Here is a 144,179-nt window from a genome sequence, read left to right as displayed (position 1 = left end):
GTGGAAAACAGTATGGTAGTTCCTCAGAAAATGAAACATAGTATTTCCCTATCACCCAGCAAATTTACTTCTGAGTGTGTACTCAAAATAATTGAAAACACAGATTCCACAGATGCTGACCAATGAGTCATTGTAGTGTTACTCACAATAGCTAAAACATGGAAGCCACCCAAGTAGATAAACAAAATGTGGCATATACATGCAGTGGAATATTATTCAGCCTTCAAAAGGAAGGAAATTCTGATACATGCTACAACAGGGATAAACCTTGAAGACATCATACTAAGTGAAATAACCAGTCATAAAAAGACAAATACTGTCTGACTCCACTCATGCGAAGTACCTAGAATAGTCAAACTTATACAGGCAGAAAGTAGATGGTGGTTGTCAGGAGCTGAGGGAAAGAGGGAATGGGGAGTTAGTGTTTAATGGGATAGAGTTTCAGGTAGGGAAGATGAAAAAACTCTGGAGGGGGTTGGTAGTGGTGGTTGCACAACAATGTGAATGTACTTAATGCCATAGAACCATATACTTTAATTTTTTTTTAAGTTTATTTATTTTTGAGAGAGAGACAGAGCGTGAGTGGGGGAGGGGCAGAGAGAGAGAGGGAGACACAGAATCCGAAGCAGGTTCCAGGCTCTGAGCTGTCAGCACAGAGCCCAACGTGGGGCTCGAACTCACAGACCACGAGATCATGACCTGAGCCGAAGCCGGATGCTCAACTGATGGAGCCACCCAGGCTAGAACCATATACTAGAACCATATACTTTAAATGATTAATGTGTTATATATGTTTTATGACAATTAATAATAGTAAAAAGTTTTAAAAGTCAGGATCAGAGCGCCAAGGACAATTCACATGGCCTGCCTCTCCCACCAAAATAATAAAAAGCAGAGAACTAGGTTAATAGTGGTTGATTTGTGCACTGATGAGATAAAAAAAGAAAAAAAGAAAAGGAAAAAGAAAAAGAAACAAAGAACTACTAACTTAACCAGAAATCTGTGTCTCTTGGTATATTCCTCTTGCCCCTTGTCTCTTGGCAACATTTCTATTGTACTTTATATCCAACAAGGGCTCAGAATGCACTAGTGATTCAATAAAAGTTTAATTAAGAAACATTTCTGTGTACCTGGGTGTGTTCTTTGTGATGTAAAATAACTAAAATCAACTGTCTGTAATATGATGATCCTTCCAGAGGGAATATTATTGTCCTGTACATGGTAGAGTTAACTTGAATTGTTGATTAACCTTTCCTGCTGCCTGCTTTCTCTTGAAATGGTAGATTCTTCAAAAAGCATGTGAAAATCTGCTATTCTGAGAGTTAACATCATTTAACACATGAGGTTAAATTAAAATTTATTCTAGATCAGTTGCCATTAGTACCTTTATAATGGAAGTTCCTAAGAAAAATCAGGTGAAATTTAGAATTGATTTTGTGGCCAGGGCCCTGAGTCATAGAATCTAATAAGACAAAAACATTCTGATATTTATACTTAGGATCTAAATCTGACACAACGTCACATTTAGTATATAAATCTAAATAGCAATATTTCTGACAAATATATATATATATGTATATATATATATATATATATATATATATATGCATGAATACACAGAGAAAAATGACATATAGCTGACTCATTCATTATATGATGATCTTTTTTATCTTCGGTGTCAAGAAACAACAAATTTTCGGGGCGCCTGGGTGGCTCAGTTGGTTAAGCATCCGACTTCAGCTCAGGTCATGATCTCGCAGTCCGTGAGTTTGAGCCCCGCGTTGGGCTCTGTGCTGACTGCTCAGAGCCTGGAGCCTGTTTCAGATTCTGTGTCTCCCTCTCTCTCTGACCCTCCCCCATTCATGCTCTGTCTCTCTCTGTCTCAAAAATAAATAAACATTAAAAAAAATTAAAAAAAAAAAGAAACAACAAATTTTCAGTTTATGTATTTTCCCATAGGAAAAGGGAAAAAAAACCTACCTAGTATACCACAAAAAGTTCCTGAAAAGGTTTTTCTTTCTCATTTGTGTCTAGCCAACTCATCAAGCATATACTTCCTGATTATTCTTTCTAAAGCATAGCTTTGATCATGTCGCTGACCTGCACAGAAGCCATCAAGAGTTTCCTGTTGCCTACCAAGCAAAGGCCAAAACTTGATTCAAATAGTACAGCACTTACATCAGTCTGCATATTCCTTTTCAAACTGTCCTGTACTATTATTCCTTACTCATCTTCCCTGCTAAATAAAACTACCAACCTTCCATTCCTGACTAAACCCTAAAATTTCTAATTCCCTAGACCTATTCATTCTGCCTGACTGTAATATAAGGTATCTAAATTCCACTCTTCTACATCTAATACATTATGATCATCTTGCTTTGTATCATACTCCAGGATAGGAAGAGGATTTATACCTTCTGGTTGTCTTTCTACCATTTGTTTACAAATTAACATTACATAGCCTATGGGATTTATTAAAGCAAATAGAGAGTAAGACACATTTCAGCTTCCTAGGAATCTGGAAATCTATGCTCTACAGGATTCCACATAAGTATGTCTTTCTGGAAGTAAAAAGAAAGCTTAATGAAAAAAAAATTATCACAGTTTGTTCCTCTAGAAATTTCGATCCTGAAAGAGTAAAAAGAAACTGTATATACAAATGTTGTTTCTATATTCCACAAATATTTATTGAATATCATCCATGCACCTAAAATTATAAAAGCAGTGGAAGTGATGAAAAAATATAGAAGTTAGTGAAGAATTCCATTCTTTAGGAGTAAAGAGGTGTAACTATAATACAAGGTAGAAAGTGGTACATTGTAAAAGAGAAAGAGATGTCTATAGAGTTTAAAGGAAGAAGAGAGGTTGTGCAGCCTGGGAGGATCCCAGAAAGTTTCACGTTACAACAAGATGTTTCCATTTGTCCTCAGCAAATGTCAACCACAATGGAAACACATTAAGACAGCTAAGTATAAAACCCTTCAAGCAAGAATGTTTCCATGGTATCAATTCTATATGTTTATATAGATTTTTTTCTTGGTCTCATGAAAAATAGTTTAACAAATCTATGTAAACAAAAGCATTGAAAGCCACATTTGCCACAAAACACTGATGTTCTTAAATATTAATGATTTGGAAGATCACTGTGTATATTCCCTCCCTGAACTGGCTCTCTTTTAGAAATGTGGGGAATTATTTTGTACTAGTCTTCCTTAGAAACTACTGATGCTGTATGATTGCATCAGCACAAAATCGCTTCATGAGTAGGAAGGTGCTTATTTCAGGAGCTAAGTTTGGTCTTTCACAAATTTGAAGAGCTGGAAGTGACTTTATGAATCAATTACAGTTTACCTCAGGACATTTCTTCCCTTTAGAGGATCTCTGCCAAGGCATACTCCAGAAGGTGTGCTTTCCTTTTTGAAATGACTATATGGAGTCTTGTGATGAAGAGAGAAGCAACAGAGAAATGCTGTTAAATTAATAGACTCTTGAATGGTACTATTAATAAAGGATAAATAGACCAATATAGTAATTTGAAAAGTGAAGTAAAGGAGTGGATTAAAAAAATAAATAAATAAACATGTTTATTTAGTTTCGATAAGGTTCCACAGTTTTAGGCATGGTGAACACATCATTCAATATGGCAAACAAGGTCCATGTTCTCCATGCATCTCATGTTCTAGATGTGTGAGATATGGGTTATGGGGAGAAGGAATACAATAGGTAACAGAAGAGATAAAATACATGTGATTAATAAATTTTAATAGTGGTAGGTGCTATAAAGACAGTAATGTAGGGTGACTTGATAAAGAGAGAATTGGAAGGGACTTTAGGTTAGGTGGGCAAGGAAGGGAGGTATATATACAAAAAAGTGATATTAGACCTGATACCTGGGTTTTCGATTTACAAAACAACAAGCCATGTAAAAATCTAAGCAGAAAAGCAACAAGGGCAAAGACCCTAAGGTGGAAAACAGCTTGGAAGATTCTAGAAAAAAAACAAGAAGACTAGAATAACAGAATGGCAACTGAGGCAGAGGATGCTACAAAGTGAACTTGTGGGGTTAAGGAAGGTCATTTATGTTTGTGGAATGTATACAAGCAGTTTGGATTTCAATTTTTAAAGACCTGATTTGAAACCATAGTAAGGACTTCTGTATATGTCTGTATACGTTAGTGAAATGAAACTTTTATTTTTATATTTATTTTAAAAGCCATTCATTATTGAGGACCTCCACATGTTAGAGTCTGGAGCTGGGAGAGAAGACAGACAAGAGGACAGACTTGCTGTGTAAGAATTTATACAGTGATAGAAGAGAAAGTGCTAAAATCCCTGGGTATTGGGGCACCTGGGTGGCTCAGTCAGTTAAGTGTCCTACCTCACCTCAGGACATGATCTCATGGTTTGTGGGTTGGAGCCCTGCGTTGGGCTCTGTGCTGACAGCTCAGAGCCTGGAGCCTGCTTCAGATTCTGTGTCTCCCTCTCTCTCTGCCCCTCCCCTGATGGCACTCTGTCTCTGTCTCTCTCTCAAAAACAAATAAAAGCATTTAAAACATTTTTTTTTTAATTCCTGGGTATGTTTATAATGCATTATGGATATTCTAAGGACTGATCTATCTTCCAGTTGGTAAGATCTTTGCATATTTAAACTGATATTTGCATATTTAAAATGATCTCTGCTCATGTAAATTGAAATATAGGTATAAACTGAGTGTGTGGAATTGGAAAGTGGATGCTGCTTTAAAAATGGGTTTAAGACAGAAAGAAAAATACAAGGCCATTTATGGAATGCAGTGAACAGCATTTACAGTCCACATATGTGTTGTTGATACAGCCCACATATGTGAGGTGATGAAGGGAAATTCATTCATTTATTCAGAGAATATTTATTAAGCAAATACTACATGGGAGGTACCAAACTAGCTACTGGAGAACTGTAGTGAATGAATAATAAAGTCCTCGTTTTTATGGAGCAGTCCAGTAGGGGGAGACAGACAATAAACAAGTAAGTAAAGACTACAAGGTTGTGGTGAGTGCTTTGGAGGAAAATAGAGACAAAAGGAAAGGCAGTTTGATAAGTGGTTAGGTTAAACTTGTACAAAGAGTGATCAAGAGAAACATCTCTAAAAAGTGACAGTATAGCAGAGAACTGAAGGACATGAGATAGTAACTTATGCAAACATCTCGGGAAGAGTCAGTCATCAAAGCAGAGGAAGTGGTAGGTGGAAATGCCCAGGAGTGGGAGCATGCTTGGAATGTTCAAGAAAAAGTATAGAGAGTGGGATAACAGAAATACTGGAGGATAAGCTGGAAAGCGATAGGAGATGAGGTCAGAGAGGTGAGGTGGGAGGGACAGGATATAGATACTTAGCACCTCATAGGTGATAGCCAGTTAGGAAGCCACTGGAAGATAATGAATGAAATGGTAGAATGATGTGACTTCATTATCAAGAGACACTGTGATTACTGTGTTGAGAAGAGCCAAAAAGAATAGAACAGAAGCAGGTAGAGCAAACAGGCTATTGCGTTATCGAGAAGAGCGATGCTGGCCTGGAGGAAGTGATGAGAAGGGTCAAATTCTGAAAATACTTTCAACTGATAAGATTTGATAATGGATCAAATACTGGATCAAAGAGAAGTCAGACTGATACCAATTTTTTTTTAGCATCTGAAAGAATGGGGTTGAAGACTCCAGGAAGAACAAGTATTTGTTAGGCTGTCTAGATGCCATTTGTAGACATAGTAAGTTTGAGATGCCTATTTGTAACTAAGCAAAAAAAAAAAAAAATTGTATATGCAGCTGAATCTATGGGGCTAGACTTCAGGGGAAATGGAATAGATATAAAAATTTGAGAGTCATCGGGATTTACATGATATTTAATGCCTTGTTACTGGAGTAAAGTAAACATGGGGTAAGCCTACACAGAAAAAAGAAGAAGGTCAAGGATTGAGCCCTGAAGTGGTATAAAATTTAGAGTCCAGGGAGAGGAGGAAGAACCAGCCAAGGAGAAGGGTGCTAATGAGGAAGAACATAATAGAGTCAGAAGGAATTAATGTCCCAGTAACTAAATGAGGCAAAGAAAGAGTAATCAGCTGTGACAAATACTTTCAAGTAATTTGAGAACTGCAAAGTGGCCATTGGATTTAGCAATGGGGAAGTAATTAGTAACCTTGACAAGAGCAGTTTGAGTGGACTGGTAATAATTAAAACCTCACCAAAGTAGGATCAGGAGAGAAGAGATGGAAAAGAATTAGTGAAGGTTAAATCCTCTGAGAAGTTTTGTTGTAAAAGGTAGCAAAGAAATGGGATAGTAACTGGAGGAGGAGCTAGGGCCAAGAAAAGGTTTACTTGAGATGGGAGATAATTTGATCTAGTTCTGTGCTGCTGGCCATAGTCCAGTGGAGAAGGAGAAATTGATGAGACAGGGCAGGAATGGAAAACTGCAGAAGTGATATATTTGAGTGCTCAAGAGAATTAGTATCTAGTGTCCCAATGGTTTATCCATATTAGTAGGAGGGAAAGCAAAGTATATTGCTACTAATATTTATAGAGGAATAGATGTGGTGTAGTAGAAGCCTGTAGAAAATCTTTTCTAATTGCTTTTTTTCTTCTCAGTGAAATAGAAAGCAATTTCATCAGCTGAAATTATGGCTGGAAAGGAGGTGGCTATAGAGGTTAAAGGAGAGAGAAGATTTGAAAGAATCCTCTAAAGGAGTAGAAAAGAAAATTTCCTAAATGAATTATGGGTCAGGAGAAAATGTCTATTTGAGATTAGCAGGTATGTGTTTAAAAGCGATATCATTACATAAAGTATGTGTTTTTCTCCAGTATGATTGCAGGGTCAGTGTATGAGGAGCGCTTAATTTAATCAAATTTAATTTTGAAGATTAGTATGATGTGAGGGGCAGTATTATGCATGAACGGATTCTAAGCAAGGTAAAGATTTGCAGGGGCGGGTCGGGGGGGTTGGGTAGAAGTACAGTGAAAAGATGATAGGATCCAAAAAGTGTAGTTCCTAGAGTGCTGTCAGAGGCTGAATACAAGGAAGACTTAAATCTAGAGCTTGTGGATATAAAGATGTTGTCATTGTTGGTATTTGATAAAGTCTAATTATTTCCCTCAAAGTGGGTGAGTAGTCAAAGTAGAATGGAAAACAAGACCATTTGGTGAGGAGGTAAAAAAAAAATTAGGGTAAAATGATTAATTGCCCACATAAGAAGTAAGGACCACAGGCTCAATCTTAGAGTATGTGAAATGCTCTGAAATTTTTAAGAAGGAAAGTGGCATAATCAGTGCTTTGAAACAGGTCCTCAGAAAGGAACTTGCAAAGTGAATGAAAGTAGGTGGCGACTGAAGTAAGGAGAAAAAAAAAATTAGCAGTCTGCTGGTATAATTCAGAGCAAAAACCAAAACCAAAAATGAAACAAAAGAAGCAAAAACTTAGAAGTTGAGTTGTGCTCTATTCTCAATGTAAAGAAATATATGAACTGGATTCATTGTCCCAAGAATTTGGCAACTGGTAGACAGCCATATAAATAAACAAATCTGACCAGCTGTAATAAATGCGATACCAGAGGTATGCACAAACCAGAGAAGGATTAAGTAAGTCTGATGATTCAGCTATGCACAAAGATTAGGAACAAAGGAAAACTTTAAAGATGTAAACTATTAGCTGAAAGATGAGTGGTAAATTTCCAGGTAGACAGCATAGAACAGGATGCACTAAGTAGAAAGTAGAGTGAGCTTAAAGTCTAAAAGTATACAGGACATGATGTGTGGGGTATGAAATACTGTTTTGGATTAACTTGAGCATGGATGCTAGAAGGGACAGGGTAGGAAATAAGGCTACACTTAGAAGTTAAAGCCAGTTATAAAGTACGTTGAGTGCTAAACTAAGGGACTTGGACTTTTTTCCTGTATATAATGAGAATTCACTGAAAGTTTTATGTGTGTATTTGGAAAGGTTTTGTGTATGTATACAGCATATGCATATATGTCTGTTTAAGAGAGTGCATGATGTTTCTTTTTGTGAATAAGCCAGCACTTATTTGGTCACATTTTGATCTCCCACGAAATGAATGACAACATAGAGGGGGATTGTGGATACAATATTGGCCCATTAAAGAGAGTAAAACTAGTTTTTGTTTTTAGCAGTCCAATTAGAAACATTGGTCTCATCAGTGTTTCTAATGGGTAGCATGGAACATCACTGCCTGTTCTGGTTAGCATAATTTAGTTTATGTTCAGTTCTTACTGAATTTATTTCATTTGCATTCAGAGGAATAAACCAAAACTTTAAAACAAAGCCAGAAAGCTTTCCCTCTGTTTATACGCTTATGTAATTTTTGTGACAAAATGTTGTGACAAACCCATGGCTTGCAGTGGGAGCATGAGGTTTACGTGGTTTCATCTCAAACTGGAAGCAGATGTGAGGACTGGTGAGGTGACCAAATGCTGTGTTACAAAACCAAAACAAAACCACTGTTCAGTGTCTTCGCCTCTGCAGAGCACCAAAATGATGTGTTTCAAGGATCAACAAAGGTCTGAATGAAAGTTTTCTTCGTTGGGAATTAGGATTTAAGCCAAGACCTGCAAAGAATTAAATCGTCAAGGGATTTGAGTGAAGCATCTGCACTGTAGATTTCAGAGGAAACTGGTAACTGTTGATCAAACACACACAGCCTGATGACTAGCCACAGTGAGCTTTCTTCACCTTCTACAAATGCCATACTCAGATGCATTTTAATATTCTGCTGCTTTTGTAATCCCTGCAAGACCATTTCCTCTTTTGCCAATTCAGTTTCATTTCTGCCTGTCACTAATGAGCCAGCTCATGTTCATTTATGAAATCACATTTGCCAGGAATACCTCACTCTTTCTTTACAGATTATCCAGTGATCATCTAACCCCTTATTTTATAAATATGGAAACTATGTCTCAGAAAGTTGTGATTATATAAAGAGTTGGTGGTCATACCGTTTACTAGAGGTTTCTAATTCCTCTAAATTCCTATAGTTTTAATTATAGCACAAATAACATTTATCATAACTAGAGAAAGACACCTACCAGTTTATGAACATTCAGTTTGTAAACAACATAATCCCATATTGAACCTTTGGAAAGCTACCTATTAAAAATGCTAGCATGTGAGAAATGGTCCCTGGATGCCACAGTCTATTCTGTATATTGCTGCTTTCCTCATAGATCCAGAAATAGGGGAGGGAACAGCATTACTTTCAATGTCTTTAAATGTCTCCAATACCTGAAACTAGCACTTTAATTTGGTTGGTTCTTTACCATAGCACCATACATTATTTTTATTCTTGTGTTATTCAAATACCTTGAATTTTTTAACTCCTCCTTATCAATTATTCAATCAGAATAAAGTAGCAAGATGAATTTTATTGTTTCCTTAACATGAATGAAGATTTCAAAATAGGTAATGTCAAGTCACATAGAATCAAGTAGTGACCTAGGATAGAAAATAATCTAGTGGCCTACAATTTCCGTGTGTGTGTGTGTGTGTGTGTGTGTGTGTACGCGTTTATCTCATATATCATATAAACCAATTACTAAAATTCAGAAAAGTAAAGTAAAAAAGCCATAGTAGACCACCTGGCATGTAGCCAAGGTCAAAAACCCAGCTTTTCCAGTCTAAAACCACTGTTGTCCCCTTTTCACCTGCAAGTGTGAATAGCATTGCCAAAAGTTGAAGTTTCCTGGGCCAAGACTCTACCATCTCTTCAGTACCCTTGCTACAGTGGTGACAAATTTCTTTTACATTTGTGATTGGTAAAGAGTTCTGAAAAAAAAAGGACAAAATAATGGTTTCCTGTCCTGAAAAATATAAAGGCCTACGGGACATGGTGTGGAATTAAGACACCTAAGCAGCACCCAAATATCCCTCAATGAGTCAGCTTTCTTACTCACATCCTGGAAGCCATGTTGTCTTATATTCAGGATGTTGCTGAGTTCTCAAACACTCTCTAACCCAAACTCATAAATAGCTCCCAAGCGATTGTTTAGTCTCCTGACTTCCCCTAAGGGCAACAGCTTCAATGTGTAATCCTTCAATAAATGAGCAGATTTAAGTAAACACCAATGTTGGCTGTAGTTGGGATATTAAGATTTAAGGTAATAATATCACCAACACTGAGGAAATGTCACATAGGGGGCCTTTGGAAGCAGAGATTATTATTTCAGTAAATTGGCTTCTCATCCTTCTACAGTGATTTTTTTCATTCTCTGAATTTTTTATTTTAATAGGAACCATTATCACCATTTATATTCAGTATTATTCAACAAATATGGAATCAGACCTGGATCAACATCTTATAGTTTAAATAGAAAACTTGTATCAGTCACCTAACATATGCCAGGTACAATGCTAGGTAATAAGAATATAAAAATGAAAAGAACTTATTTTCTTTGAGGGGATTGCATGATAGCAATTCCAGAATACTTAGCAGACTAGAGCATAGAATTACAACTTGCACTCATTAATCTATAAGCAAAGCAGCAAAAAAAAAAAAAAAAAAAAAAAAAGTAAAACCTTACTTCCATAAGGCAAAATTTAGTTGCAATGATCAGATGCCCCCTGAATAAAGATTTGATATTAGTTTATTTATACAAAATTTTCAAGTCATAGGAATAGCAAGTGAAGATACAAATGAAAACACATAAGTTATCATCCTTTCACATCACTAAAGAAATGAGAGGTATAATTTGTTCTTTAAAATATTGGTTCTATACGAAATTACCAATGGACAAATGAGGCATTTGTCCTTTAAACTTGATTCTAGTACAGCTTAAAACCTAGAAAAATAGATGTTTAAAAATATACAAACATTTCTTACCTATCTATGTTAAGGTATATATAGGTATTATGAATGTTTATACAAGAAAGTCTATAAACTTAAAATCTAATCCTATAGAAGAAACAGGAAGTATATTCAAAGGCATATTCTGACCCAGAGCAACAATTATTTCCTATGTCATGTAAACTCTTCAAAAGCATAAAATGTAGATGGAAAATTCTTCAATTTGTTATAAGAAACTAGACCCCAAAACCACCTACATGAACACATACAAACAGTAAACAAAGTCCCATTTATATACTTAGATTCAAAATCTCCTAGATAAGTATTTCATACATAATTTTATCTCTAGATAAAAACAGACAATAAACCAAAAAAGAAAAATATTCTGAAAAAATGAAAAATTTCCCTAAAATACAATAAGAATATCTTCTTTGTCTCATTTGATGTTTCTTTATTTTGTTAGAGTTTGTTACAAATTTATTAGAATTTGATATATTTCAACTTCATTTTTAACTTTTTAAAAGCTTAACTCTCCCTTCAGTGTAGTGTTAAACGGATATTTTGTTAGTTGTGTTTTTTTTTTTTATAATTTGTTAGTTTGATTTTACCCAATTTGAAACTGTCTATCTTTTAGAGGGGAGAATTGCCTCTTTATATTTATTTTGATCCTTGTCTATTGGTCCTATTTGTTCCATCTTTTTTCCTCTAATTACATAGTAATTTTGGGAAGAGCATTGCAGATTTTGTTTTTTCTTTCCTGTATTTTGTGGAAGTTAGAATTTTATTTTCAACATTTGTACTTGTGCTGATTTAAAATTTATATATCCAGGGGCGCCTTTGGTGGCTCAGTCAGTTGAGCATCCGACTTCAGCTCAGGACATGATCTCACAGCTCATGAGTTTGAGCCCAGTGTCGGGCTCTGTGCCGACAGCTTGGAGCCTGGAGCCTGCTTCAGATTCTGTGTCTCCCTCTCTCTCTACCCCTCCCCACTCACATTCTGTCTCCCTCTTAAAAATAAACATTAATTTTTTTAATAAAATTTATATATCCTGTTTTAATCTTTCAGTCATTTTAATCAAGTTTAAACTTATGTCCTATGGCCATAAGTTACTTTTGGCCAAAGTTACACATTTACTTATTAAATGTATCTACTTGTTGAACAAAAGAAACCTTAGCCCAATTTTACTTTCCTTCCCCCTTCACTCCATCTCAGTTATCTCTCATTGTAGAGAATCTGGAAATTTAATTACAGATTTTTATTTATATCCTGATTTTTACGTTTTTTCATCAACAATTCTATGAACTGTGGTTTTACTGTGTTCTTCACTAGTGTCTTGTATCCTACATCCTCCCTTTCTTGCATTCATTTTTTGTCATTAAATATCATTTCAGTTAAGTCTTTTAAAATGGTCTGAACTCTTGATTATCTAAAATGTCTTTGTTTTGTGTTTCCTCTAGGAGGCTAGTTGACTGAATGATTCCAGTTTCAGAAGCATTTCCTCTGTTAAAGAGAATATTGTATGTCCTCTTAGCAAGGATAGTTGCAAGTAAGAAATCCAGTGCCAATCTTCTTCTATAGGTAACCTGTTGCTACTGTCATCACCATTATCACTATTATGTTTTTGCACACACAATGGGACTCCCTGAGCTTTGATGACAACTCCCCATTCTTGCTCTTGTGTTTCTTTATTAGGCTTAGCACTTGCCATCTGTGACATCAATGACATTGTTGTGTTTCTCTTTTTCTCACTACTAATGATTTTCTCTCCTACATTATCTCTCTTCTCTCCTTTTAAAACTCCATTTGGCCGATGTTGAAATGTCAGAATGTATGCTCCATGTCTCCTAATTTTCTCTCATGCTTTTTGTGTCTTTGGTTTTTAAAGTTTCGTTGTTTTTTTTTTTTAAGTGTATTTATTTATTTTGAGAAAGAGCATATGAGTGGAGGAGGGGAAGAGAGAGAGAGAGAGAGAGAGAGAGAGAGAGAGAGAGAGAGAGAGAATCCCAAGCAGGCTCCACACTGTCAATGTGGAGCCGGATGTGGTGAACCATGAGATCACTACCTGGGCTGAACTCAAGAGCCAAGTGCTCAGACTCTGCTACCCGGGTGCCCCTGGGTCTTTGGCTTTTAGTATGGATGGCCAATCTTTTGGTCACTGATTTTTTTTTTTTCTTAATCTGTATGCATTCTGAAAATCAGCTTAGTTTTAAGATACTGATTTTTTTAAATGTCAATATACAAAGGTTCAGTGAAAATGAAAACTAATATGAATATTCCCACCAAACACTAAGTATTTTCTCATATTTTCTGGCAGTCATATTTTACAAATAGACTCAAAGTCACTGCTACTCACCCCTTCCTAAGTTCTCTTCCTTCATTTACTGAGGCAACTAATATCGTTAGAGGTATACTCCTCAAGCCACTTTCATAAGCAATACATAGTTTGTGTTTGAAATTACACAACTATCACTCCACAATATATATTGTTTGCATCTTGCTTTTTTACTCAATATGCATTTTATATCTAGCTATTTTATATAGTCCAGTCATTTTAAATGCAATATGATATTCCACAACATAAATATAAATTATTTTATGAATACATTTTTCATGAATGGAGAACTAGGCTTTTCCAACAGATTTTGCTACTCTACAAAATACTTAAAGTATGCTTACAGAAAGTAGGGATATTGTTTTGTATTGCTTCCCATTTTAGTAAGTGTACTTGGAAGTGATCACTCTATAAAACTATTAAATGTCTAACTTACCAGAATGTACCCAACTTCCTACTGCCTCAAAACTAACCTCTTGTGTGTTTGGGGTTACGATATTCTCAACTCTTATTTCAATTACATCTGTTTTCCTTCTTTTCATGATTCTTCAACTATTATATTTCTTTTATTATATGTTTCCTATTTCTGGTGTTGTAATGGGATGTTTTAACCATGTGGAAACATATTGTGTATTTTTGCATATATCTTCACCTATTTTTCAGTCTAATCACTTCTGCCTTTTGCACATACTGTAATCCCTTTCACTAGGACTTATACAATGACCTCCTAAGGGTTGTTCCCTCTTCTGCTTTTTCATCCTCTTTATCAATTTTCTACAACATTAGAATTACCTTTTAAAATTATAAGTGATCTCATATCACTACCCTGTATCCATAAAGCCCTCGATACTTTTCCATTTTATTTAAGCTAAAATATAAATCCTTACCTTCTTCTACAGGGCCCCTAATGATGCTGGCCCTGTATCCTATTCCTCCAATCTTCCTTCCTTCCAACTTGCCCTCACTTTCCCCATCCCAGCCATTGTAGATTCCTTTTTGTTCTCACATTCTCTGAACACTTGTCTTAGAGCCTTCACATATACCATGCCCTGTGCTTGGAAAGCCTTCCCTCTTTGCTATCATTTGCTAATTTCTTCTCATCATTGTATCTCATCCAAGTTTTCTATTTGCAGATCTTAGGAAAAAAATTATTTTCCTCTTCTACACAGAGAAAAGGCATGTTGTATTTCTGAGGACTGGGGCTCCCTTACTTCAGCAAGAAGGCAAATTGTTTTTATGAGGTATTAAGAGCCTCTCCTGATGACAGACAATAGGCTGAAAGCTCTCTTTTGTCCAGTAGGACATAAGTGAGAAGAGTGGACCTGGAAGAGATTTGGAAGAAGACATTGTGAATAGTACTAGATCCCAAATTTGGACACCTGAGTCCGATCTAAAGAGCAGTTCAGAGATTAGCCAGTGACCTGCAAGCACCAGGACAATGGGCTGGAAAAGTTAACAAGACCACATTCAATTGCCCAGGTCTTTCGGGTCTTCGGCAATGACTCCAGTATGAGGGCCCAGGAATGCCTCATCAAGGCAAGATAAAATTACAGTTACACTTCTGATTATCAAACTTAGTGTTTAATCTTAAGTACATCACTTTATCCTTATGTACATCATCAATCAAAGTGATAATTTTGAAGATTTTATAATTGTCCAGAACCTCTACAAAGCCCAAATTCTCAACAAAACTTCTTTCTTCAGAAGATGCTGCTTTTGTTAATCACTTACAGCAACAAGAACTGGAAATCCCGTTGGAAAGGGGACCAGTTTGTTTCACCATATTGTCTAGGTTTGTTTTACCTTATAGATTTGTCCCATATTTGAGAAGCCAGCCAAGCACCTGGTAGAGCATTCACTCTTTCCTGTTCCCCCAAAGTCAGGTGACTTTGAAATGATTATACCATCCACAAATTACAGTTTCTGCATAAGCTTTCAAACAATAAAGCTGTAATTTTAGAAATAGCAGAGAAGTTATCCTGTTCTTGTCCTTCAATTAGCTAGAATGTTTCGGGCTGGCAATCTTTTTGGAACAATCCCTCATGCCTAGTTAGTCTTGCTTGTCAGTTTATATGGTAGGTCTCTAGGTGCCGGAAGAACATGTCAACCCTGGAAAGTGATTTTATGAGGAAGCTCATTTAACTTTTATGTCTTCACCAGGGCAGTCATTATGTCTACTAGTAAAAGATCTCCAAATTGGCCTACAATGTCAAGCATCACATTTAGGGCACAAGTGTTTTGGTGGCCTGAATGATGAATAAAAGGGGTTAATAACAATCATGTGCATGCAGTTGTCCATTGAGTTGACTGGCTTGTGAGCATGGCATATTCTTGAATGCCAGCTCAACTTGTAAAAATAACTTGGACTCTTAAACACTTAGGTCTGTATAATAATTTATGGACATCAGATTAGAATCCCACAGAGTGCTTTGGAAATGTATTTAGGTAGATTTTATTCCAGGAAAATCTCATTATGTAAGTTTGATAGCTAAAACAGGCAATTGCCTGCTAACTTTGAATCTTGTACATTCAATATAAAATTATGCCCACTGAATTTTCAGGGCAAAAAAAATCAAATTTTATTTTATTTTTTTTTCTTGCAATTCCACAGTATATTTATACTCTAAGCTCATAGGTCTAAAGAATGAAGAGCAGGAATGGATTCAGATACCATCTGACCCACTCTTTGTTTTTCGTATGAGAAAACTGAGGCCTTAAGAGGAAGTGGCAAATACGGTTATACAGAAATTTACTTCAGAGCTAAGAATAGAGCAAATATCTACCCCCAGTGTGTTTTCAACTGCACCCTAGATAGTACCAAATCTAACTATACGTAAGTGTCTATACATAAATGTATGGATGTCCAAGAATGTAGAGTTTCAACCTCTAGTTCTGGTATATCAAATCATAAATTGAGACAAATTCTTTTTTTTTCACTCAAATAAGAGTAAGGTAAATAAATAAAGTTTGAAAGAAAAATGTAAACAATTTCCAACATATATTTAATCATAAATATTCTCACTGGTTAAGAAAAAACAACCAACTCATCATCAACATTGTAATAAAATGAGAGGTTTACAATGATGGATTTCAAGTATAAAAGAAAAATAACTTATAATGGAAGGAATCAAGTAGTGTTCTAGGGATATTTATTCAAATATAAATAGGTGCCTTTTACATGCCCTGTCTATGTAGTTGGAACTAGAAATGATAGAAAAACTTGGAAGAAAATTTCTTCCTCATTGAGTTTCCTAGTTTATTAGATTATACTATTTTGCTTTATGGTTTAAAATGTCGTGCTGAATGATGTATGAGGGAAAGGGGACTTTTTTTGATATTTTATAATTAAATAAATTGAATTATAGATTCACTCGATTATTTGACCACAAATCATCCACCTTGATTTGGATTCAAACTCACTCAAAGTCAACTCAATTTCTTCTATAGCAAGGACTTTGAGTGGGGAGCAAGACATTGTCATAAAAACCACAAAGGATGATACTTTTTACCTAGTTAGGGTAGAATCCGGTATTTTATTTGCTCTCTTTTGTAATTCACTAAAATAAATTACCAATTTGAAATGGTAAACAATTATTACAGATTTAATCTTTTCCTTTTTTTCGCCTTTACTTTTTGGACTTATGTTCACGCCATCTGTGTGGTTACATTTTAAAAGATAATGAGCCTGAAAAGTCTTTTTAAAACTTGAAACACAAGGTTCTGTGAGAATTTTCAGAAAAAAATGCCTTTTTAAGAAAATATTCCTTCAGAGTAGTGACTCCACAGAGAAAGGGGCTCTGCAAAGTAATCTCTTAAAGACAGTTAATAGGGACATAACTACCTTTATTGTGATATTTCGTAATGTATATAGTTATCAAATCACTATGTTGTGCACCTAAAACTAACATAATATTGTATGTCAACTGCACTCCAATTTAAAAATGAAGGTCAATTAAAGAGGATACCTTACATTTTTTCCACAGCACAAACAAAAAAGGCAATGAGTTTCTTACACGTCACTATGCTAAATTAGAATGAGGTGTAAATTCTGTAGCTCCATTTTCCACAATAGAGGATATTAAGGAGTAAAATAAAAATATATCCAAAGTTTTTCAAATTCCTTTATTTTATTAATTTTGAATTTTTCTAATTGGAAGCCATCCATATTCAGAATTACATAGCTTTATCTGACATATCAAATTACCTCTTTACAGAGAGACTCATACCTAAATTTTAAAATATTTGGGGGCACCTGGGTAGCTCAGTTGGTTGGCCTTCTAACTCTTGATCTTTGCTCAGGTCATGATCCCAGGGTCCACATCCATGCTGGGTGTGGAAACTTCTTAATATTTTCTCTCTTTCTCTCTCTGTCTCTCTCTGTCTCTCTCTTTCTTCTGCTCCTCTACCCTGCTCACATGTTCTCTATCTCTCTCAAATTATAAAAAAATTATATATTATTTACATATTAATTTATGAAGATCAGAAGACAAATTTCCTTTGTTCTTTGAATCTTTCCTCCTGCCCATGTAACTCATGTAGAACTTGGAACATTACTGTTACTGACACAAATATTTTGTTTTTGTTTTTGTTTTTGTTTTTGTTTTTAATAAATGAATTAATAAACACATATACTCAAGTTTAATCTTGGAGAAAATTTTTGTTGGAATTATCAGTAGTAGTTTCATTATTGTCTTCTCTAAGTTACTCTTTCAGTTTATCCCATACAATTAACTCTTGACCTAAATTTCTACAAAAAAATAGAAAAGTCATGGAAACAGGTAGAGCCAGGAAAAGACTAACATTGTAAAAAAATCTTCACCAGGGTCAGAGTGGATAACAACACAACAACCAGTGCCCTTTATTGCACATTTTCTTCTGCATCAAATTCTTTGTTAAAATCCTTCCATAGGTTATTTAATCATCAGAGCAACCTTAGTAAGTAAGTACTAGTAAGTATATCCAGAAGGAAATTGAGAGTACTTAAATAACTTGGAAAATGTTACAGAGCTGGCCAGAGGCATAGCTGGTAAGTAGCAAACCTGGGATTTAAACTTAAATAGTATGATTTTATTGCCTTAGGCTAGACTGTATCACACTATTTTTTTTTTTTTTAGGTCAGAGGAACCAATCTATTTAGGTGTGGTGGCACAGGACATGGAGCTCAGGGTAAACGCCATTTACATAAAATGTTGAGTTCTCTTTTCTTGCATCGAGTTGAAAGTTGCAGAATATACCATATATACTATATTCCAATGGGATTTAAAGAGAATTAGAAAGCAATAAGCAGTGTCTAGTTAAAACAGTAATTGTGTTCAACTTGACTTGATCATCAATTTATAACTTATGACTTTATAATCTGTTCTGTCTGACATTTTGATTTCCTTTCTGGTTCTCATAGTCTCTTCTCCAAACAGCAACAGACCGACCTTTCACAAAACACAAATCAAATCAAACTATTTCCAGGCTTAAAATCCTCTAGGGCTTTAGCCCCATTTAGACTGTGTCCTCCTCCTTGGTAGGCTCTGCAAGGCCCTCTATAAGCTAGCCCTTGCTCACGTGTATGACAGCATCTTCCCCCATTTCCCTCCTTCTGACTTCACCTTCCACCTACTTGAATCACTGCTTCTCCTCAAATATGCCCAGCTCATGCTCTCCCTGAAAAGCTCTTCTCTCATTGTTAAGTGCTTCAATTCATCATTTCATTCCAGTCTCCATATATACCTCCTTAGAGAGGTCTTTCCTAACTAACTTATCTAAAAACCACCCCCAACCTCCTCACTCCATCCCCTTCTTGGTTTTCCCTGCCTGCTTATATTAAATCATAGTTTATTTATCTTTTATCTGCAAATTCCATGGGGACAGAGATTTAAGAGCAGCTGTGTTCACTGCTGAGGGTCTAGTGCCTGACGATGCCTGGCACTTAGTAAGCAATCATTTAGCTATATATGGGAAATACATCTTATAATCCTGTATTAGTTTAAAAATTCTATTTGTTGGTCTAGGCCAACACACTTATTCACTTTAAATCACACTGAAGCAATTTGGGAGTATAAAATTGTTCAGAGATAGCAAATTAGTTTAAGAAAGCACCTATCGGTGCTTGATTCATCGGGTCAAAATTATCTTCTGATTTTTAGATATAACTTCTAGCCTATGTTTTTGTTACAGTGTTTAAAGGAGGAGTAAAGATGGATGGGTGGGTGGGTGGATGGATGGATGGTTGGATGGATGAACAGGTAGATTCTATTTCTCAATACTTATGTATCTCAAGGGTCACAAAATAGCTGAACTTCTGATTATTTCAAAGAGCCACAGATGTAGTAACAAGGATGGATGGCTTAGCAACCAAGACAGGGCTCTCTAGCCTTCTCTAGCCCTTGATTTGGAAAATCAAGGAATTGGATCTGATGGTTTCTGAGACCCATTCTAGTTTATTGTTCTACATATTTGATTATTGTTAGTTGAAAAAAAAATCCTAACTCCAAAATATCAAAAATGAGAATACAATTTTACTAATTCAAGCTTTATAAATTATAACTATAAATGTCAATAACATGCAAGAATCCTTTATGCTTCAATCTCCTCACCTATAAAATGGAATTAATTGCAGAATACACCTTGTAAGGTAGTTGTTAAAATTAAATGAGCTGATATGTGATACACCATTAATGTATATAGCATATTATAAATGCTAAATAATTGTCAGCTGGTAAACGTAAACACAGTTAATGAAATTATAAGAATAAGTTCAAGTGATATATGCTACCAAATCTTCCTAAAACTATTAATCAACCTCCACACACCTATTTTGAATAGAAGAAGGGATGGGGGGATAATTCAAAATGTAAATTTGAACATAGACCTGATTTAATTAATATAAATTCTGAATCCATTCAGTTCAGATAGAAGTATTATTATAATTATTTTACCTTCAATCATGTATGCAAATATATATTAGCACTTTTTTTCATACTAGGAATATGTTATAAGAAATATACAAAAAAAGAACTCAGCAACTATAACAAAAAGAAATGCATATGTCTCCTCTTTAATAAAACTAAGAAGTGATGATTATGCCAAACCACATATTAGAAAGAATACTTGCCAAATATTTTCAGTATCTGAACTGAACCAGAAGAGAAAAACAGAAGAGATACTCATTTTTGGAATTAAGCAATGTACAGATTTCACTAAAAGTTTGTGAGAAGCTCTTAAGTAACATAAGATTCTTTCGTTAGAATAATTAAAACAAAACAAAACAAAACAAAAAACAGTTATCAGTGGGTCTCAGAGGAAGAAAAGAAATTTCCTAGGGGTTACTACTCACTATTTCCACTCAGTAGAGAGTTAGGGAAGGTGAAGCCATACAAGACACAACATAAATGTGCCACCTTCAGCTTAACTCCGCTATATCACTCAGAGCTAACATGACTGAGAAGATGCAAATAACCATTAAATAAACCAGAGAGGGGCACCTGGGTGGCTTAGTTGGTTGGGCTTCTGACTCTGGCTCGGGTCATGATCTCGCAGTTTGTGAGTTCAAGCCCCGTGTGGGGCTCTTTGCTGAATTCTCAGAGCCTGGAGCCTAAGATTCTGTCTCCCTGGCTCTCTGCCCCTCCCCCACTTGCACTCTGTGTGTGTGTGTCTCTCTCTCAATAATAAATAAACATTTAAAACTTAAAAAAAATTAAAATTAAAATAAACAAGAGAACTCTAGGGGCACTGGGGTGACTCAGTCAGTTAAGTGGCGGACTTCAGCACAGGTCATGATTTCATGGTCTGTGGGCCCGAGCCCCACATCAGGCTCTGTGCTAAAAACTTGGAGGCTGGAGCCTGCATCAGATTCTGTGTCTCCTTATCTCTCTCTAGGCACCTCTCTCTTTAGCACTCTGTCTCTTTCTCTCAAAAATAAACCTTAAAATTTTTAAAAAAATAAATAGGAAAACTCTGATCTATGAAGCTTCACTTCATAATGACATTGACTAGCATAACCTGTGTACCTAGGGAGGACTCCGATTACGCATACCCAGAGTAAAGTACACCACAAATTATATGAAAACATATTTTGAGATTGTGTACTAGCTATCACTGTATATTGTGCCCACCTCCACCCCTTTGCTACACCACTGAGCAAATAAGAAGTCTGGAAGTTACTACTAACACTGAGACATCAAAGTTAAGCAGGAAGTATACAACTTATATTACACTTATATTTTCAACAAAAGATAAAGCAATAATGAAACAAGTGAACAACATGAAATAGAGAACACCCCTGGGAAATGAAATTTTCTAAAATAAATTTCTAAGTTATAATAAAAGAGAATATAAATTATTTGCAAATAAATTTCAAAGAATAATATAAGAAATGGAAAAGAAAGATAGCAGACCATGAAAGGTAAACCGGAAGAGATCAGGAAGACCATTAAAAATCACAACAAAAAGCACTGAATATCCATTAAGATTTGCAAGGCATATGAGAGATCCCATTGGAACTGAAGCAATGAGGCAGAGGATAGATGTAAACATGTGACACCAAATGGAAGAGACAGTGACAAAAATACTGAAAGACAACAGCAATGGAAAGCAAATGAAAGAGATCCAATCTAGACGCAACTGATATTCCTGAAGAAGCGAAAAATACATACATGGAATGAAAAATATGTATGTTAAGAAAGATGCTACTCAAGTGGGCAATGCAGTAAATGAGCAACTCTGGTTCCATCTACCATATCCACACTGTAGATTAGAGAAAGGGGTGAGAAACTTTACAAATACCAAATGATAAAATAAAGAATGAAAAAGGATAGTGAATGCAGATATAACAAAGTTGTACGAAACATAGAAGATTTTGTAAATAAACGTAAATCTCAAATATAAATGTAAATTTGAGCATAAATCTGACAATTAAAACATTAAAGCAAAATATTCCTCATAATTTTATTATTTTATATAAGATAGTAAAGGAATATCATCAATAATGTAATAAATAGGTTTCAGTGGAAATTTGCAAAATTTAAAAACCTCCATGGACAAAACAGAAAGCTACAAAATGGAAACATTGACACAAAAATATAAAACTTGACATATCCAACAATCATTTCAAAAACCCGAAATGGTGTAATTCCTAGGTGGCTCAGTTGGTTAAGCATCTGACTCTTGATTTTGACTCAGGTCACGATCTCATGGTCTGTGAGTTTGAGCCCCACATTGGGCTCCACATTGTCAGTATGAAGCCTGCTTTGAACGCTTTCTCTCTCCGTCTCTCACTGCTCCTTTCCCCCCTCTCAAAAATAAATAAGCTTTAAAAAATATAAAAACTAAAATGGGAATCAAAGAACTATTCCTCCCTATCCTCCAAGAAACTCCCCAAATGAAAACAGTTGTATGATTAATTTTCACAAACTTGCTTTAGCATATTGCTATGAAAAAAATAAAATAGAGGGAAAGCTCATGAGACCATATGAACCTAAGCCCCAAACTGTAATAAGGATAGCACAAAAATCATACGCATATTTCAAATATGAATATAGTTGCAAAAATCCTAAATAAAATGTCTGCTAATCAAACACAAAAGTGTCTTGAAAATAATATATTTTGTTCAGTAGATTTAACTCAGAAATTCAGATGATCTATTACAGTAGTGACGTAAAGGAAAAAAATCAAATGATCGATAGATACAGACAAAACATTTGATAAACATTAACAAGTATTTATATTTAGTTATAAAAGTTAAAGTTAGGAATAGACTGAAACTTTCTTAATTTGATCAAAAACTTATGGGAAATCTCACAATTCATGAAAAATCTTTAGACATATTTAAGATCAGAAATAAAATGAAAAGTCCCGGGCCTATGATTGAAAAAAAAATCAATAGATGATGTAAGGATCAGAGACAAAGCTGTCATTATGCACAGATGATAGAATTAACTACATCGAAAAGTATAACGAAAAAAATTCGAATTAGAGAGTTCACCTGGGATTCTAAATACAGGAAGAACTTGCAAAATATGAACATTTGTTTATATTGGTAATATCCAACTGGGGTATATATTAGATACCATTTACAATTGGGAGAAAAAAGGTAGGAATTCACTTAACAAAGAATTTACCTCGCATAAGAAATTTATGAAGAAAAACTTTCAGTTACATTAAAGGACATAAAAGACAAAACCTGAGGCAAATGCAGAGATTAATTTCATGTTCATGGGTGGAGTTTTTAACATTACAAAGATATCAGTGCTTCCCCAAATTAATCCATAAATTCAACACAAATTTATATCAAAATCCAAAAGAGTTTTTTTGTTGTTGTTTTGAGGAACTAAGGAAAAGTACTTTAAAATTTACCTTGAAGAATAAAGTCCACATGTGATTATTCAATTTGGAAAGTGAAGAACAAAGACTCATCCTACCAGATATATTGCAAGACACATTAATAAAAATTATTGTGGCACTAATTCAGGAACAAATTACACCAAAAGAAAAAAAATAGAAAAAGAAACAGAGAACTTAGTGTCGTAATACTCATGCACATAAGGAATAAAGATGAGTGGAATGGAGGGATTACAAGCATGGACACTGGAACCCCACTGCCTGCACCCAAAATTTGGTTCTGGTACTTAGATACATGTTCTCGGCCTAATTATTCCCTGCTCTATGCCTCAGTTTCTTCTTTTATAAGATAGGAAATAAAAACAGTGCATTTATTTATTTATTCATTCATTTAATGAGAACATTTAAGTTCTACTGTCTTAGCAAATTTCAATTATATAATATAATGTTATCAGCCATAGTCACCATGTTGTACATTAGATCCTCAGACCTTATTCATCTTATAGATGAAACTTTACACCCTTTTACCGAACTCCCTAATTCCCCCCTTCCCCAAGCCTCTGACAGTGACTTTTCTACTCTCTGTTTCTGTGAGCTTGACTTTTTTTTTTTAATTTTAGAGTCCACAGATAAGTGATACTGTGCAGCACTTATTTTTCTTTGTCTGGTTTATTTCACTTAGCACAGCGCCCCTAAGGAAACAATGCAAGGTGGTGGATGTGTGTGGTGAGAGGTGGGAGGAATCCTTTCACAGTGTATATGCATGTCAGATCACCACAGTGTACATTTTACACATCTTACAATTTTACATGTCCATTATACCTCAATAAAACTGGAATTTTAAAAAAATATATTTTAAACAAAATAAAGTACCTCCTTATAGGGTTGTTGTAAAGATTAGTTGAGTCAAGCACTTAGACACTGGTTGGCATTGGGTAAGTGCTCAGTAAAGATTAGTTATCAACACAAAGCAGAAAGGAAAACGTGCCCTTAGAAGGTGGGGTCATGGAGACTGTTTCACTCTCTGGTAAAAAAAAAAAAAAAGGCTCCAAGAATTCCAAGAGAGTTTTTAAAAATTAAATATAAAAGATAAAATTATAAGCCAATTAAAAGGATTTTTTTTTCAGTTTTAAAATATAAATCAGGGGTGCCTGGGGAGCTCAGTAGATTGAGTGACTCTTGATTTCAGCTCAGGTCATGATCCCAAGATTGTGGGGTCCAGCCCTGAGCTGGGCTCCATTGCTGAGCATGGAGCCTGTTTAAGATTCTCTCTCTCTCCCTCTGCCCCTTTTCCCTGCTTGTGTGCATGCTCTCTCTCTCTCTAAATGGAAATAAAATAAAATATAGTATAAATTATAAGATAAGCAGTTGATAATGTTAATTACATTAAAATTCAGAATTTGTTTTTATGTAGACGTGTGTTTATGATAGACAAAGTTAACGGAAAGGTTAAAGACAGCACGGAAATATTTGCAGCATCTAATACTAATAAATATCTTTAGACTATAAAAAGAACATGTAAAAGTTATTAATATCAAAACCCACCAAAATAAACAATGACCCAAAATAACTCTAAATGGCAGAAGTTATGCTATAAAAGAGAATTCTATGAACACTAAATCATTTTAAATATAAATAACATTAAACCACTTTGAAATTATGGTTATTGAGGAGAATGTAAAGTTATAAATCTTTATACTGTAAAAATACCACACAATAAAAAATTGAAATGAGGGAAGCCAGCAGAGGAGGTAAGAAGACATATGTACATAAATTTCTCATTCTTTCAAGCAGGGAGACAATAGATAATGTGCAAAGCTTATAAATAGGGAAACACTATTAGGTAACGAAATGATTGCAATCATAACATAGCTCCTTAAATTACCAGACTATGAAAACAAAAGTGCATAAAACAAACCAAATGTAGACCAAAAGTAAAGGAATTCAAAAGAAACACTGAAGGGGCGCCTGGGTGGCTCAGTCGGTTAAGCGTCTGACTTCGGCTCAGGTCATGATCTCACGGTCTGTGAGTTCGAGCCCCGCGTCGGGCTCCGTGCTGACAGCTCGGAGCCTGGAGCCTGCTTCAGATTCTGTGTCTCCCTCTCTCTCTGACCCTCCCCCGTTCATGCTCTGTCTCTCTCTGTCTCAAAAATAAACATTAAAAAAAAAAAAAGAAACACTGAAAATAAAATCAAATATAAAATTAGGAATCAGAAATATGGAACAAGTGCTAAATTTCCAAAGCCTGTCATCCACGTTTCTAATAGGCTCTGTGTTTCTTACCCATGACCAGCATCTTGAGATCTGGTTTGTGTTTGATTTATCTCTGTGTCCAGTTCCTTACACATAGTAGGCACTAAAAAATACAATTATAATGAATGTACATGTTTAGAAGCCTAGCTACAGGTTTTCAGTAGACTTCAAAAATATCATCTAAGGTTGATTAAATCCTATTCTGATGCCAAGATTTTGAGAATGTTCGAACAACAATTAATCATGTATTAACCTTTACTTGGGTTCAGTTTAGAGGCTCAGTAGAAAAAAAGTGGCAACCTCAAAGTGACTAACTGGAAGGGAGTTTCAAAAATGGATTCTTGGCAAAGCTATGGGACTGATATAGGGAAACTATAAAAGCTAGCTCAGTACCCTTGGTGTAGTAACAGGGGAGCACTGCTGCCACCCTGACTCCTGCAGGAGTCAAGTAAGGGAGCCATTTTGAGTAGAGAGAGGATGGTCACCTGCCAGAAGCTAAGGCAAATAACAACCCCTGAGGAATACTGACCAGGGAAATGAAACCCTGACTTGACTTCCCTCTCACAGAATCTCCTGGAAGTGCCTTCTATTGGTGAAAAACAATTAAACACTAGAAGACAAGGAGCCAGCTAGTGTAGCTTCCAAGATCATTCCCCTCAGGCAAAGTGCAGGTAGAGAAGGTAAGCAGAGGCTCTGGAGGGGCAAACAGAAGATAATCCAGCACAGAGACTCTATATCCCAAAACTGTAAGAATACAGTCCATGTCAATTCTTTTCCATGGTAAGTAGATACATATTTTTTGTATTAATAAATGCCATGTGGTTGATTCTGAGCTTCTATTCAACCCATAATTACAATCTCTGTCTTCTGTGTATCTAATATCTGTTCAAATAAACTGGAAAATCTACATCTTGTTCACTCAAAGTTCTCAGCCACGGGTCTTACTTTGTTTTCCCTGGGTTAGAAAATTGGGTCTATGATCTAGTTTCTGGTCAATAAAAAACAAGTCATGAGTGACAGATAGTTTTCTCTTCAGCCACAATTTTTTGACTGGGCAATTTTCAGTGCAGCAAAGATGGATTTATTTCTCTGCAAAGCAGATCCAAAGAAGCACCTAAAGAGTGTCTTCTTTGTTGGATTTTAGGATAGCCAATCCTTTGGTGCCAAATCTTACATGATCCTCTTTACCACATCATTAATAAAGACAGATGTTTTGAATTGAGGATCACACAAAAGCCAAAAGTGCTCTTGACCTTAAAAGACAGGACCAAACTCCCACTGTACTATAATTTTTTTTTCATCCATAGACATTTATTTTAAGATGCATTCTTTTTGTTAGAAGATTCCTGTCAAATGAACTGAAATACTTTCATGGTCCTTCGTAGCTGGTTAAATTTGAGCTCTGAAGAAGTTTTTTTAAACTTTTTTAAATCTTTATTTATTTTTGAGAGAGAGAGAGAGAGAGAGAGAGAGCACAGAAGGGATACAGAGAGAAGGAGACACAGAATCCAAAGCAGGCTCCAGTCTCTGAGCTGTTAGCACACAGCCCAACACGGGGCTCGAGCTCACAAGCCACCGGATCATGACCTAAGACGAAGTCCAATGTCCAACTGACTGAGCCACCCAGGCAACCCCTGAAGAAACATTTTTAACTGCTCTCAAGACAGTCAGAGAATGTAAGAAAGAAAATATTCTCACCAACAAATTGATCTTTAGGTCTCATGTTAAAAAGCATGCCATGAGGGGAGCCTGGGTGGCTCAGTTGGTTAAGCATCCAACTTCGGCTCAGGTCATGATCTCACAGCTTGTGAGTTCAAGCCCCGTGTCAGGCTCTGTGCTGACATCTCAGAGCCTGGAGCCTACTTCTGCTTCTGTGTCTCCCTCTCTGCCCCTAACCCACTCGCATTCTGTCTCTGTCTCTCTCAAAAATAAATAAACATTAAAAAAATTTAAAAAGCATGCCATGATATTGTTTCTTAGCTCCTTTCATTTTTACAAGAATCCATGTTAAAACATGTCCCAAATTATGGTTCTTCACAAAAGAGTTTAGAGATTATAATGTGTTTTCATATTCTCATCAGTTTATTTTTCCACCTTCTTGGTCATGATTTTAAACATTCTAGTCAATTCTTTAATTCCCTTACCTATCCCTCTTATTCTCAACCTCCATGGTTTTTCTCCTGGGATGCAGATCTGAAGAGACAAGAGATACCTGAATAGCTTCACTTGGCAAATACAACTTCTTACTGCTTAAAATATGCTTTTTTTTTCTGGGATTCCCTATTTCATTAAATAACCTATCTATTACCCAGTTTTCAATACAGAAATCTAGTAGTCTATGAAATTATTATTCTTCATTACATACCCCAACTCCTTAGCCAATCACCACAGATTGGGTTCCCTGGGAAGCAAACTCTGAGGCAGAAATCCATGTTTCACAAGTCTAGTAGGAAGTTCTCTTGGGATCAACAGCTGTGGAAGGGAAGAGATGGAAACAGGATTGGATAGAGGGAAAAGTTGCAATGTAGTCTCAATGGAAGCCTCAACTGATATACTATGGTTATGTTTGAATGAACATTTATATCCCCAGACTTATTAGTCATTGGATGAGGGCCACCCTAGGAAGGGGTGCAGCCTTGGACAAGAGAGCTTAATTGTCTGGAGCAGGGGTGTTTTTAGCAGTGGCACTCCCTAAAAAGTGAATTCAAAAGGCACAGTCTCGGCTGCACCAATACATCACCTGATCCTATCATTCTATTTCTTAAATAGCTCTCAGGTCAATTCATGACTTTGTTTCCCAGTGCCACTACTGTCATCCACCACTAACATGTCTCTCCTGTATAACAGCTTTATAAGGGTTTCACTCTATCCACTATATTTCTCTTCTATTTATTTTTTCAGCTAGCTGTGCAATTTTTATAAAAAACTTATGGGCCCTCTTCTCTCCTCTGCTTAAAAACTTTCAATAGACTTATTGTCTTTATAATAAAACATCAATTTCTTATTAGCCCAATAAGGCAATTGTGATCTTTCCTCTGCATGTCTCTTCTTTAACATCTAGAAGTCACTCATCACCCCTCTGGCAATGCCTGACTATACCAAGCTTCTCAAATGTACCTATCCGATTTTCCATATGTTGCTTCTGCTGCTGAGAATGCACATCACCCACCTCTGCCTTTATGGCTGATCTAGCTTACTCTTATTTTCTAGAGAGGCATTTCTCAAGAAGTTTGATCCTTCTACTTCTCCCTTAACACCTTTCATCTCCCCAGTCATAAAACTTTCCAAATATAAAAATGCTTTACAATTTTCTATCATTATTTTAACGTGTACTCATCACCTGCTAAATAGTCTCATGAGAACAGAACTTGTGCTTATCCTAAAACCAACATGGCCCAGTATCTGGCACTTAGTAAGAGTTAAAAAAATATTTGTTGATTGAATATATGTTGCTCATCAAAATGATTGTTCAGGTTGATCCAGAGGAATACTTCAAAATTTCTGAAACTTTGAGAAGTATAATTTAATAACAATTGCCATTCAAATTTGATAGAATTAGATGGAATTTTCTTTTTAATTTTTCTTCTTTTTCTTCATGAAAACTAAACCAATTTATAGTGATGATTTATAATAGCAATGCATCCTCAGGCAGACTTCATCTGTTTGGATATTACCTACTAGTTAAGGTTTTGATAAAATCAAATGAACTCATCTATAAAGCATTTAGTACAGTACTGGACACATAATAGGCATTCAATAAATGCTAAATATTATTTTACACTCAGTGTATACAATGAACTCTTTTACCTAGTATTCTGTTATATGTCGTTGCCTATGTATTGACTGGTATGTCACAAAAAACTCACAATCACACAGTCCTTTAAAGTTTACCAAGCACTTTCATATCTATGATCTTATTTAATTTTCACAACCCTGTAAGTCATGTAGAACATGGACTATTAACCTGGCTGTGACTCAGTTCTTATTTCACCAAAATAAAGAAAAATGGGGTGCCTGGGTGGCTCAGTCAGTTAGGCATCCAACTTTGGCTCCGGTCATTGTCTCGTGGTTTGTGAGTTCGAGCCCCGTGTCGGGCTCTGTGCTGACAGCTCAGAGCCTGGAGCCTGCTTCGGATTCTGTGTCTCCTTCTCTCTCTGCTCCTCCCCTGCTTGTGCTCTGTCTCTATCAAAAATAAATAACTATTAAAAAAATTAAATAAAATAAAGAAAAATAAGGAAAAATGGGAGCATCTGGGTGGCTCAGTCGGTTAAGTGTCTGACTCTTGATTCAGCTCAGCTCATCATCTCACAGTTCATGAAATCAAGCCCTGCATAGGGCTCTGTGCTAACAGTACAAAACCTGCTTGGGATTCTCTCTCTCCCTCTCTGCCCAACCCTCAATCATATGTGTATGCTCGTTCTCTCTCTCTCTCTCTCTCTCTCTCAAAATAAATAAATACACACACACACACACACACACACACACACACACACGAAAAATGATTGGCCCAGGCAGACAGATAGTAGGTCAGATAATGGTAATTAAAAGTTAAAATAATGGCAAAGTCTCTTTATGTGTATATAACATTAAACTGTATACGTAAGATAAATTTTTATTTGTAAGTTTCTTTTTACATAATATAGGTTTGTTTAATTACTGCAGATGCCCTATACCAATGCTTACACCCACTACTTCAGACCTCTAAATGACAGCTATAATTAGACCTTTATAGTTAGTTCCTGAGGTGTCTTCTCCATCTCCCACAGGTTCAGTAATATGGCTTTTGAATTTCTAAGTCTTTAGATTTTTTCCTTGAAAAAGAAGTGAGTTTTCTGTATATTATGTGTATGATTGATACAATAACTGGGACATTCAGTTAACCCAAGCACATGAGAATAAACTGTGTTAAGAAGATTTACATTTATGTTCTCTTAACATTCTTTAGCTACTGAAATAGACTCTCTAAAGAATCTTGGGTGGTTTTTTTTTTGTCGTTGTTATTAATACATGATACATTAATACATGTTATTAATACATGCTAAATTGTGCAGAAATAAATGTTTAATGGAGCTTATATGAACAGCCTTACTCTTAGAGAGCATTTGACTTTTATGCAATCAGTCTCAAATGTTAGAACAATAACAGTTAAAAAGGAAAAAAAGGGGCACCTGGGTTGCTCAGTAGGTTAAGCATCCGACTTTGACTCAGGTCGTGATCTGGCGGTTCCTGAGTTCCAGCCCCATGTCCGGCTCTGTGCTGACAGCTCAGAGCCTGGAGCCTGCTTGGGGTTCTGTGTAACCCTCTCTTTCTGCCCCTCCCCTGCTCATGCTCATGCTCTGTCTCTCTCTCTCTCTCTCTCTCTCTCTCAGATCAATAAACATTAAAAAAAAAAGTATTTTTAAAAAAGGAAAAAAAAAAAACTAAAACCAGACACACCAAAACCAAAACATAACTCTTAAAATACTTTGAAATAAGAGGTTTCTGTTGGATATTTAGGTTGGGGAGAGAAGGGAGCAAAGGAAAAGAATGAAATTGTACACACCTCAATGGAACTTTGAGAGGTTTCTCCCCTGAGGCCTAGCAGCAGTTGTTAAATCATCATCTCCCTCTATCTCCCTTCCCTTCAGGTAACTTTATCCCTTTTTTTTTTTTTGTAGGATAATTTAGTCATTTATTCATTGCCTTCCTTAAGCAAGAAAATATATCTGCCTTCCAATATACTCACCTTAAATAGGAATAGTAGATATTCAAAATCCTGTTAAATATGTTTAAAAAGCTTTCTGATAATTTGAAATTTCTGCAATTATTTTTTTTTTTTGCATTCTGTACAGTTTTATTGACAGAAAGGTTTGTTTTTTTTTTTTTTTATATGAAATTTATTTTCAAATTTGTTTCCATACAACACCCAGTGCTCATCCCAACAGGTGCCCTCCTCAGTGGCCATCACCCACCCTCCCCTCGTCCCACCCCCCCATATACCCTCAGTTTGTTCTCAGTTTTGAGGAGTTTCTTCTGTTTTGGCTCCCTCCCTCTCCAACCATTATTTGCCTTCCCCACCCCCATGGTCGTCTGTTAAGTTTCTCAGGATCCACATAGAATTGAAAACATATGTCCTTATCTGTATGACTTATTTCACTTAGCATAACACTGTCCAGTTCCATCCATGTTGCTACAAAAGGCCATATTTCACTCTTTCTCATTGCCACGTAGTATTCCATTGTGTATATAAACCACAATTTTTTTTTTTATTTTTTTTATTTTTTAATATATGAAATTTACTGTCAAATTGGTTTCCATACAACACCCAGTGCTCATCCCAAAAGGTGCCCTCCTCAATACCCATCACCCACCCTGCCCTCCCTCCCACCCCCCATCAACCCTCAATTTGTTCTCAGTTTTTAACAGTCTCTTATGCTTTGGCTCTCTCCCACTCTAACCTCTTTTTTTTTTTTTTTTCCTTCCCCTCCCCCATGGGTTTCTGTTACGTTTCTCAGGATCCACATAAGAGTGAAACCATATGGTATCTGTCTTTCTCTGTATGGCTTATTTCACTTAGCATCACACTCTCCAGTTCCATCCATGTTGCTACAAAAGGCCATATTTCATTTTTTCTCATTGCCACGTAGTATTCCATTGTGTATATAAACCACAATTTCTTTATCCATTCATCAGTTGATGGACATTTAGGCTCTTTCCATAATTTGGCTATTGTTGAGAGTGCCGCTATAAACATTGGGGTACAGGTGCCCTTATGCATCAGTACTCCTGTATCCCTTGGATAAATTCCTAGCAGTGCTATTGCTGGGTCATAGGGTAGGTCTATTTTTAATTTTCTGAGGAACCTCCACACTGCTTTCCAGAGCGGCTGCACCAATTTGCATTCCCACCAACAGTGCAAGAGCGTTCCCGTTTCTCCACATCCTCTCCAGCATCTATAGTCTCCTGATTTGTTCATTTTGGCCACTCTGACTGGCGTGAGGTGATATCTGAGTGTGGTTTTGATTTGTATTTCCCTGATAAGGAGCGACGTTGAACACCTTTTCATGTGCCTGTTGGCCATCCGGATGTCTTCTTTAGAGAAGTGTCTATTCATGTTTTCTGCCCATTTCTTCACTGGGTTATTTGTTTTTCGGGTGTGGAGTTTGATGAGCTCTTTATAGATTTTGGATACTAGCCCTTTGTCCGATGTGTCATTTGCAAATATCTTTTCCCATTCCGTTGGTTGCCTTTTATTTTGTTGGTTGTTTCCTTTGCTGTGCAGAAGCTTTTTATCTTCATAAGGTCCCAGTAATTCACTTTTGCTTTTAATTCCCTTGCCTTTGGGGATGTGCCGAGTAAGAGATTGCTACGGCTGAGGTCAGAGAGGTCTTTTCCTGCTTTCTCCTCTAAGGTTTTGATGGTTTCCTGTCTCACATTCAGGTCCTTTATCCATTTTGAGTTTATTTTTGTGAATGGTGTGAGAAAGTGGTCTAGTTTCAACCTTCTGCATGTTGCTGTCCAGTTCTCCCAGCACCATTTGTTAAAGAGACTGTCTTTTTTCCATTGGATGTTCTTTCCTGCTTTGTCAAAGATGAGTTGGCCATACGTTTGTGGGTCTAGTTCTGGGGTTTCTATTCTATTCCATTGGTCTATGTGTCTGTTTTTATGCCAATACCATGCTGACTTGATGATGACAGCTTTGTAGTAGAGGCTAAAGTCTGGGATTGTGATGCCTCCTGCTTTGGTCTTCTTCTTCAAAATTACTTTGGCTATTCGGGGCCTTTTGTGGTTCCATATGAATTTTAGGATTGCTTGTTCTAGTTTCGAGAAGAATGCTGGTGCAATTTTGATTGGGATTGCATTGAATGTGTAGATAGCTTTGGGTAGTATTGACATTTTGACAATATTTATTCTTCCAATCCATGAGCAGGGAATGTCTTTCCATTTCTTTATATCTTCTTCAATTACCTGCATAAGCTTTCTATAGTTTTCAGCATACAGATCTTTTACATCTTTGGTTAGATTTATTCCTAGGTATTTTATGCTTCTTGGTGCAATTGTGAATGGGATCAGTTTCTTCATTTGTCTTTCTGTTGCTTCATTGTTAGTGTATAAGAATGCAACTGATTTCTGCACATTGATTTTGTATCCTGCAACTTTGCTGAATTCATGTATCAGTTCTAGCAGACTTTTGGTGGAGTCTATCGGATTTTCCATGTATAATATCATGTCATCTGCAAAAAGCGAAAGCTTGACTTCATCTTTGCCAATTTTGATGCCTTTGATTTCCTTTCGTTGTCTGATTGCTGATGCTAGAACTTCCAGCACTATATTAAACAACAGCGGTGACAGTGGGCATCCCTGTCGTGTTCCTGATCTCAGGGAAAAAGCTCTCAGTTTTTCCCCGTTGAGGATGATGTTAGCTGTGGGCTTTTCATAAATGGCCTTTATGATCTTTAAGTATGTTCCTTCTATCCCAACTTTCTCAAGGGTTTTTATTAAGAAAGGGTGCTGGATTTTGTCAAAGGCCTTTTCTGATCGATTGACAGGATCATATGGTTCTTCTCTTTTTTTTTTGTTAATGTGATGTATCACGTTGATCGATTTGCGAATGTTGAACCAGCCCTGCATCCCAGGAATGAATCCCACTTGATCATGGTGAATAATTCTTTTTATATGTTGTTGAATTCGATTTGCTAGTATCTTATTAAGAATTTTTGCATCCATATTCATCAGGGATATTGGCCTGTAGTTCTCTTTTTTTACTGGGTCTCTGTCTGGTTTAGGAATCAAAGTAATACTGGCTTCATAGAATGAGTCTGGAAGTTTTCCTTCCCTTTCTATTTCTTGGAATAGCTTGAGAAGGATAGGTATTATCTCTGCTTTAAATGTCTGGTAGAACTCCCCTGGGAAGCCATCTGGTCCTGGACTCTTATTTGTTGGGAGATTTTTGATAACCGATTCAATTTCTTCGCTGGTTATGGGTCTGTTCAAGCTTCCTATTTCCTCCTGATTGAGTTTTGGAAGAGTGTGGGTGTTTAGAAATTGTCCATTTCTTCCAGGTTGTCCAATTTGCTGGCATATAATTTTTCATAGTATTCCCTGATAATTGTTTGTATCTCTGAGGGATTGGTTGTAATAATTCCATTTTCATTCATGATTTTATCTATTTGGGTCATCTCCCTTTTCTTTTTGAGAAGCCTGGCTAGAGGTTTGTCAATTTTGTTTATTTTTTCAAAAAACCAACTCTTGGTTTCGTTGATCTGCTCTACAGTTTTTTTAGATTCTATATTGTTTATTTCTGCTCTGATCTTTATGATTTCTCTTCTTCTGCTGGATTTAGGCTGCCTTTGCTGTTCTGCTTCTATTTCCTTTAGGTGTGCTGTTAGATTTTGTATTTGGGATTTTTCTTGTTTCTTGAGATAGGCCTTGATTGCAATGTATTTTCTTCTCAGGACTGCCTTCGCTGCATCCCAAAGCGTTTGGATTGTTGTATTTTCATTTTCGTTTGTTTCCATGTATATTTTAATTTCTTCTCTAATTGCCTGGTTGACCCACTCATTCGTTAGTAGGGTGTTCTTTAACCTCCATGCTTTTGGAGGTTTTCCAGACTTTTTCCTGTGATTAATTTCAAGCTTCATAGCATTGTGGTCTGAAAGTATGCATGGTATAATTTCAATTCTTGTAAACTTATGAAGGGCTGTTTTGTGACCCAGTATATGATCTATCTTGGAGAATGTTCCATGTGCACTCGAGAAGAAAGTATATTCTGTTGCTTTGGGATGCAGAGTTCTAAATATATCTGTCAAGTCCATCTGATCCAATGTATCATTCAGGGCCCTTGTTTCTTTATTGACTGTGTGTCTAGATGATCTATCCATTTCTGTAAGTGGGGTGTTAAAGTCCCCTGCAATGACCACATTCTTATCAATAAGGTTGCTTATGTTTATGAGTAATTGTTTTATATATCTGGGGGCTCGGGTATTTGGCGCATAGACATTTATAATAGTTAGCTCTTCCTGGTGGATAGACCCTGTGATTATTATATAATGCCCTTCTTCATCTCTTGTTACAGCCTTTAATTTAAAGTCTAGTTTGTCTGATATAAGTATGGCTACTCCAGCTTTCTTTTGGCTTCCAGGAGCATGATAAATAGTTCTCCATCCCCTCACTCTCAATCTAAAGGTGTCCTCAGATCTAAAATGAGTCTCTTGTAGACAGCAAATAGATGGGTCTTGTTTTTTTATCCATTCTGATACCCTGTCTTTTAGTTGGCGCATTTAATCCATTTACATTCAGTGTTATTATAGAAAGATATGGGTTTAGAGTCATTGTGATGTCTGTATGTTTTATGCTTGTAGTGATGTCTCTGGTACTTTGTCTCACAGGATCCCCCTTAGGATCTCTTGTAGGGCTGGTTTCGTGGTGACAAATTCCTTCAGTTTTTGTTTGTTTGGGAAGACCTTTATCTCTCCTTCTATTCTAAATGACAGACTTGCTGGATAAAGGATTCTCGGCTGCATATTTTTTCTGTTTAGCACACTGTAGATATCGTGCCAAGCCTTTCTGGCCTGCCAAGTTTCAAAGGAGAGATCAGTCACGAGTCTTATAGGTCTCCCTTTATATGTGAGGGCACGTTTATCCCTTGCTGCTTTCAGAATTTTCTCTTTATCCTTGTATTTTGCCAGTTTCACTATGATATGTCGTGCAGAAGATCGATTCAAGTTACGTCTGAAGGGAGTTCTCTGTGCCTCTTGGATTTCAATGCCTTTTTCCTTCCCCAGTTCAGGGAAGTTCTCAGCTATAATTTGTTCAAGTACCCCTTCAGCACCCTTCCCTCTCTCTTCCTCCTCTGGGATACCAATTATGCGTATATTATTTTTTTTTAGTGTATCACTTAGTTCTCTAATTTTCCCCTCATACTCCTGGATTTTTTTATCTTTCTTTCAGCTTCCTCTTTCTCCATAACTTTATCTTCTAGTTCACCTATACTCTCCTCTGCCTCTTCAAGCCGAGCCATCGTGGATTCCATTTTGTTTTGCATTTCGTTTAAAGCGTTTTTCAACTCCTCGTGACTGTTCCTTAGTCCCTCGATCTTTGTGGCAAGAGATTCTCTGCTGTCCTGTATACTGTTTTCAAGCCCAGCGATTAATTTTATGACTATTATTCTAAATTCACTTTCTGTTATATTATTTAAATCCTTTTTGATCAGTTCATTAGCTGTTGTTATTTCCTGGAGATTCTTCTGAGGGGAATTCTTCCGTTTGGTCATTTTGGAGAGTCCCTTGCGTGGTGAGGACCTGCAGTGCACTTCCCCTGTGCTGTGGTGTATAACTGGAGTTAGTGGGCGGGGCCGCAGTCCGACCCGATGTCTGCCCCCAGCCCACTGCTGGGGCCACAGTCAGACTGGTGTGTGCCTTCTCTTCCCCTCTCCTAGGGGCGGGATTCACTGTGGGGTGGCGTGTCCCGTCTGGGCTACTTGCACACTGCCAGGCTTGTGTTGCTGGGGATCTGGCGTATTAGCTGGGGTGGGTAGGCAAGGTGCACGGGGGGTGGAGGGGCAGGCTTAGCTCGCTTCTCCTTAGGTGATCCACTTCAGGAGGAGCCCTGTGGCAGCGGGAGGGAGTCAGATCCGCTGCCGGAGGTTTGGCTCCGCAGAAGCACAGAGTTGGGTGTTTGCGCGGAGCGAGCAAGTTCCCTGGCAGGAACTGGTTCCCTTTGGGATTTTGGCTGGGGGATGGGCGGGGGAGATGGCGCTGGCGCCTTTATTCCCCGCCAAGCTGAGCTCTGCCGTCCGGGGGCTCAGCAGCTCTCCCTCCCTTTGTCCTCCAGCCTTCCCGCTTTCCGAGCAGAGCTGTTAACTTATGACCTCCCAGACGCTAAGTCGCGCTTGCTGTCGGAACACAGTCTGTCCGGCCCCTCCGCTTTTGCCAGCCAGACTCGGGGGCTCTGCTTGGCCGGCGAGCCGCCCCTCCGCCCCGGCTCCCTCCCGCCAGTCCGTGGAGCAGGCACCGCCTCGCCGCCCTTCCTACCCTCTTCCGTGGGCCTCTAGTCTGCGCTTGACTCCGGAGACTCCCTTCTGCTAATCCTCTGGTGGTTTTCTGGGTTCTTTAGGCAGGTGTAGGTGGAATCTAAGTGATCGGCAGGACGCGTTGTGAGCCCCGCGTCCTCCTACGCCGCCATCTTCCGGAACCTGAAATTTCTGCAATTATTGATTGATATGAATGCAGGTGAAAAATCTGTGTAATTTCCAGAGCACCATCTCTCCTTGAGTACTGTAGAAAGTGCATTGAAATGCTTATGAGTGTGTATGGGAACACTTATTCATTCAAAAAAAATATTTATGTGCCCGCTGCCTGCATTATTCTAGTTTGGTAGAATGCAGAAGTAAGCAAGAGATACACAATCGCACATTTGGTGGAGGTTTCTTTCTAGTGAGCAGAGAGAAAATAAATAAGCCAAAAAAATAAATTTAAAGGGCAATGTTAATACAGAAAAATTCCAGAAGAAAATAAAATTGGATAAGTATGACCAAGTGCCACAGAAGCCTCATTGAGCAAGGTCCATTTGAACCAGAAACCTAAAAAACAAGGATTCAGCTTGCAAAGATCTGAAGAAAGAGTTTTCCAGACATCTGGAATAATGAATGCAAAAGCCCCAAGGTAGGATTAGTTAGGTTAGGCCATTGTTGTTGAAACAAAGGCATCAAGGGGAGAAACAGAAGATAGGTAGATAACAGACAATTTACCAAAGGTTAAGCAGGTAGAATTCAGTTCTCTGTGAGGTGTGAAGTCACTAAAGGATTTTGACCAAGAATTTAAAATGAAGAAAGGTGGTATGGACTAGTTAGGAGCATGGCTTTTTGGAGCCAGACTGCATGATTTTGAATCTCAGCACTGAAAATTGCTAGCTCTGTGACCTTAGACAACTCAACTTTTCTAGCCTCAATTTCCCATAAAATAAAGTTAATCTAACAGTATCCATTATACTTTATATGATTGCAGAGTATTAGTATCTATCTTATTATTTTTTAAAAGACCACACTGGAGCAGTAGGAAGAAAGAATTGCATGAAAGGAAATCGAAATGTTGAACTCATTTGGAGGTTGTGTTTAGTTTCTATTGCTAGCATAATAAACTACCACAAACTTAGTGGCTTGAAACAACACAAATTATCATATTTTGGTTCTATAGGTCAGAAGTCAGACATGGTCTCGCTAAGCTAAAAGTAAAGATGCTTGGCAAAACTTCATTCCCTTCTAGAGTCTAAAGGGGAAAATTCTCTTCCTTGTCTTTTCTAATTTCTAGAGGCCACCTTCATTCCATGGCTCATAGCCCGCTCTGCCTTCAAAGGCAGCAACAAAGTTCATGCCTTCTCACATTGTATCTCTAACTACAGCTGGGAAAGATGCTCTACTTTCAAGGACTCATGTACTTAATTTGCACTCTCAAGATAATGCAGATCAATCTCATCAAGGTCTATACTCTTAATCATATTTACAAGGTTCCTTTTGCTGTGTAAGGTAACATATTTAGACGTTTCACAGAGTTAGGGCAAAGGCATCTTTGATTATTATCTGTCTAACACTGTAACACAGGTAGGTTTTAGGAAGATATTTTAGTAATATTTAATATAGTAATAGTTTAGTAATTTAGTAATACTTGGTAATTTTGAATTTAGTGATATTTAAACAATTATTTAAAGTAATATTTAAACAAGCCCTGCTTTGGGTGAGCCCAGCTTCTCTCTCTCTCTCTCTCTCTCTCTCTCTCTCTCTCTGTGTCTCTCCCCCTGCCCCTGCCCATGGGATTATGTCTCTCTCTCCACCCTCACTCACTTGTACCCTCTCTCTCTCAAAAAAAAAATAAAATAAAATAAAATAATAGGTTATGTTTAAACAAGTCCTTTGCTAAATTTATGTCTAAAAACATACTGTTGGGGGCACCTGGGTGGTTCAGTCACTTAAGTATCTGACTCTTGATTTTAGCTCAGGTTATCTCACGGTTTGTGAGATTGAGCTCCACATTGGGCCCTGACAGCGTGAAGCCTGCTTGGGATTCTCTCTCTCTCTCTCTCTGCCCTTCTCCAGCTCATGCTTGCTCGCTTACTCTCAGAATAAATAAAATAAATTTAAAAAGAGTAAAATAAAATAAAAATAAAAATACACTGTTGGCTTCAAATTATAGGTGTTCCTCATTATCCAAAGACATTTAAATCTTCTCAAAAGGGGAAACATATCTTAGTAAACATCAAATATCAATTTTCAATGAAAATTAATTTGAGTTTACTTTATTTCAGAGTTAACAGTTTAGCTATATTATAATTACATAGTAATTCTTAGAATTAAAAAATTAAGAATCTTTTTTTAAAATAATTTTTCAGCAAAATAGTGTGGTAGCATGATAGGACATTTTTAAATTGACCTTTCAAAGGAAAATAGTAAAGAAAGACATTTTGGCAATTAAGAGCCCATTTCTGATTAAGTAAACTTAGTTACTTTAGACCAACTCTTCTACTAAAGATAGCTAGTGAAGCTGGGATAAATAGGTAATAGAGACTAGATAAAGAGATAGATACATACATACATACATACATACATTTATAGGAGAGTCTTTGAAGAGCTACTAAGTCAGTGAAGAATTGCCTATTCAGTGTGGCTATGAAAAAAAAAAAAAAAACAGAAAATGAAGCTCTGGAAGGTGAGCCTAGCATTTTAGACACTGCCCCTGCAGGAATCTACTAGTACTGTTAAATGCTTCTAAGAGGAAGATAATTTGAGTCATATTTTTGACAACCTTATAGGAGTGGCTGGCTAAAAATTAGACTTGAGTACCAGCTAAGGTGGGAGATCTCTGATAAACCTCTATATATTTTTGGTTTAAATTTAAAAGAGATACATACTGGAGAAAATGTGTATTAAATGTAAACTGGGACTTTCAGAGACTACAGTCCCACTTCAAATCATATCAAAAATTTACAAAATATCTAATCAAAAATAATCAGGAACACGTGGTGACAAGAATATATGAATTAAAATCAGCAGAAACAAAATATAATAGAAACCTCTTAAATGGGGCTCTAGATATTGGAGCTGCCAGACCAAGTTTCAAAGTAACTGTGTTCACTATATTCAAATAAATAAGACAAAAAATCTAGAGGGTAGAAATTCTGCAACTGAAAGATTCCAAAACTGAAGTTGTTAATTTAATGATAGGATTTAACAGCTGAGATGTAGTTGAAGAGAGAATCAGTGACATTGAAGATGGGTCAGAATAAAACATCTTAATGAATCATGGAAGTAAATGAATGAAGAAAGCAAAAAAAAAATGGGTAAGACACATAAAAATTCAGTGAGATACACTAATATGTTTATAATTGGAGCCTCAGAAGAGAAAGAAGCAGCAGCAATATGTGAATAGATAATGGATATAATTTATCCCTTGATAAAACATATGAAATTTAAGAAGGTTTATGAGATCCAAGCCAATTATGACCAAACTACATTTTACTCATAGCCCTGAAAATTTGAAACAATAATAGTATGTAAAAGAAACTAAGAACACACAAAACATTTTTAAAGAAGTAATAATTAGACTGAGAGCTGAATCTTTAATACAAATAATAAAAAAATAAACTGTGCAATATTATCTTTATAATGTTAAAACATACTACATACAAAGCTAGAATGCTAGACCCAGAAAAAAAAAATGAGAAACATCTTCAAGAATTCATTTGAAATAAAATTACCTTCATACAAATAAAAAATAAAGAGAATTTTTCCCAAAAAAGAGGAATTGCAAGGAGCATTTCTCAAGCAGAAAGAACGAATCTCAAATGCAAGATTAGAGGTGCAGAAAGGAATGAAGAGCAATAAAAATGGTCAATATCAAGGTAAATCTAAATAAACATTGACTATGTCTATAATGATTACTATATCAAATCACAATGTCTTAGGATATATGTGTATGTAGATGTATATCAAAAGAAAGAGAATTAAAATATACAATTTCATATAGCTGAAATGCAGTAATAAAAATTTTAAATGTTTTAAATAACTTAGATTTTCTTAAGGTAAAAGCACTAATTAATATTAGACTAAGTCAAAGATATTGTATTCCTAAAGCATTCACAAAAAAAGAACAATAAAAAAAAAAGAAAATACATTTCACCAACAAAAGTGGAACCAAATAAATACATTATATATACCTAAAAGAAGCAGAAGGTAGGAATAACAAAAGAAGGAAGAGGGATAAATAGAAAGCAAATAGAAAGAGGACAGATTTTAATACAACTATACCAATAGCTATAGTTCTTATAACTAGACTAAGAGCTCTAACTAAAGGAAAGATAAAAGACAAAAAAATAATACACAGCCCACAAGAAAACATTTCTAAAATATGAAAGAGGACAGATTTTAATACAACTATACCAATAGCTATAGTTCTTATAACTAGACTAAGAGCTCTAACTAAAGGAAAGATAAAAGACAAAAAAATAATACACAGCCCACAAGAAAACATTTCTAAAATATGAAAGAGGACAGATTTTAATACAACTATACCAATAGCTATAGTTCTTATAACTAGACTAAGAGCTCTAACTAAAGGAAAGATAAAAGACAAAAAAATAATACACAGCCTACAAGAAAACATTTCTAAAATATGAGAGTGCAACAAGGTTGAAGTTAAAAATTTGGGGAAAAGATATAGAATACAAACAAAAGAAATGTTTTAAGTTCTATCAGTATCACACAAAGTAAATTTTGGTACAAAAAACATTATTGGGAATAAAAAACCCATCAACTGGCAAAAGAAACATATCTTATGACAGAGGAATTTCTCTTAGTATTACATGTATTTTTAAAAGGCATACATATATGCACCAAAAGACACATATAAAAATGTTCATAGCAGTGTTTCATAATAGCCAAGGACTTAGAAAAAACCAAGAGCAGAAGAATGGATATTTAACTGACAGCATATTTATATACTGAATATTATGTGGCAATGAAAATGAAAAGCTACATTAGCTAAAGCTAATGACAGATTTGAATATCATTAATCCTTATTGATCAAAAGGACTGAGTCAAGGATAATATATACCGTAATTTTCCATTTATATGAAATTCAAAAACTAAACGGTAATAGAAGCAAAACTAAAGGATAGTAATAGAAATTGATATTATTAAGCTCATTCACAGGGAAGAAATATGAGTAGGAGGAGCATGAGTGGGGCATTATTTCATTTCTTGAACTGAGTGATGATTACAGAAGTGTTCTCTTTGTGGCAATTGAACTCTGCAGATGTTTTCTCTATATTCTTCTCCATATCTGTATCATACATTACATATTTACATCATTACCTATAATAAAGTATATTATATATGTATATAAGTATATACATATATATGCTTATATACGTATATATACACAAATATGTTTATATATTGCATATATAGATACAAATATATGTATATAATATATATTTGTATATGTATATGTATACATTATATACATATATAATGTATATATAATCAGAAATTGGAGTATGAGAAAACATAACTTTATTCTCTCTAAATGAAGTCAACTTTTTATCAAGCCCCTATGACAACTGATAATGGACAGCACTTGACCTTGACAAATAAAGGTATCTCAGTCTCTTCTTTTTTTTAAATAGTCTATTTAGGGTAGTTGGACTTGATATAACACCAGCTTTGCCCAGTGCCCTCTGGGCACTCTCTTCTTTGCCCAGATCCCTCCTCTGATGCAGTGGTCAGCATCTCCTCTAACACTGAGCAATTATTTAAAGGATGTAATATTTAACAAGTGCTAAAATAGTAGACTTCATAATACACTACATGACTTAGTTGGGCCTTTATATCAACTATCCTCATGTACCAGTTTTATCCCCCAAATTACTATTATGTACTTCAAAAGCAGGCTTCATATCTAAGTTTCCTTTTTGTTGTTGTTTTTGCTTCCTCTGCCTAAAAAAATAGACTCCAAGACTAAATATTCATTAAATGTTTGTGTTATACTAACCATTATCACATACTTTTGAGGTAAAGTATTAATATCTCCATGCTCTGCTAGAGGAAAGTAAAGTTTAAAGAGACAAATTAAACTACCCATGGGTTCACAGGTAGAAAATGACAGTGTTCATAATGAACATCTGATTCTATAGCTAAACGTTCTGTTTACCAAGTCTGTACCCTTTCTAAGTGAAAAGTCATTTTAGATTAACTTGAAGCTCCATTCAACTCTTTACATTTTTTTTCTATAACACTATGGCTTTAAAATAATAATAATAGATTTCACAGGTTATATTTTTAGTATGTGATATTTTTACTATGGATCAGTGTGATGAGATTATTTTCTAAAGCAGGAGTTGGCAAAGGACAGTCTGAAGGTCAAATCCAGCCTGATGCCTGTTTTCATAAAGAAGTTTTACTAGAACACAATCACTCCCCTTAATTTTTGTATTATTTGGCTGCTTTAGCATGACAACAGCAGAGCTGAGTATTTGCAACAGACACCATATGACCTACAAAGCTGAAAAACTTTACTGTCTGGCTCTTCATAAAAAAAAAAATTGCTAACTCTAGTATGAGGATTCCATTATTTTCCAATCATGTATATTGTGGACTCTGAGTTTCCTGGACACCAAAATAAAAAGGAAAACAACAGATTGTCATTATGCCATGAAAGAGAAAAGTAGCAATGATCTTTTTAGAACTTTGCTAAATTTGCTATTTGTATATTTACATTACTTTCAGTAGTAAAATAGAAAATGGTATATATCAGTCAAGGTCCAGGGTCTAATCAGGAGACAAATATCACATCAGTCATTTACACAGGGAAAAATGGATAGGAGCGATTTTCAACTATTGGAAGGGAGTTATGAAAGAACCATATTGCAGACAGAGGATGTGGCAGGACTGAGCTCCTTGCAAGTGGTTTATCCTAGGGAAGTATGATCTGAGGATGCCACTGAAGCTCCCTCACTGAGTAATAATAATGGAGATGTGGTGGGGACCCAACAGAGAAGAGTCCTCCTGACTCCATCACCTTGTATTTCACTCCTGTGCCCTTTGTTGATGAGGGATTACATTCTCCACCTGGCAAGATCCCCAAGATGCAGCAGGGCAAAAAAAAGGCGGATGTGAAGCTGAGAAGTAGGAAGTAGGTAACTGGTGCCTATTGGAATATGAGTTTACAGAGTGTATGTAAGTGTCTCAGATGCATCTTTTTAAAACTGATTCAATTAACATTTGTCATAACATTATATTAACCTCACGGGCGCTTGGGCAGCTCCATCATTGAGTGCATACGATTCTTGACTTTGGCTCAGGTCACAATCACAGTGTCGTGGGAATATTGTTTTAATTATAGATCACTTTTCTCTAGAGAAAAATAGCCTGAAGAAATTAAAAGTGGGGTCTAGTTGGTGTTAAAATAACAATACAAAATGATGCTATTTTTATCCAGTGTTGGGAGTACTTCCAGGTGCCTTCAAACTCTACCAGCTTATCTCTCTGTGTTCCAAAAAGGTAGCATACATTTGTTCACAAATTATTCCTCTCTGTGTTATCTGCCATTTTTCTCCTCTACTTCTCTAGACCACTGGAAAGAAAATGGCTGCTGAATATGCTGAAATCACCATTAAGCCACAGAGACACTACCAAAGTAGCCAGTGCTCCAGTGCCCAGGCCAAAATTGCTGGTGCCTATGCAGAAGACAGCATGATGCCTCTGTTGTTGTCAGAGTTGCCAATATATGTGAAAGCATTTCATCTTCCCCCACTTTTCTTCTGGTCCATTGCTGGACGGTATTGCCCACTTAGACTAACATGTGCACCCCCACCATGACTTGCACATACCACATATCTTTAGCAGAAAGTTAGAGACTCACATTTTTTCTCCTCTCATTAGGACTCAAGGACATACCCACAAGAGAAGGACTAAAGAAAACTCCCTCATTCCAGTGATATGTGAACATTTTTTATGAGAATACATTTTTTTTATGCATCTTAACTCACACTGCTACAGAGTTCTTTCCCATAAAGCTCTTTGGTCTTTCATGCCAAGGCATTCCAGATAAATCCCTACTGTTGAACTTCCAGACATGTCCCAAACATATCTAAATCCTATAGTTACAGTTTATCCTGAAATCTGTAAGTCTCTAAGGCATAAAAATGAAGTTTGTTTTTTCACCCAAAAAAATAGAGATTTAACATTACATCATGTGAATTCTGCAGATATCCTTATAAAAACTAATCTTATGTGTTTCTCTCTCCCTCTAGTTGGTGAATTTCTCAAAAACAGAATTTTTTTTCTGAGTTTCTAAACATTTTCACACTTAACACAATACTTAGTACAAATAGGCATTCAATTAACATTTGTGGTTCAAGTTTGCATGAAAATGAAGTGAGTTAACAGATCAAGTGAAAATCCAACGTTGTCTCCATACTGTTATAGTTAATTGTTTTGGCTCAGTTTACATGAAATAATCAAGATTAGTTTGCTGATTCTCACTTGCTTTTCATATGTCAACATGTTAAAAAAAATAGAAAAGATCACCATTATTAATGTATGTGACAATATTTCCGTAAACAATTATGTTTACAAGGTTTTTCCACTTTTACACCAAGATTTGGTAGTTGATGGAACAAGGAGGGCCAGTAATCGCTGTTGCTAATGGTAACATATCCTGAAGACAAACACGAGGGAAATCCTGGGGAGTAGTGTGGAGAAAACTGTAGAGTTACAGGGAGGATATCAAAGTAAAAATAGAATAATTTAGAAATCACCATCTTTCTTTGAATGGATATCCTGGCAGTCAAAATCCCCAAACAGAAGCTAGTTGAGCCAAGACTTCCTTTGAAACCACTTCTATTTCATGGAAACTAATTTTTAAAATGCTCAGTGGTTTAGGAACATGAAGAGTCAGTTTACAAATCATCATCCACTTCATGAAAAGAAAAAGAAAAAGAAATCATCAAGAACCCAGATTTAAAAACCATATAACAGAGTTAAACATGAAGTCATGTGACAAATTAGAGGGACACCCGAGTAATTTCAACACAGTCAAATCATCAGCCTTCAGTCCTCATAGTGATTATGCTCTCAGTTTACATACATCTCTGCATTGCTGTGGCATCCTAATAACATCTGTTAAAAATCCTGACATGTTGGTAATGTGAGGAGAGAACATCCTTCAGTGTACCTATGCCAGTAAGCAAATGTCTGTTCTAGTTGCTGAGGTTTTTAGTCTTTCTGACTATATATAGCTCATACTTCTCTAATCTCTGTACTTTGGAGTCAAGTATATTTAAGAGCTCAATGAAAATAAGCAAGTTGTGATTATTAACTAGTTCATACGTTGGTTTAAAAATCCATGTCTATGATAAAATGCTCTGTTAATAGGCATGCACCGAATGTGTGTTAAATCTGGACTTTCTGTATTAAATACATTTTCTTTTTTTTTTTTTAATGTTTATTTATTTTTGAGAGAGAGACAGAGCATGAGTGGGGGAGGGGCAGAGAGAGGGAGACGCAGAATCCGAACCAGGCTCCAGGCTCTGAGCTGTCAGCACAGAGCCCGACACGGGGCTCAAACTCACAAACCGTGAGATCATGACCTGAGCCAAAGCCGGATGCTTAACCAACTGAGCCACCCAGGCACCCCTGAATACATTTTAAATATGAAGCAATGATCTTGTTATTAGTATTAATATTTTTAATTTTCCATTTCTAAGATTAAGATTATACCCCCCCAGTCATTATATATTCTGCTCCCAATTTAATACTTTTCCTAGAACATGCACTTTAATCCACAAATGGTTTTGCATGTAGTGTTTCCTCATCATTTAGTATTCTCACACATCCTTCAAATCTTAAATATCTCCTACTTTATGAAACTTTCCTCTGAACCCCCAGGCAGAGGCGATGAGGTTATTTCCTTCCTGTATGTTCTCACTGTACAGGATACAGTGGCCACTGACTTATTTTTCAACCTCCTGTCTCAGAATGAGGTTCTCAAGCATAGGAATGGCATGTCTCGCCTCTTTATGCCTCTATTGTTTTGCCCAGTTCTGGAGCATAACTGAGAAAAATTGTAATTTGTTAAATGAACCAATCTGCCTTCCGGATCTTCTGTCCTCTAATACCTATCCCGGTACATATACATTTTATCATGCTTCAGTCACAGAGAACTAGTTAAAAATCATATATATATATATATATATATATACACATATATATATGTATACCATTTAAAAACTATATATATATATACACATATATACATATATACATATATATGTGTGTGTGTATCCACACACACACACACACACACACACACATATATATATATATATACACACATATATATTACAATGGCTTTGCTCAAAGAGCTGTATCAGTCTGCATGGTCCATCTCTTAGCTGACACAGAAGACTTTCACAGGTACACAATATAGTGACCTGTTCTGTTGTGTTTTAAGAGGCTCCTGAGAACTTCCTCAATTGACAGAACTTCTACCATCAGAGTATCTTCATTTCCATCACTGCCCATTCCTATTTTAACTTGCAAACACTTGTAAAAAAGATCTACCACTAATTTCTCTACATGTTAGCATGCTGCTACTCTCCAACGTGAAAATTATCTGAGAATGAGAGAATAATCTGCTCAAGGTTCAACACAATCTCTACTCTTGGATATGTGATTTGGAGCCTGCCACTTCAGTTTGTTTAAGTTCTCAACTGAACAATTGTAATAATGATAGTAACCACCCCAACATATTGCTCTTTTATAAAATTCAACTGAATGTGAAACTATGATGATAGTCAACATTTATTGAATATATACTAAGCATTTGCTTTACATACATTATTAACTTTAATCATCCCTACAACATTACAGAATAGGTATTAGTATCCCTTTCTGCAGAAAATTTGCCCAAAGGGGTGTGTGTGTGAATGAAGAACATACCTAGTGTAGTAATCTGGTCAGAGTTATTTGAAATGTAAAAAGTGAAAGCTAGAACAAGAAGACTAGAAATAAGAAAGCTAGAAATAAGACTACTCAGTTAGTATGGATTTTCATCAAGTTTAATAAGGTTGTTAAGATATAAACCATCAATCAGCTCTCCAAAAGGAACTGGTATTTTTAACAAAAAATGAAAAATCTAAGAATATTTTAGCAAATAACCAAAAAGAGCTCATGAGATGGAACCTCCAAAGAGGCCATATGATCCTGATAAAGACAAAACAAAATGGCAGCTCAGTTAAGGGAAAACTTACCACTATCCAACACATTTAGGAATCAACCTAGACGCTGGACTGGAGACAAAGGTGATTACACGCTGTTGCTACTGTCAAGGACCTTACAATCCAATGTGAGGGTCAGAGATGCAGTCAAGTTTTAAGTTAAAGGAAAGGTACTTGCATTATGAAATGGCACAGAAAGAAAAACTAAGCCAACTGGAGAGAATAGGAAAGGACTTACAGAATAAAGAGCATTTTGTGGTCTTTGGAAACTAAGTAAAGGATATTTAATATTAAGTTATCATGTACTCTTTAGAAATATCACCTTGAGGGTCTAGTCTATTCGGAAAATACTGAGAAGCTCTATTCTAGGTAATGTGTATCCAAAAGACATGTATCCCCAAAAATGGAATCTAAATTCTAAGCAAACTTAAGGTATTATCGTGTGACCAATACACATGAATTATCAGAATTTAAACAGTAAGATAAAATACTGGTTTATAATTTATCTAAAAAGTATGTCCCAGACAGCACTGAAAACTGTAAAGATACAAATTTAGCTCATGTTGTGCATTTGTTCCTGAAATTCAGCCAAATTGAGGATGCAAAACAACCATACTTAGTTCCCCTTTTAATAAGATCTATGCAATAGGAAATGAGACTAGTGTCTTTGAAAATAAGTTAATTATGGAATTAAATGAAAATCCATAATTCTAAATAACTAAATTCTATAATTCTAATGTAATGTTTAGTGAATAAATTACATTTTTTTCACACCAATTCTATGGATATTTCTCTTTCTAATCACCACCCCCCTACTTTCTCCACATACCTGATTCTGAGTAAAGGGAAATAATATTTTCTATCCCTCGTCAGATGGAGTTTGAATGAAAGGCAATTCCAGTCAGGACATGTTCCATAGCACTGAAATAGAACTCAGAAGTAGGGACCTCTTACTTTAATAACCTGAAAATAGAGAACATACCCCAGAAGCTATGCATTAAAGATTAAAATCCAACAGCAATTACAAAATCAAATAGTCAAACTAAGTAATGAGGTGACCATTGGGAGTCAGTAATAAAACCAATTGGTCTGAGAAACCAGAAAAACGAAACATAAAATGTCATGGAGTGGCAAAAAGGAAGTGATCTAGAAATGTTCCTAAAATGGAGTAAGGATGACTCCAGTAAGCCAAACACAGGAGTATCTTGTAGGTCAGGAGTATCTGATAGAGCCTGAAACAAAAGGAAAGAGTAGCCATCCCTTTATACAAGAAGGTATGAACAGTACATACCAGAAATGAAGCCACATCGTTTTAATTTTGGCTTCCATATAGTAGCTGCAGGCTGTCTGGTCTGTCCACAGGATCCCTAGATACAAACCTCTTCTAGTAGCAGAGTCAAACCTACCTGAAGAGAAACATTTGGAAAATCAAGTTTTCTCTCTGCCCTGGTAATAGTGTGTTCATAAGAAAGAGAAAATGAGGCTTTCAAGAAAGTGAAAGCTAATTTTTAAAGATGGTCTAAATCAGTGAGGTGATAATAGAATTGTACTGCTTTTTGTCTTTAACTCATTTGTAATGCTCTTGAATTTAAGTACAAAATTTTATACTATGCACCCAGAATCTATATTTTTAAATCAATTTTTAAAAATACTGAGTTAAATGAATCAATCTTTGCTTGTGTTTATAAGTGGATAGAGCTTTAATTTTAAGACATTAGATCTAGAAAAACATTTCCAACAGAAGCTTACTTCAGAGTAGTTTAGTCAATAGCCTTGCATTCTAAATCCTCAGTTCTATAGGGAGCTTTCTCCCTAGGATCTGAAATTCTTTGGACTAAGGTAACAATGCTGGCCTAGAATCTATAGCCCTACATCTGATTTTTCCTTCCTTAATAACCTAGCCCTTGGGGCACCTGTGTGGCTCAGTCAGTTAAGTGTCTGACTTTGGCCTAGGTCATGATCTTACAGTTCATGGGTTCTAGCCCCACGTTGGGCTCTGGGCTAACAGCTCAAAGGAGTCTGCTTCAGATTCTGTGTCTCCCTCTCTCTCTGCCCCTCCCCTGCTCATGGTCTGTCTGTCTCTCTGTCTCTCAAAATTAATAAACGTTAAAAAAAAAAGTCACCTAGCCCTGCTTCTAAAAAGAGGTTGTTTAAAATATACATGTGGTTAGCATAACCTCTTTCATATACTTTTTCTTACTTTTCCCAAATACTCTGTTTACCTTAGCAGGTTTCTGGGGAACAAAGAAAAGCAAGAATAAAAAGATAGGTGTATAATTCTAGATAACTAGTTCTAATTAAAATGGTGAATAGCTGGGTATTATATATATGTGATGAAGCATTCAATTCTACTCCTGAAACCAATATTACACTATATGTTAACTAACTTGAATTTAAATAAAAATTTTAAAAAAAGAAAAAGAAGAGGGTGAATGGAAATTGCTTATATTCCGGAAGCATGTAGAATGTATTTAGAAATGTGGACTCTGAACACATCAGGTGTAAATCCCCCCTCTACCACTTCCTGTCTGGGAGACCTCTGATAAGTCATGTAAGCCCTTCCTATCAAAGTTAGTTCTTTTTAAACTTATGGTGAATAATAGTACCTGTGTCTTAGCATTACTGTGCAGATTAAACAAGAGGGCTGGCGCTGAGGAAGCACTGAATAAATAAATGTTGGTGGTTATTGTTAGTATTAGATCCCGCATCTTGGTAATATGGAAGTAAATGGGCTAGTCTTTATTCCGATTTCCTTTACCTTCACTAAAATATCACCCTTGCTCATAGGGATGGAGGCTCATGAAGTTGCTTAGATCAGATCATCATAAATAATAAACTTTTTTTTTCCTCGATGAGACAAAGTTCAAGAACTCATAATTATTTAATAACATTTTTGCCAAAGGAGCCGTGAACAAAACAATTAAGGGAAACGCTTTATTGGGAGTTTTGTCGCTTAATGAACTCAGAATCTTTGAAAAGTGTTTTAAAACTTAATACATGAAGAAGTAGCTGGTCTATCCTTTACGATTTTTAATGAAGCAATTAAGTATTCTAATACAGTGCTATTTGAACTTTAATGTTTCTCATTTTCAGTGATTTTTTAGTTCATTCTGTCTCTTTTATACAATAAGGAAATCTTTTTCCAATAATTTAATGCATGTTTTGTTGTTATTTCATGCTAGACTTCACGCATGAGTGAAAAATTAACACAAATGGCAGCACCCCACTACTGCTCAGCGACGACCGGCTGAAAGGAGAGTGTTGTGGGGCAGACCAGGCGGAGGTAGCTGTGCTCACATTCACAGACTTTTCATTCGTCAACTCTGCCCAAAGTTAAACCCCACCTTCACATTCAACTTCCTATTACCATACCCACATTCATAATTAGATTCATGGCTGAAGGATACATTCTAATGAGAGGTGTCAAGAATTGCTTCAGTTTGGCAGGTCAGTGAATTCTAGGAAATTGGCAGACAAGGGAGTTGGAGTTTATTTCAGGTAATGAGCAGATCAGTATAAATGCTGACACAAAGAATCAAGGTGAAGTGGAAGGAACAGCATTCTTTTACATTCTAAGAAATATAGAGGAACAAGGCTAAGCGTGTGTGATTCCTGTTCGAGAAAATACTTCATGGTGATCATCCTACATAAGATAATTTGAAGCCTGGACTTTGATTTGTAGGTTGATACCAGCATCCTTGGAGGCTGAAAGATGTGAATCTTGGATGTAAAAAAAATTACTTTTGTCCATTTATGGTTTCAGTTGTGGACCTTAAAATCCTCTTCTAATCTTGGCCTGTGGATGGTTAAAATACCTCTTTATTCAAAAAACATGTGTTCACATACTTAATGTTAGGGTGAGATCTGTCAGCCACTCTTCAGGCACCCTGGCAACTAAAATAATATGACAGAAGGTAAATCTCTCAAATCGTATTTAAACTATGCTTCCATAAAACTTTTTTTATACCATTTGTATAATACCAATCACATTGAAATGCCATTATTTCTAAAATTAACCTCTTCTTTGCAAAACCTTAAGTTACTTTAGGACACAGGTTATCTTTTACAAACTCTTTTTCCTGCCCTGTGACTTTGTCAAGACCTGATATACAAAAGATGCTCAGGTAATATTTATGGAAATGAAACCGACAACAATGTAGTTACTGTAGACACATTCTCAAATAAGCAGTTGCCTGACTTAGTAAATCAGAGACTGGAAGACTGGAAAAAGGACTTAAGGATCATTTTAACAAGCTCCTCATTTCACAGATCAAGAACCAGTAACGCAAAAATGTGACAGTTGTTCAAACCAGCTCAGGATGGCAGAGATCCAGTTATCACTCCCAGATCCCAATTACACCAGTTCATGGAGGAACAAATGGTTCCAGGGGGTCGTTGTTCTCTTAAGTATCTTACTTCTAATCTGCAAAGGGAAAAACTGTGGGATACTTCTAAATTAAATCAGGCCTGCCAGCCAAAAGTCCAGTTTTGCAGAAGGCTGTGGGGCATGAAGATTATGCATGAAAAAAAGGAAACTCGCTTTCCTCTGCTAAATATCTACTCACCTCTACCACACAAAGTCGTAAAAACATTGAAAATGCTAGTGTACTGTGCTTGTGTGTTCAAGAGAAAGAAAGAAAAAGAAAGAAAGAAAGAAAGAAAGAAAGAAAGAAAGAGAAAACACTTGATCTTAGCCAAAAGGCTGAGAAGCAATTGAGAGAAAGAAGGAAGAGCAAGAAAGAGCAAGCTCTGAATAAAAAAAAGATATCAAAGAAATTATATTAATTATATGAAAATATAAAAATATAATAACATTTAGACAAAATATTGACTTGCTAAAAAAAGTAGAAAGGAAAACATCTTTACTACTGACCAACTAATTTTTATGATGAACACATTGATGTACTATGTACATTCTCTCTATCAATAAATACTAATGGCTAAGCATCAGGCCTCTGAACAAAAATAAATCTGTTGACTAATTTCTGTATACCTCAGTTCTCCTATTTTCAAAATGAATATAATAAAAGAATTTACCTCATAGGTTTATTGTGATGATTAAATAAACTGGTATACATAAAACACCTTAAAGCAGTTACATGGTTCATAGTGTGTGCTCAATAAATGCTAAATATATATTTATTACATATTTTATACACATATATTGATATCAATATACACATATCACATATACACATATCAAGATATGTGTATAAATACACATATACACATATACACATATCAAGATATGTGTATAAAATATTTTTTTATTTTTAACTCCCAGTCATTGAGTTATAAATCCCTCAGTATGCCTCAATATTTCAGGTTAGGAGTAACCTGAAACTTGAAAGGAAATTTAGAGTTTAACAAAAACTACCAAATCACTGGTAAGTCATTCCTTCCTTCCTTGATTTGACTCCATTCCTTCCTTCCTTGATTTGACTTCAGAGTAAAATAAGCTTAAACGTTGTTTCTGCTTGAGAAAACAATGAATTAAAAGGTTTATAATTCTAGAATGCTCTGCCTGTAGTTGAGTAAATCACTATTTGTAATATACAGAGCTAATAATCGATGAAATGAGTGAAATCTGACCAGGACTTACATTCATACCTACACCTGTATACCCCCCTTGGAAATGAAAATATTTATAGTTTCATGAGCAAAAACAGTGTAACAAGAACTAATTCTGAAACAAGAAAGTGTAATGATCATATCACATATTACACATATGTTTTATTCAGCCAGTAGAGTTGTTTAGGCAACAGGATATAAACTATGTGATATGAGTATAATCAGATGAAAATTTACTTTGATTTGCTCAATATATCTGGCAATCACACTAGGATATGGTTTTATACTTTAAAACTTTCGTATGTATGAACTTTGATCAATATATAAAAGATAATCTAAACAAGCCTTTCTTTTATCTACTTGAACATATTTTCATTTTTGTTAATAGAATCACAAAGCTTAGAAGGACCTTACAAGTTTCCTAATCTCACCCCGCTCTTGATGTGATAATCCTTTCTTCTTCAGAACACCAGATATTTCCATTTTTTCCCAAGTAACTTTTGATATGGAAGCTAACTGTTCTTTGGGAGGAATAGTTTTATCGTCAAAAAGTATTAAATGAAAATGTTACTGAAAACAATCCTTTTGTTCCTGTTGAATTCAAATCTATCTCTTTTTTTTTGTAATTTATTACCCAGGATAATGATAGGATTCCTTATAGATTTCCTTTTCTTCAAATCCAATATATCCTTAGTTCTGATGGTCCTTAGATTAACTCCTATCCAGACCCCACCCTATGCTGGCCCCCCATTTGGGACACTCTAGTCTGTCTGTATCTCTCTTGAAGAATGATGCAATCTTACTAATATAGAAGAGGACTATTACCTCCATCCTTTGGATATCATATCTGTGTTTAAAAGTTTTGTTAGCATGTTTAGACATCTCTATCATTGTGTTTGTACTGGGTATGTTTACTTAAGGTAAAGCTTTGCTTTACTAGATGCTTAGAGAATTGAATCAGCTTGTTAGTGGCATTTCCTACTTATTTGAGAGGTTATGTCCCATGGCATATTAAAAAAAAATTATTTATTTTGATATGCCTGAGGATCCTTCCCAGTGTGAGTTCATGGAGGCAAGTTTAAGGGATGCATAATTCATGGAGATATTACTTCTCCACTGTGATGGAAGCTGATTGCCTAAACAGATGCATATCAGGAAAGGCAAGGATACCCAGAGCTGTCAAGTTTACCTCTCAGTGTCTCTGGTGTAGTACAGTGGAAAACAGTCTTGAGTAGGGTTTAGAGAAAAGGTTTTGGAATAGTCTTTCCTGCACACAAATCCCAGCTCTCTCATTTACACCTGTATGACTTTGAACATAGTCCAAACCTAGTTTCCCCATGATTTAATTGTGGATAGTACTTACTGTGTAAGATTGTTTTTAGGATGACATGGAGAGACAGTACAGTGTAGTTGCTAAAAAACATAAACTTTAACATCTGAAAAATTTGACTGAAATGTTGGCTTTACTATTTGCCAGTTTATTGACTTTGGCTAAGTTTTTATTTCTTCTTCTGTAAGATGAGGATAATCACGGTCTCCCTTCACTGCACAGAAGTGAGAATTTAATAACAATGCTGTCACATGGTAAGTTTTCAATCAATTATGTTTATTTTTATAATGACTGCAAAAGCATAATACAATACCTGCTTCAAAGAAGGTAATCAATAAATGGTTATTCTTATTATTCAGTGCCCACCCCTGTAATTTCCTATAATTTTGACTTTAGACAAGTAATTCCTGACTCAGCATGGGAGAGAACACATTTGACATGATATTGTTGGAAAACTTCCAAGTATCAGATGATTCTTTAGGGAAAGAGGCGCTTATAAAAATCGTGCAAATAAGCTAAAATAGGTGGGTTGAATTCTTTACAGCATAACATGGAGACCATCTTGGAATTACTTGCATTTCAATTTTGTCTTCCCCATTCAAATATAGGCTCCTTGAGAACAGGGTCAAGACTTCCACAGACCCAGCAAAATTCCTTGCATATTAAAGGAACAGGTAAATATAATTCTTTAAACTTATATACCTAAGTTTATATATCTATATAATTCTTTAAAGTTTTTTCATCTGTATAATGGTGTTAATAATAATTGCCCCGTTATCTAAGAGTATTGTTGCATCCACAGGAGAGCAGTTACTATAGCAGTGACATAAATTATATAAAGACTTGTCAGTTTTGAAGTGCTATATGTTGACAGGTCATTAAATCATTCCATGTTCAGACACCATGTGTGCGTGTGCGTGAGAGAGACAGAGAAAGAGAATTAAGAATATATAAGGCAGTTAGCCTTCTAGTGTGGCTTCTGGCGTCCCAGCATTTCCATGTCCTTAAATTGGTAAAGTCAATGATTTGAACTGTTGGAATTTAGCAGACAGAATCCTGTAGTTAATGTAACTGGTCGGGTGATCTTAATGGGGAAAGAGTGTAATGGGCAGAGGTATCAAATGGCAAAGGTATTCCATCAGGCTCAGCAAACAGTGTGGCTGTAAAAACAGTTTCTGAAATACAGCCAACAAGACTCTAGCCCCATAAAATAAAGGCAGAAGCCAATGGGCTTTGCCTCAAAGGGGGATCTGTAAAGCTCTAGTCTGTTGTAAAACACTCCATAATAGCAAGTACATACGTGCAGTGTGCCCTAGACATGGAATATATCAAAAATCTGTGCAATCCAGAGTGACATGAGGAGTTTCCTAGAGTCCAGAGGCAGCATTTAGTCCTCTGACCTGGAAGATTGGATGAAACAGAAATGTAGCTTTCTGGAGTTCACTTGAGGATGAATACAAATGAAAATAGGAGGGGGCTTGTAAATGCAGTTCTCACACCTCTGAATTTCACTCGAGGGATGATTTATATCAATGAAAAATGCAGTAGAAGATAAGAACCTAGCTAAGAGAACATGATTTGCGTCTCTCAAATAAATGTTTTCTTGCTTACAAAGTTGGGATGATAATAAAAACAATCTTGTCAAAAAATAAATAGAAATGGATTATCAAAATATTCTTATACGACATAAAAACGTAAGGAGGAAGACTTGTGTTTCCATTTAGCTTATAGGAAGCTGGATGACAATGTCACTTTTACAAAATCATGCAAAACCATAACTTTTTAGAATGCATCAGGAAACAGGTCAGTAGACAATCAGAGGTAGAAATTTCAAATGGTTGCAGCCCCCCTGAGGGGAGAAAGGGCACACAAAAGGTTTGACCTTAGGTAGAGTACCTAAAGAAGGCCATCATGAAAGTGGTTACAAAAGAAAACAGTTGATATTTAAATAATATTTTTAAGCCAATTTGTAAGCTATATTAGAATTTATATTTCCTGGAAGCTCAAGACATAAGTGAAATCCTTATTTGCTAGGCCTATGACATACTAAAATTTAACACACACAAACAATAGCAGACACTGAACTCAGCATGGGAAATAGTAAATGAATTTGAAGCTAGATCAATAGAAAATATTCTTACTGAAATACAGAGAAGGAAAAGAGTTTAGGGGCACTTTAGTGGCTCAGTAGGTTAAATGTCCAACTCTTGATTTTGTCTCAGGTCATGATTTCATCGTTCGTGAGATTGAGCGTCACATTGGGCTCTGTGCTGACAGTGTGGAGCCTGCTTAGGATTGTCTCTCTCCCTCTCTCTGCCCCTCCCCCGCTTGCATATGTACATGCGCTCTTGCGCGCGCGCTTTCTTGCTTTCAAAATAAATAAATGAACATTAAAAAAAAAGTTAAAATCAGACCTTCTAGGAGATAGGGGATTGTGTCAAATGATCTAATAACCATGTAACTAGAATAACAGGAAAAAAAAACGAGAAGGGTACAAAAGAAATATTTGAAGAGATAATAGCCAATTTCCCCGTAAATTAACAAAAGAAAACAACCAAGAAACTCAGGGACCTTCAGGATAAATATAAATAAAAATATAATTAAACACATCATAGACAAGCAGGTAATAGCAGACTTTGCATCAGACCCTATCTAATCCAAAAAAGATAGAACGTGAGCTTTGAAATACAGAAAGAAAAATTGTCACCTCAGAATTCCATTGTACACAATAATAACATTTAAAAATAAAGGTGAATTAGGGGCACCTGGGTGGCTCACTCTGTTGGGTGTCTGACTTCAGCTCAGGTCATGATCTCACGATTTGTGGGTTCATGCCCCACATCAGGCTCTGTGCTGACAGCTCAGAGCCTGGAGCCTGCTTCAGATTCTGTGTCTCCCTCTCTCTCTGCCCTGCTTGTGCTCTGTCTCTCTCCGTCTCTCAAAAATAAATAAATGTTGGGGCGCCTGGGTGGCTCAGTCGGTTAAGCATCCGACTTCGGCTCAGGTCACGATCTCGCAGTCTGTGAGTTGCAGCCCAGCCCCGCATCAGGCTCTGTGCTGACAGCTCGGAGCCTGGAGCCTGTTTCGGATTCTGTGTCTCCCTCTCTCTCTGACCCTCCCCCATTCATGCTGTCTCTCCCTGTCTCAAAAATAAATAAACATTTAAAAAAAAAAAAATAAATAAATAAATGTTAAAAATTTAAAAAAAAAGATGAATTAAACATTTTCTTGAACAAAACACTATAAGAAATGTTAAAGGAAATTCTTCAAGCAAAAGGAAAATACTACTACATGGAACTGTAACTCTAAATGCACACACAGACAGAGCAGCATCAGCTATGGTAAATGTAGTAAATATGAGGTTTTAAATATTTTTAAAATCATTAAAAATAATAACTGTGTAAAGCAAAAATGGAAAAAAAACTGGGTTTATAACAGGTAAAATTTTTAAATGTGTAACAGTAATACTATAAAGGAAGAAATGGATAAAGTAGAAGGAACTGTTGAAAGATTATTAGATTATGTATGAAGTAGAAAAATATTTGGAGAAAGACTGTGACAACATAGTGCTGAATATTGTAAACCTGTAGCAACAACACAAAAAATAAAAAGTAGGTAGAAATAATCATCTAAAATAAGGCAGAATGAGAGAAAATGGGGAACAGAGAACAGATGAGACCAAAAAAACACCAATTTTTAAGACTGTAGTTTTAAATACATCAATTATTGCATTAAATGCAATGGTCAAAACAAACCAATTGAAATTGAGAGATTGTCAGTGTCAGGTGGCTTAGATTGACTGAACATAAAAGAATGTGGGGGAAAAGATACACCATGCCATCAACAATCAAAAGAAAGCTATAGTGAATTTTTTAATATCAGACAAAGTAAACTTCAAAACAAAGATTTTTACTAGGAATAAAAAGATAAATTACCTAATGATAAAGAGATATAAAAAGCCCTAACATAAGGCAAAAGCTGATAGAACTGAAAACAGAAATAAAGAAATTTTGGAAACATCAATAATCCTTCAATAAATGGGAGAACAAGCAGACAAAAATCATTAAAAATGTAGATTTGAACATTATCAGCCAACTTAGCTGAGATTTATAGAATATTCCACCCACTAATAATAGAATACACATCCTTTATATGTTTTTAAACTTAAAAAAAAAAATGTTTCTTTATTTTGAGAGAGAGAGAGAGAGCAAATCCCAAGCAAGCTGAACAGTGTCAGTGCAGAGCCTGATGTGGGGCTTGATCTCATGAACCATGAGATCATGACCTGAGCCGAAATCAAGAGTCAGATGTTTAACGAATGAGGCACCTATGCACCCCCACAGTCTTTGTAAAGTACACATGAAACCTCACCAACTATATTATTGGCCATCAGACAAATCTTGACAAATTTATAGGCATTAAAATAATATAAAGTATGTTTCCTTAATACAAAACAAACTAGCAATCAATAACCAAAACAATATGGGAAAAGTCACCAAATATTTGGAAATTAAATGACATATTCTAACTAACCAGTAGTCAAAACTTTGAAAGAAAATTAGAAAATATTCCAAATTAAATAAAACATGAAAACAGAACATATAAAAATGTGTAGGATATAACTAAAGCAGTGCTTAGAAGGAAAATATATTACACTATATAACTATATTAGAAAAAAAAAGAAGTATCTATAATCAATAATCTAAACATCCATATTAAGAACATTGAAACAGATGAGCACATTAAACACAAATCGGGAAAAAGGAAGAAAACAATATGAAGTAGCAATCACTAAAATAAAATGACCAACGCACCTGGGTGGCTCAGTCCCTTGAGCATCCAACTTCTGCTCAGGTCATGATCTCAGCTTAGCTCAATCCCTGTGTTGAGCTCTGTGCTGACAGCTCAGTGCCTGGAGTCTGCTTCAGATTCTGTGTCTCCCTCTCTCTATGTCCCTCCCCCGCTCTCACTCTGTCTCTCTGTCTCTCAAAAATAAGTAAACATTAAAAAAATTTTAAAAACAATGAAAATAAATAAATAATAAAATTACCAAATGCTGATTCTTTCAATGGATAAATAAAATGTATAGAATTCTAGAATGACTAATTTAAAAAAAAGTCTGAAGAAAAAGAGCACCAGAATTAAATAACTTTAATACTTTAATGACATGGACATTTTATATGAAAGATGAAAGCTATGAGAGTGCACTCAGGAAAATTAGCTAGAATGATTAGCCCTAGACGTATTAAAGAATTTGAATTTGTAACTAAAAACCTTCCCACAAAGGCAACTCATGGCACAGATGACCCCACTTGGGGATTTCGATGAAACATTCCAGGAGTAAATAATACAAATTCCGCACAAACTCTTCTAGAAAATAGATGTGGGTTGTTACTGACTGAATATCTGTGTCCCTGCAAAATTCGTGTATTGAATGAAATCCTAACCCCCCAATGTGATGTTAATCAGAGGTGGAGTCTTTGGGAGTTGATTAGGTCATGACAGTGGAGCTTTCGCGAATGGGAATATTGCCCTTATCAAACAGGTTCCAGAAAGATCTCTCACTCTCCCTGCCATATGAGGACACGTTAGGAAGACCATAGTTTATGACCCAGAAATTAGGTACCCACCAGACAACAAATCTGCAGACTCCTTAATCTTGAACTTCCCAGAACATGAGAACTACGTGTTTGTTGGTGAAGCCAGCTAGTCTATGGTATTTGAATTATAGCAGTCTGAACGGACTAAGACAAGCATGTAGTTCTTCTCGATCATTTTATGAGACCAATATAACCATGTTACCAAAATCTGAAATATAAATTTTAAAGATATAAAAGGCCTATATCCCTCATTAATAAAGATACTTAAAAAGTTACATCACTTCAAATCCAGCAATATAGAAAAGGATATATGTCATGATCAAGCGGAATTTATGTCAGGAGGGCAAGGTTACAAGTCACTAGGGAGTGAGAGGTTGAAGGTGTGTAAATTGGCAAAGAGTGTCAAAAGGTACGGTCTTCTAGCCATAAAATAAATGTTATGGCTATGTAATGTATAGTTAATAGTACTATACTGCATATTTATAAGTTGCCAAGAGAATAAAACTTGAAAGTTCTCATCACAAGAAAAAAAATTATGATTTTTATGGAGATCAATGGTAATTACTGTGGTGATCATTTCATAGTGTACATGAATATCGAATCATTACATTGCATACTTGAAACTAATACGATGTTATATGTCAGTTATACCTCAACAAGAAAATTAGATGGAAATACATTTAACAAAGTATATACAAGATTTATATGCCTTTTACAACAAAAACAATTGTTAAGAAAAATCAATATCTAAATAAAAGGGAAGTATACTATGTTTACAGATCAAAAAATTTCATACTGTTAAGATGTCACATTTCCTCAAATTTACCTTATAAATTCAATGAAATCCTAATAAAATCCCAGCAAGCTCTTTTGTACACATTGACAAGCTGATCCTAAACTTTTTTATGGCAATGTAAAAGATCTAGAATAGCCAAAAGGATTTTGAAAAACTTCTGAAAGAAAACAAAAGAGAAAAATTTTTTTTCAAACTTGACTGAGAGAATGATTTCTCAGGGCACACACAAAAAAATGATCCATTAAAAAAAAAATGGCTGATTGGACTTAATCAAATTAAAAATACTCTGTGAAAGAACATGTTACGCAAATGAAAAGAGAAGTCACAAAGTGGAAAAAAATTGCGAAACACAAATCTTATAAAATTCTTGTGTCCAGACCTATGAGGACTCTCACAACTACATATTAAGCAAAAAATATGAACAGACACTTTACCAAAAATATATGAATGGGAAATAAATACAAGAAAAGATTTTCTACATCATTAGTCAACAGGAAAATACAAATTAAAATACCATGACAGGGGTGCCAGGGTGGCTCAGTAGGGTAAGTATCTGACTCTTGATTTCAGCTCAGGTCATGATCTCACAATTCATGAGTTCGAGCCCTGCCTTGAGCTCTGTGCTGACAGCATGGAGTCTGCTTGAGATTTGCTGTCTCCCTTTCTCTCTGCCTCTCTCTCAAAAATAAATAAACATTTAAAAAAATTACAGTGAGATACCAGTATACATTTATTAGAATGGCTAAATTTTTGAAAACAGCAATGAATGTCAAAAGCTAGAAAGGATGCTGAGCAACTGGAACTCGCATACATATCTGGTAAGAATGCAAAATGGCAGAACCACTTTGGAAGTCAGTTTAGCTATTTCCTAATAAGTTAAACATAAACATACCACATGATTTAGGAATCTCATATATATGTATTTGTCCAAGAAAACTGAAAACATAAATATCAACTCAAGAGTCCTATGTTAATGTTTACGACAGCTTTATTCATAATTATCCCAGACTGGAAACTACCCAAATTTTCACCGACTGGTGAATAGATAAAAAAATTGTGGTACATCCATCCAATAGAACGCTCTCGTTAAAAAGAAACAAAGTGCTGATACATTTAGCAACATGGATAAATCACAGAAGTTTTATTCTAAGCGAAAGAAGCCAGACACCAAAGACTACATACTGTATAATTTCCTACAGCCTCTGGAAAAGGCAAAATTATAGGGACAGAAGTCAAATCGGTGGTTACTAGGACCTGGGGGTTGGGGAGGGGGTTGACTCTAAAGAGGCATGAGGAAAATTTGGTGTGCAGGGGGTACATATAGACAAAGTCTATATCTTGATTTTAGCGGAGGTTACATAACATTTACATTTGTCAGAACTCCTAAAATTGTACATTTTAAAAGGTCGGATTTTGTGTGTATAAATAACACCCCAATAAACTTGAAAAAAAAATGTTAGGAAGTATCAGATTTTAATGCAAGTAAATCATGGCATTTGCTGTCATGATAATCTTTACCAAGCATCTCATTTGTATGTCTTTTAACACAGTTTTGAGGTTAAACAGTGTGCTGGGTCTTTTATCTATGCCCCAATCTCTTTTCCAATCGGGTTTGACCAAAGGTAAACACAACAGGAGATTATATTGAGGAAGCAGACTGAAATCTTGGTGTTTATTTAATAAATTCCCTCCCCTTTAGGTGACTCTTGACTGGCTGTATCCCTTGATGAAAGGTCACACTTCTTCTGCCAGGCAACTTTCTCTACCCAGATCTGTCTGTCCGTACTTACCTTTAACCCTTCAAGATTAGGGTTATCTGCCTATTATTGGTTTAGTCCAATAATAGGACTGCAATGTCCTTTCTGGTTCCTTTGCACTCTGCTCTCATTAAATTCTCCTCAAATTACTCAGTTTCAATGTACCGTCTCTTTACAGTCAGAATCCTGACAGAGCAAGTCTCAACGCCTGATTCCATCACTTTTAAGCTGTGAGCACTTGTGCTATCCATTTCACATATTTGAGCTTTAGTTTTTTTCATCTGTTAAATATGAATAATAATACCTCTTCAGCAAGGTTGTCCTGCAGATTAAGTAATGATATACTAGCTGAAAAGTTTTCATGAATATCTTCTCCCTTTCTCATTTTAATCTCTCCCTTCTATCACTGGATGTATATTCTCTTTCAATTTCTTCATATACTCTGGTTTCTACTCTGTCTTTCAAGGTAACAGAATTTCTCTGTCATGTATAAATGCATAAGTAATTTATATAAGGGTAGATAATATGCAGAATCCTGTGTAAATGGCTTAAACGTACCATGGTTATGTTCCTGGAATAAACTGTTGCTATTTCTACTGCTGCAGAACAGTTAAGTCAAACTTTTGAATTAGGTCAACAAAATCCACAAATAGGGTGGAATCTTTGGGCTGTTTAAGCAGGGACAGATCTGGAATAAATCAGCCACAGATATCACTTGTCAGCATGCTGAGGGAGGCATTTCAAATAAGGGTAGAAGGTACATCAAGAATATTGGCTTCTGGTAGCATTAGGATGCATCCATTAAATCTATATTGAGAGTTTTCCATCATGTGGATTCAAGCTAACATAATCGTTTTATGGCCGTAATGTCTAAACAAGGGTCCACAATTAGGCTGTATTTTTATCTTGACTTGTGAACTATCACTGCCAACTACTCAAATTTCAGGCTTGTTGAGACATATGTTATCCCTGGAAACCCTTCATAAAAAATAAAGCATTTTACTGTCCCACGAATTCACTGTGCTCCGGTCATACAATACATACAATCTGCATGTATAATGTTGTAAATGTGATTAGTAGGAAATGGAAAGGAAGAAAACATTCAGACAGAGGCAGGAATGTCTTGGTGAAAAAGAAATTAAAATCCTGGAGGACAGAGAAAGATAAGAATGATTACAACGTCTGCATTTATAGCCCACATGTCACAGTTAAGTATTTATAGTTTTGTTGGTAACAACCTTCCCAGTATAGCAATGTTAATTATGAAGTAGCTGTCAGTTTCACTGACACAGAGCTGTGCACCTGACTGAGCCTGAAACTACTCACCATTTCCATAGATGATCGTTTAATGTAAGGGTCCAAAAAATATACCAATAAATCAGTTTGGGTTTCTGATTATAATCTCCCTAAATCTTACATTGAAATACCCTAGTGACTTTCTTTTGAAAAAATCTTACTGCATTTTATTTCCCAGATTTGATGTGTAATTATCTGAGCTAGACTAAAACCTCAGGAAGAAGTGATGGGTCTAAGGCTGAACACAATACTAAATGTATACTTAAATTTTCCAGAGCCCAAGTTCCTGTTGCTACTTAAATACCATGATCAAAGCAATAGATAAAATAAATGTGGAGAATAGGAGAGAGAAAGAGAAAGACTCAGAGAAAAAGAGTAAGAGAGAGGGTGAGGGGAGGAGAGATTGAAGAGAAGCTTGGGAAAATGTTCAGTGGAAAACCTAGAAATGATGTAAGAGAAAGCAAAGGCAGGGATTGGAGTAAGGGGTGTATAACTGAGACTATAAAAACTCAGAGAGAAAACTCACCATCAGGGCTGAGTTTGGAAGAAACTGCACAGACAGGATTCTAAAGTTAGAATCTCCTGATTTTTCACAAGGTAAGTTATATATAAAAGCTATGAGAAAAATTTAGGTTTTTTTTTCTTTTAACTACTTTTTTTATTTTCACATACTTTTAAGATGTTTTGATTATATCCTGATCTTGAATGTTTTATGGTAATATTTATCTCTCTAAAATGAGTAGAAACTCTAAGAAGATATTTTTATAATACAAAATTAGGGTGGAGCTAATTGTATGTTCAGACATTTCATATTTATCGATTAATTTTTGCTTTTGTTTTCCACTTTGAAACAAAGAGAAAGACAACTCAAGATAATGATTTTCTGTAAGTGTTAGTAGTCTTAATTTTGCTTTCATCAACAATGTCCAATATTATAAAATTTTTAAATGTATAAAAATGGTTGACTTTTAAAAACCTAAGTAGAAAGAAAAGGTTTTCTCTTATCTTTATTTCTATCAAAATTGGAGTCTAAGAAATATCCCTGAATTAATCAAGTTCCAGAGTCAATATTCTATATTCTTCAAACCTAAAATATCCTCTTTATCTTCTTATAAAATTCAAACATACAAGTATGATATTAGTACCAGTTTAGAATAGACTTAAATCATATCTATTCTTTTGTATTTGAAGTGTTCTTGCTATTAAGTGATCAAATTGAGAGTTAATCTGAAACATATATTTGAATTACATGTAAGAAATTTAAAATTTTGCTTCAGGGTGTGGTAATAGTGTATACTCAATAAATTCAGTTCTAATGAGGAATATTGCTCCTTCAAATTACACTTCTAGAGTCTATAGGTTAAGGAATGGGATAATTATTTGTTTCTAAGTTACCTTTTTAGAAATTAAATAATTTTAACAATAATTTATGATTTTAATGCCCATAGAAGCTATCAAATTGATATGTCTTCCCAAAAGCATCAGGTACAGTTTGTGTCTTCTCTTTATTTTGATACTGGTCTTCAGCCCTCTTACAGAATTTTTCTAAGGAAACTCTCGTTGTAAGTGAATTGCACTGTGATGTCACTCAATATGGCATTTCAAGTTGACATTTGTTTCTCTCCTTTTTTTCTCAGAGTTTTGAAGTGATTCTTATATAATGAATCATGGGCAGTAGAGCAGCAGATCTGTGTATAGACCAGATTTGGGGGCCTCGAGATTATAATTTTAACTTCTTGTTCAAATACTTTCAATGATTTGAACCTTTGCTTAATAATATTAGATTAATTGAACTTGTTCCAAAGAAAAAGAACTCAAAGTAAGCAGCCCCAAAATATTGCCCCAACTCTGCCACTGTATAGTTTGTAACTTCAGACAAGCCTGAAGCACAGAGTAGGACTCAATTATATTCTGTTATTATGGAAAGAGACAAAAGGGCTGCAAGTGCCAGGGAGACTGAGTGGGAGAATGATCGAGGGAAGCTCCCACATCAGCCAGTTTTTCCTATATTCAGGAATGAAGACTTGGGGTTAATCTTTACATATCACCTCATTTAACCTTCTTGCCGATATTTCATCTACTGAGATCGCTACCTACAGGACACCTTTTGCTTAGTTACTATGGTGCCATCAGAGAAATAGGAGCTTTGGGGTCAGGAGACCAGACTTCTAATCCCAGTCCTGACTTCAGCATCTTTCACTCAGCCTTCCTGGGGCTTCATTCTTTCCTCAGTAAAACTGGAGTTTGGGAGGTTATAAAGATCGGGAGGTTATAAAAGATCCCAAGTTCCCTCCTAGCCCTGGATGCCTCTCTATACAGGTCAACTCCCCTGTGTCTGAGATCTCTCTGATTAGAGCCTCTTGCAACTGAGCCCTCTCTCTTCTTTCTCCACATTGTTCTCAGGGTACCCTGTGGAGCAGTGGTTAGCATTACCTGCCAGTAATTGCCTGGTGCCTTGGTTGGCTTGAACTGGTTATTGTCCAGCCTTTCCCTTACCAATGTTCCATGACATCAGGCCTCCACATGAGGCTGCTCCCACAGGAACAGCTCCTCTGCCATGCCTTACCCTGATCCCTCCTCTTCTTTGTCCATCTTAAATCTCTCCTTCATCTCCTCTCCCTTGGCCAAGTTCATTGTCTCTGAGCCTCACTCTCTCCATCTCTTGAGAGCTTTAAATCCAACAGTTTCCAATGAGCATCCCCTCCCTTTCTAAAATTCTGTGTTCCTAATGACACATAAGGCTGTAACCATGTGAAAAATGCACTTTTAAAATGTCATCCAGGCCACCACTGGCAACTTGGGCACTGACCCACCAAGTCAGAGCTGTGGTTCCCGTGGGACAATTTTGGTGGTTGCATTTCCCTGCAAGCTCTGACTTGTCTGTCCACGCCAGGGCTGGTAGAGGCTTCTCCTCTTCCTCTACCTCCTTTGCAGTCCATTTCTTCTCAGTTGTTCCCATGCTTGTGGAAGGTCTAGTTCCAGTAACAAGATCCTTCATTCCCATCATGCCCGCAGTGCTTCTGCTTTTATGACATAGTCTGACTATGCTATACAGTCAGTATCACCAAAACCCTGTGAAAAATCATGATCCTAACAAGATAACTACTGATTTTAAAAGTCAATAAAGCTATCTTATGAACTGTAAAACAAAAAGATGTATCATATAAAATTATATTAAAATTAAATTTAAAATTCACTTTTGTTAATATAATTAGAACTTGAATAATTATTTTTTGAGTATAATTTGGATTAATTCCCTTTCTTTTCTTCCCATTATGATATTCTGTTGTATGCTAATATTTTCATGGAAATATTTCATAGAAATATTGTTGCTGAAACTAATGGTAATGCATAATATGCTGTAACATCAAATGTTAGAGTGCTTGCCACGTCTAACTCTCTTCAGTAAAATTCCTTCCCTCACTCAATATTACCTTATTATAATTTATCTTCTACCACTTTGCCATAATTCTAGATTTCAGGTAACTTTGTTCCTTAAAATGAACAAGGGTAAAAAAGTATTTTTCATAACATAAAAAAGTACTAGGGCATATTTTGTGAAGTTGACAGATTTAGAAGGCAATACAGGATAATGACAGCTATTATTTGCATAATTAACTTGCGCTAGTCACTTTTATTATTTGTAATCCTTATAATAAACCTACAAAGTAAATCTTTGCCCCACCTTCCTGATGAAAATACGGAAACAGAGAGGCTAAGAAGCCAGCCCAGTCAGGAGTCACAACCACGTTGGTGTAACTTAAGGGCCAACCTCTTTCTATGGTCGACTTCATTGTATTAGAAAGTATACACACAGTCCCAGGCGTTAGGGCACCAGGATTCTAAAGTAACTCTGCTTGTCTCAGTACATCTATTTAAGAAAGCAAAATTATAATATTTTTCCTGTATCTAACGTGACTGATGTGATAATGAAAGGAAGTAAATTAATTTCAAAATAATAAAGTACAATGCAAATGTTTAAAAAATGGTTATTTGCAACCATTGCACTTGAAAGAAACGGAAGCATTAAGAGTCTAGTGTTGCAGGAGGAAGTCCCTGGGCAGGGCAAGTGGTTGAGGGGGTCTCCAGGTTGACCAGGCTGTGAGCGACTGGAGGACAGGGAGAGTGTCTTACTCACATTTATATCTCCAGTGCTTGACATGTAGTGTTTACCTAATAAATGCATCCTGTTGCATATTATGAAATGTATATTTTGGGCCTTTCATGTACATTTTAGACCGTATTTTTTCATTGATTATATTGGCTAGTTTAATGTAATTAAAATGTAAATTAATATTTTTATTAAATATATGTAAGTACAAAATGGGCTAAAGGTAAAAGTGGTGGTAATAGCCTACAATATCCTGAGGCTTATATGTGTCATCTATAACTGCATTTATCCAACTTTATCTTTTGAAAGCCTTTTTACACCAGGTAAAAATTCCCCATGCATTAGATGAACAAGCAGCATGTTTATGTGCAACTCTGCCAGCTTTTTCCTATCCATAGTTTTAAAGATTCTTGTTTTTCTCATTATAAAGCATTGGAATTAAACAACAAATCCCCTTAGCAGAATTGTCTACAGTCATACCCTAAAGTTTTTTTCTATTTCTGGACGACATCATTTTATATCAAGAAATTTGCATTAATTCAGGGATCCAAGCACAAATTAAGATTTGATAAGGAAAAATCTTAAACTCTGCTAGAATAATTATTAGAGAATATTGATTCATGTTGCTTTCATTAGAATGAGAATCTGAGATGTGAAACATTAATGGACTAACTGGGACTCTGGCATAAACTTCTTCATATTTACTGTGGTTGTACAACTTAGGCAAATTTCTACCCTTCTCTAAGCTTCAGTTTCCTGTCAATAAAGCCAGGATGTTAATATCTGCTCTGCATTCCTATTTACCTACCACATAAAACTGTTTCATTCATTTCATTCAGCACACCATGTTGATTCTACATACTTTGTTACAGATACATACCCCTGCTTTTAAATAATGCAATCTTCCTTTAAAGTATCTTTGTAGGTTTCCATAAATTTTTGCAACAGACTAGTAGTATGATTGGCAATTCCAAATAAGCAAAAAGAGAGAGATTTAACAACAAAGTTTGAGATTTTCTAAAGTAGTAGTGTCTAAAAAAGAATGAAAATGGTGCCAAATAGAATAAAACCAATTAACACATGTATAGTAGGAAGTTATCATTCTTCCCGATTCATAGCATTCAGGAAAAGTCCTTTTAAAATTCAGGTGTCTGCCACATTAAGAACACCTCACCTGTAAGCATTTTACTTTATAAGCAACTTGGGAGATGGGAAAATGTTTTATACTTTTACAAATAGGTTATACTTGAAGGAGCATGAAACTGAGAGTCTGAAAATGTAAGTTGTTTTTCTGGATCTTCTTCTAACCGGCTCTGTGATTTTAGAAAATGTACTTCTGCCGACTGAAGAGCAATGAGGAATGAGAAAAAACGTGTTTCTGATATTTTAATTAAAACAAAAAAAAAAGGGGGGGGGATGTTAAAGCAGCCTCAATTTGCACCTTTCTTGCAGGATAATACTCAAAACATAGACCAAAATACTCATCACACAATTTACCGAAAATTACAACTTTCGCAAAGAGAATCTGAAGTAAAGCAACATGACTATGTTTCTTAGATGTATTTTTGTGACAACGATATAGATGATATATGTATTAGCTGACAGAAGCTATGATTTGTAATTCAGTTGCTTTTGGGGTGAAAATCCTCAGTGATTTTTAAGTCTCTTATTTATGAGGATCTGAAAGCAATTCTCTACTTCTAAAGTTCTGAGTGCCCAGTCACACTCAGCATTCTTGTTTGTGGGGCCAAATTCATCAGAGGCAGTGGAATTGAAGCTCCAATAAGGAAGAGACTTGCAACTCACCTGATCTGAGTCTCTGCCTTGCAACAGGCAAGTGTCTCAAGCACATGATTATTTCACCCTTCAAAGAAAACCACTAGCAAACTTCTTTAACTGTTCAAATAGTGTCACTCACTGAAATATCAAGATTGTGTGCATGATGTCCAAGTGAAATATATCCTCTTGATCATTTAAAATAAGTGTGCAGGGGCGCCTGGGTGGCTCAGTCAGTTAAGCGGCTGACTTCAGCTCGGGTCATGATCTTGCAGTTTGTGGGTTCAAGCGCTGCATTGGGCTCTGTGCTGACAGCTCAGACCCTGGAGCCTGCTTCGGATTCTGTGTCTTCCCTCTCTCTCTGCCCCTCCCCCCACTTGTGCTCTGTCTCTCAGAAATAAAGATTAATTTTTTTTTCTTAAATAAAATAAAATAAGTGTTGTTGATTGCCTTTATGAAAGGTCCCAAATTTTCAGTTCCTTGTCTGGTTGCTGAGTATAAACTTTATGTCCGCTGGAAGGATTTTGGCTTCAGCAAAATTATAATCCCTTTGATACCGTTTAGTTAATCTTTTCACATTATTTTGCAGTTCACGAAATGTTTTCATGTGCAGTTTAGAGTTCCCATTGAAAAGTTTTTAGCTATCATAAAATAAGAATAAAAATGATATGGTGTTTTTTTCATAAATAATTACATATCTTTATACATTTTTAGTAAATAACATTAAATGTAATATTAAATACACTTATTACTCTTATTTGGAAGCCCTAAACCAAATCCATAATGATTTATGCTATTTGTAAATTAATTTAAAAATTTTTAGTTAACTAAAATTAAAATTCTGTGAATTCAGTGAATTTTATTAGACAATTGTGACAATTTAGACATGTTATTCAAGGTCACCAGACCAAGAAATAGCACAGTAAGGATGCTCTCCTATCCTTCAAATCTAATTCTGGGTTGTTTCTTCGCCATCACAGAAATATTTTTCTGATGTTGTTGAATACCTATTTATTGACTGAAAGTTATATTTTTTAAAATATTGAGCATACTGGCTTAAACATGATGAAAAAAAGAAAAAAAAAACAAGTAAACACTTGAAAATACATAGATGTACCATATTTCATCCATTCTGATGCACTTTTAACATCTCTGCAATTAGAGTGAGTCTTACACTTGATAGCATGTCATAATTTAATTGGTAGCAATTTTCTTTCAAAATGCATGTATAAAATGGGATCTCTTACCATAAATAATATCTTAAAATGAAAGATTTGGAAACCCTGTCTTTTCAGCTAGAAATACTTTAAATTCAATAGGAGTATGTTTATGTCAAAAGCTACGTGCAATCTAGTGCATAGACTGGCTGACTTGAGCGACAGCAGAAAGGTTTTTCTAGCTAAACATGCACCACCTATTATCATTACCTACAATGTCTGCACTTGTACCAGAAAAGAGCCAGATTCACCAGCATACTTTTAAAAAGCGGGAAGCAACATTAGAGGCCATTTAGACCAAACCCGTTTCACTCGGCCTAGAACGGAAAGGGTTTGTGCAAGCTATCTGGTCAAGCCAAGGCAGGGTCTGAGTCTCACAAGTCTCTTCATTACAGTGCGCCACACAGACTGTGTTAAGCATTGTCCCTGTTAGGCCCTCTTTTAAAATAAAAAATGATAGTCACTCTGTTATCTATTATTCCTGAAGCTTTTCTTTGTTATCAAAAGGGCTCAGTAGGTTAAGCATCGCACTCTTAATCTCAGTGCAGGTCTTGTCAGGGTCATGAGTCAGGGCAGGTCTTGATCTCAGGGTCATGAGTTCAAGACCTGTTGTTGGGCTCTGTGCTGGGTATGGAGCTGACTTAAAAAAGAAAAAAAGGATGTGGGTGACTATAACATGTGGAGTAGGGTATAGAGTACACTTGATCTTACTCTGTTTAGGTTCACTTAGGGCCAAGCTGACTCACCAATTACCTGGAAGACCACCATTATTTTCCAAGAAGACTGTGGGTGATGCTGTGGGCAGGTACATGTGGCCATTTCATGGTGTCAGAACTAGGGACCCTTTTCAACAAGCCCTATTAAATCTTACTTAAATGCTGTGTTAGGCCAGAGTGGGAAGACAGGGTAAAACAGATAGTTTGTAAGTCCTTTATCCCTTATCTCTAAGCCCTTTATTTTTAATGTTTGTTGAAGATAGCGGTGGGGTAAAGTCTATTTTTAATATTTCCAATCAAGTAAATTAGGGTAAATAAAAATTTCCAAAGTTATCAAGGCTCACCCCCAAACTCAGTACTCTTGAGACTTTCTAATACATCTACTATCCATAAGTCAGACATTAATGACCAAGTGTCAGGTTGAAGAGAAATGTTCTTAATCACCTGAGTAGTCTGCTTGTTGTTGTTTTCAACACCAGCCCAGTTTAAAAGCTTTACCACAAAGCGCATTCCATCAGATATTGGCTCACGTAGTTTCTTCTTTCAGCTTAACCCTCTCATCCTAACACCTCCCCTCACTCTCATTTGCTTTCATTTTTTAGATCTATGTTTCTCAATCTTTCTTTGCCCCAGCCCACTTGAGAGATTTTTTTATCATAAAAATTATTCATTATAGCATCAGTTCTCAGTAATGTGAACATCTGTCTTCATTTTAACAGAATTCTCATTTAATTCTAGCTTAAATACAATTACATAATTTCTTTGCTACTGCATTTTCAGAGTTTTTATTATGTCAGTATGCACTCCCAATGTTCCTGTAGGGAATATACAATACGTGTTGCTTCCCAAACTTACATGTAACAGAACTTCACACCTTGCTCTCTCCACTGCCACTCCAGATACTGTTTCGAGGATCCCTTTGGGATATATAAGAAATTCTTATGTGTTGGAAAGTCTTTGAAACATAGATTAAGATGTTACACGATGTCAATGCTTGTTTATTCAGCAGTATTATTTAAAATGTGAGAATGCTGGACCCCTGGGTGGCTCGGTCAGTGAAGCATCTGACTCTTGATTTCAGCTCACGTCATGATCTCATGGTAGTGAGACTGACCAGCATCAGGCTCTGCCCTAAGCATGAAGTCTACTTAAGATTCTCGTTCTCTTGGGGCATATGGGTGGTTCTGTCGGTTAAGTGTCCAGCTCTTGATTTCGGCTCAGGTCATGATCTCACAGTTTGTGGGCTCTGCACTGACAGCATGGAGCCTGCTAGGGTTTCTCTCTCTCTCTCTCTCTCTCTCTGCTCCTCCTCTACTCTCTCTCTCTCTCAAAATAAAGAAACTTAAAAAAATTCATGTTAAAAATTCTCTCTCAAAAAAAAATAGTTAAAACGTGAAAATGCACAAACATAGCAGACCAATTGGCTAAAAATGAATGAAGTACACACCTAATTTTATAAGGCAGATTCCATGCTCACTCTTTTGAAGCTCCTCCCTAGCCAGAGGAATATCATTCAAAAATTACTCAATAAAAATTACTGAAAAATTTGCAAACATCTCCACTCTGGTGTATTCATACAATGAACATCCTTGAGTGCTCTTTCTGTGATTTGGAGTGTATATGGGGCCAACTAGATGTTTAAATCATAGGCTATATTTATCCACTATCAACAAAATAGGGAAATGGAACTGAACCTACTCTTTTTCTTCCCTCCCTATAATTTCCTCTATTTCTAATTTTGTGGCAATCAAGTTTCAACTAGTTAATCAAATGTCTTCTGTGTGGCAGGTGCCAGGGTGTTTATTTTCATTAGTGTCCCAACTGCCATATTTAGGAACTTGGCCTTTTGGTTAACTGGCTACAAGCATGGCTTTGAACCATTAAATGTGTGTATTTAAACTCAGCATTTATTTTTACATCTCCCTATCCAAATAATCAGGATGTGGTTATCTGTAAGATGGTACAGTATGACTTTTTTCCTATATACACCCAAGCACAAAAATATATGCCTCAGACATAGTCATCAATATTGTAAATGTCCATCATCCTGTGCCATTTATAATATTGCAGAGATGAAGAGAAACCTGGTTAGTAAAACATACATAAAAATAGTTAAAGGAAATCCACATGGAAAGGCTTATAAAATTGGGCAATTTCCCACTTTGTAACCTGTTTTTAACATGATAAAAAATGAGAAAGTAAAACATCACAATTGTAGTTTATCTTTGATTAAGAGAGCTATTTTTAAAAAATAAAGATATGCCAGAAATGTGAGATCATTTTTAGAATACAATTAAGGTTTTGATATGTCTTCCTCTATGTTGAGGAAGGTTAAAGAGACAACAGCATAATTACAAGTAAAAAAATATGATTTGGTGGCAAATTTTCTAAAGAATAGGGGATGCATTTTTTGTTGGTATTTTTACCAGATAACTGTTACATTCTTTGTTATTTTTCTACTGTCTCAATTTAGAGACATAGACATGATTAATTGTTTTTTGATACTTATAAAAATACTCCGCTCAGATATCAATTTGTCAGAAAGAGAACACAGAATTTACTGCCCCCTTTCAGAAAGGATGGAATATAGAGAAGTAACTAGAGATTGACATTATAAGAGTCCAAAGTATTTATTGGTAACCTCCAGAAGAACTAGTTTAGACTACATAACATGAAAATTAAAATCATATTTGATAAAAGTTATCAACAACACTAAAATACTTTTATGCCCATATTAAATGTTAATAGACATGGTTGATACACATGCTACTCTGTCTATATAAAACATTTATTTGTCTTTATTCTAGCAGATAATCTTCATTGCTAAAATCCACACTGAGGTTTCACAGTAACAGTACTATAAGGAAGTACTCTAAAAAATCTCCAGTCACTCTAAAGTGAATGTAGTTACTAAAGAAATACTTAGTATTACCTCATAAGTGTTCTTTCTTACAAATTATAAATACTATATGGGACAAAGAAATTATACACGAATCAGTTCAATCCTCTCAAAGCTCTTTCGAAATGAGAATTACTCCTTGCTTCACAAATATGAAAACTAAAGTGCAAATAGATTAAATGATGCACATCCAAGGTCACTAATACTAAAGCCACAAGAAGACTCAAATCCAGTTCTTCAGATCCATCTAACCATCCTTTCTTTTTTGCTCCCAACAGCTTTCCAAATGATGTTTTTAGGGAAATAAGAGTTTTCTGAGAGTTCTCATTAAGGGATGAATAGGATGGGGGTAGGGGGAATCTTTCCTGATGCCATGTACTAAGTGGTGAAATCATGCCCATTCTATTGTAGCCCACAGCCTGTGATCTTACCTAAATCAGACAATGCTTTCCCTTTACCAGCGGTCAAATTGGCAGCCAGCAGACCTGATATAGACCACAGATTAGCTTTAATTGCCTATATAGGGTTTTTAATATAAAAAATTATAAATGCATGAATGACGCATCTTTGTGCTTACTATACAGAATTAACAAATGTACTTTTTAGACATACTTGCTTTAAAAAAATATGTAGATTAAAACTAAGTCCCTATGTTTCTTCCATAATCCTATTTACTTCCCTTTCTCCACAGAGGCAATCATAGTTATGAATCAAGTTCCATTGGTTTATACTTTAATTATATATATATAGATTCCAAAATATACAAAATTGCTTTGTGCATCCGCAATTTAGGTAAATGGTAGCATGCCATATATATTGTTCTACAACTTCCCATATCCCCCCAAAAGGGCTTCTTTGCAATCCTTGCATATATATACACGTAAGATTTAAGTCATTTGTTTTAACAGTAGACACACATGTATTTAAGTCATTTGTTTTAAGTTCACAGTATGAATATACCTCAACTTATACACCCATTTCCTCTTGAGTAGAGCCCTTGGGTTGATTCTGGTTTTCTACCACTATAAACAGTGAGGCTATGAACTTTCAGATACAGGTCTCCATATAAACATGTAAGAGTTCCTTTGGACTATATACTAAGAAGTGAAATAAATGGGTTGTAGGTAGTACCTGATCATTTTTAACTTTTCTAGATATATTTCAATTTTCTCCAAATGATTGGATTCATTTCCAACCGCACTAGCATCACTTATGTTTCTCTGTTTCCAAGCACCGTTCTAATATGTGCAATGTTCACTTTGAATTTTTGCCAACTTGCTGCATGCCAAAGGGTATACCATTTCTCTCCCATTTTTTTTGCATTAAAGAAGTTGCATGTATTTTTGGATGGTGTACTTTTGGATGTTTATTTTCCATTAGGCTATTTCCTTTTCTACAAAATGTCCATTCATAACTTTGGCCCATTTTTACTTAATTGTTAATTAAGTTTATTGTTATTTTTAAAATTTTATTTATCAGATTTGAATGGATAAAGAAGATGTGGTATATGTATACACTGAAATATTACTTGGCAATCAAAAAGAATCTTGCCATTTGCAACAATGTGGATGGGACTAGAATGTATTCTGCTAAGTGAAATAAATTAGAGAAAGATAAATATATGATTTCACTCATATGTGGAATTTAAGATAACAAAACAGATGAACATAGGGGAAGGAAAAAAAAGAGGAAAGCAAACCATAAGAGAATCTTAAATACAGAGAACACACTGAGGGTTGCTGGAGGGGTGTTGGGTGGGGGGATGGGCTAGATGGGTGATGGACATTAAGGAGGGCACTTGGGATGAGCACTGGGTGTTATATGTAAGTGATGAATCACTAGAGTCTACTGAAACCATTTTCACACTATATGTTAACTAACTTGAATTAATTTTTTTAAATAAGATTATAAAAAAATCAGTTTTTAAATATTTCAAATGCCAGTTTTAATTTTTATATTATGTTGAAAATATACTCCACTTAGTACTTTGTCATTTTTTTTTTTGGTTTATTGTATCTTACAATACAGAGTTTTTCAATTTTAATAGAATGAAATATGACAAGCATTTCTTTCCTATAAGATGTGCACCTTTTGAATATTACTTAAGAAATCCTTACACAGCACAAGGACATAAATATATTCGCCTATTAGATATGTGGTGTTTTTGAAATTATGAATTTAAATGCTTTCAGACACAGCACATTCTCTCGGGTGTACCACAGACCTCACTAGATCTTATTTTCTAAAACCTGACCAATTTCACACATTTCCCCTTAGGTATGCAAGGTTGTAATCCTTGGATTAGATAGTCAAAGAGTAAGATTACAAAAAACTAGATTTCTCAGACTTTAGTCTGAATTATGATTATAGCTATATAATCCCAGTCTAGGTTTTCATGGAAATGATGCCTTGATAGAATTCATTCCAGGAGACTGATAGCTTCTTTTAAGTATAATTCAAGTTTTGCAGAGATGCACTCCAGCACAGAGAAGCTGAATAATTCGGTTTATCACCTGCATCTAACAAGCTTTACAGGAGATTTTGTTTTCTATCGTTATATGCTAAACTAATAAATATTGACCATGATGTATGTGACCCTCAGATGCTGGACGGGAGACTGGCAAATGCACATTTTATTCTGGCTGTGACGTTGATGCTATGGAGTTCAGGAAAAGTACGCTCAGTGGATGTAGCAACAGAGGTAATGGAAACTAGCTTAAGGGACCATATATTTTTTATGATTATAAGCCATTTCTACTAATGTTAGAAGCAGATACTGCTGACAAATAGATGCCTTAATAACACAAAACTGATGAAAAAGATATTTTTTCTACTGTCTTGACCTCACTGTAAATTCAGAGAAATCCAACTGAATGTCAAAAAAAATAAATAAATAACCTGGAAGTAATAAGTATTAGTATTCTTTGAACAGAAAAAGCATAAAAGAAAATTCATAATCATTTCAGTCATATTTTTAACTAAATCAATTACATCAAGATGAAGTGCTTTTGTGTGAAATTTGAAGGTGTTACGTGTGAAAATTTGAGTAGCTTTGGCCAAACTTTGTATTACGGTACAAATGTTTTCTTGTTGCCATGACTAAAGCACAAATAAAAAGAAATGTGAGGACATCTCGACACAGAGAAACATTAATTTGGCTTATTTGATCTTATTAGAAAATAGTCCCTGTACTTCTTAAATAACAAATGAGAGCCTGAAATGCATTTTACCAAAGAACAAGTTTTATATAAGTTCTATGATTTTTTTTCCTGAGGATTAAGAACATCTTAAAATTTTTTATGTTTATTTTCGAGAGAGATAGAGAGACAGAGCATGAGCCGGGGAGGGCAGAGAGACAGGCAGACACAGAATCTGAAGCAGGCTCCAGGTTTTGAGCTGTCAGCACAGAGCCTGACATGGGGCTCAAACTCACGAACAATGAGATTATGACCTGAGCTGAAGTCAGAGACGCTTGCTTAACTGGCTGAGCCATCCAGGCACCCCATGAATATCTTTAAAAAGGAAGAAAACTCTGTTTTGTATGGGCGTCAGTTGAAAGAATGATAACATTTTTTTTGGAGGATGCTTTGAGAGATAATAAAAGATTTCCTATCTTTGTCCTTTGAAAGTTTTGTCTCCTGCTCTTTAGAATTTCTTTCTCATAATAGCATCCTTCCCTTCCCCAGTGTCTATGTTGTCAAGCTTTTGTAGGGAAGTGGTAGATGTTGAGATTTTAAGAGGAGTTTAGAACACATTGTGGAGTTTGCAATGCAAATAACAAGAGGTATGAGATATTTCTTATTTTATTTCTACAAGATGGGAGTGTGTTTGGAATAATTAACTTCATGGCAGTATTCAGGATAGAATAGAAAAGGGAGAGTTAGAAGATAGAGAAGCAGGTTATAAGATGATTAACAATATACACTAAGCAGTGAAGAGGAGCTGATATAAATCACTACTGATGAGAATACGACAGAGCAAGAGAGGGGTGCCTGGGTGGCTCAGTCCGTTAAGCGTCCAACTGTTGATTTAGGCTCACGTCATGACCTCACTGTCACTGCCATGACGTCACTGAGCCATTGTTGGGCTCTGCACTGGGCATGGAGGCCGCTTAAGATTCTCTCTCTCTGGGAGGGAGGAGGGAAGGAAGGTAGAAAGGAAAGGAAGGAGGGAGGGAGGGAGAGAGGGAGGGAGAGGTTTTTCAGGAAGAACTGTCCAGACTTAGTATAGATTTGGTTGGTTTAAGAAAGAAGAGGCTCAATAGATTGAGTGTCAGACTATATGTATTTCACAAGAAAGTTGCTGGGGCCAATGATGAAAAGGCTGGAAAATGCTACTCTTTCATTTTACTGGGGAAAATGAAGAACATAGAGAATGAAGGAAACAATCTAAGAAGAAAGGCAGAAAGTGAAGAAAAAGAATCTTGCCAAGACCAAGAGTCTGGCACAAGGAGGAATGTGATTAACAGGGGGGCAGGGAGGAGGTCCCTGGAGCTGATTTCTTCCCACAAGGGAATATTCTCACTTTCTTAGAAAAGAAGTAATATCCCCTGGACTCCACAATGACTAGAGACTATTAATAAGAACATTTTTTTAAAATGCTGTGATTGGGCTTAGGAAAGGAAAAGACAGGCTTCATAAATGACACCCACACTTCTATGACTTGAATGAAGTGTCAAGTGCCAATATGTGAAACAAACAGATAAGAAATTTCACATGAGAGGATAAAGTCATTGGGATATTTCTGACTCACTGTAGATGCTCATTAACAATGTGGTATTATTGCTTGTGAGAATGCAAAATGGTACAGCCACTTTGGAAGATAATTTAGGAAGATAAACATACCCTTATCATATGATCCAGCAATTGTGCTCCTTGGTATTTACCTAAGGAGATAAAAACTTACGTCCACACAAAAACTTGCACACAGATATTTATAGCAACTTTTATTCATAATTGCCAAAAGTTGGAAACAAACAAGATATTCTTCAGGAAGTGAATGGATAAATAAACTAAGATGCATCCAGACAATGGAATACTGTTCAGTGCTAAAAAAATAAAATAAAATGAGCTATTAAAAAAAAAAAAACAATGTGGTAATAAATCACATGGAAAGCGATAGTAAGCTTCCTGAGAGCAGAGACTGGATTTTGTTCATTTTTGTGTCCCCCAGGTCTGATGCAGAAGCTGGTACATAGCGGATGCTTAATAGCTTGAATCAATAAGGTATGAATGAAAGGTAAAAAGAAAACAATGTGAGGTTTGTTTTTTTTTTTTCAAATTTCATTCCATAAACATACAGAAATCTACTGAGTACAAACTATGAGCAAAACACTGACCTAAGCATTGAAGAGAGCAAATAAAAAACTAGTTTAGACACAGTTATTGCCCTCAGCTTATTCACAAGTTAATAAGCAATACAAATATATTGTAATCAATCTAACACAGGGAAAATGTCATGCGTACAATGATGAAAGAAGTATAGATAAAGCGCTATGGGAATGATGAGGACGCAGTTGTTACTGGGAAAGAGTCTAAAAGAATGCTCAGTTAATATACTAAATTTTAGAGACAGACCTATAAATTTTTATTTATTTCCTGTGTGGGTGTGTGTTGTTGTTGTTGTTTTAATTGCTTTTGGACATACCTCATCTCTATGCATTTTTGTTCCCAAACGTCTTTCTCTCGGGAGCATAAATCCACAAGAAATCAAGTTTCATGGCAAGCATGTCAGCTAAAGGTAGCAAAAGCCAAAAGCAGATGGTTATACATATTTGAGGTTTCTTTTTCTGAATGAGTGGAATCACCCCCTCCTGCCCTACAGGCTTTTGATTCTGGAGTCATAGATGTGCAGTCACCGCCCACAGTCAGGGAAGAGAAATCAGCCACTAACCTGGCAGCAAAACTCTTGCTTCTTGATGAACTTGTGTCTCTGGAGAATGATGTAATTGAAACAAAGAAGAAAAGGAGCTTCTCTGGTTTTGGGTCTCCCCTGGACAGACTCTCGGCTGGCTCTGTCAATCATAAAGGTAAACAGAGGTAAGTGAACTCTTGAAGAAGGAACATTTTTATTTTTTAATCCTGCCGCTCTAACTCCAGAAACAGAATTCCACATAAGAAAAGATGATGAAAACCTTGGAGGTAAACATATTTGTAAACATTAAATGTTTACATTCAGTGTTTTAGCTAAACATTAGCTAAACATTAAATGTTTTAGCTAACTTGTTAGTTTAATAGCATAATTTGGGAAATAACTGTTGAGGAAGTAAAATGACTGCTACAGTATGTATGAATGTTTTTGTCATACTTTCCTAAGGAAGATTTCATTGCATGCACATGTAAAATAGTTATTATAAGACATTACAGGTTTAGGAGGTGAGGGGGGATCTCTGCTACCAGGGGCATCATTTAACACAAAAGTGTTTTGGTGAAATGTTCCCATTGCTTAAAAGATTAAAGAAAACTCCTCAGCAAACCCTGAAAAGAATTTCATCATCTGGCACCCCACTTTTTGATGCACTCATTTCCATGTCCTTTACTCCTGTCTTACGTGCTTACTTGGAGTTTTAGGATTTGTCGCATTTGTCCATGATTCCATGACTTTGCTGTGCTCCATGACTCAGCAGACAGGATGCAATTTGCTGGACTTACATTTCTGAGAGTCTCAGAACTACATGAAGAAATAAAATCACCACTTGGGGGCTGTAATTTATCCTACTGTACTTAGAAAATAATCCCTCACCTAGGTTTTGAAATCCAGACCCTATTTTAAATAAACAAATATATGGGGCGCCTGGGTGGCTCAGTCGGTTAAGCGTCCGACTTCAGCTCAGGTAACGATCTCGCGGTCCACGAGTTCGAGCCCCGCGTCAGGCTCTGGGCTGATGGCTCAGAGCCTGGAGCTTGCTTCCGACTCTGTGTCTCCCTCTCTCTCTACCCCTCCCCCGTTCATGCTGTGTCTCTCTCTGTCTCAAAAATAAATAAACGTTAAAAAAAAACTAAATAAACAAATATAAATTAATTCAACTTATGTCCTAAGCATTGTGTTGGGTTCTGGTGGAAAAGAGGAGGGAAGTATAGTCTTTTCCCTCAGAGAAATCATATACTAATAAGAAATATGAAAATACTTATAATGAATTACAGTGCAAAACAAGAAGAGATATGTTTAGAGACAAATGTATGAAGAAGGCCATGGAAATCCAAGGAATAAGTGAAATTTTAGAGGAGAAAATTTTGTGCCTCTTAATAAATGTTATTTTTTTGATTTCTGGATCTTGCAACATAGTCTAGTAAATAATTGAAAAATCAATATATAGATGTTATATGTAAATATTTAAATATAAATTTATAATAGCATAAACACCATATATACTAAACACATATTGCATCAATACCATAAATACATATAATCCATTTTGAGGCTTCATCCTAACAATATCTTTAGGACGTATTATAAGAGGAGACTATATTGGGAGATATAATCTATCTAACACAGCTCAGCTTGCAAGAAATAAAGGGAGATTGACAAGTATTTAATACCCATTTGAACAGATTTTCACATATAAAGGCTACAAATAAACTATTATAAACATTTAAAAAATTAGGGAATATTGTTTCCATGAGCACTTCTTGGAGAAGGATACTGAGTTTCTTTGGACATCTGGAATGACTTGAGAGATATCATCATAAGAATTGGTGGGACCATAACTGTATAATTTAAGAGAAATGAGGGTTGCAAGGAAAAGAGTGCCATGTGCTATGATTATAGTATGACAATATAGATTCATCAAATATCTAACAATTCAGGAAAAGTAGTGAGAGCATATACAATTCAGAATGAATCTTGATTATTTCATGGCTATTAATTGAGAATCAAAGTGATCACTACAAATAGTTACTTGGAAACATGGAGAAAAAGGGGAAAAAAAAAGATTTCAAACTAAGTTTAATGAATATTTTACTGAAGAATAAAAGAAAACAACTGAAGAGAGCAAGGACCAAGATTTTCATATTAAAAAATAAGAAAGAAATTAAAACTTTCTTATAAAAAAAAGACAGCATAAAAAATAAGGAGTATTGAAAAACTTTATATAAAATATTGGCATATATAAATACAACATTTACAATATGATAGATTCAAAAAATACTGATTATGTCAATAAATGTCAATAGATGTAATTTTTCTATTAAAATGTGAATGTTTTGGGGGTGCCTGAGCGGCTCAGTCAGTTAAGTGTCCAACTCTTGATTTTGGCTCAGGTCATGATCTCACAGTTCATGAGATCCAGCCCCACCTGGTAGTCTGTGCTTGCAGTGTGGAGCCTGCTTGAGATCCTCTCTCTCCCTCTCTCTATGCCCCTCCCATACTCCCACTTGCTAGCATGCACACACTCTCTCTCTCAAAATAAATAAATAAGCATTAAAAATAATTAAACAAATAAGTAAAATGCAAGTATTTTCAGATTGGCTGATAAAGGGAAATCCAACCCTTTTCTGTATTTAAGATACACAACTAAAAATAAAGATATTTAGAAAGGTTGGCAATAAAAGAATGGAGAAGTTATACCAGGAAAAATTACATTAAAATAAACTAAAATAAAAGAAATAAAAACATAAATAAAGAAATAGATAAAAATTTAAAAAGAGTGTACCAATGTTTATCAAAGATAAACCACAGGGAATGCCAGGAAATAGAAAGAAACATATTAAGAATAGGAGACTTTAATTCATTTCTTAAAATCCAAGGCCGATTATATATTTAAAATTTATAGAAGACATATACAATATAATCCATAAAATGGAATTTGTAGATCTATTTGGAACTCTGAACTTCAATAGAAAATATAGCATCTTCTGAAGTGCATATGGAGTATTCAAAAAATTTACCGTATCTGAGGTGACAAACAAGCCCTCTAGGAATTCTAAAAAACAGTATATTAAAAAAAATTCACTGACTGAAACACAGTGTGACTAGAACTTAATAACAAAACTAGAAAACAAGAAGTCATTTTTACCTAAAAGTATAAACCATGTCATTAAATAACTATTGGGCCAAAGAGGAATACAAAATAAAATTATACGCTTTGTTCAAGATAATAATAATGAAAATGTAATATTAGGGGCACATAAAGCAAATATCAGATAAAAATCATCATTATACCAATAAAAATTAAAAGTAGAAGTAAAGCAAAATGACACACAAAAACATCTAGAAAGAACAGCAAAGTAAGTCAAGAAAAGCCATGAGAAAAAAAAGGAGAAGGTCAGAATAACGACAAAAGCTGAAATCAATGTTTGTAAGCAAACCATAGTGTATAAAAAATAAATGTAAAACTGTGTTTCTTGAGAAAAATACAAGCCACTAGTTAATCTAAGCTAATTAAGAAAAAAGTAGAAAGTAAATTCACAAAATTAGAAGTGACAAGATGGAAACACCAAAACAGAGAATCTTTAAAAAGAGAACTACTTTGCTCAACTGAATACAAATAAACTGAAGACCTGTAAAATGGATAAAATTTTGGAAAAATATGATTTACAAACATTGACCCCAAAAGAGACAAATAATTCAATTACCATGGAGGTTTTTTTTTAATTTTAAAAGAGCTTGCCAAGAGAAAGTAGATCTAGATATTTTCATATGAGAATTTTATCAAATCCTAAGGTATCAGATAATCCCAAGGTTATCATTTCCTGATAACCTGAATCAGGTATTCATTTCCTGATACAAATATAATATTGATCCTCAAATAATAAACATTACATTCTTAAAAGGAAATTTTAGATTCATGTCATCTATAAATATCAGTACAAAAACCAGAGATATGAAGTTAATAAGTAGAATCCAAAACTTTAAAAATATAATACATCTAAACCAATTGGGCTTATTCCGGGAAAGTGTCACTCAATATTAGGAATTCTTTTAATGTAATCCATCATATAAATAGAGCAATGGAGAAAAAGCATATGATTATATCCTTAGATGGCAGAAAAGGCACTTGACAAAATCTAGCATTTATTATATTTTTTAAAGTACAACAAAATGAGAACTGACAGATATTTCCTTAACATGGTGTGTGCATATGTGTGTGTGTATATGTGAGTATTTATGTACACCTCAGCCCAAAGCCTCTATCTTACCTAATGGTGACATGTATGGGAAGTTTTACTAAAGCGAGGAATAGGAAAACCACACCCATCATTTCTACTATAATTTAGAAATGCCTTTAGACAAGAGAAAACATTTAGAGACATAAGAATTGGAAAGAAAAAAGTAAAATTATTTTTATTTACAAATGAGAAGCTGGAAAACAAAGATAATGGAAAAACTACCACAACAAAACCCTTTTGATTAAAATGCAAAGTGCATAAATACAGAAAGCTAATAGTACTTCTATATTACCGGCAGAGGTCAGATAGAAGATAGACCTCATTTATAATTGCATTAAAATAGGAATGTATCTAGGCATACAGTTAGCAAAGAAAGCTCCTTCCTCAGCCATAAAAAAAGAATGAAATCTTGCCATTTACAATGATGTGGATGGAGCTAGAGAGTATTATGCTGAGCAAAATAAATCAGTCAGAGAAAGATAAATACCATTTGATATCACCCATATGTGGAATTTAAGAAACAAAACAAATGAATGTAGGGGGAAAAAGAGAGAGGGAAAGAAACCAAGAAACAGACTCTTGACTATAGAGAACAAATTGGTGGTTACCAGGGAGGGGGAAAGCAGTGGGGGGATGGGTGAAATAGGTGATGGGGATGAAGGAGTATACTTGTTTTGATAAGAACCCGGTGTTGTATGGAAGTGCTGAACCACTATATTGTACGCTTGAGACTAATAATCCCCTATATTTCCACTAACTGGAATTTAAATAAAAATTTTAAAAATGTTCATATACGAGCATATATGAGGAAACCTCTGAGAATAATGCTGAAATGCAAACAGTGGATTGAACAAATGGAGGCTCGCACTGTGTTCCTGGCATCAAAAGACACAAGAGCAGAAAAGATGGCAGCTCTTCTTAAGTTAAATTGCAAACTTAACCTAACTGCAATAAAAAATACCATCAGGGTTCTTTTTGGATCTAAAGAAATTGATTACAAAATTAATTAGAAAAAAATTAGAAACTAGCATAGACAGAAAAATCCCAAAGAAAGAGGAAAGAAGAGCCCTACTAAATATTTTAATATTTTCCTTTCTTTACAGTAGTATAATAATAGCCCATGGATAGACCAAAGATAAAACCACCACCAAAACAACAAAAACAGAACAGAAATTCAAGAAATAGACACTAACTTTATTTAAAAAAGCAGCCTCACATATTACTGAGTGAAAGGATAGATTCTGAATAAATGACTTGGAGATATGGAAAAAAGAGATAAAACTGATCCCTTCTCAAACCATACATTATGATAAATTCTAAATGAATCAGAAATTTAAGTGAGAAAACAGATGAATCCATATAAGTACTGGAAGCAAACATTGGTGAGTTCTGTTCAGAGATAAAGCGTTCCAAATTCTGATGCAAAATCCAGAAAATCTCAGGAAAAAAATAAGGAAAAACTAGATACATTTGATGTTTACATTTTTTTAAGTTTCCATGGCTACAGGTATCATAAAGCAAAGTAAAAAGAAAAATAATAAATTAGAGAAATGCTTATAAGTTACATCAAAGTGTTAACAACTTTATTATATATAAAGAACTTTTAAAAATTGAGAGGAAAAAGAACAATGCTCAAGAATGAGGTAAAAATAGTTCATGAAAAAACAGATGTAAATGATGCAAATCACATGAAAAGATGCCACCCATTATCATAAGAAAAAGGCATATTAAAACTTTACTGGTATACTCTTCTTGTGCGTATTAAATTGGCAAAAATTCACTGAAGAGACAGAATAGTTTTGCTTCTAGATCCTCCTAGTAGGTAGATTTTCAGGAAATATGAAAGACAGAGGAATCACTTCAGACACACAACAGGGATGAAAACAGCAAAAGTCAGATTATAGGAAACTGCAAGACAATCCAGTTTCTCTGGTAAATAAATTACATGGTTTTGAAGAAAAAAAAAAAGAGACAGAGGTGAAAGAGGATCCTAAAGATTAAAGCAGAATAAAACATTTATTAACCAGTCTCAATTTGGGGGAGTACTGATTCAAATAAATGATTTGTTTAAAAAATAATTTATGTGAGAAACAATTGTGAATGTGAGCAGGCACTACTTGATGATTTTAAGTAATTATTGCAAAGTTTTCAATATGAAAATGGTACTGCAGTAACATTAAAAGTGAGAGAGATTCTCATTTAAAAATTTGATTGAAAGTATTTATCTTAGAATCACTAAATTCTATTCCTGAAACCAATATTACACTATAAAAAAAAGTACTTATTTTGGATTTGCTTCAAAATAGTACAGGAATGAGAACCGAACAGATGAAACGAGATTTGCCTAATTGCTGATTGTTGATTTAGACTGAGAGATACTTGGGAACTTACTATACTATTCTATTTGGCCAATGTCTAAAATATCCCATGATAAATTGAAGGAAAAAAGACTACACAGTGCAAGAAATAGCAGATTATATCTGGCAAAAGAATAAATAAATTCATCATATGAGAAGACTAAGGAAATGACTTCAGAATGTCAAAAGAGATAGATAACAGAATGAGAAATTGTAACCTATAAATTAACCTAATGGGAGTGTAGGGGGACAAAATAGAACAGAAACAATCACTATTTAAGGAGACGGTGGGTGTTTTTCAAGAATTATCCAGAAATGCTAAAAAAAAAGATTTTTCATATTTAGCAATAATAACAAACTTTGACTGAAATAACTAGTACTGCTGTTGAAAGATTAATTGGATTAAGAACAATTATTCTGTTAAGAGAGATTCATGTACGATATGGTTTACAGGCTTGAACATTCAGAGCATGTTCTTGGGAGGGTTCAATAGCATGGTGTGGGCTCAATATCAGATAGAGATAAGGAAGAGGATAAGAAATGAAATTGGGAAAGAGATTTGGGGCTACTCAGGGATGCTGTGTTCAAAATGTAATGCAAAACCCATATAAACTTATAAGGTATCTCTGAAGCTAGATTGTGAAGGTCTTATCCACTGAAAGCCAGAAAGGATTTTAGCAACTGATGATCTTATGTGGTCAAAAATCATAATTATCTATTTTCTTTTTTTCTACCTTTCTCTTCACTTCTAACTACTTCCAGATGTTGGAAATGGGTTAAGTAGAACTAATACATTTGCACGAGAGTTTCCCCATGAACTTGAAAAGTTGAGAATCTCCCTTAATCTAGACATTTTACCTTGTTTCATATCTGGAATTAAAATCGGAGACAAGACTTTTCTCTACTCTATGGCATAGCAACAAAGGTGACCTTCAATGTCAGGAGTGTTTTATGTAGAATTTATTTAGGGGGCGCCTGGGTGGCTCAGTCGGTTAAGTGTCCGCCTGACTTCCACTCAAGTCATGATCTCCTAGTTCACGAGTTCAAGTTCCACATCGGGCTCTGGACTGACAGCTTGGATCCTGGAGCCTGCTTCAGATTCTGTGTCTCCCTCTCTCTCTACCCCACCCCCGCTCATGCTCTCTTTCTCTCTCTCAAAAATAAACATTAGAAAATTTACAAAAATTATTTAGAATGACCTATACACATTAACAATTTTCCTATAGATGTAATTTATTTATGCATTTTATAATTTTTTTCAATAGTTGATGTCTTAGTCTTTCAAATGAAATTCAAAAGGCACATCTTGTGAGGTTTTTTCAGGATTTATTTTTTTAGTAGGAATTCCTGCTCTTAGTCTCAAAGTAAATATTAAATTTGTCTTGTATATTAGAACGGTGGAAAATAATGGGAAATAAGTAATAGCTCACGCATAAAATATTTATCTACACCTTCTTAAATTTTAAAAGAAAAATAATTTTAGATTTTTTCAAAGTGTAATGATAACTGAAGATTAAAGATTAAAATTTTCAATCATCTGGGGTGCCTGGGTGGTTCAGTCAGTTAAGTGTCTAACTTTGGCTCAGGTCATGATCTCACGCTTGGTTCATGAGTTCAAGCCCCATGTGGGGCTCTCTGCTGTCAGCACAGCACTACTTGAAATGATTGTTTCCCCCTCTTTTGCCCCTCCTCTGCTCGTGCTCTCACTCTCGAAAAAAAATAAGCATTTAAAAAGTAAAATAAAATAAATTTTTCAATCATCCATTACAAAAATCATTGTTATCATTGAAATATGTATAATAAAGTGACAGGGAAAAATGAATATTTTCACATATGTAGTATAAAAAGACACAGTTCAGAGTTTTGCAACTATTTTATAAAAAGAAAATCCATAAAAATTATAGTAATTTTGCTTGGGAGGCCACATACAAGGTTAATTGCTGGTCTTTTGTTGTGTTTGATACAATAGCTTTGGTCCATTAATCCAAGTAGCTTTAACCGCTTCCTTATTTATTTTTGAAGCTTTCACAAAATTGTGAATTAGCATATTATTTTAACACACTTTCTTGTTGCTTATAAACCCCTGTGGTTTTCATGTGTATGCTATCAAGATTCTTTCCTCTCAAGCATGCATTCTCTACCTTCTCATGTTCACCCAGAGAAGGACATAGGTATGAGATCTATTTTCATACGGTAGCCCCAAGATTTCATTCATTACTTAATCCAGAGATTCATAAACTTTTTTGGATGGTGGGCCACTTTGGTAGTTTGGTGAAACCTATGGACTCCTTCTCAGAATATTGTTTTTAAGTGGATAGTATTTGTAAGAGTTCAAAGGTTACCATACATAGAAACAGAATTACCAGAAAAATGTAAAAGTAATTAGTAATATAACAACATATAGGCTTATTTGTTAACATATAAAATAAGTTGCTTTAGAGACAAGTCTAAAAAACAACAATCATTTCAAGTAGTGCTGAACATAAAAGCAATTTCAAAGTTTCTACAATGGCTGAAGTATGATCTGAACGTATCTGTGATTTCTATTTGTGACAAAGGTCTAGGTATTGTGATTTGTTCCCTGCATTCTTATTCATATTTTAACAAGAGGGTAATGAAACTGAAGATGTAACATTTTCCAACATCTATGGATCCCTGAATTATATTGGTGTATGACTCCATATTTAAAAACTGACTTTCAGGCATATGACATGTATTACTTTATTCTCAATTATTGTAAAATATTTATAAAAGAAAAGTTTTAAATTCTGCTTATGAAAAACTTCATAAGAGATGGAAATGGAAGGATAAATGAATGATTGGGGGGAAACAAAAACAATCAGGAAAAGTCAAACAGAACAATGTCTATGTCAGATCATATTAAAATGAAGCAAAGAAACTATTGGTTCTATTTTGTATGATGCTTAACTTTTTTTCCACCTCAACTTGACACCAGCTTCATTTTCAGATGGATGTGCAAATTACTTTAATTCTCAGGGCAAAGTTAATTATGCTTTGAAGACCAAAGTATTTTCCTAATTCAGTTCATTTGTTTAAAGCCTGAAGTTAATGAATGGTTTTCTCATTTATGCAAGTAAAACAAAGCAGCTATGATTATATCCCTGGCAATATAGCATCTACTGTCTGACCCTTTAATAGAAGATATACTAAAATTGGCCTGGAATTTCTCTAAATTCCTCACTCCTTCACACAATGCTGAGAATACCTTGTAGGAAAAAAAAAACAATACTAATACTCTGCATTTACTTATTATAAACATTTTTACAACTGTTATTGCTTGAATTCTCTCATTAATATTTTGAGGTCAGCAAAGCAAATAATGTTATTGGGTCAGTCAGGGTTTCTGGAGGAAACAGGCAGCATATGTAAAGTAGGAAAATTGAAGAAGGGTTTGCTCACAAGACTTTTTACAAAAGACTGAGTATAGGGGAATCATAATGGATTTATACACTGGTCTGAAGACCATACAGAAGAGTTGAAAGAATCAGTGACCTTCAGTCAGAGGGAAGTGAACTTGCAAGGCAGGGGAAATTATCCTGACCTCACTTTCAGTCTCTTTACAACACTACCCATTGCCTACCCCAAACCAAACCCAGAGAGCAAAGGAATTTTTATGTGATCCAAAGAGGTTAACCTCCCAGACTGGATGTCAAACGAGACAAGGCAGAGATTGACTCTGGCAAACAGACAGAAGATACCCAGCGTAATTATACACATTGTACAGATCCAGGTCAATAAACTTTGCTCCAGTACACTGCTATTATAACCACTTAATTCAAAGAGAAGGACTCCATGGGACAAACTCAGAAAAAACACTTTAATTCCCACCCACATGCACCCACCACCCATTCAGTAGGAGTTGTTTCGTACCACTTGGATAAAAACAAAGGCAGTGCTACAACTCTACTGGTCCCAATGAAATAATAAAAACCCCCCTGGTTACTTTTATTAGAAAAACAACCATATTTCAGTCATTTAAATAACTATTCTTATGTCTTAGCCTGAATTATAAATATGATTGAAGTTTCTCCTGTCCCCAGCTTAGGCCCCATTCATGCTGTAAAGCTGCAGTGGGAAGGGGGTTGCTCGTCATCAGTTTATCCTCACTCACCCCTTCCCCTACTACAGTGGACTGCCTTCTGCCTCCCCAGTCTTAGGGATGGCAATGCAGAGAGATAAAGAAAAATCTGATGTGACTGATACTATCATGACCTGGCTTTATTACTCTCTGGCCTCGGTAAATGCTCAAAGTTGATTTTTGTTAGGTCATCACTTGACTCCCTCTGGGAACACTGATATAGACACCCTTGCTTCCTGCAATGTCTCTCCCCAGGCAGGTCAGTTTGCCCCTCATCCTCATCGTCCTTTTTCAGCCTCTTCATTTAACACCACCACCAGCCTCCTACTGAGGTCGCCTGACAGATCACCTCTGGCAGCAAGCCCCTCAGGGAAGATGCCTCTTATAATTAACCTTGGCCAACTCTACCCACTACTTTCTCTGCGTCTCCACCACAGAAAACCCATGCCCTTGATTCCGGTCACTGAAACTGAAGCTGTCCTTATAGAAACATCTCTTCATTTCTGCCTAGAGCAAACTGTCACAGATTCTTGCTCTTTAGATTTCATTGACATCGTTCTCTCAGGCCTGCCCTCTTCCACGGGCTTATGTCAAGCTAAGTTGCTTTCTTGAAGCCTTCCCTCTATAAGAGGAGGTAAAAAACACTGTTCTCCAATAACTCACTCCACAGAAATTCTCCTTCCTCACCTGTTCTATCTCAGTCCTTTTATTGGATTCAAGTTGGGAAAATCAGTTTGTAGGAAACCCCTTTACAAATACTGCATGAGTCTAGCATTTCACTTTGGAATGCAAGAGGAAATACTTGCCACCTACTTCTGTTTTTCCCTCAGCTTTTTGAGGCCACTGCTGAAACTGAGATAGAAAAAAAAATTTAACATTCTGGTATATGTTGGGTTTTTTTCCAACCCCTATAATACCCTAAGAAGATATTATTATCCCCATTTTCTTTGCATATTTTCAGGGAGACAAAATGATTTTCCTGAGATTACCAGCTGGAACACTAGATTGTTTAACACCAAGTCTAATGAATTTCTAGGTAAGAAGCAGCTTCTGATGAAGAAATTGAATTTCTGCATGAAAAAGGCACATTTACAAGGCCCAGAACAGCAAGGTTCACTTACAATGTACACATTAAATAAATAGTTTAGAAAAATTTTGCCAATGATATATGAGTTTCTATCCTGAGCCAGACATAAAATCAGACTATGGTTGAGAATAGCAACTGTGGTTTCATTTTGTCAGATACGGTTGCCCTTCTTGATGATAGTCCCAAAGATTAAAGATAAAAATCCCAACACTTCATTTTCCTTCCTAATTAATTGCAAAACAGTACTACAGACCTAGGCCAACCTAGATCTCATAATTTTTGCTATTTCTTTCCAGCTCTTATTTGGTGATGCCCAAAGAAGGTAATTCAAGATGGGCTCCATTTCAGAGTGAGAAACACAGGAAAATGATGCAGAGTATGGTGCCCTATTTGCATGCTTCCTTCCTCCTAATTGAAAAGCCTGGCTATACAATAGGAAATGCTCTTATCAAAATGATCTGGGGCCATTTTCCTCATAACTGTTATATCACTGCAGCTCAACACCACAGATTGAGATAGTCCCTTTGGCCTTTGCTCCCTAGTCTAACTCATATATTTAAAATATTTTCTCCAAAGTGCCAATAATTGATTCTATGTATAGATTTTGATATGTATATCACCCACTCCCCTCAAGAAAGAGAATCCTAGAACACATTTTTGTGTAAACCTATTTGCTGGGTTGAAGTTCCAAAAGCTTCATTAGACCCTCAGAGAGGTTCGTTAGCCAAGCAAATGAAGGTCCTCTCTGCCTTGGCCTAGTACTTTACAGCAGTTTCCAAATCAAGCATGCCTGTGTTACTTTACAGTGACTTCAGTCTTATTTATTCCAGTGCTCATGGTGTGTTTCCAAACACCGCTTCATACACCCATTCCCTGGGATAATACTTCGAAGGTGACATTATGTGTAGTCAGCGCCATCATCATAAATTTAACGGAATCCATTTAAAATTGAGTTACCACTTTGAAATAGAATTCCAAAAGTCATACATCAACTTTCTGCTAAGCAAAGTAGCACCTTCTTCCATCCTCCTAAACATATCCCATTTCTTAAGCCTCAGATTTCCACGTAGAGGACTCTAGTTAAGGAAACACTGGCTTCTTGTCCCCCGCCCCCCCCTTGATCCACAGCTTCCAGAAGAGAAAGTAGCCATTTACCTAATAGGCCAATTTTTGAGGAGGAGTTGAGAATGTTCAGTTAATCCCCTTTCTTCCTGTTTTAACTAGATAACCATGACTAGTTATATAAATGTGTCGGATCCAAGGAGGAAATAAATATAAAGAAGCCCTTTCACAAGCAGGTATAAAGGCACATCCTATATTCAGCTTGATCACTGGTACAAATGACATTTTGAAATCCATGCATTGATCATATCTTTTTTCTCTATTATTTCTGAATGTGGACTCCGGATGTTATGTATTAGCCCCTAAAAGCTACATCATCATTCACTGGTTGTGGTCCTTCATCCTAATATTCTGGAATCTGAATTTAAAAGACCAATTGCCTGTTTTAAACATGACCCTGTGGACGTTGATGATTTCCCTTTTCATTCTTTACAAGGCTTTGCCGAGTCCTTCATTTCAGTCTGTCCTCCCACATCAGGCCTTCCAAGTTTGTATAGTTATATATGTCCCCCTATAATCATTTCTATTTATGTATGTACATATGTAATTTCTAACTCCAATGTAGGGCTCAGACTCATGACCTTGAGATCAAGAGTGGCATGCTTTTCTGACTGAGTCAGCCAGGCACCCCCTCCTATAGTAATTTATTAATCCTATACCTTAATTTTAAATTGTGATAGCCAAGATTGCAGAATTCAGGGGCCACCGTTTGTTTACTGTTTCCACATGCTCTGTAAATTGTCCTGGAACCCCTAAATTGGATGTGATCTCTTGTAGAATGTCAGAGCACTTTAAATCTCACTGTAAGATTTCTGTTGCTATACAGACAAGTTGCCCAAAACATAGCAGCTTAAGACATTCATAAACATTTATGTTCTTGCATAGTTTCTGTGCATCAGAAATATAGAAAAATTTGCCTGAATGCATCTGGTTCAAGGTCTCTCCAAAGGTTACAGTGAAGAAGTTGGCCAGGAATGCAGTCATCTGGAGGCTATACCACGGCTGGATTATCCATTTCCAAAAGGACCCACTCAAGATGGCTGGTGGCAGGAAGTCTTAGTTCCTCACTGGTGGTTGGCAGGAGGCTTTAGTTCATTGCCACATAAACCTTTCTATAGGGCTGAGTGTCCTTAGGAAATGGCAGATGACTTCCCTAGTGTGAGAGCCAACAAAGCAGGGCAGAAGCTATAATATTTTTATGATGTAACTTTGGATGTCACACATTAATCACAATATGCTGTTGGTTACAGAAGTCAACCCTTCTCAGTATGGAAGGAGATGACATTATGGTAGTATTATTGGGGTTCATGTTGGAGCTTGGCTACTATATTCATCTGAACTTTATAATGTAGTAATTTCATTCTATGTTTTACTAATCTAAATTACTGAACTATTTAAAAGAACATCCCCTGTTAGCCACTACTATATCCTTCCTTTTTGCATATTACTCAAAGTTGCTGGAGTGGCATGTACTTCTTTATAGGGCCTAGCATTTTGTTTTGCTTTTAAGATGTACCAGTTAATCAGGGGCACCTGGGTGGCTCAGTCAGTTAAGCATCCAACTTCAGGTCAAGTCATGATCTCGCAGTTAGTGAGTTTGAGCTCTGCGTTGGGCTCTGTGGTGACAACTCACATCCTGGAGCCTGCTTCAGCTTCTTTGCCTCCCTCTCCCTCTCTCTCCCTCTCTCCCAGTCTCTTTCTTTCTGCCCCTTCCCCTCTCACATTCTGTCTCTGCCTCTCTCTCTCTCTCTCTCTCTCACAAATAAACATATAAAAAATAAATAAATAAATAAAAAGATATATCAGCAAATCAGACTGTTGTTTTTAGGGATCATTCTCCACACTCTGATTCTTGTTTCTTTTCTTGAGACTCAAAATCATAAGCAGGATCAGTAAATGCTGTCAACAACTGGGGGGAAATGTTTAAGTTCACATGAAACAACTATTAAAGTCAATGAAGTTCCAGTTCACAAAATAAGCCTTAAAATTTTAAAGCCTTGGTTATCAAATGGAACACACTTTCCTACCATGATGTAATTAAATAACAATAGGATAACCAAAAATGAAGGTGCAAACCTGTTGCTATGAGAATAGCCTTATCTGATCACCAATTTCATGAGAATAGCATTATCTGATCACCAATACAGATATGGAGAGAACAAGAAAAAATTATAGTACAACCTCATTAATGACTGTAGATACAAATTTCTACCAAAAAATTCAGCAAAACAATCCCAGTAATGTATTAAAAAGACAATACAGCATTGTCATGTTGGGTTCATCATAAAAATACAATGTAAGATTGATTTGCTTTGGAAAGACAACTAACACAGTTAATAGGGGTGCCTTGGTGGCTCAGTTAGTTCAGTGACTGCCTCTTGATTTCAGCTCAGGTCATGATCCTGGAGCCATGGGATCAAGCCCCATGTTGGGTTCCACACTGAACATGGAGCCTGCTTAAGATTCATTCTCTTTCTCTTTCTCTCTCTCTCTCTCTCTCAAAACAAACAAACAAACAAACAAAAAATAGTTAACAGATTGAAGAGGGAAAGCCACATCACCCGATAGATGCATGAAAACGCTTAATGAAAGTAAACATCTATTCATGATCAAAATCACTGGTAAACTGATAATAGAAATAGAAGGAAACTTTTTAACCAAGTAAAGGACACCTGTTGAAAAACCTATAGCACATATTTTTATATGGTGTCACAACAACAATTCCAATAAACTATGAAACGTCTTTATAGAGAAAATTAAAAAATTATTGAGAAGGCATGAAAGATAACCTTAGTAAAAGATTTTAGATAGTAAGATTCAATATCATAAAAATTTTAATTCTCTCCAAACTTATTTATACCTTAGATGCAATAAAATTCTAGGTAAAACTGCAAAAGAAATTTCCATGAAACTTAAGCTGAATCTAACACTTATAAATAATTGGTCATGAATAAAAAAAAAATGACCTTTGTTTCCTTCCATAAATAAAAAATAATTTCAAAAACATTAAAAACATAAATGTGAAAGAACTACAAAAAGATTGTAGGATGAAATAGGAGAATACCTTCATAACATTAGAGTGGAGTCATTAATAAAAAGTAAAAATCTTGATAAATTTAAAAACAACATTAAAGATTTTCATAAAAGACACAATAAAGACTAACCACAATTGAGAAAGGATATTTGCATCTGACAAAATCTAATATTCTGAGTAGTTGTAACCCTCCTACAAATCAGTATTTAAAAGAAAAACTAACCAATAGGAAACAGGCAACAGACTTGAACAGACACTTCCAAGAGAAGAAATCCAAATAGCCAATAAACAAATGAAAAGGCAAGAAACTTATTCAAAGGAAGCAAATTAAAACCACAATGAGATATAATTACAAATACATCAGAATGGCAAAACTGAAAGTCTGACAATGCAAGGGTTGGCCTAGATTTGAAACAATAGGAACTGTCATACATGGCTCTTAGGTATGTAAATTGCTATAACAACTTTGGAACAGTCTGGTACTATGTAATATAATTAAGTACAAGCACAGCTGACAATTCTACTTCTAAAAATATACTTAGAGAAATCTTTAAGTGTACATTAAAGTCATCTATAAGAAAATTTTCAGCTGACTAGTACATAATGACAAAAAAGAACATAACTCAATTTTCTGTCTATGATAGAATATCTAAATAAACTGTTTTATATATTAATTAGTGTAATAAAATATTATACAATAGTGAAAATAAACTGCATGTATCAACATGGACAAATATTAAAACACAAAATATTTGCTGAAAGAAGAAGAATTCATATGTTATTTCTTTAAATAAAATTTTAGAACCATCCTCACTAAACAAGAGAGTTTTGAATAATACATACAGATTATAAGGAAAAGCAAGAGAATTATTAGACCAAAATTCAGTCTATAGATTACCTCTGGGACTGAACCATGAAAGATATTCAGTGTGGAAGCAGGAACACTGGGGAATTCAAGGGCCGGTTATATTGTTTCTTAATTTGGTGCCAACAGGAATGTTCATTTTATTTTTCTTTAAACTGAACATAGATAAATTTATAGACTATTTTGTATGTGTGAAGTGATTCGCAATAAAAAGTTTAAATACAAGTTTTCTAACTGCTGTTTTAGAGTGTAAAAAATTTTTCAGAAAGTGAATTATCAAAGAATGTAAATGTTTAAAAAATCCTATTTTATACAGGAAGTATATTTCAATGTGAAGTTTAGGTTGTATTTAAAATGACCAATCCATTCTCTTTGTATTAGTTTGGTAGGTATTTTGTATCCTTAAACTATTTCAGAATCTTTTAGAATGGAAAAAGGTAGATTAGATAAACCATGTCATACCATTATTTTGTCACAAGAGGGACTAGGTAGTCAGAAAGTACAGTTTCCCCTTTGGTCTTAAGAACACTTATTTCACTATCTTACTATTTGTGTTTTACACACTGTTTGTTCCTGTAAGTGTATGTGTCATAGAGTGTAGTACTTGGACATATTTTTCCTATCAGCAAAAATGTTAAGATAAATACTAGCTTGCCATTTTACTTCTAAATGGATGGAGACTGTGTAGAAATTACTTAACTTACTGAGCTATGATCATGTTGTTGGTTTATCTGCTTTATGGGAATAATTGTTTTCATTTGTATTATTGCTAAAAACTGTAACTACTGCATGGTTTTTCATATATATTTCTTTTATTTATTTTTCTTATTTGATTTCAAGGTACATGTGAGCATTTGAAATGTATCCCAAATTTTAGAAAATGAATCAAAGTAATACAGATCTATGGCTAGAACAAAAACATTCTTATACTCTTGGCCAGGGGTTTTCAAACTCTGCTCTAAGCAGCCTTACGTGGTTCTGGAAGCTCTTTCAGGGGCCACCATATATGGAGAAGGGGCACTTCTTTACTGAGAGTGTTCTTCACCTAACATTCTAGGCATTGATCTCTTTTATAAAGCTTTTATTTGTAGAAATGGTAAACTACAAATTGTTTGAAAACCAGTGGGCAGGACTTATGGGAAAGAATAGTAGAATCACTTAAAATGTGTAAAGTGATTTCAGGTGTGTTACCTCATTAGCTTTTTTCAAGTAAAATGTGAGCTTTAACAGCTAATGCATGTCATATTCACCACTCTATCCCCAGTGCAGAGAACAAATACATATGGTTGTGCATAAATCAATAAAATATTATTTTACAAATAAGTATGTTAAATAAATAACCAGGCTGGGAAGATAGACAGAGCAAGAAGTATCTAAATTTTATCAAAAAGGAAAGACAAGCTCAGAATGACAACAGTCTTACAAATGCTCACACCATCAATAAGTAGAAGAATCAAATAGAATCTGAGTCTTTCATGTCCTGGTTGCTAATCAAATCTTGAGAAAAGGATGGAAGGAAAGCATAGGGAATGAGGAAAGAAGGAAGGAAAAAAAATATTTTGCTTCCCACCATTCTACAGCTGCCTCCTATTTGCTTGAGCAGAAAAAGATCAACTGTGGTAAAGAAAGAAAAAAAATCCTCTTTACATTTATTGGACCTTTATTTTTGAAAAAAAAAATGCATTGGTACTATGAACCAATAAATGTTCTGTTCTAATTTATAATGATGCATAGATTGTCATGTTTTCTTTTAAAAAAGCAGAAGCAGGGGCGCCTGGGTGGCTCAGTCAGTTAAGCTTCCAGACCTTGATTTCCACTCAGGTCATGATCTCACTCTTCTTAAGATAGAGCCCCACAATGGACTCCTCTCCCTGCTCATGTGCGACTCTCTCTCTCTCTCTTTCAAAATAAATAAATTTTTAAAAATAAATTAAAAAATTAAAAAGCAGAAGTGTTACTTTTCCTGCCACCATCCATCCCACAGGTGCTCTGGGAGGTCAGTTCACATGTGTGGCACTACTCTTTTTCCCAGCTGTCATTTCCTTCCCCTTCTCAACCAGTCCTCTAAACACCTGGAAGGGGTTGGTTTCTCACTTCCTCTTCTTATTTGTCTGGGACTTCTCCTGACCACTCTCCTTGACCCTGAGATGGCTTCTCTCTTACCCTTTTCCTGGAGTTATGGTGGGGTAGTCAGTAAAAGAACTGAAGGGTTCAAAGAGTAAAAATTGCATCAGTCTAATTGTTTTATATATATATAAACAAATTGCCCTTAGACATAACTCTAAATCAGACAAACATATTCCTATTTTATTGCTATGGTAATGACTTACCTTAAACTTCTGGACTTAAAACAACACAAATTTATTATCTTATAATTCTATAGGTCAGAAGTCCTATACAACAGTCCCCATATGTCATTCTATACCACTTTTCTCTGTCTCCTTTTCAGTTAAGTGTAGCCATATGATTGATTGCTAGCCACTGTGTAGCCTCTCAATCTCTCCCTGATAGCTGCTCTGTGCTCTCTTTTGCCCAATCTGCCAGCTGGATACAGAAGTCAAGAGGTCAGCAGTCCACACTCCTTGGAGACGATAGTGGAGAATTCATTTCCTGCTTATTCAGGTTGTTGGCAGAATTCAGTTCATTTTGGTTGTAGGACTGAGGTTCTCATTTTCTTCTGAGAACTTCTAAAGGTCACAGCATTCCTTGATTCTTGATCCTTTCCTTCATCATCAATGCCAGGAGTGGTGGGTTAAGTCCTTCTCAGTTTGCAGCCCTCTGACCCACTCTTCTTCAATCATCTTCCACTTTTAAGGAGGCTAGACCACATTGGGCCTACCCAGAAAATCCAGAATAATTCTCTCATCTCAAGGTCCTTATTAATCATATCTGCAAAGTCTCTGTTGCTATGTAAGGTGACATAGATTCTGTGGGTTATGGTGTGAACATCTTTGAGGAGGCCTTGTTCTTACTACCACAAGGAAAATAACTGCTTAAAATAAAAGTCTATAAATTTACTTATATGAATAAAACAAAATGGAAAAGAGACATTTTCTTTTTTCAACAGTAATTATTTATAATCACATCAGAATACCTAAAGTACAACTGATATACATAATTTCCCTATGATGCTTTATCATTAATTTTATGCTAATTTGACAGATAACATGTTTCCTCATTGATTATCAAGTCAAAAAATACGTAGCCAATGTAGTGTCAAGAAATCCAGAAGTACAAATGATAGACACCTCTTAAGAAGGTATGTTTAAAAATATTTTTTAATGTTTATTATTTTTGAGAGAGAATGAGTGGGGAGGAGGCAGAGGGAGGGAGACACAGAATCTGAAGCAGGCTCCAGGCTCTGAGCTGCCAGCACAGATCCTGACGTGGGGTTGGAACTCACGAACTGTGAGATCATAACGTGATCTGAAGTCGAACACTAAACCAACTGAGCCACCCAGGAGTCCCTTAAGAAGGTATGTTTTTTAGAAATCTGAAGAATAGAGGCAGAGGTATGTCTAGGTTAAGGATAAGCACTAAATATGTTTTTTTCAGCTTTCTCCCCACTGAGCAAACTGTTGTTTAGCAGACAGCCTTATAAAGATCATACAAACAATGCTACCTGCATTGACTAGCAAAACTAAGGGCCAACTTGGAAATGAAGATGAATGTTAATCAACAGAAAAGAAGGCTGAATTAGGTAAAAACAAAACAAAAAAAAACCCATAACATGGCCTCATTCTTACAATATCATTTGAGAATAGGGCCATATCAGGTTCAATGTCCATTTTTATCATCTTTGTCTACACAGTACAAAGCATAGTACCTGGCTTCTACAAAGCATTAGGTAAATATTAATTACCACCAAATTTATTGTTTTAATTACAATCAAGCAGTGTTTATACAATGTTTTATATGTAAGACACAGCAATAAAAATCCCCTGTGTTTCCATTATTCTCTATACTTTTCAGAGTTTTTAAATAAATTATTTACTTAATAGTGATATGAGGAATGCTGATAAGGTAAAAATTTGGCATCAATAAAAATGAGAGATTTTTCTTCTGCTTATTTTTATTAAATCATTACCTATCTGTGAGTACTTAGTTATAGGTTTTCGAAAGCAAAGGCTGTGTCTGATTTATCAATCCCAAGACAGCCACAAAAATAACCTTATATATAGTAGTTACATGATCAATGATAATAGGAATAAATAATAGATATTGAAATTTTCATTAATTTTTGGTGTTTAAATTGTGTAGTATATACTGACAATATAATGCAAATAATTAGAATAGAAGCTGTTCAAAATGTTCTGAACAAATCTTTTTAACCCTTTAAGCTGTTGAAAATTGGTTAAGTTGTCTCTATCTTCATTAGGAAAACTTCTCACAGCTCCATGGCCAGTGAAAGTCATGTACTGAGCATTCTGAGACCTCCCCATTAGGATTTTGATTTGATAGAACTAAAGCATGGCAATAACAAATCAAATTAAGATGTTTCTTCTTTCTAAAGAGAGAATTGATAGAACGTACAAGCTAGAAGCTCTCTTGTAGGATTTTTAAACTTTATTTTAAATTTTTTATCTATTTATTTATTTATATTAATATGTATTTTTGGAGAGACAGAGTGTGAGTGGGGAAGGGACAGAGAGAGGGAGAGGGAGACACAGAATCTGAAACAGGCTCCAGGCTCTGAGCTGTCAGCACAGAGCCCGATACAGGGCTCAAACTTGGGAACGGCAAGATCATGCCCTAGGCTGAAGTCGGACACTTAAGCAACTGAGCCACCCAGGTGCCCCTAAACTTTATTGTAATAATGAAGCTTTTTTTTTTTTTCAAACAGTATTTGGCACAGAGACTATGTAACAGACATAGACCATTGTGTACCAAGTGTCTCTGGGTAAAATCTGAGGGAAGACAACAGAGATGCACTTCACATTCAATGTTGGCATCAGCACTTTTTCCTCTCCCACTACCATTTTTCCCTTGAAGAACCATTTTGAGGCAGAGATTGGGGAAAACCACTGACAAGACTTCAATCTTCTTCTATTATCAAATGAATACTCCAAGATTTGAAGAGAGGAAGGGACTTACCCAAGCTAACCACCTAGCAAATTGATATGCTAATAAGACCCAACTCTCAACTGCACTGTTTGGTTTGGATAAGTCATTTAATTTCTCTAAGCTTCTGATTCCTCAGATGTGACATGGAGGTAGTTATACCCACTTTAACAGATGTTGAAAGGATAAGAGATAGTGTCTGGCATATAGTGGGCACTGATGAAAGGTAACTATTATATGTATGCCCACTCCCAAAGACAGTGCCCAGATCTGCAAGAAATAAAGGAGCAAAAGTCATTAATTAATAACTTGGACTTCAGCTTAGAAATGTTCTACGTGGTTTATTACAGGAAAGTAGTAGATCATCCAAAAAGGCGATTTGGTATCCCTGTGGATCGGATTGGTGGAAACCGTCTCTCAAATTCCAGAGGCTAATTGATTCCAACTGTGAGTACCATTTGACAAAGTAACAATATATGCAGGCTTCTGATTAATGTTTTGCCATGGGCTAACTGATTCAGTTGATTTATAAATTGCCCTTTTGATTTCCTAGGTTATAAAATAACTTTTTCAACATTTCTGTACTCAATAATATATTGATGCTAAATAACTTAAATGACATTAAAGAAGCAAAAGAATGTCCGAGATATATTTCACCATAAAAAAGATTCAGTTATTCTCCCAGATTCTTATATAACTATTGAGTATTAATATGTGAACAATGGTTAAAATTCTAATTGATGTAATAAATCACCTTCACATGTACATAACTGTGTGCTAATCCCTCTATTATGAAGAAGACACATTTCAGTGACACACACCATTTTGTTGCCGATAACTACATTCCCAGAATTATGATAACATGGAACATAGGAGAGCGAATGATGTAGCAGAAAGAGTATAGGCACGGAATCAGAACACCTAATCAAAATCCTGGTTCTGTCACTCATTCATTATCTTGTTTCCATGAAAATACCTTATTTCTCTATGTCTTGTACACGTAGATAATAACACGGTGATTGTATTGTGATACATAGTGTGGTATTGTGAATGTTAAATCAGATGCATATAGTAGTCTAGAATGTATTGGACACATAGTACATGCAAGTGATAACATCTTAGATTATAGTTCTGAAAATTTACTCTGCACTAGACCCTATACTTAGTGCTGTCCACACATAGCTTCATTTAGTCATCATGTTCCATAAAGTAGGTCCTATTACTCTCTCCAGTGCCTTGAGAAACAGTGCAATATAAGGGGTAAAACTGCCAGCTCGAGAGGTCAGTTTTGTAGTCAAATCCTAATTCATCTATCTGTTAGCTGTGGGATCTTGTTGAAATTCTGAAATCCCCCTCCGTAAAATGAGGATAATAATAAGTTCTATCACATTACATAGTGCAGAGGACTAAATCTGATATACAATATACATTTAGAATAGTGTCTGACATGTAGTAGTCAATAATAATAATAACAATTATTATTATTATTTTATTATACAAATAAGTAAAAAGCTTAGATATATTAATTAATTCACAGTGCCGTATAGCTAGTAAGCGATGTAAGTAGAATTCAAATCCAGAAAACTTAAATTCTAAGCTTATATTTTACTAAGTATATTTAGCCATACATATTATATGTTTTAAACAGTAAATGTTAAACATAAAATCTAGGCAATATGTTTTTTCCCAGGAAAGGCTACAGAGAATGCATCCTCTCTCCCAAGCAGGTAAGACAACCTGGAACTGTTTTGACAATTTCAAGCTACAGAAGAGAAAACTCTGCTTTTTATTTCTCTCAAGATGATGCTTAAACCAAATCTGCAAAGTCCCCAAGAGCATCACATTAGCCCTGAACCTCTCAACTTGAATCATGCCTGTTTTTTCTCTTTGTCAAATGCCCTAAACCACAATGAGAAGTCAATATTTTACTTCAACTTTCTTATTCTCAGAATGACTTAGTTAAAAGAATCTTTTTTTGTCCACAGAGCTCTTGATCAATGAAGTTATGAAGTTACTGAATGTCCACAAATACTGGGGGGGGGGGGGGTGCTTAATGAATACTGTGACGAACAGTGCGTTTTGAGCAGTAGCATCTTCAAAACATAGATCAGACTTTCTTTACATCTAGAGATATACCAAGTATGGTCACTCTTTAAGATTGTTAAAAATCACCACCTTATATCTGAGAAAGATCTAACTAATTGCTATTACAAACCAAGTAACTCCTTGAAGTCAGGATCACAATCCTCCAGTTTCTTGGTGTATTGATAACATTTTGACACTGAGATTAAAACTTTGATCAGTTTCCACCTGTTCTCTATCACCTTGGACATCCCATTTGGTATCTCTGAATTAAGCCAAAACAGGTTATGATAAGAAAAAAATCATTCAGGAAACTCATTTCCATATAATTTAATATGAAGTTTTAGACCATATAAACTCCAGAGAGCTACTAAACTATCAAAAGGTAGTTGAATTAATATAATGTCTCCCGAATCACTATGGGTGAAATCCAAATTAATATATTATGTCCTTCATTTAGTAGGCTTTGTTGAGTATCATGAAAATCACTGTCCTTGTTATTAAAGTTTCACGATGGTATATCACAGAAGAATAGGTTTAGAATAAAACTTAACATCATATATTTTCTTTTTCTCTTTAGTCAATCATTGCAAGTGCACCTGCTCAACCATTAGGTTTCTATTTATTATTTCCTGCCACGATCACCAGGATTTCTCAGATGCTTTTTTACTTCCTCATGTGAAGTTTTATGTTTTATGGTTTATGAATAATAAAAAACATAAAAATAGATTTCTAATTTCCATTTAACTTTTCAAAACAATTTTTGGTATACTATTTCTTATTGGTACAATATTTTTTTGGATTAAGTACTAAGAGATTCAAGAATATAAGGTCTATTTTAATCCAATCCTTTTGTTTTGTTTTGTTTTTAACAAATGAGGACATTGGGTCTGTGAGAGGAAATTGATTTGCTCAAAATTGTACAGGCTCTCAGAGCAACGTCCAGGACTCAGGTCTCTAGACTTCTAGACCAAAGTTCTCCTCATCACCTATAAGGTCCTCAGGGTATAATTGTCATTGTTGGATGCAATTTCTCTGGTTATACATTTCTAAAACAAACAGAAGCAGTATGTCTGACTGTGAAAATCTTTGTTCCGCTTCTGTAGGAGTTAATGTAGGCTCTTTTAGACCAGGTTTATTTGTGGGTTTTCACCTTCTGGGTTTCACTGTAAGTGTTCACACTAAAAGTGAAACTGGTTCTAATTGTGGAAGTTTTGCTTATTATTTTGAGTTTAGGTCTAGATACAGCTGCTTTATGTTACCTAGTTTGCAGAACAAATGCTAACCTCTTCTCTGCTATATTTTGGAAAGGAAGATAATCTGGTATTTGCACAATGTCTTCCTCAAGTCATTAACATATTGGACCAAAATTTTGAGTTTTGAGTTTTTTATAGCCTTCTGCTCTAAACAACTTAAATTCAGAGAGGTGTTTTTTCTAAATGCAGTTAGCAAGTTCTAGGCCATTGAAATCAGGATGCCTTCCTGATCAAATTTGGTAGAAATAAGACTATTGATTATGCTACCCCTTGCTGCCATATGCACTAAGACTTTTAAGAATGTAAGGCACATGTTGCTTTATTATACTGACAATTTTTTTTATTTTAAAACAATTTTGACACACTATCATTCAAATATACTGACAGAACTCTCAAAGAGCAGAAATGCCGTGTTTAAATTCCAGTATTATGATTGTTCCCCTTTGAGCAAAATATACAACAATTATCAATATGTTATCATAGCAATAAACAGGAAGTAGTAGTCAGATTTTCTTTATCTTTCTTATATATGTCATGGCAACATCCTTGAACCAAGATTGAAAATGGAAAAGAAATAGAATAGAGCAGGTACCCAAAGAAAGGAACTGTGGCTTGAGAATAAGCACCTAGTTTATACGTTGAAGATATTCTTCTTAATGCATTTTGATCTGTAATTATAATTTTGTGTTATTGTCTTTGCAATAAAAATATGTCCTAGAAATAAAAGGTATAATGAAACATCATGTAGTTTTAGTTCTTCTCAAGCGAAGTTGATGGTATTCCCCTTATCTATGGAGTTCTCGTAGCTTTAACAATTTCAACTTTTGTTTTTGCAGACACAACTTCCCTGGGTGAAATCACAGAAACATGGAAGATGCTTCAGTGAAGTTCTTTACACTCCTTAATGATTAAACTTTTAAGGAACTGATCTTCTGCAAATCCTTTCCACAGTTTGAACTTCAGTCCATCACATCACAGTATTGTTACAGATTTAATTAAATTATGCAGACCACTTCAATGTATGGATATTTTTAAAATATACATTTTAGCTAACGGGAATGGTTACCTAGCCCCAAACTTTACTTTTCTAAGAAACAATGAAAAAACACAATACAGTGACATACTTTCTATATTCCCACTTACATTTATCCAGTTGAAGAATAATAACTGAAGACTGATTTGTTTCTGTAAAACTTAGGTAGGATCTATTTGTTCATTATTGAGGAACATGGAAAGACAATATTGTATATGTTCTGTTAAATATTTTTTCTTCTCTTTTATCCTTTTCCTGGGAGCCTCTTTGGAAATGATAATGAGATTAGGCTTCTCTTAATGTATTCAAATTACAGTCAGTTTCAACCAAATAAAGCACAGCCTCAGTTCCAGAAATAAAAGAAGATGTGTAAGCAAGGAAAAAAAACAAAAAAACAAAAAAACAGTAATTAAGCCCATCAATTTTATTATTCCAAAGAACTGAAAAAAAAATACCTGCAGGTCAGGGCATATTGACAGAATTAGGAAGTGAAGGATATTAATCATTTATCAGGTTTGGACATCTCATGGTGCCTAACCACTTTCTCTAAATTACAACTGGTAGGAGGCGCCTGGGTGGCACAGTCGGTTAAGCGTCAGACTTTGGCTCAGGTCATGATCTTGCGGTCTGGGAGGTCATGATCTCGTGGTCTGTGAGTTCCAGCCCCACACTGGGCTCTGTGCTGATAGCTCAGAGCCTGGAGCCTGCTGTGGATTCTGTGTCTCCCTCTCTCTCTTCCCTACCCCACTCATGCTCTCTCGGTTTCTCAAAAATAAATAAACATTAAAAAACTGTTTAGTTACAACTGGTAGTTAATTAAGAGTAGCAGTGGCTGATTATGAGGAGAACAACCACACAGGAGTAACAGAGGAAGAAAGTATGGAAGAAGACTAGGAATCATCAAAAAGTAAACCACTGGACCAGTCTGGGGCTTATTAAGTACACATAATTTTAACACAGTACAATAAACAATCTTTTTGATGCTACTGACTTGCCTAAGAAACTGTTTGACTGGTTTAATATACTGTGTTTAAAAAGGCATTGAAAAGTATAATGTGTTTAAGAATGATTTTTTTTAATGATTCAAATTATTTTTAATTGATCTATCGAAGTATAAAGTTTGATACTCTGGAACGCTCAGTTCTCAACAATAGCTACAATATTACTACAACTTAGGTACATAAGCCAGTGGTACATTGGGTATGCTTTTAAAACACAAAGACAACTTATTTCTTGAACCAGAGAGTAGCAGAAGTTTGTAAAACCTCTGGAAAACTTCTTTAAACCCTAGCAATCACTGTCAGATGGACATGATATATGGGAGGAGAAAAGTTTGATGAATAGGGCAGAGTTTTATTTTAGAATATAAAGGAAGAATGTTATGAGAAGGTGTATTCATATTACAAGAGGTGAGAAATGGATAGCTGTTAATTTTAACTAAAATTGAATAAACATATGATCCAAAGAATACAATCAAAGACACACAGAAATGAACATATGCACTTAGAACATGGATGGCTTTGTATTCTTAGTTTAGGGAAAATTTCTTCAACTGCTGAAAGTCTTCAAATTTTAGAAAAATACAGTAAATGAATGATTTTGTTAATTGTGATAGATGGGCTATAGCAAGGAGAAATGAATTTTGAGAGAGCTAACCGATTCTGTTTTCAGAAGCTTGCATTAGAAAGTTAGCAGTGGTACATGGAAAATATCCTGTAGGACTTTCTATTTGAAATAATTATTGAAGAAGAAGTTAAAATGTTTCTTGCCAGCTTTCTTCAACCTTCTGTTCAATTTTAGGAATGTGTTCTATTCCTTGGAGGTTCTTTCTTCCCTTTTTCTCCCATTTGGTTATCTGTAAGCTTCTAATCCACTTGGATGCTGCTGCTTCATGCATTGACAAAAGGTATTAAAGCCTACTTTAGCCTAAAATTTTCTCATGGTGAAGGTTTAAAGTCGAAATAAACAAATTGATTTCCTATCACCTATATTTTTTAATGCAAAGTTATGCTTATGGCATTCCATTTAATTAAAGTCAGAGGTCACAATGTATGAATTTATACTCTATTCTGATGTGTAATAATGCATTTATCTCATAATATAATATATATACAAGACTTTAATGAACAAAAAGAGAAAAATGTTTTCTCCACTTACAACTATTTTGTTTCATGTTATTTCCACCACTACTTTATACAAAGTAGAAAATAAATCAACAGTACACCAGTTCGAAATAGGGCATTCTTTTAACATAGCAGGAAATTAAAACATGATTTCTGTTCAGAATATGATGAGTCATCTCATTCATTTGTGAAGCTTCATAGAGCAAACTGTGAATATGGATTTCTGTGTTCTGTCATCAATTACATAAACAATTTTTTATGAGGGATGTTTTATGATGCCGCATCATCTTAAAATTTACTCACACTACAGAAAGTCTAACAAATTCCACCTTTAATCTACAGATAGCTTTAGGGATTAAATTTCTTAAAGCAAACTATTAAAATATAACTTAATGGATTCTCCTAAAAGGAAGAAGTAGCAAAAAACCTTTCTGTGTGACCTTACTCCTAAAGATTCAAACTGCCTGCATATTGTTTAACTGTTCCAAAGGTAATAAACATGAGATGATGAAAGCGGGAATTTTTGTCTTTCTTCATAACAATATTATGTTTTTGTTTACTATTGGTGTAAATATGTAGGAATAATCAGGCATGATTGAGCAACTAATATTTATGTACATTTGAGTGGTTCCTAACAAGTATATATATGGCACTTTAGATATGTCACTCAACTTGGGTTTGTTTTATGGTTTTTTCAACTTAAGCAATATTGTTCATACTCTGCGATAATTTTCTCTTTAAGCACCACAAAATTGATATCATGTAGGTAAACTGCATTTCCCCCATATTGTGAAGTAAGGGAATGTGAGCAGGCTGGCCTTGCCATCTAGTCTAGTCCTTAATGTTATTTTAAGTTATGTTGACAATGTTTTGGGGCTAGAACAGGTGACACACAATATTGAAGTTGAATTTCCAGCCTTGAATTAACTAAATAAATAAGCTTGTTCATATGTAAGCAAGAGCAAGTTTGATATATGGATGTGAAAAGGAAAAAAAAAGAATCAAAAGAAAGCCAATGAGTTCTTTTGTTCTGTTTATTCTTTTGGCACAACAAAGCTAATCTCTTATAGACATTCTGAGTCTCAAATAGTTCATGATGCTGTGGAGGAGGCATAGATGAGAATTAAGAAACCAAAAGGCAAATTGTTTTATAAGAAAGTTTTCTATCTCTGATACATCTAATAGTACTTTCTTCCAGAGTCTAATAAACCATATATTTCTGCTCCCCGTAATGTATTCATTTGGTTGTAGTAGTTTCAGTGACAATTGTCCAAATGAACAGAAAAGAGATAGTAGTTAGCACAATCATAAGAAAGAGAAAGGACAATGATGCATATTTTTTCCATAAGTTGATACAATTAAATTTATTTTAATTTCCAAGATGATTTTAAAATACTTTTTTAAAAAATTTTTTAATGTTTATTTAATTTTGAGAGAGAGACACAGAGCGTGAGAGGGGAGAGGCAGAGAGAGAGAAAGGCAAAAAACCTGAAGCAGGTTCCAGGCTCTGAGTTATCAGCACAGAGCCCAATGTGGGGCTTGAACTCAGAAACCCTGAAATCATAACCTCAACTGAAGTTGGATGTTTAACTGACTAAGCCACCCAGGCACCCTTAAAATATTTTTTTATCTTAGTGTTTATTTATTTTTGAGATAGCACGAACGGGGTAGGGATAGAGAGAGAGGGAGACAGAGGATCTGAAGCAGTCTCCATGCTGACAGTCCTGACAGCAGTGAGCCCCATACAGAGCTAGAACTCACGAACCGTGAGTAAGATCATGACCTGAGCCGAAGTCGGAGGCTCAACCGACTGAGCCAACTGGGTGCCCCACTTTTTAAAATATTTTAATTGATAGCTCAAAATCAGAGTCATCACCAGGCAAAATTATATGTAGAAAATGAATCTACGGAAAGCATACAATAGATACAGCACTGTAAATTTTAGCACTACAAGGCCATTTGATAACCCATGCCATGCAAAAGTGCAACTGATTTGTCATCATTCACAACTTAAACCTTAAGCATACAGTATGCAGAATAAACGCCATCCTTTCTTTATGCTCAAATAGCTAGAATCTTTAAGTAGTGGTGAGTAGATGTGTATCTTTTTCTAATGTTCTTATCTTTTTGTATCCAGAGAAAAACCTTCAGACACAGTATTTCCAAAAGCAGGCTAAAAAAGAAAGCAAAACAAATTCTTTATTAGGAGGATATTTGATGAAATATTACATTTGAATAAAATAGTTTATGTGTGCCAGTATGAGAGAGTTTTGTGAAAGGAATGTTCAATATGGAGTTCTTAGCCTCATGTGCATCTATAAATTAATTAAAATTAATGGGTGATGGGCCTTAAGGAGGGCATTTGTTGAGATGAGCACTGGCTGTTATATGTTAGTGATAAATAACTAAATTCTACTCCTGAAACCATTATTACACTATGTTAACTAACTTGGACTTAAATAAAATTAGAAAACCAAAACAAAAAACAAAACAGAAAAGAAAAGAAAATTCAGCTTCTTCATCCCACTAGCCACATTTCTAGTGCTCAGTAATAAGTTGTATCTAGTGACTACCATAATGGGCAATGCATTAGAGAATGCTCACATCATCACAGAAAGTTCTATTGGACAGCACTGTTCTACATTATAATGTATATAATACTATAAAGAGAATACAGTAGGTCATCCTATTAGATATGCCCCTTTGTTTTATATTTGGGGTAACTGAAATCCCAAAGAGGAAGTAGCATAAGCAAAAAGTATGATAAATATGTTTCTATTTGCTGGGGGGAAATGAAGGAAGAAAGTTTAAGGCTCACTTTGAAAACCATCAAATGTTATTTAAGTAATTTCATTATCACATCGAGTCTTCACATTCTGATCATTAAAATTATGCTTCAGAAAAATCAAACCAATTCTATCAGTATTTTAATCTTCAAATGCACAAATGAGTCCTTTTAAATGTTCTGTAGGCTGTTCCCAATCAATCAGGCTTGTCGTAGCTTCATAGAACACATTATAAATTTCTCTAATTTCCTTCCATCTAAGTGGTTTCTAAAATTATGACCCCAAGAAGATGGATCTTTGATTCTCTATTGATTAATGGGGAGCACAATGAAAAATGTTTTTAAAAAACTCAGTACTGTTAAGATACTCTTTGAAATAAATGCTAAGTATATCTACTCTCCAAGTTTCCCTCCCTCTCTTCTCACTGTGTAAACTGTAATCCTCAAGCTCATTACCACCTACACACACAGTGTTATGATAGCACTGAGTCTACTTTTCATTTCTACAGGAGTCACATCCTCCTTTAAGTGAAACTACATTCAAATCCTATGAAAGAGGTTTATTTTCCATTCCCATCTTCTTTTTATAGTGTGCTTCAGAAAGTTATCATCACTGCCCTTTCCGGCCCTTCAGATATCACTGAATATCTCAGTCTTCCAGGAAATAAATCTACATATATCCAAAAATTACATCACATGAGTGGCTCGATGAAGTATGCAATGGAGCATAGTTGGAAAATTTTTGGACCCGAATTAAAGGAAGTGTCATAAAAGATATTCCCCGTAGAGCAGCCAAACTCCTTAGTGTTTATCCATCATTTACCATCTAGGTGAAGAAAAACTCTAGCCGGTATTCTGGTGTTTCTTGATCTCTGTCCGGTTCACTCTTGTAATCCCTGTTTTTAGGAGGATATTATGTGCTAGGCAGCTATATATTTATTTTTCATCTCCCAACCCCAGGTTTCTTCAAATGTGCTGCTTCTATCCTACTTCAGTTTATGCACCCACAAAGCTCAAGTTATTAGGAGTGCAACTAAGTGAATAGATTGGAGTGAAAGCTAAGGAGAGTTTTTTTCTTCTCCTTTTTTTATTTAATAAATTTCACAGTACAGTTTTTAAATTTAAGGTGTATAAAGTGTTACTTTGATAAATTTATATATTGCAAATATGATTGCCATTGAAGTAGTATTTGTCATATTACATCATTATAGTGCAATATTATCGTCCACACTCATTACACTGTGTATTAGATTTATGTGGTTTATTTCTACACGGTAGAAGTTTATATACTTAAACACCATCAACCTGAACCAATCCCTTTCCCTCTATAATCTCCTAGTTGCCACTGTTTTACTTGCTACTTTCTTCCACAGGTTTGACTTTAGATTCTACATATGAGTGATATCATACAACACCTGTCTTTCTTTGACTTATTTGCTTAGCAAAATGTGCTCAATGTTCACCCATGTCATTATAAATGGCAGGATATCTTCCTTTCTCATGGCTGAATAATATTCCATTGTGTATATGTACCCCATTTTCTTTTTTATCCACTCATCTGTTGTAATACACCCAGAAGTTGAATTGCTGGATCATGCGGTAAATGTTTTTAATTTTTTGAGGAATTTCCATATTGTTTGCCATAGTGATTGCACTAATTTACATTCCTACCAACAGTGTATGAGTTCCCTTTCACCACATCCTCACCAGCACTTGCTGTCTCTTGTCATCTTAATGATAGCCATTCTAACAAGTGTAAGGTGATATTTCATTGTGGTTTTGATTTGCATTTTCCTGATAATTAGTGAAGCTGAGCATCTTTTGTGTGCCCATTGGCTATTTTGATGTCCTCTTTGAGAAAAAAAAAATATATTTAGTTCTTCTGCCCATGTTTTATGTCAGATACTCTTGGGGGTTTTGTTATTATTAAGTGCTATCTTTCATGTTTTTTTTTGATATTAACCTCTTGTCCAACATATGCTTTGCAAAAATTTTATTCCATTTTGTTAGTTGTTTCTTTTGCTGTGAAGAATTTTTTAAATTTGATGTGGTCCGACTTGTTAATTTTTGCTTTTGTTGCTTGTGCTTTTGGTGTCATGTCCAAAGAGTCATTACCAAGACCAGTATTGATAAGCTACTACCCTATATTTTCTTGTAGGTGTTTTATATTATCTGGTCTAATGTGTAAGTCTTTCATCCATTTCAAGTGAATTTCTGTTTGTGGTGTGACATAAAGGTCCAATTTCATGTATTCAATTCTGCATGTATTCCTCCAGTTTTCCCAGCATCATTTGTTGAAGAGACTATCCTTTCCCTGCCAGGTGTTCTTGGCCCTGTGTTGAATATTAGTTGACTCTATATGCCTGCATTTAATCCTGGGTTTTCTGTTTTATTGGTCTATATGTCTATTTTTGTGCCAGTACTATACTGTTTTTACTACTATGGTTTTGAAATCTAGTTTAAAATAAGGTGTTGTTCTTTTATCCTCAAGATATCTTTGGCTATTTGGGGTCTTTTGTGGTACCATATAAATTTTAATATTATTTCTTTTATTTATGTGAAACATAAATTTGTGTGGTTTCTTTGAAATAGTGTTTTCTGTGTAATAGTATTTTGACATTGCACTGAATCTGTAGATAGCTATGCAGAATACAGCTCTTTAACAATACTTATAAACACAAGTTTATAATGTTTATGTTCCAATCCACAAACACACATTTCTTCCATCTGTTTGCGTCTTCTTTTTGATTTCTTTCAGAAAAGACTTATAGTTTTCATTGTGCAGATTTTTCAGTTCCTTGGTTAAATTTATTCCTAAGTAAATGAGTAAAAGACCTGAGTAAACATTTCTCCAAAGACATACAAGTGGCCAACAGACACATGAAAGGATGCTAAATATCACAAATCATCAGATAAATGCAAATCAAACCACAATGAGCTATCACACCATACCTGTAAGAATGGCAAATAAATAAATATATAAATAAATAAATCAAGCAAGCAAGCAAGCTAGCAAGAAAGCAAGCAAGCAAGAATGGGCAAAGATGTGAAGAAAAGGGAACCTGCATGCATTTTGGGTGGGAAGGCAAAATGGTGCAGCCACTATGGAAAACAGTACAGAGGTTCCGCAAAAATTCAATACAAAACTACCAAATAATCAGCAGTTCTACTTCTGGATATTTAGCTGCAGAAAATGAAAGCTTTAATTTGAAAAGATACATGTGTCCCTATGTTCATTGCAGCATTATCTACAATAGCCAAGATATAGAAACAACCTAAGTGTCCATCATTAGATGAATGGATAAAGAAGATTGATTACACACACACACACACACACACACACACACACACAATGGAATATCCATTTAAAAATTAAATTTTGCCATTTGTGACAACATGGATGGACCCAGAGGGTATTATGCTAAATAAAATAAGACGAAGACTATATGTAGTCTTTCACTTATATGTAGAATCTAAAAAATAAATGAACAAACAAAACAGAAACAGACTCTTAGATACAGAGAATAATCTGGCAGTTGCCAGAGGAGAGGGTGTAAAATAGGGGAAGGGGATTAAAAGGTACAGGCTTCCAGATATAAAATAAATCAGACATGGGAATTCAATGTACAGCATAGGGAATATAGTTAATAATATTGAAAAACTTTATATGGTAACAGATGGTGGCTAGATTTATCCTGGTGATCACTTTCTATTGTGTCACTATGCTGTATACCTGAAACTAACATAATATTTTACATCAAATACAATTCAATAAAAAAATTGTTCCTAAGTATTTTATTATTTTTTATGCTATTGTGATGGGATAGTTTTTTCTTCTTATGCTTCATCATTAGTATAAAGGAATGCCACTGATTTTTGTAAGCTGATTTTTTAATCTGCCACCTACTGAAATCACCAACTAATTTCAACAGTTTTTTACTAACTCTTTGAGATTCTGTATATATAAGATTATATCATCAGCAAAAAGTGAGTTTTACATCTTCTTTCCTTATTTGGATGCCTTTTATTTCTTTGTCTTTCCTAATTGCATAGCTAGGAATTCTAGCACTATATTTAATAGAAGTGATGTTCCCAACCTCAGGGAAATCTCTTTCAATTTTTCTCCATTGAATATGATATTGCCTGTGGGCTTGTTATATATGGCCTTTATTGGGTTGAAGTATGTTCCTTCTATACCCAATCTGTTAAGGATTTTTATAAATGGAAAGATGTTGTATTTTATCATATTTTATCATAAATTCTGAATGAAGTTAGCAGGTATCTATCAACTATAAAATAAATTATTAAAGCAAACTATAATATTTCCCAGTAAGTATAAGTTACTATTGCATTAGCTGGATCTCTAGGTCCATTTTACTTTCATGTAATGTTATTCATACTTTTGCAATAGAACCACACTTTAAGTATAATGTGGGTTGTTTTTGTCACCTAACCTGGGCATCTAATTCATATGTTTTACTTTGTTCCTACTATATACAAATATGTTTTAATATCTACTTGCATAAATACAACTAAAAAGTTTCTTTGACACTCCCCCAAAATGTTCTAGCTAATACCCCAATTTTTCTACCCTTTAAAACAAAATTTTTCAAAAGTGATGTATATTGTCAGTGTTTCCTGACAAATGATAAAAATATTGTTTTATCATTTTCTCCTTCAACAAAAGTCCACCAAACAATTCTTGGCCAAGCCATTAATAATCTTTCTATTGCTGTTCAGAAGGAAAGTTGGAGTTATCCAACTTCAAATATAGTTTCACTACCTCTTCCTGGAAGGAGTGGGACATTCTTTGTCACTTCCTTCCTTGGTAGCTGCTCCTACCCAGCCTCCTTTGCTGATTCTCTCATCTGCCCCATCTCTAACCTTGGAATCAGGCTTCAGGCCTGGCTGTCTTCTCTTTAATATCTAGAGTCATTCCTTAGATGGTTTCATCACAATGCCAAGCAATATTGATATGTTTATAACTGTCAAATGAATAACTCCAATATGAGCTGTTTCCCTAAACCTCGAATTTATATATTCAATGGTCTACTCAGATCACTACAGGAAGTCCCCCCTTATCTGTGTGGGATGTGTTCCAAGACCATCAGTGGATGCCTGAAACTGCAGATAGTTCTGAATGCTATAAATACATGTTTTTCCTATACATACATACTGATGATAAAGTTTAGTTTATAAATTAGGCACAGAAAGAAATTAACAACAATAAATAATAAACTAGAACAATTATAACCATATACTACAATACAAGTTATGTGAATGTGGCTTCTTCACAATGTCTTATTATACTATAATTACCCTTCTTATGATGATGATGTAAGATGATAAAATGCCTATATGAGGACATGAAATGAGGTGAATGACGTAGGCTCTGTGATGTAGCATGAAGGTACTATTGACTTTCTCATGGTATGTCAGAAGGAAGATCATTTGCTTCTGGACTATGGTTGACCACAAGTAACTGAAACCCAAAAATGTACATAAGAAGGCCTGCTATACTGGAATGATATTGCTATGCATAGCATAAGCCCAAAACATCTGTGGTAGGGATGTGACTGTCCAAATATTCCTTGTGCTTTTTTTACATTTCCAAGGTGCTTCCCCGACCCCAGTAAGTTAGGTTAAGATCATGAGTCTAATTTTGGCAGATAAGAATGTGTTTACCTCCATTTCTTTCCTGTCCCACTACAGGGACACATAGTGTGGATACAGAGTAAAGGAAAGTGACCAACATACACAAGGCTTCGTGTAAATAAAAAATAAATATTAAAGCAAGTTACATCACTGAGATAGTAAGGTTACTTTGCTAGTGTAGTTTGCCTAATTCATCCCCAAATGCAATGTGACAGCAAATACAAAGGGAATAAAGAGTTCAGAAACACAAGCTCTCAAAATGTTCAAAGGGTTAACTTCCTCTAGATCCAAAACACTATAAAATGAGAGTTAAAATTACTCCAAGTGACAGAGGCTCCATAAATAACAATTTGAATAAAGAAGTCAGAGTGAGTGCTTAGTCTTTAAGGCATGTTCCAGATACTTGCTTTTTTTTATTTTAATGTTTATTTATTTTTGAGAGAGAGAAAGACAGACCAGGAGTGGGCGAAGGCAGAGAGAAAGGGAGACACAGAAGCTGAAGCAGCCTCTAGGCTCTGAGCTGTCAGCACAGAGCCTGCACGAGGCTTGAATCCACGAACCATGAGATCATGACCTGAGCCAAAGTCAGATGCTTAACTGATTGAGCCACCCAGGTGCCCATGTTCCACATACTTTCAAGACAACTGCTACTAAATTGGGGCTGAGAAGGCAGAACAATTAAAATTGTTTCTTCAAAAGCATTTGCATGTAGCAAGCAGATGAGAAGCTTTCTAAATTTTTGAAAGGACATCATAAATCCTAAAATAAAAATATCTTTGATATTTTAAGACAAAATAAACCTCAGACCTCCAACTTTGCAAGAGTGGGATAAGACCCAAGAAAACTGTACCATCCCAGAGAAGAGAATATTCCCCAAGGAACACATAAGATGTATCCAGGGATGAAAATGAAAAAGCAAAAATCTCAGACAGTGTAGCCACCAGAAATGTTACAATAGGCAAATGACTCCTCCTAGATACTAAAGGCTCCAATCAAGACACCTTTTTCCATCCCCAGGGTAGGAGACCTTTATAATATTTGCCCAGTGGGGTTTCAGAATTCCTGGAGGGTAGCATTCTGTGTATCTCTTGTTTGTTTCCTTTATGGATTGATTTCTGATTGTGGTTATCCTGTCCCTGTTCCTCTGCCAATTATTGGAATTGTCCTTTTAGCCAACAGGTCTGTGAATGAAGAGGAAGAAGCCACACTGTATCTAATGAAGACTAGTATCTCCTGAAAAGCCTGTTCTTTGTTCTGGGTTCAGTCAGTGAAAGAGATCTGGGATTGTCTCTAATGGGAATGGGATAAGTATAGTCTATGTGGTTAAGGAGAGATGAAAGGACTGACTGTAGTAGAGGCAGTGGTCCCCAGGTATTATATGTACTTCCTAAAATTTATCAGCCTATCTTGCCAGTATTTTGGTGGCAGCCCACATGACTAATTCTAGCCAGTGGACTTCAGAAGTGACACTTCTCACTGAACCAAGTTCTGAACTGAGGCAGTTTAGACCTGGGATGTGTCCTCTATTCCTTTCCTATGTCTTGGCAATATTAGAGGCAGTCAAGCTATAATAACCTTTCAAATGATATAGTCAGAAAATCAAAGAGGGTTATACTACATGTATTGGACTTTATTATATGATAGTCCTCTGAGATTTGGATTAAAACTGGTAACACATCATAGCCTAAGCTACGCTAATTATGAGAAGGCCCAACAAATCTCTATTTCAACCCTCTACACTACCAAACTTTCTCCTCTTCCAGCTATCTCTGGTTCAATAAGTAGAATTTGCCCTCTTTTTCCTAGTTGCTTGGAACAAAATCTTTGGAGTCACTCTTGACACCTTCCGTCATTTTTTAATACAACCTACGTGTAATCCTACAAGAAATTTTGTTGGCTTCTTTGTTGAAAATATAGCCAAAGAATAAGATCCCTCCTTATCAATTCACTATTGCCAAACCGAATCCAAGCTGCTACCACTAAATTATTTTTATTAAAGTTTTCTCTGCTTCTACCTTTGCCCATCTTTTGCAGTGTGTTCACAAAGCATCAAGAGTGGTTGTACTAAAAATTATCTCGTATCACTCTTGAGCTCAAACTTTCCAGTGATGTCCCACATGATACCTAGTAAAAGCCAAAGTCCTTAAAACTCCGGAAGGTTCTACTACCATCTCCTTCAGGTTCACTGGCTGAGTCACTTAGCAGTGGGGTTATTTTCAGCATATAATTTAATCCCTCTGAGACGTAATTTCCTCATCTATAAAATAGGCATAGTAATAGCTACCTGATGTTTATGAAGAGAATAAAATAATAATTATAGCATTGATCAAAACCATAAAAAACAAGTTAAGTTTACATAGTGCTTACTATTTGCTAGGCATTATTCTAAATTCCTTTCATATATTACTCATCAAGTCCTCCCAACAATCTCATAAAGATACTTAGGATTATAATTTGCATTTGGGGGCAAAGAAAATAAGGCACAGGAAGTTAGATAATTGCACAAGTTCAAGCAGGTAGAAAATGTCAATATTAACTTGAACCCAGGCAGTGTAGCTCTAGTGCTTATGTATTAACCACAATATTTTGAGATATGAAAATATAAAATATAATATGCTAAGTGTTTAAATAATACCAGTGTCTCCTTTTCCCCCTTAGTAGCAATTGTGACATAGGTTTATGTACAAGTTAAAGACAAATCTGGGAAGAAAGACAAGTGTAAATAAAACAAGTTTTAGGAAGGCTCACATCACTCTATGAATGGAAAAACATACATACAAGTTTTTCAAATATAAGAACTAATTCAGCAAGAAACAAGAATTTCCCAAGAAATATTATAAATAGTAAGAGGGATCCAAAAGACAAATCCTCCTAAAATTAAATGTTATGAATCAAGCCTTGAACCAAACGTTAGAGCAATGACTTTAATAAAGATGTTCTAAAATTCTGGATTAACTTGAAACTTGATTGTTCCCTTTTGTGATTCTCCTATCTCTAGTGTTTAAGCAAAACAGCAAAGGTAAGTCACAATTTTAAACAATAAGGGCCTATTTTACTTAAACCTAGAACATATGACCTTGCGACACACTGCTATAAACACCACAGAACTCAGATACATTCATATGGGAACGTTTTCACTGGAATCTTTTTTAAAAATATGAGCCTCGGAGGTGCCTGGGCGGCTCAGTAGGAGAAGTGTCTGACTTCGGCTTAGGTCATGATCTCATCGTCTGTGAGTTTGAGCTCCATATCAGGCTCTGCACTGCTAGTGCTGAGAATCCAGATTTTATCTCAAGATCATTTCAGCTTTAGTTTTGGTTTGGTTTTCTTTTCCTTCTTGTTTTTTTTTTTTTTCCCAAGTGGAATTTGACTATTTGGGATTCTCATTCTCCTCTCTCTCTTCCCCTCCCCCACTCTTGCTTTCCCTCTCTCAAAATAAATAAACTTAAAAAATAAAATAAAATAAAATAGGGGCGCCTGGGTGTTTCAGTTAGTTGAGAACCCAAGTTCAGCTCAGGTCATGATCTACAGTTCATGGGTTCAAGTTCTGGGTAGGACTCTGTCCTGACAGCTCAGAACCTGGAGCCTGCTTTAGAGTCTGTGTCTCCCTCTCTCTCGGCCCCTTCCCCCACTCCTGTTCTGTCTCTGTCTCTCTCTCTCTCTCTCTCTCTCTCTCTCTCTCTCCCTCTCTCAAAAATAAATAAACATTAAATTTGTTTAAAAATAAATAAAATAAAAAATAAAGATATGAGCCTTGATTTTGAGCACCACCATAGGATTAAGAAATATCAAGTTACTCTCTTTCTTCTTAGTAATAATTGCAAAACTAATCTTTCAGATGTCAATTTTAAAAATTTGAAATGAAAATTTACCTCGCTTATTGGGATGGGAAGAAGATAGACCACCTATAGCATAGGATATCTCCGAATCTTTTGCCTCTGCGAGCTGCTCTTTTAGATTTTCCAGCTGTTAAAAATCAAACATAAAAATTATTCATCTTTAATTAGAATGATGCTATTTTCTGTTGAAGAAGAGAAAGTATTTGAATAAAACAGGGAAAAGAGTAAGAAAAACAGAAGAAAGGGAGAAAGGAGAAACAAGGAATTGAAAAGGAGAAAAAGTAATGAAGAACGTAAACAAAAAGAAACAGGAAGAGTACAAGGAAACTAGTATTTAGAGACTGACTGAGAAAGGTACATGACTCAACAGGACATGAGGAAAAAACAGGTTTATGGTTAAGGAAGTCCACTCTGGGTGTTAATTAATGGGGAGCCTGGAAACACAGCCTGTGTTCCTGGACTCGATTCCATGTCACCTATAATGAGCAGTGCTTTTCAAGGAGCTCCACAGAGTTATGTAAATGTTTGGATTTCCTGAAATATTTCTCCTTTCCAGCAGGAAGGGAGAAGTATTTTGAGGCCTTAGGGTTTTTACCCAGAATTCAACCCATGTTCATTTTTAGCAAGCTTTCTGATTGTCTACACCCTGAAGATCTAACTCTACCAAAGTAGAGTTCAGCCTGGCTACTGAGAGTGTCCATGTCTGACCCGCCTAGAATGATGGGACACAATTCTCTCTCCCAAAGAGCCACATGGTTTGCATAATGGATTTGCATGCATGTTTGTGAAAAAGTTTTGAAATCATTGAATCTGGTGATTTTCACATTTTCTTTACAGCATGTCAAGGAGTTGGGGAAAAGGCTGCTAAGGGTCTCCCTCTGAGGAGGCTGAGAGCGGGTTCAAAGAGGTGACCCTTCAGGCGCCTAACCAGGTGCTTTAAACAGAACAGCTCCACCTTCGTATGCAACCGAATGAATTGGATATGAGACCGTATCCAATTTATTTGGGAAAAAATATTTCCACTTTTAAAAATAATAATACATTCTGAAAATCACCAATCTAGGTATAGCCTCCTATTTTATAGTGAGGAGATTTAGATCCAGAGAATTTTAATTTGTTTCTGGTCTCATAACAATTGGAGAGCTGGGACGAGAATCCAGATTTTATCTCAAGATCATTTCAGCTTTAGTTTTGTTTTGGTTTTCTTTTCTTTCTTGGTTTTTTTTTTTTCCCAAGTGGAATTTCACTTTTTTTCTAATGAATTACTTTACTTTTTCTCTAGCAGGAATAAAAAAATTTTACGGTATCATACTGTAAAATTCAAACTGTGCCCAAAGATAAATGCCTTCTAATTATTATTAAAAATGAAATGTAAGTATTTCACACTCTCACCTGGTTAAGTTCTTCCAATTTGCCAGTCAGTTCTGTATCTGCAAGACACATTCGTTACATGAAAACTTTCGTGGCAAATAATAGATTCACCCGATTCACACATTTGGGATCTTATGTGGAAGGCAAAGGTCTTTTCCATAAGATTTGAGACCACCCACCATCCCTAATATAAGACCCAAATATTTTCTCAATGCCTGACATATTGAATTTCAACCAGTTATGTCATGAGAAAATACCTGATTTCTTGTAATAAGCACAAAGCTTTCTAAAACAGACCATAGTTCTAAGAAGGACTATTATTTAGAAGTAAATTATTCTACTAACATGAGGAAATTTTATGAAACAATAGTAAGTGAAAAAAAGTGGGACACAAACATCTATGCAATTCATTCATGAAAGAAATTCCCAGAATATTGATATTAGCTCTCTCTGGGTTTTACAGTTTGAGTATGAATTTTTCTTTTTTATAATTTCATACATTTTCTTCAATGAGAATATCTTATTTCTAATTTTAAAACCCTGTATTTTTAAAGTATTCATTAAGATGTTGTTATAGTCAGCACATTGTCCCATGACTAGATTTTTTTTTTTAGAGGATCAGATGTTTTTGGAGAGTATAACACATTGACATATTCTCACATTTTCTCTTAGGCTAGACTTGCTAAGTTTCTGACAGTGTCATTTCTTGGAGAAAACTCTAATGCATAATTGTAAATTAGATTCTGCTGATCTTCAAAGAAAAAAATGTCAGTCGGTGTGCCTAAATTTCCCAGTGATCTCTACTCCAATTGTTTCCCACATGGAGAGAATTTCATTGCAAATGTGCTAACTTAACTGCCATTAAAATGCAGTTAATTTGTGAAATTTCTAATGAAAACCTGGGAACAGATTTGAAGCATTTAGTAAAAGAAAATATTAACTGTATGAGTGAGGAGTTGCAGAGATGAGAATATGACTAAAGATAACTATTTTGTAAATAGATGGTTACTGATCCCATTAGGACCCTCTAATTGAAGAAAATAGGATTTTAATATTTTTTAATAATGCCATTGCTTTATCATGAATATGAAATAATAAGATACACTTAAGCTGTCAGTGCAGCATGAAAAGGAGTAGTTATTACTTTACTACAAATTAAACTTGAGAAAGAACAGGTCAGAAGACAGAATAAATTCCTAACTTACCAATGCTAGAAGGTCTTTGGAAATCAAAATTTTTATTCAGTAGAGCCAGCAATAGTTCTTCGTGGTTTGCATCTTCTTTATCTGGAAACAACTCATTTCCTGTAATAATCATCCCAATGTAATGAAGCCTCCATTTTCGATCTGTGTCACCGAAAGCACTTTTAATTAAATACATTTTATAGCTAACTATCAATGCATATACTCACCAAAAAAAGCACTGTGGACAAAGGTGTGTAACCCAAAAAGAGGAGCTGTTTCAAAAATCATTGAATGTATAGGAGCAAAGAGAGATTATGAGAGAGGGAGAGAGAAGAGGAGAGACAGTATGTCTGAAAGGTGACACCCTAAAATTTACCTGCTAAATTTGGGTAGTAGGTAAATTTGGGTAGTAGAATCGCAGGTAAATTTCTTATTTTTTATCTGTGTTGTTGAAATTTTCTACTCTTGTGTTTAATATGAAAAATATAAAAGTTATTTTTTTAAGTTTATTTATTTATTTTGAGAGAAAGAGGAAGAAAGAGAGGGCAGGGGAGGGGCAGAGAGAGACAGAAAGAGAATCCCAAGCAGGCTCCATGCTGTCAGTGCAGAGCCTGATGGGGGCTTGAACTCACAAACTGTGAGATCATGACCTGAGCCGAGATCACGAGTTGGATCCTTAACCAACTGAGCCACCCAGGTGCCCCAAAAATTTTTTAAAGAAAAAAATAAACAATATTTGATTTTAAGATTCTATGTGCTATGTATGCACATTTAAATATGAGCCATTTTGTGTTCTGGAGATTGCCTTTAAACCATTCAAGGAAATATTATGGAAAAGGTGATATGAAATCTCCTTTCTCCACGTTGACATCTTTCCATCTTTGCCAATTTACCTCCCAGCCCATTCATTGATCAGATGCTCAACTCTTTCAACACCTTAAAAGCAAAATATCACCCAATTTTTGTAAATATTTTTATTCTGGAGTAGAAATCAGGATAATAACCTTTACTCAAGCTATAAGACATGAAGACTCAACAAGATATCTATCAACAAGTAATGCAATTGAAGTAACAACTAGTATATTACGAACAAAATGAACTTTTGTGATGTGGCCTGAAAAGCCAAGCTTTTATCCAGAACTTCTGTGGGATCATGCTCCCACTTGCTAGCTCCTCATTCTAGCTGACAGCTTGAACAGAAGCTAGATTCATTGAGTCTGAAGTTTAGAAGTGAGAATATTGTGGTTTTAGCTACAGAAATGGCCCATAATTTAACTATATTATTCTGTTTAATCATCTGTCTTTTTTGTGTCTACAAAATGTTAATTGATTAACTCAAACAATTAAGAGGTTAATAAAACGAATGAGAGAGACTTGATGAAGAAGCAAATGGATGACGTGGGAGAGGTGACAGCATCATTTCTACATTGACCAAACATAGTTTATGGATGCTCAGCTCTTCAATTTCCTTTACTTCATAAACATAGAAATTATCTGTAACATTTTTTTCTACTGATTAATTAAAACATTAATACAGTATCAATGGAAATTTGCTTAACATCAATTATACGAAGACCCTCAGAGATAGTTTAGTTTAAGATGTGACCATGCAATAACGTAATTGTTATTACAGTTGTTCATCAAAATGTTAAATTACAATCTACAATCTTTAAAATATTTTTCTTAGAAAAAGAAATAGGGTACATATTATAGCCAGATGACAATGACTACTTATTTTAGAACTGTGATAAGAGAAACCAATTCATTGCCTTAAACTTAGAGAATGTATAAGACCAGAAGGAGGTAACAAGGAAAGTGTAGAGCTGAAGCTTTTAGGAACTTAATTACTAATCCACTTCTGCATATTTAAGTGGGACATTTTTCACAAAAGAAATTGAATCAATTTGCCTCTCTTTACTACTTTTGTTTCCAGTGGTTACACTTGCATAACTCTCCTCAGAAATTCTTGTCAGTACCTTTAAAGACAACCATGGTTTACAGGAATCCCTGAAGAAAAAGTTTTTTCAAGAAATTTTTTAAAAATATTTTTTATATTTCTAAAGTTAAGATATTGTCTTAGAAATATAATTGAAAATAAGTCTTTTTTCTTTTTTTCATTTTTAGTTTTAAAACAGATACAGCTTTAAAAGAAAACAATTACACATACTTTTAATATGCTTTTGACTTTGAACTAAAAGTTAGTATGACAAGGGAAATGCTTGAATAAAAAATACCTGAGTGTAGGTGAACCCTTAGCACAAAGGATGACAAAGTTATCCAGACATGACAGAGTGAAGGCTTTTGCAAATACACAGATAATACTGGTTCATTGCTACTTAAGATACTGAATTTTTTTTAATTTTTTTAATATTTATTCATTTTTGAGAGACAGAGAGAGAGCATGAGCAGGGGAACGGCAAAGAGAGAGGGAGACACAGAATCCAAAAATGGCTCCAGGCTCAGAGCTGTCAGCACAGAGCCCAATGCGGGGCTGGAACTCATGAACCATGAGATCAAGACCTGACCCAAAGTTGGGTGCTTCAATGACTGAGCCACCCAGGCACCCTTTAAAGATACTGAATCTTAAAGGTTTCATTGTCTCCTCACTTTTCACTCAAATTTGAAGCTTCTCACTACATACAGACAAGAAATTTTACCAGAAAGAAATCTGGAAGTCCCCAAAATGATAAAATACAAAACAATAAATTTTCCAGTATTCTTGGTCTTGATATTCACTCTTCATCATTTTGTGGCAGGCAGTTTGCCCCATGTCAGGTTTATCTATTGAACCATGCATTTCTATAGCTCCAACCAAATGACAGCTGGCAGATTGTGTCATTTGTCTTGGACATTGTCTAACACAGAAAGAGCGGGATGGTAACCCCCAAAAATGCTTATTTGAACAATGTGTTCAAGGACATAAGTCAAACCTTTGGCTGCTTTGAAATACGTGTATATGGAGAGAGACTCACTCTAATCATAGACAATTTAGATCAGAAAATAACCCTACTAGTAACGTAATCTTCTCTGTTTATATACAATAAAATAAATCCAAGGGAGTACCAGAGAGAAAAACCTTTCCAATATGCTGCCAGTGATATATGCATATCACTGTGTGGTATTCTGGGGTCAGAGGTGTTATTTAACTTTAACCTAGCAAAATACTTTAGAGTTCGATTTTTCTGTATTCCACATCCACATGAAATCAGAAGTTACATTTACCACCAACATCCTAATTTTGCAAAGTCCTCAGTGAATGGTCTCATTTTTCCTCATTTACATTGTGTTAAGAACATTGAAAATACCATCATTTCACAGGAAGAACAAAGGAGGCCTATCATGTGCAATGATTTTGATTGGCCAAAGACTAAATGTGAGCTATGGATAAAATCCAGACTCTTTTGATTCCCAACCTTATATCTAGGTCTCTAAGACAACTTATTTTTCATGGGAAAATCCCAATAAATAAATAACAAGGATTTATACAATTTTATTTTCACTGCCAAAAGAACTGCTCTCTCATTGACTTTTAAAACCACATTGGAAGCAACATGGTCTAGTAAAATTGAATTTGATCCCAAAGGGAGAAACTTGATCCCTCTTCTCAACCAAGTATCATGTAAATAAAATGTATTCTATCCTGTTTTGGTTCCCCTATGTAAGACAAAGTTAAAGGCTCTTTCCTTCTCAGCAAGGAGTTCAGTTAGACGATAGATAATCTCAAAATTTCAAGCTGGAAGGAAAATTAGAGAGCACTATTTTAAATTACTATTTTCCAAACATAAAGAAATATATAAAAGTTTCAATGAGGTTGTTTGCCTAATAAATCAACATTAAATTTAGCCCTACTGATTCTCAGATGAAGAGCTATTTCCAGTACAAAATGCATTGAAAATTTTAAAGAAAGATCAATACAATTTACAATATTACAAGAGCAAAAATTTATTTTCTCCAACTTCTTCATGGTACAAATTTTAGATGTCATAGATTAAATTATTTCATTTAATATAAGTACTCTATGTTAGAAATCTGATAAATACAGTCAATGCATAATGTGGATTTAGCATCTTCTTCCTGAAAATACTATGTAGATTTCCCCATGCATTATTATTTCCAAATCTCTGCAAACACAAATTTCCATCCTAATGTGTTTTTATCTAAGTCATTCTCCTTTCATTAGTAACTTACTTATAATCTCATAGGTTAAAAATATTATTTTGCTTTCCCCAGATACACTTTAAAATATGCACATATTAAAACATAAAATAAAATATGCACATATTAGGTAATTGATTGTATTACTACTTACACGTTCACTATCTTTGGTCATAGAACAGAAGTGAGAAAAAAGGTGCCCCGTGATTAGATAAAAAATTAGGTGTAGTCAAAATAAATTTAGTACAATGTTGGTTAAAATTAATTTACTTGAGAAGAACAGCATCACGGATTACATGTAATTTAAAACAGCAACTTCTGAAAAGATGTTTGATGATTAATAATACTAATGCCTTAACACATTATTTTGATAATGGCAGAGAAATCAAGGCAATGCAAACAGAAAGATAAGGATTATTTACCCATCTGTAGGATTTTAGATTCATGTGTACATACCTTGGGTAAGATATGGCCGTCCATGCACCAATTCGAAAAATATCATTACAGATAACAAAGTTAGGAGTCCAAAGCAAAGAGTGGTTGAAAGGATCTTGTTCATATTAAAAAATCTTCTTTGTGCTAGCAGAGAAACTGACTCTCCAGGTCAAGATGAATACTTCAGTGGCTCTGGAATGCTGCAGAGATCACTTTTAAAAGGTGGCAAGTGTGCTTCAACTACAGATGATCTGGACAAAGAAAAAAAACTTATAAAATGTAATGCATTCTGTCAACATGATTCACTACTTGGAGAAGTGACAGGTTTGCTACTCAGTCAATGACAGGAAGAACCCAATCGATATATCTCATACCTGCCCATTTCACTAAAAGCAGGCATTCCTATGCATGCCCAGGCACTTCAGACACAGGCACAAGCATAGAGTGAAAATTGGCAATTGAACCTGTTGTTTCAATTTTCATAACAATCAAATGGGAACAATGACTTTCATTTGACCAAATTAGAGCCCCCCCACCCTTCTTTCCCCCCACCCCCCCACCCCAGGTCTCCCTGATAGCCCATGTTATTTGCAACCATCACTTCATTTTTAACCAACCAAATAGATTTGAGTTGGGAAGAGCTCAAATTGGAAATGAATCATAATGGGAACATTAATGTCTTACTGCACTAAAGAAGGATGGTTTCATTTTGCTGCAACCAGCACTTCTAAAGATTAAAGCTAAATCTAATTAATTCAAAGTTGGCAAATGTCCCGTCAATTACACTCTTTAATACTTGCTTTAATTGTAATGGTTTTCTTTTTAAGTCGAAGTCTTTCAGTACATCCACAATTCCAGTTTTATGGCTCCAAAGATGTGCTAATGACCTCTGGCCTTGACACTTACTTCTTCTGTCAAGAGAACTCTAGATGCATTAGCTCTAAAACTGACTCCGTTCCCTATGCACAAATGGCAGCATGAGATGATGTGAAAGAAGGCAATGGCCCATCTTTTCACTAACCCATTGCCTTAATAAATTCCCTAAATAAAGTCTCAACTACTTAGTTTGATATTCAGCCTTGTTTTTCTTTCACAGGCTCATTTCCACCAAATGTCTGGGCACCAGTCACAGTAAGTTTTCAATCCCTGAACACACTTCACACTTCCTCACTTCAGAGTTTGCTGACAAATTTCTATCTACCTGGACTCCTTCATTCCACTGCCATTTTACCTGTTCATTCCTTAAGTATCCGATCAAATGCCACCAGCTCTATTCAGTCTTTTGGGTCTGTCTCTCTCTTTTGCTTTCAGACATAGATTTTGGTTTTTTGTTTGTTTTGTTTGTTTTGTTGTGTTTTGTTTTTACCTCCTTTGGACTTTCATAAGACTTTTTAGATATCTATCATCACTCCAAATCCATTCTTCATTTCATTACAGTTACATCTTTTGTGTCTGCCTCCACTATTAAATTGTGACTACTTTGAGAGCAGTTATGGTCATAGATGTTTCTGTCCTGATTTGCAAATATTGGAGTGATTCAAAGGAAAAATAAGTGAAAACATATTTCATTTGTGAGTAAACAGCAACTGAAATATATGGAAATTTAAAGGCAAAATTGGATAATGCTCTTAAACTTTATATCTAGGTATAAAGCTAAGTGACAGAATACAATACTTGCAGCTCCTTAAGTTTCTATTCTCTCTTTAGCCTAAAAATTCAAGAACAATGTCTTTGAAACTTGATCCTTAAAGTTTTTCATACCATAGTGTTTCAAAACCTGTCATTCAAATATACCTTGATGCCATTTACCATTATTTATTTACTAGGTTATTTGGATTAGCTTTTTAAGCTCTAATTTTAAAAAAAAAAGTACATCAGTATAGAAAACGTAAAATCAGTATTACTTAATGGACAAAAAAATATACAACTATGATGAAAAATAGTATAATTGCAAGAAATTATTACAGAAAAGAATAAAGAGGCACCTGCAAGGCTCAGTCAGTTAAGCATCCGACTCTTGGTTTCAGTTCAAGTCATGATCTCATGGTTCGTGGGTTCAAGCCCATCAAGCTCTGTGCTGACAGTGTGGAGCCTGCTTGGGATTCTCTGTTTCCTTCTCTCCCTGCCTCTCTCTCTCTCTCTCTCTCTCTCTCCAAAAATAAATAAATAAATATTTTTTTAAAAAAAGAAAAGAGTAAAAAAATATACAATATACTGATAATAAACCTGATCATTCCTATATAATATATTGATAATAAATTTCATAATCCAAAATGAAGACCCGACAATAAATAACAAATGAAATGGCAAGTTAAATATGAGTCAATATTAAAGACATGTTCAGTTCATGGTTCCTTAATTTAAAAAAATGTTTTTAAATGTAAATAAAATTTTTGGATTTTTAAAAATTTTGATGTTAAACAGCAGGTCAAGGAACCCCAATTCCTATGGGGTTTGCCTACTTAAAAGAGGCAAATTAACTGCCTTCTCTGATAAGGTTGGGTACTGATGACTCATTTCTAAACAAAATGTTATGTATTACTTTTGTTCTACAAACATTTGTTTCGGGAAATCCGAGGCAATCTCCTGAATCTTCTGTCATATTTTAGCTGATGTTGGCAAAGTGATGAAAAATAAGTGACTTATCCATGACCCTTCCATCTACTTTGGGGAAAAAGCTCACAAAGACCAAAATATTTTACTAAATTCTTTTTGTGATTATATATATATATATATATATATGTGTGTGTGTGTGTGTGTGTATATATATATATATATATATAGTGTATAATCTAATTAATTGTTCAAATAAAAACAAATTTTCACTAGTGATTGTATTAAACAAATAAATGAAGTTAGATTATTTGTTTCTGGAGCTGTTAGTATATACACAATAATAATACATAACAAGGTTATTGTTGCCACTTACTGAGTAATCACCCCATGACAGGCCCTATTCTAAACGTTTCACATATAGTATCTTATTTAATTCCTACATCAGTCCCTCAAAAATTATAAAGTTGTTTTGATTTTTCACCTTTTACAACAAAGGAAAAGTTATGGAGCCAAAAGGAAACCTAAATCCACTGCAGAGCCCCACTCTTAACCCACATTGTCTCTTGTCCTCAATTAGGAAAACAGAAATGTAAAATGATCGGTTGTTCCAATAAGAGAGATCCCAATTTTAAGGGACACTTACAACATTTTGCTTCAAATTTTCAAGAGCAATTTTATTTTGATCAATTAGTCTGTATTTCAGTTATAGCTTCTAAATAACATTTCAATTCTGTCAATGAAGACATTGTCGAATTATATTATAATTTATAGATAACTCTAAGAATCATTTACATCTTAACTATTTCTCATAATGAGTGACAGGAAAAGCACAGATAATCAAGGTCCATATGGTGACTCAAACACATTTGAATAATTACTTTCTGACTCTATTAAACAATTGGGCTTTTTTTCCAGTAAGTAAAAAATTTAAGCAATTTTATTTGGACTTCCCTCTGACCCTGTGATTTCTTAGTAGAATTTTTTTAATGTTTTCTTTTTTTTTTTTTAACTTTTATTTATTTTTGAGAAACAGAGAGAGACAGAGCTCAAGCAAGGGAGGGGCAGAGAGTGAGGGAGACACAGAATCTGAAGAAGGCTCCAGGCTCCGAGCTGTCAGCACAGAGACTGACACAGATCTGGAACCCATGAACTGTAGATCATGACCTGAGCCAAAGTCATATGCTTAACCGACTATGCCACCCAGGAGCCCCTCTTAGTAGAATTTTTAACACGAAGTTAAATGAGTGGAAAAAAAGCAGCAGACAAAAAGGAGAAGGCAAAAGTAGAAGCTCTGGCATTCTGGCAAGAGTGTGCATGGATTTTTTTTTTTTTTCATTTAAAAGAGTTCAGAAAGTCTTTATTTTTTCAGAATAAAGTAAAAATGTTTATTCAAATACCTTGGCAACTTTTAAAATTGGGTTGTCTTTATATTACAATATTATTAACTTATTACCATTATTAATTTATTATTCTTATTATAATAAATTATTTAGGATTATATATTAAGAGTTCTTTATGTTGTGGATGTCAGTCCCTTATCCAATATATAATTTGCAAATATATTTCCTCTTTCTGTGGATTGTTTTTTCACTTTCTTGATAATGTCCTTTGAAGCACAGTTTTTATTTGGATAAAGCCCAGTTTGTTTATTTTTTCTGTGTGTGTGTGTGTGTGTGTGTGTGTGTGTGTGTATTTTTAGTATATTTAAGAAAATGTGGCCTAATCCAAAGTCATGAAGACTCATGCCCATGTTTTCTTTTAGAGTTTTATGGTTTTAGCTCTAAAATGTAGGCCTTGACCCCATTTTGCTTTAAATTTTGTATATGGTATGAGGTAGGGGTTCAACTTTATTCTTTTATATATATAGATACCTAGTTGTCCCAGCACCATTTGTTGATATGTGGTTTTATTTATCGTCTCTCAATTTTATTCTATTGATCGGTTTTTCTAACCTTAAATCACCACGATACTATCTTTTTTTTTGGTAAGATTTTATTTTTAAATAATCTCTACACCCAACGTGGGGCTCAAACTTACAACCCTGAGATCAAGAGTTGTATGCTTTAACCAACTGAGTCAGCCAGGTGCCCCCACATATTAGTTTGTTTAATGTAGCTTTGTAGTAAGTTTCGAAATGAAGAAGTGTGAGATTTCCAACTGTGTCCTTTTTCTGGATCTCTTTCATTTTCACATAAATTTTAGAATTAGCTTGCCAATTTCTATAAAAAGGGCAATTGGGATTTTGATAAGAATTACATTGAATTGGTGGATCAATTTGAGAAATTTCACCATTTTTAAAATATTAAGTCTTCCATATGGTCTCTCTGACTGTTGAGGTCTTTCATGTCTTTCAAAGCTGTCTTGTAGTTTTCAGGGAACACGTCTTACACTAATTTTGTTCAATTTACTCCTAAATGTTTTCTCTTCTTGATGCTATAATAAATGGAATTGTTTTCTTAATTTAACTTTCACATTGTTCATTGCCAGGGTATGAAAATACAATTGATTTTTGTACATTGATCTTGTTTTTTGAAACCTTCCTGACTTCATTTATTAGCTTTAACCTTTTGTTTGTTTTTGTTTTTGTTTTTTTTAAGATTCCTTATATATAGAAGATCATGTCATCCTTAAATATAGTTTTATTCTCTCCTGTCCACTCTAGGTTGCTTTTATTTCTTTTTTGTGTCAATCGTTCTGGCTATAGCCTCCAGAGCAATGTTTAGTAGAAATGGTGAGAGTAGACCTACTTACCTTGTTCCTGATCTGAGGGAGGATGGATTTCAAACTTTTACCTTAAGTACAATATTATTTCTAGATGTTTTTTTGCAGATGCCCTTTACAAGATTAAGGAAATTCCTTCAATTCGTAGCTTGTTGAATATTTTTATTATAAAAGAGTATTGGATTTTGTCAATTTTTTTTCCTCATTTATTGAGATGATCATGTGATTTTGTCCTTTATGCATGATGTATTGCACTGATTGACTTATAAGTTAAATAAACCTTGTATTTCTGGGATAAATCCCATTTTGTGTATGATCCTTAGTAAATGTTACTAGATTCAGTTTGCTAGTATTTTATTGAAAGCTTTTGCATCTGTATTTATAAGGGATATTGTTCTGTAATTTTCTTGTTATTTCATTGTCTAGCTTTGGTATCAGGATAATACTGGCATCATAGAATCAACTGATTCTCTCCTCTTTTATTTTTTGAAGAGTTTGTAAGGTTGGTATTTATTCTCCTTTAAATGTTTTGTAGAATTTAACAGTGAAATCATTTGGTTTTTGCCTTTTATTTGTGGGAAGTTATTGAAGTACTAATTCAATCTTATTTGTATAGGTCTATTCTACTTGATTTTATTTTGGTAGTTTGTGTCTTCCTAGGAATTTGTCCATTTCATGTAGATAATCTAATTTTTGGCATATAATTGTTCATAGTATTCCTTTATACACCTTTAAATTTTTTTTTAATGTTTATTATTTATTTTTGAGAGAGATAGAGTACAAGCAGGAGAGGGGCAGAGAGAGAGGGAGACACAGAATCTAAAGCAGGTTCCAGGCTCCGAGCTGCCAGCACAGAGCCCAACGTGGGGTTCAAACCCATGAGCCATGAGATCATGACGTGAGCCAAAGTCAGACACCCAACTGACTGAACCCCTCAGGCGCCCCATATACACCATTTTATTTCCATAGGTTTGCAGTAATATCCCCAAGCTGTTAAATGTGATTATTTATCTTTTAATATAGAAATAAAACATTGAGATTTTGTCGCTTCTTTATTAAGAAGAACTATGAGATATAGAGACATCTCTGGCAGAATCCAGGGGAAAGTAATAGTAATAAAACATACACACCTAACATTGAACACCAGCAAGAAGTAACATCCAGAAAGGGCTTTAAACCAATAGACAGGCAAGGCAGCAGAAATTTCCAGAATAGATACACTGTAATATGGGAGCTTAATGTTTTTAAGTAGCACTTTTGATAACTGTTGAAAAGCATGGAAGGTGTCTGAGTAGAAGTAAATAGGGGACTAGATTCTGGTCAGACTGAGGACTTAAAATCAAGGGTCAAATATATGGTTCTTTCCTTATAGCACATGATGCAAAACAAAACATCATTCAAAAATGTAAGTGAGGTAAATCACTGGGCAAGAAATCATACAAAACACAGTCTACGGAAATAGAAAGAGAAAAAACTGGATTAAAAAATCCAGTGTAAGAAAAAAGATTCTCTAAGCCTATAAATGAAAGCAGTAGGAAACCAGACTCTTAGAATTGAGACCAGAGGAAGCAACTGTCAAGAAAAGGGTTTGGGCCTCAGTTTAAAAGGTAGACTCCTTGGCCATCAGGGGTCCTGGGCTATGACAAATGTCTCTAACCTCACCTTCTTCCTTCAGCTACCATGGAGATGGTAGTTGTAAAGATGGTTTATCAGTTGTAAAGTGGTCCATTGGCCACTATCATTTAAATAAACCTTTCTCTCTCTTATCTTAACAACAAATAAACTTTACTAGACTATTCACAACTTCCAACTACTTCCCTAGTAATCCATCAAGGCCAAACTTCTGGAAATAATTTCCTTCCTCTGGTTCTTTCCCACATATTTACTTCAGTCTGTTTCAATCTTGCTTCTACCCTCCTGTTCCCAGCTCCACGAAATCGCCCTTTCCAAGAACATCATTGCTGCCAAACCCAAGAGCCGTTTCTGGATGTCCTCTCCCTGTGTATCTTTTTCAGAATCTTCTTGGTTGACCACAGCCTTCTCATTGAAAAACTCCCTGGTTTTCTCCTACTTTCCTAGTCATTCCTTTTCAGTTTCTTTTAACATTTCCTCCTCCTGTGACTTTTGAAAGATGAACTTTGTCAGGGTTTTGTTCTAGATTCTCTTTCCTTATCATGCTTCAATCTCTTCTATGAAATGCATAACTTTAATCACTACCTACATGCCCGTGACTCCAAAATGTATACCTCTCTCCTTACCTCTCTTTTGAGTACCATACCTGGATTTTTTACAAGGTTCTCAACCATGTCCAAAAGCAAGCCCCTCATTTTCACTCCAATGTTTCATGTCTCTTCTAATGTTCACTAACTAAGCAGCATGGCGTTTACCCAGTTATTCATTCAAGAACCCCATTGCTCTCCCTTCCTCCCCGTCTTTTTCAGCAAATTGCAAAGTTCTGTCATTAAACCACTTAAGTATTTTTCATATCTTTCCATATCTGTTTTTGTTGGCACCTCCCTAGACTAGGAAGCGATCATCTCATTCCTACACTACTAAAATACCATTAATACTAAGTCTCCTTGTACCACTCTTGCTCCCCTTTAATCCATTTCCCACAAAGCTTTTAATCTTTGGAAATGCAAATACCAGTCTGTAATATTGATACTTAAAACCTTTCAACCCTTTTTTGTTACACTTAGGATAAAAATTGAATGTCATGACATAGTCTATAAAGTCCTGCATTATCTGCCTTTACTTACACCTTCAATTTGTCCAGACTCTTCTTTCCCTTACCATAGTTCAGCCACTATGATCTTTTAGTTCTTCAGAAATGTCAAGCTACTTTTGCTACAAGGACTTTGTACCTTCAGGGAGGCACACTTCCTTCTCCCCACTTACATACACACACACACACACACACACACACTCCATTTTAAGCCTCAGTTAAAATTGTCACTTCCTCAGAAAAATCTCTCTGATTTTTCCCCACTAGGTAGTTCTGCCTGTCATAGCCCTTCACTGTATATTTCCTGACTAGCCCATGTTTCAACTCTAAAGAAATTACTATGTATGTTTTTGTGCAGTCTGTCCTTATTGCCATGTTCATAACCATATCCTCAGCAACCACAAAAGGTCTGGGTACATAAAAATCCCCAGCAAAATGTCTAATGATTAAACAAATGAATAAGTAAGTAGAATAAGAGTCCGTTTGTAGTTCTGTTTGTGCTTGGGTGCCTCCCATTAGTTTGACTACTTCAAATCAACCTACTAAAGGAAAGAAGGCTCCTGACTATTCTAGACACAGAATATTTCAAGGAAGATGGAAGGACAAAATGTTTCCAAAACAAGGCAGGGCTGAGATTTCCAAAATCAGAGTCTCAGTGCTCAGAGGAAAAGAGGGCAAAAGAGGGCAAAGACTGTCATACTTCTGTTGTTGTTGTTTTTCTCCCAAATAGAGGAAGTAGGTGGCATTGAGCAAGTGAGGTGAAGGGGAACCAAACATGACTTTGATTTAATAGGCAAGTTAACTCATATGTGAACACCTCAATGTTTGTATAGGTCATGCAATGAAGTAATGATGCTTGCTATGCTTGAGAAAGAAAGTCAATATCTATGAGAAAGAACAGTGTTGAAGCCAAGAGATGTCAGAAAAGGAAACTGTCAGGCATCCTGCAGATTCATTTAAGATCTGAATCAAGGCTCTTCCAGAGGAGGATGGGAGAAAAGAACATTTTTCTAGGAGAATCTCTTCAAATGTAACTTCTGTGCCTTTTCTCCTTGTGTGTGACTCTTGGATTTGAACTGCAGATTGAAGGTTTGTCCCTTAGTAGCATCTAACTCATAAAGGTATACATCTGTGTTTGGCCACATTCCTGACTTTACTCTTGTTAGGAACTAATCTTGGGTTTCCTGTTCGCTCCTCGCTGTCCCTGATTTCAGCTTTCTCCTTTCTCGTACTCTGAGAGCTGGTTAGAGCTTGCCTCACTATGTAGTGGAGATAGGAGAATACTTTCAAGAGACCATTCTTTTGTTCACACAATTCCCATTGTCTAGAAGATACTTATCCTTCATTATTCTACTTGGGAAACTCATTAAAAAAGAAAAAGTCTGAGGCCCAAGATTATATTTTCCAATTAAGAATTCCTCCATCTTCTTAGGGCAGAATTAATTGCTTCTTCTTCTGTATACTGAAAGCATAATACAACTTGCATTATGTCACTTATTGCATTCTGTTTGTTACTAAGTAGGTCTGTGTGTCTAGAGTCTCTCTCTAAATCTGAGTTGCTTGAGCATCGGGATAATAATTACTTTATTGCTCCTTGTAACATATACCTTCTAGCTTGTGGTAGGGGTTAAATGAAAAAAATAGATGGAAATATTTAGCATGGGTCCTGGAACACAGTTTGCGATTGCAAATGCAAATGCATTGCAAATGCTGATTAAAGGGAATAGTAATTCCACCATTGATTATCCTAATTTAAATAGTCTCTACCAAGAAAATTAATTTTAAGAAAACATTATCATAATAATGCACATAAGGAAATATTTACATTGACATCTAGCCAGGCAAAATGTTCTTTGGTCACCTAGTTTAAAAAAAAAAAAGTTGACACCTTCTGCCTCTCAATGTAACATTGGTACTTCCAAGCTCTGGGCTTCAGGCTCTCATGTAAAATGTTGAGGTTAATTACATCCGTGATCTCTTCTCCTTGAATATTCTGTGGCAATATTCTGCTGCACACTTTCTCATAACCTATAGTTCTTTATTTATAGCATGTATAACCATCATTATGTTTTTAAGAAAAAAAGGTAATTCAAGATGATTTTTGTATATTTGCACACCCAACATAGTATCTAGCATGATAATAGATCTCACAAAAAATCCATTGATGAATTATGAAAAAGTCACTGCTTTAACTCAGAATGACTACTCTTTTTCCTCAGTAAATCTATTTTTTGTGTGCATTCGAGTGTATCACTTCCTTTTCTTTCATTTATAGTAGTGACTTCCTGCTTACCCACAATATATAACCTTTCTCTCCTGGATTGAGCCATCTCCTCTTTTTTTAGGTGAATTCCAGCAAGTCATTTTGGGTGGCCAAACATATTTATGAATTTACATAAGCCTTAGTCAAACCAGCAGGAGAATTTGTCTCATTCTAGCTGATGGCCTGAACATTTGAGTGGAAAACAACAAAGTAATTCAAACATCCTTGGCTTTGCATAATCCATTTTGCTCAGTCCTAGATGATTCACAATGCTACCTTACCCTCCACAAATTTCCTTTCATTTCTCACCACAATATATTTCAAGATTTCACTCTGAGAAACCTTCAATGTTATTAATACATTAAATAATGAATGAAGATAGATATTGAACAATTCAGTTTTATTAACTAAATTCTTGGTGATATTAATACATTTACAGAACTTCAGTCCATAGAGCAGTGCTTTAGGGAGAAGATGCTATTATCATAATGAGATTTCTTCCTCTGACACAAACCATTAGGTGGAGTCAATATTTATGAAGCTTTTATCCTGACTTGTGTAATTTGTAACTCCTGCCTGGGTATGACTTTTCAGCTCAGTTGTTCTTAAGTCCATTAACTACTATAACAGGATGAACTCAGATTTATTGCCACTACTAGGAGCTTTGCGAAGAGGTGTGGGTTGAGAGGAAAAACGAGTCCTTGGAAATCAGAAGACACAGAAACAATCAATTTTGTTGGCTGCTGAGATTCAGCTCCATAGATAGTTTTAGTATAAGATACCTCCATCAGGCACAACTTACATCCCTTGAACAGATATCCATTCCCTGGAATTTAAGAGGGAAGAATTTAAGACAAGATTTGGATAGTAGTATCTAGGAACACATTCCTTAAAAATAAACAAGCAAACAAACAAACCTCACAGTTAATAACCAAGTACCTGTTTATCCCAAATATTATTACTGTCAGTGAGCTAAGTGATATGAGGGATACAGTCATTCAAGAAGCTGTGTTCCATAATGGAAAGGGCCCATCAATAAGATTCATAATACCTAAATTCAATCTATGATGCACTACTCATGAATGTCATGACAATTGGCGAGTCCCAATTTCTTTTTCTTTTTCCACATCCAGCATTCTTTTTAGTACTTCAGGCTGATGATACCTCTCAGTACTTCAGTGAGCAGTTGCCTATGGAGTATTATGTACATGACCTAGACCCACACCCAAGCCATTATAGTTCTAATTTTCACTGTAGCAAGACATAGACTAGGATGCACACACTTGTTTAGATGCAGGTTGGTACCGGATCCTTCACTGGAAAAGGATGTATTGAAGAAGAAAGACATGACTGATGGCTTTAAAAGGAAATCTAGGGGTGCCTGGGTGGCTCAGTTGGTTAAACATCCAAATTCAGCTCACGTCATGATCTCACGGCTCATGGGTTTGAGCCCCATGTTGGCTCTGTGCTGGCAGTTCAGAACCTGGAGCCTGCTTTGGATTCTGTGTCTCCCTCTCTCTCTGCCCCTCTTCCATTATTATTCTCTAGTTGCCCACAGTGGTAACTTGTTTGATACCATACTGTTTTGGTTTTCTTTCTTTCCCAGCCTCACTGGGTATGGTATCCTCACCAGATATCTTCTGATAAATCTGCCCCAATAAACTACTTGCATTTGAAACCTTGTCTCAAGGTATACCTCAGCAGAAATAAAGTTAAGAAAACCACTGACACAATGTGAATATAATATTTCACACTTCATTTTAACCTCAATATAGAAATTTGCCAAACATAAGGTATGTTTATCGCATTTATCTTTTCCCTCACTTACCTTGTAAGAAAAAGAACTACAATGCTTTCCAAACATAAAGAGTACAAGTTAACTTCAGAGATAAAATTAACCTACTCACTGATTTCACTGTTTGTAAATTAGACGTAATGATGATGGAACCCTAGCACATTTTACATTTTGCAAACCATCTATTTGTCATGTATTTTGTTAGTTTATATCTATTCTTGTTTTACCCCCCAAAAACTTAAGTCAGAAATATCAACAGCAACCAGTTTCCATATTAGCTTCAGAAATTGCCCAAAGCATCATAGAGATATTGATAATAATACAGAAGGTGTGCCTGGGGGTTCTTCAGCTGCTTGAGCACTGGTCTCCACTGGTAAGGAGGGGAAATTTTCATGCTTGAGGTTGCTGCAGATTTCCTATTAACTAATTACCTAAAGAAGCTCTGGTTCACCTCTGGAAGACCTTTCTTCCTCAGCACATGAGGGATGGGCTGCTGACAGGAAGCAGAGTGCACCCCACATAATTAAACGAAGGAGAGATTCCTAGGAATTACGTGACTAGAAAGAATCAGCTATCTCTGCTCCTCAGTTTAATTAGCTAATGAATGCCTGGACAGGCACTAAGTCACTTTACTGATGCAGAATTCTGTTCCTACCACTCTGTGTGAATACAGAATTAAATTCTTGGAACCTGAGCTTCCTTTGAATCCTTCGCTTGACTTTGAAGGTGCTCCATGGACTGGCCTCAACCTACTTCTACAGTCCCCTCACTGACTACAGTTCCATATGCCCTCCATGCTTTTTTTTTTTAAGTTTATTTCTTTATTTGGAAAGAGAGTGAGTGAGCATGAGCAGGGGAGGGGCAGAGAGAGAGGGAGAGAGAGAATCACAACCAGGCTCCATGCTTAGCACAGAGCTCGATTCAGGCTTGATCTCATGAACTGTGAGATCATGACCTGAGCTGAGATCCAAAGTCAAACGCTCAAAAGACAAAGCCACCCAGGTACCACATGCCATCCATATTTCTAATACACTGTGTTTTAGCTCAAGTTTTCAAAAAGAAACCCTGAGACAAAATTACATGCTGATGCTTTACTGGAGGTTACTAAAGGGTGGCGGAATATGCCACTTCATGATATTCCATTTTGACATAAGGATTTTTTAGAGCTAAAAGACACTTGAAAAACAACAGGTGCAAGAGGGATGCTGTGACTCCTCCTCCTACCTGAAAGCAGGAGATAAAACCCTGAATGGAAGATATCCTTTGGATATCAGGAGAAAACAAACATTCTTATCACTGAGATAAATCTATAAAAACAAACCTTGTTAAACTAACACTTATCTTTCTAATCACTTCTCTACCCAATTAACTACCCTAAGCCCAAGCCCATCTGTGTTGTCATATTTTCACAATTTACCACTCGTTGCCCAATTCAGTGTAGATAAGCACTCAAATCTAACTGCTTCTTTGAGTCTTCATTTACTTATGAGGGCTGTCTCTCATGCAAAACTTATGTCAAATACATTTTTTGCTTTTCTCCTATTAATCTGTCTATGCTGATTACATCTCAGTCACAGTCAAAAACCCTGAGAGGGTTAGAGGTACCATTTTGCTTCCCCTACAGCACAAAGAATCACAAGATGAAAAAGAAAAGCAAGGCATGGAAAGAAGGGAACCAAACACAGGATAATGTGTTTCTGTGCTTGCTATAGTTTCACCTGAACACATGTGTTTAATTGCTGAGACCTGCTGGATAAATCTAGACTGACATTGGGGAGTCACTGCACCTTAAAACAGTCCATAGTGAATTGGAAGGGCAAGGAGATTCTCTGTTGCCTCCATCTCATCTCTTGCATCTTTGGTCTACCCCATAGAGGGCTAACACCCCTGCACTCACTCGCAGTTTCTATTATTTCCCTCTCTGCCCCAAGGCATCCAGTCGGGATGCTAGAACCTCCTCAACTTCATTGCACCAATAAGCCATTGCACTGGTCTATCCTTGCCTATCAGTACATTATGTAGGTTCTTCTTTTGTTTTTGTTGTGGTTGGATGAACAGAAAGATTTGGGGCCTCATCACCATGGTAATATCAAGAGCTATTGCTAAAATGTCTATGGCTTAGAAGGAAAGCAAGTGCTAGGCCAGGGATAGAAGCAGAGCTGAGCCACGTGGGTGTGTTCCAAGTGGCAGGGCAGCTGGCAATACAATACGGACCTAACTGTGGAACCCCCTCTTGTACAGGGCTACACTAAAAATGTGAAGCCTCTAAGTTACTTAATTAAAGGGTCTCAGTAGTATTACCAGTTGCTGTAAATGTTGGCTCTAAAATTCGGGGGGACCAACATGTACAATATTGTTTTCTCTTATGTAGAAGTTGCAAAGGGCAACATCAGATTTATTACTTTAAACCAGAGTTTC

General features: G+C 35.4%; 2 protein-coding genes across 3 annotated transcripts; one reads left to right on the top strand and one right to left on the bottom strand.

Moving 5' to 3' along the window:
• Window positions 1-65,787: 65,787 nt before the first annotated feature.
• On the top strand, window positions 65,788-108,049 carry OSTN (osteocrin). Of its 2 annotated transcripts, XM_019463515.2 has the most exons (6): window positions 65,788-65,930; window positions 78,655-78,753; window positions 81,876-82,090; window positions 104,134-104,230; window positions 105,474-105,510; window positions 107,958-108,049. In XM_019463515.2, exons 2-4 carry the CDS (start codon window positions 78,655-78,657, stop codon window positions 104,216-104,218), a joined length of 399 nt encoding a protein of 132 aa, XP_019319060.2. In that variant the 5' UTR covers window positions 65,788-65,930; the 3' UTR covers window positions 104,219-104,230; window positions 105,474-105,510; window positions 107,958-108,049. The 2 variants fall into 2 exon arrangements, with proteins under 2 accessions (XP_019319060.2, XP_019319058.2); XM_019463513.2 differs by lacking the exon at window positions 105,474-105,510 and having other exon boundaries at window positions 65,792-65,930.
• A 3,287-nt stretch (window positions 108,050-111,336) lies between these two features.
• On the bottom strand, window positions 111,337-129,940 carry UTS2B (urotensin 2B). Its single transcript, XM_019463527.2, has 5 exons — window positions 129,723-129,940; window positions 125,133-125,231; window positions 123,949-123,986; window positions 122,590-122,683; window positions 111,337-112,450 (listed from the first exon to the last, which is right to left on the bottom strand). Exons 1-5 carry the CDS (start codon window positions 129,823-129,825, stop codon window positions 112,425-112,427), a joined length of 360 nt encoding a protein of 119 aa, XP_019319072.1. The 5' UTR covers window positions 129,826-129,940; the 3' UTR covers window positions 111,337-112,424.
• Between the last annotated feature and the right edge of the window lie 14,239 nt (window positions 129,941-144,179).

Source organism: Panthera pardus, unplaced genomic scaffold, assembly GCF_024362965.1.
Source record: "Panthera pardus isolate Hobbes unplaced genomic scaffold, ASM2436296v1 HiC_scaffold_16, whole genome shotgun sequence".
Classification (NCBI taxonomy): Eukaryota; Metazoa; Chordata; class Mammalia; order Carnivora; family Felidae; genus Panthera; species Panthera pardus.
The sequence above is the reverse complement of the archived record's forward strand: the minus strand, read 5'-3'. Positions and strand labels throughout refer to the sequence as shown.

Coding starts and splice junctions, on each gene's coding strand:
- UTS2B (XM_019463527.2), bottom strand. CDS start 129,825: ATGAACAAGATCCTTTCAACCACTCTTTGCTTTGGACTCCTAACTTTG. Junction 123,987..125,132: donor CCAAAGACCTTCTAGCATTG/GTAAGTTAGGAA, acceptor TGTGTCTTGCAG/ATACAGAACTGACTGGCAAA. Junction 122,684..123,948: donor AATTGGAAGAACTTAACCAG/GTGAGAGTGTGA, acceptor GATTTTTAACAG/CTGGAAAATCTAAAAGAGCA.
- OSTN (XM_019463515.2), top strand. CDS start 78,655: ATGCTGGACGGGAGACTGGCAAATGCACATTTTATTCTGGCTGTGACG. Junction 78,754..81,875: donor CAGTGGATGTAGCAACAGAG/GTAATGGAAACT, acceptor CCTGCCCTACAG/GCTTTTGATTCTGGAGTCAT. Junction 82,091..104,133: donor AATCATAAAGGTAAACAGAG/GTAAGTGAACTC, acceptor GGTTTATTACAG/GAAAGTAGTAGATCATCCAA.